General features: G+C 41.6%; 7 protein-coding genes and 3 non-coding genes across 19 annotated transcripts; 8 read left to right on the top strand and 2 right to left on the bottom strand.

Annotated features, from left to right (window-relative positions):
• Window positions 1–1,442: 1,442 nt before the first annotated feature.
• znf593 (zinc finger protein 593) lies at window positions 1,443–2,770 on the bottom strand. The gene is made up of 4 exons (XM_035742492.2): window positions 2,602–2,770; window positions 2,095–2,312; window positions 1,920–1,982; window positions 1,443–1,752 (listed from the first exon to the last, which is right to left on the bottom strand). Exons 2-4 carry the CDS (start codon window positions 2,292–2,294, stop codon window positions 1,626–1,628), a joined length of 390 nt encoding a protein of 129 aa, XP_035598385.1. The 5' UTR covers window positions 2,295–2,312; window positions 2,602–2,770; the 3' UTR covers window positions 1,443–1,625.
• Window positions 2,771–16,144: 13,374 nt separating this feature from the next.
• rlf (RLF zinc finger) lies at window positions 16,145–28,588 on the top strand. Of its 2 annotated transcripts, XM_052485875.1 has the most exons (9): window positions 16,145–16,426; window positions 18,427–18,581; window positions 18,820–18,901; window positions 19,720–19,855; window positions 19,996–20,198; window positions 21,764–21,900; window positions 21,990–22,131; window positions 23,056–26,286; window positions 26,335–28,588. In XM_052485875.1, exons 1-9 carry the CDS (start codon window positions 16,247–16,249, stop codon window positions 27,943–27,945), a joined length of 5,877 nt encoding a protein of 1,958 aa, XP_052341835.1. In that variant the 5' UTR covers window positions 16,145–16,246; the 3' UTR covers window positions 27,946–28,588. The 2 variants fall into 2 exon arrangements, with proteins under 2 accessions (XP_052341835.1, XP_035598383.1); XM_035742490.2 differs by having other exon boundaries at window positions 16,146–16,426; window positions 23,056–28,588.
• Window positions 28,589–30,368: 1,780 nt separating this feature from the next.
• LOC118362279 (dynein light chain Tctex-type 1-like) lies at window positions 30,369–31,588 on the bottom strand. Its single transcript, XM_035742489.1, has 5 exons — window positions 31,437–31,588; window positions 31,102–31,143; window positions 30,871–30,994; window positions 30,677–30,754; window positions 30,369–30,544 (listed from the first exon to the last, which is right to left on the bottom strand). The coding sequence occupies exons 1-5, from the start codon at window positions 31,461–31,463 to the stop codon at window positions 30,474–30,476; spliced, it is 342 nt and encodes a 113-aa protein (XP_035598382.1). The 5' UTR covers window positions 31,464–31,588; the 3' UTR covers window positions 30,369–30,473.
• A 4,712-nt stretch (window positions 31,589–36,300) lies between these two features.
• On the top strand, window positions 36,301–45,882 carry zmpste24 (zinc metallopeptidase, STE24 homolog). Of its 2 annotated transcripts, XM_035742487.2 has the most exons (10): window positions 36,302–36,719; window positions 37,597–37,743; window positions 37,902–37,988; window positions 38,085–38,201; window positions 38,339–38,491; window positions 38,642–38,783; window positions 39,177–39,334; window positions 39,695–39,799; window positions 39,919–40,062; window positions 40,752–45,882. In XM_035742487.2, exons 1-10 carry the CDS (start codon window positions 36,615–36,617, stop codon window positions 40,974–40,976), a joined length of 1,383 nt encoding a protein of 460 aa, XP_035598380.1. In that variant the 5' UTR covers window positions 36,302–36,614; the 3' UTR covers window positions 40,977–45,882. The 2 variants fall into 2 exon arrangements, with proteins under 2 accessions (XP_035598381.1, XP_035598380.1); XM_035742488.2 differs by lacking the exon at window positions 38,339–38,491 and having other exon boundaries at window positions 36,301–36,719.
• Window positions 45,883–47,839: 1,957 nt separating this feature from the next.
• Window positions 47,840–49,765, top strand: atp5if1b (ATP synthase inhibitory factor subunit 1b). Its single transcript, XM_035742485.2, has 3 exons — window positions 47,840–48,001; window positions 49,203–49,315; window positions 49,479–49,765. Exons 1-3 carry the CDS (start codon window positions 47,933–47,935, stop codon window positions 49,618–49,620), a joined length of 324 nt encoding a protein of 107 aa, XP_035598378.1. The 5' UTR covers window positions 47,840–47,932; the 3' UTR covers window positions 49,621–49,765.
• A 1,017-nt stretch (window positions 49,766–50,782) lies between these two features.
• On the top strand, window positions 50,783–54,467 carry rpl13a (ribosomal protein L13a). The gene is made up of 7 exons (XM_035742484.2): window positions 50,783–50,891; window positions 52,247–52,319; window positions 52,585–52,650; window positions 52,959–53,060; window positions 53,544–53,629; window positions 53,781–53,840; window positions 54,210–54,467. The coding sequence occupies exons 1-7, from the start codon at window positions 50,871–50,873 to the stop codon at window positions 54,417–54,419; spliced, it is 618 nt and encodes a 205-aa protein (XP_035598377.1). The 5' UTR covers window positions 50,783–50,870; the 3' UTR covers window positions 54,420–54,467.
• Window positions 52,779–52,860, top strand: LOC118363048 (small nucleolar RNA Z195/SNORD33/SNORD32 family). Its single transcript, XR_004821323.1, has one exon. It is a non-coding gene; the product is annotated as a small nucleolar RNA Z195/SNORD33/SNORD32 family (small nucleolar RNA).
• Window positions 53,241–53,312, top strand: LOC118363053 (small nucleolar RNA SNORD50). Its single transcript, XR_004821329.1, has one exon. It is a non-coding gene; the product is annotated as a small nucleolar RNA SNORD50 (small nucleolar RNA).
• Window positions 54,007–54,088, top strand: LOC118363047 (small nucleolar RNA Z195/SNORD33/SNORD32 family). The gene has a single exon (XR_004821322.1). It is a non-coding gene; the product is annotated as a small nucleolar RNA Z195/SNORD33/SNORD32 family (small nucleolar RNA).
• Window positions 54,468–54,927: 460 nt separating the features above from the next.
• Window positions 54,928–76,118, top strand: LOC118362274 (heterogeneous nuclear ribonucleoprotein R). 8 transcript variants are annotated; one of them, XR_004821168.2, is made up of 15 exons: window positions 54,928–55,093; window positions 58,346–58,503; window positions 59,840–59,958; window positions 60,058–60,165; window positions 60,281–60,394; window positions 60,987–61,166; window positions 61,362–61,497; window positions 62,113–62,318; window positions 62,508–62,657; window positions 62,768–62,889; window positions 63,017–63,558; window positions 64,837–64,914; window positions 68,705–68,797; window positions 68,866–68,924; window positions 75,900–76,118. XR_004821168.2 is itself a non-coding variant. In XM_052485873.1 (13 exons), exons 2-12 carry the CDS (start codon window positions 58,350–58,352, stop codon window positions 64,863–64,865), a joined length of 1,860 nt encoding a protein of 619 aa, XP_052341833.1. In that variant the 5' UTR covers window positions 54,928–55,093; window positions 58,346–58,349; the 3' UTR covers window positions 64,866–64,914; window positions 68,866–76,118. The 8 variants fall into 8 exon arrangements, 3 of the variants coding, with proteins under 3 accessions (XP_052341833.1, XP_035598376.1, XP_035598375.1); XR_004821170.2 differs by lacking the exon at window positions 68,705–68,797; XR_004821169.2 differs by lacking the exon at window positions 68,866–68,924.
• The last annotated feature ends 32,963 nt before the right edge of the window (window positions 76,119–109,081 follow it).

Below are 109,081 nucleotides of genomic sequence, written 5' to 3'. Positions count from 1 at the left end.
CTGGACAATAAAGATGGGCAAAAGAATAGACACTGGACAAAGCAACTCTGCCTGGAAGGCCAGCATCCCGGAGTCACCTCTTCACTGTTGAGACTGGTGTTTTGCAGGTATTATTTAATTAAGCTGCCAGTTGAGGAATCTGTTTCTCAAACTAGACACTCTAATGTACTTGTCCTCTTACTCAGTTGTGCACCGGGGCCCTCTCACTCTTTCTATTCTGGTTAGAGACAGTTTATGCTGTTCTGTGAAGGGAGTAGTACACAGTGTGGTACTAGATCTTCAGTTTCTCGCATGGAATAGCCTTCATTTCTCAGAACAAGAATAGACATGAGTTTCAGAAGAACGGTATTTGTTTCTGGCCATTTTGAGCCTGTAATCAAACCCACAAATGCTCCAGATACTCAACTAGTCTAAAGAATGGCAGTTTTATTGCTTATTTAATCAGAACAACTGTTTTCAGCTGTGTTAAGATAATTGCAAAGGGTTTTCTAATGATCAATTAGCTTTTCAAAATGATAAACTTGGATTAGCTAACACAACGTGCCATTGGAACACAAGAGTGACAGTTGCTGATAATGGGCCTCTGTACACCTATGTAGTTAATCCGTTCAAAAAAATCTGCCGTTTCCAGCTACAAGTCCTTTACATTAGCAATGTCTACACTATTTCGGATCAATTTGATGTTATTTTAATGTACAAAAAAAGTGATTTTTCTTTCAAAAACATTAAGTGGCCCCAAACTTTTGAAAGGTGGTGTGTGTATAGAGAATTCCTTTAAATCAACTAAATGTATATACAACAGAATTCATATTTTATATCAATAATTGTATGGATTTGTTAAAACAGCTTTCCATATTGGATGTGCTTGTCCCAAAACATCTGTGGCTTCTTGCTGCTACAAATATAGATTTCTGACATTGGTGCCAATAATAAACAGAACGCAACTGCTCAATAAATTGAAAGATGCATGACAACATATTGTAAAAAAAATCCATGAAAGTGTAAAAAAAATAAAAATCATAAACACTGATGGAATGGTACTATAATTGGATTTAAGGGTAACAGTAATTTATAGGAGCACAAACTGCATTATAGTAGCATTTCAGCTCAAGTTACAATCTCAAACCATTTATTGAGTTAGTCTATATAGTTTATTCTAAATTCAGAGCTATATTTAATGTTTTACGTGCTGCACAGGAATTGAATACAGACTGTATAAATATTTAGCATTTTTCACTAGATTGTCTCAGGCCTGCTGCCAGAATGACAAATTATTATTTTTGAAATGTATTTTATTTCACCTTTATTTAACCAGATAGGCCAGTTGAGAACAAGTTCTCATTTACAATTGTGACTTGGCCAAGATAAAGCAAAGCAGTGTGACAAAAACAACAGAGTTACACATAAAAACATAGTCAATAACACAAAAGAAAAATTTCAAATAGAATTTCAATTTCCTTTTAGTTTATTGTTTGTCAACAAGTTCACATTTTGCGCCACAGACATTACATATTTACAGGTGCATGTACATATAAATATATATGGGTAATGCATTTATGTAAAGCAATGTCCATAGTTCAAAGTCACCAAGAAGAAAGATGTTCTTAAAGAACGGCAGTCCACATTCAGTCCATCTTCTCTTCCACATCTTGTGTTTTCACCTCTACGGTTTTGTGAGGTATATAAGAACCCATACCTGCAGCTCTATCTGCTTCTGCCTGAGTGTAGGGTTCATCCTTCAACCGCTTAATCCTGAACAGAGTGTTGGAAAGTGAAGAAATGTAGCTGCTCAGTCATCAAAACATCAACATGCCCAGCTACAAAGTTAGGGTGCTGGGGGGAGGGGAGGTGTGTCACAGGAACTGTAGCCACATTTATTCAAACAGTTGTCTGCTTCAAAAGAAAAGTGGGGATCTTACCGTTTCTTGTGCACTTTGGTTTTAAAGTGCTCCTTCAGGGCTTGCACGTCAACAAAATATCGTCTGCAAACAAAACACATGCACATTAAATTACGGCTTTCCAGTTGCCATTTTTTTTCTGTGAACCTCTTGGATAGATACAAGAAAGAGCATGAAAGAGCATAAAAGTGCTTACGCGCAATGTAAACAGTAGTGCTGAGCACTACCAGTGACATCATAGTCCACCTCCTGTTTGAGCAACTTGGCTGCAGCTGAGGGCTTCATGTCTGCATGGATTTGGTCCAAGTGCTTCGTATAATTCTTTGTCTTCCATGTCTTGCCAATACTCTTCTTCCTGGTACTGTTGTGGTTTCCGATCTGTTTGGATTTCCCCATGGTGGTGCCAGGTGATACCTATTGGAATAATATAATGGGTTTTGCAAAATAGTTGCTATTGCATGGATTAATTTGTCCGCATGCTGCTTTATGTTTACAAGCAATTTACAACACCATTGGCATATTTTCTGACTTAATTGTCAAAATTGCCATATGTTAGGTTTTTGACTTGATATAAACATTAACTAGCTAGTTATCTAGTAGTAGCTAAATTAGCTAGCTACGGCAGTTACTGAGACATAAACCATATTCTAATCAAAATCTTAATCTACGCGAGAAATAACTTTTCAAAACTAGTTTAACGTACCTTAGTTAAAAATGATTGCACGACCTTTCTGTTGTCATAACACCGTAATAAACTCGCCCTGTCGATAATATTTTCCACAAAACCGTGCTGTTCGTATTTTAGCTTGGCTAACTAGTTTGCTAGATTCTTTCACACGTGTTTGTTGACGAAATCATATCCGGGTCAACTTGCCTTACCTACACACGCCACTAGAGAGAACACAGTCCAAAATGTTATTAGTAAGCCTGTGTGTAAACGGGCGGTACAGCAGGTCTCCTGCATCGAGGAGCGGGAAATATACTGAACAAAAATATACGATTTTACAAAGTTACAGATCATATAAGGAAATCAGTCAATTGACAAATGCATTAGGCCCTAATCCAGGGCTGCCAACTTTTGATGAAAGCTTGGGGTGAGATTTGCTATGTGAATTTCATTGCCCCCTGGCACAACCCCTAGATTGGAAAATTTTACAGTTACTGAAATTCTACATCTTTAACATGGTTTAAACGTATGACCAGTGTGGAAAATAGAACAATTAAAAGCACAGGTCAAGTGTATATACAATGCTTTTAACATTAAACAAACCATTCAAAATTAGACAACTTTGCAATTTTGGGGTGATGAAATTTAAAGTAAAATTGTAATATTGATGGTTGAGGCAGTGGGTAACCAAATCATAGATTGCAGTCTCCTTGTCCATAGACCGCTTTCAAGGTAAGGACACAAACATTTTGTATTTTTGTAACACCTCTCTCTTTAAAATAGGGCTGGAAGAAAATTCTACTTGCTCTACAGGAGGTTTGGCCTCTTAAGTGCTGGGTTTTTGAAAATGTCATTGTTGTAACAATTCATTTCTCAAAATCGAATGAATATCAATATTCATGTGGTTAATTCCTACTAGTTGAAGATCCTTGCCTTCATTTTACCATACATAAACATATGACGCATTTATGATTTGTGAGTACACCTTCCATCTCTGCCGAACATATGCACAATAAGACAATTATATTTGATTCCTGCAGCATTTAATATCCAATGCTTATTGGTATAACAAATGCATTGCCTCATAATTAATTTTCAAAAGACAGCCATAGATTTCAAATATGTGATTATGCTGGAAAAATCCAAGGGAGTAGTAGAGTGGGGAATCCAGGACAGAGTAGCAGGATGACGTGACGTGGAACTGGAGACAGGGACCAGAGGCGGAACTTCAGTGGAGCGGAAAACCAGTGTCTAATAGTACGTATGTACCGACCGACCGGTGATTACGATCTGGCCGTGTGGCAGGGCTGAATATTTGTAGAGATCGTGATTATGGAACAGGTTGCAGCTGGTGGGGATCTGCTCTGAATCCAGCACACCTGTCTCCGCCCACACAATCACACAGAGAGAGTACTGGGGGAGTGGTGGCAATTCAGGGAGACACAGGATGAGTAGTAGAGGGCAATGCAGGAGCAGATGTGACAGTAAATAAATAATAACAATCTCCTGAAGACAAGATGACATAAATCTGCCCCTACACCCTGACCAAATAATTTTTCTATTGTCCCCCCTCTAGAAAAAAAACATACACTTTTGGTTCACAATCTGTTTGACCAGATTATTTTAATAGTTACTAATAAATGACCCTACCAAAATTCCCTGCTAAAACATACTTTAGTGTAGGTCTGTCTGCTGACTTTTCGTTGTCACAGCCTAAATGCTTATCACCAAACGAGGGGACTGGTGCAAGTGTGTATTATGTCGACTAGTACATGCTGTCAAAAGAATGCATTCTGCAATAGGGAGTAACAGCAACCTAATTTTGTCGACAACGTTGTACATAAAACAGCGCTACTGTGCTATTCTTTTGGAGTTTTTTAAACTCAGCAAGAACGTTCACTCTCTTCATTCACCGCCACTCTAATCTTGAGGGGCGTTTCTTTAAAACATGCATCCAATCCCCTTGATCCCTTATACAGGACAATGATAGAGGTTCAGCTCGTGATGTTAGGGATCATACCCTTTTTTCCAATTTTCGCCTAAAATGACATGCCCAAATTTAACTGCCTGGGGCTCAGGCACCCACTGGGGAGCCAGGCCCAGCCAATCAGAATGAGTTTTCCCCCACAAAAGGGCTTTATTACAGACAGAAATACTCTATTTCATCAGCTGTCCAGGTGGCTGGTCTCAGACAAATTCTGCAGGTGAAGAAGCTGGTGTCACACCCTGATCAGTTCCACCTGTCCTTGTTATTGTCTCCACCCCCTCCAGGTGTTGCTTGTTATCCCTGCTGTATATATCCTTGTGTTACCTGTCTCTCTTTGCCAGTTCGTCTTGTATGTTCCAAGTCAACCAGTGTGGTTTTCACATGTGCATGCCTTTTCTATTCTCTTTTGCTTGTCCTCCCGGGTTTGACCTTTGCCTGTTTTTCTGGACTCTGTACCCACCTGCCTGACCATTCTGCCTGCCCTGACCTCGAGCCTGCCTGCCACACTGTGCCGCCTGGACTCTGAACTGGTTTTGACCTTTTGCCTGTCAACAACCATTCTCCTGCCTACTCCTTTTGGGTTGATTAATAAATATTAAAGACCATCTGCCTCCCGTGTTTGTATCTGGGTCTCGCCTTGCCCTTACAGCTGGATGTTATATATGGAGTAATTCTCCTGTCTTTTCTGGTGCCCTGTGTGAATTTAAGTATGCTCCTTCTAATTCTTTCTCCCTCTCCCCTCCTGGAGGACCTGAGCCCTAGGACCATGACTCAGGACTACCTGGCCTGATGACTCTTGGCTGTCCCCAGTCCACCTGGTTGTGCTGCTGCTCCAGTTTCAACTGTTATGCCTGTGACTGGAACCCCCTTTACACTTGTGTGAATAAGGTAGTTGTGAAATTGTTAGGTTAGATTACTCGTTGGTTATTACTGCATTGTCGGAACTGGAAGCACAAGCATTTCGCTACACTCGCATTAACATCTGATAACCATGTGTATGTGACAAATAAAATTCGATTTTGATTTGACCTGTTCACCGGACGTGCTACCTTGTCCCAGACCTGCCGTTTTCGACTCGCTCTTTCTACCACACCTGCTGTCTCAACTTCTGAATGCTCGGCTATGAAAAGCCAGCTGACATTTATTCCTGAGGTACTGACCAGTTGCACCCTCTACAACCCCTGTGATTATTATTTGACCCTGCTGGTCATCTATGAACGTTTGAACATCTTGAAGAACAATGGCTTTAATGGTTATGTCTCTTATCTCCACCCAGCACAGCCAGAAGAGGACTGGCCACCCCTTAGAGCCTGGTTCCTCTCTGGATTTCTTCCTAGGTTCCATCTTTTCTAGGGAGTTTTAACTAGCCACTATGCTTCTACATCGGCATTGCTTGCTGTTTGGGGTTTTAGGCTGGGTTTCTGTATCACACTTTGTGACATCTGCTGTTGTAAAAAGGGCTTTATAAATGAATTTGATGATCCCGTTTGCAATCCCTTTAGCGTTGATTGCTAGCTTGCTGGCTAGCTACATAGGTTAGCTGGCTAGTTAGCTACAGTAGTTAGCTACTGTCATCAGTTGTTGTTCTGTTATCATATTTAGCCTATTCCACCTTTTGGTGAATGCATACTGGAATTTGAATATAGCTTGGGAAAAGGGAATCTGGACACACTGGACATGGTAGACATATTTAAATGTACGGGAGTGTCTAGACTTGACAGTTCATGCAGATTTAGTATTCTGATCATAGAGTTTGGATAATGGAATTCAGAACGTGTCATGCATCTACATTTAAATGTGTCCACAGTGTGTCCGGATTCCCATTTACTACGCTATATTAAAATGCCAGTATGCATTCTACAAACAGTGGAATAGGCTAAATACACAACAGTAGATAACTAGCCAGCTATAACCAGTGCAGCTCGCCAGCAAGCAACCCTAAAATGATTGCAAATGGGTAAGCATAACTCTAGCCAATCAAAGTAATAGCATTTGCGTTCAGCGAACACGTTCCTGACACCCCTTACAAAAAAGTCCTGCAGGAATCCTGCAGGAACGAACCCTGCATGATTTTGAAATTCTTGCAAGATATGGCAATTTCAAGTTAACTACAGGATATGAGATACAGTATTGTTGTGACAACAGAGAATACTTTTGAAATATAGTGCAATAGACATTTCAACTCAGCAGATGAGAAATGTAATAAATGACCATCAGACCACATGCAATAAATAGTGTATGCTATTTTTATTGGATAGATACCAACACAATTTATAATGGTTGCAGTAGGCTCATACTTCAGTCAATGTAATAATGCATTTATATATCATGCTGCCAGTTTAAGAAACACCTTCATTCACACATACTGTGAATAAATTGTGTAAAATAAAGTTGTGTACAGTTAAGTGGTTCAACCCTTTCCCAGTCTACCTCCCATTTGTTGGGCTGTAAACAGATGTAGTTCCCTTGTACACCTGGGATGTCTTTCAGCTAACCACAGGTGGTACGGATGTCTGTGCATTTGATTAATTGAACCTCATTTGAAATGCCAATCTCTTTAAGAATCCCAGAGGCAGTGCCTCCTCTCCCTAGGTCTTTTATTGTGCATCTTGTCATCACTGGGTCTATAAAAGCGTAGCCCTCTTCACTGCCAACGTCAACAAAATACTTGACCATCCCCACTGACCTATGTTGGGTGACCACGACATGGTTTACTCGTTTCCATAAGGTACTTCCTGTTTTGGAATTAATGCGATTCCCATTAACGATCACTCTATGGTGAAATTGACATGGTTCTTCGTAAGTAACGTCTGACTCTCCAAGGAGAAAAGCCTCCCTCGAGGTTCCATACAACAGGATACTCTAGTAAAAATACATAACTTTTTTCACATTTGTTTGGCCGAGTTTGTAGCCCCTTAACATTTCTTCAACAAACCTTTTGCTAGCTTGGTTTGATTCTGTGTTGAATGTAATAGTGAGTAGTCTCTGGATGTGTTGGTAGATGGTGAACATTTCCACTATTTGTCCTCGTACACCTTGAGTGCCATGGAAAAGTTTACTAAGTCTCCCATTACAACTTTCAAAGATGAATGCACTGAGCCCACAAAGGTCCCCAGTTTCAGACAGATGTATGTGCATGCACAAATATGTGGACATTGTCATGTCAGCTATATTTCCCATACAATTGTTCAAACCTAATAACAAATTCTGGAAAGAACATCCCAATGTCATGAGATGTAACCGTGTCTTTCAGTAGACAATAGGTGCCCTGTAGCAGAAAATGGTGGAAGTTCTGCCTGGGAAAAATCCCATTTAAACAGGTGAAGCTATAGAATAGCAGGGAGTGTCGGAACTCTGTGGCAAGCAGCCTTTTGTTTATGTGCTCTATTTCTCTTCCAATGTACCAGGACTCAGGGTGATATTTGGACCACAGTGTAGTCATTTACCGACACATGCCAAGTAAGGTGCGCTGCATGTAATCAATAGCAAAACCTGCCATCATGTTGAAAACCGTAGGGAACATTAAAGGAGAAGGGCCCTGACTCTACCACAAAGGCAACCTCTGCGGTGTTTAGTGTCTGTGTGTGGTTCTGGCTCATGCGATCACCAAGGCAACCCCTCTGCAGGTGTTTAGTGTGTGTGTGGCTCTGGCTCACTCAAGCGGATACACTCAAGTGAACCCATGACCCTTTTCTACCACTTCTCCTTTGTGATAGCACATGTTACCCAGGAGCTTCTCAAAGGGTGGCTACTTTGAAGAATCTGAAATATAAAATATATTTTGATATGTTTCACTTTTTTGGGTTACTACATGATTCCATGTGTGTTATGTCAGTTTTGATGTCTTCACTATTATTCTACAATGTAGAAAATAGTAAAAAGAAAAGAAAAACCCTTGAATGAGTAGGTGTGTCCAAACTTTTGACTGGTTTCTGTATATTCTGCAGGATTCCTGCATGATTTTTAGTGCATTATTCCTGTAGGACTTTGTAAGGGACGTATCTTCTCCAACGTTATAATGAAAGTTTATCTTCAAGGTTTTATGATAGACTACAACTATTGGTGTATTGCCTGCACCTACTGTACATGTAGTGAACGAAAAATTAAAATATGCATTGCAGGAAATCAAATCAAAGTCTGTCAAGTGCATCGAATACAACAGGTGTAGTAGACCGTACAGTGAAATGCTTACTTACAGGCCTTAACCAACAGTGCAATTTTTAAGGAAAACAAATAGGTATTAGGTGAACAATAGATAAAGCTATTAAAAAAAATGTTTAAGTAAAAAGACAGTGGAAAATAACAGTAGCAAGGCTATATACAGACATCGGTTTTGTCAGTCTAATTGAGGTAGTATGTACATGTAGGTATGGTTAAAGTGACTATGCATATATGATAAACAGAGAGTAGCAGTAGCGTAAAAGAGGGGTTGGCGGGTGGTGGGGGGTGATAATCCTTCAGTGATAATCCAAAAAACATCCATACACAGGAAAATAAACTCTCACTCAACATCAACAAAATGAAGGAGCTGATCGTGGACTTTAGGAGACAGCAGAGGGAGCATGGTCCTATCCACATTGACGGGACCGCAGTGGAGAAGGTGAAAAGTTTCAAGTCCTCGGTGTACACATCACTGACAATCTGAAATGGTCCACCCACACATACAGTGCAGTGAGAAGGTGCAACAGCACCTCTTCAACCTCAGGAGGCTGAAGAAATTTGGCTTGGCCCCTAAGACCCTCACAAACTTTTACAGATGCACAATTTAAAGCGTCATGTCAGGCTGTTTCACCGCCTGGTATGGCAACTGCACCGCCCGCAACTGCAGGGCTCTCCAGAGCGTGGTGCTGTCTGCCCAACGCATCATTGGGGGCACACTGCCTTCCATCCAGGACATCTTCAGCACCCGATGTCACAGGAAGGCCAAAAACCACCCGAGCCAATACCTGTTCATCCAGAAGGTGAGGTCAGTACAGGTGCATCAAAACTGAAACCGAGAAACAGCTTCCATCTCAAGGCCAACAGACTTAAATTGCCATCACTAGCCGGCTACCACCCGGTTACTCAAACCTGCACCTTAGAGGCTGCTGCCCTATGTACATAAACATAGAATCACTGGTCACTTTATTGAAGTGACTAGTGTTCCATTATTAATGTTTACATACTGCTTTACTAATTTCATATGTAAATACTGTATTTTAGTCAATGCCATTCCAACATTGCTCATCCTAATATTTATATATTTTTTAATTCCATTTACAGATTTGATCAGGTATTAAGGTAAGACCCAGATGCAGACAACATCAAATGAACAGTGGTTTAATAATTCATCAGGGGCAATAGACAGGTCAAGGCAGGCAGGGATCAGTAACTAGAGGTGGAGCAACGGTACTGGACGGCAGGCAGGGTCAGGGTAGGTAGAGGTCAATAATCCAGAGGTGGGGCAAACATACAGGAGGGTGAGAAAAGAGAGAGACTGGGGAAAGCAGGAGCTGAGACACAAAAATGCTGGTTGACTTGACAAACAAGATCAACTGGCAACAGACAAACAGAACACAGGTATAAATACACAGGGGAGGATTGGGAAGATGGGCGACACCTGGAGGGGGGTGGAGACAATAGGGGGAAGGAGTCGATATTAAAGAAAAGTATTAGCCTTATTACACCCTTTTAACACGGCATACATTTGAGTATTCCATTGACAATTTGGTGTAACTTGGTGTTAGTCCATTTACATTAACAGAAATTACATTGTGAGCAAAATTAGTCATCATATCAAGTCAGTAAATTATTTTTAAAGGGTTTGTGATTTCAGCATCATTTAAGAAAAACCTCAACCAAACATTTCTCAGGTGTTGCATCATTCGTGTTACACCTACTGTTGGCACAATGTTATTATAATGGTAAACATTAGTCATTAAGATGCTATATTAGTTGATGTAAAATGGAAGATTTACCCAAAAACATTTTAAGAAAGAAAAAAAAAAGAAGACAAATATCCCAAAATGCCATGCTCAGATGCCACCGCAATTCAAGAACAACCAATTTCTACCAACTGGAAAATTCCCATTGAGGACAAATATTTTCACAGACAGACGACTGCTTTGTATCAAAAACTACAAGCAGTGTTGGATTTCTCTTACTGTTACAGTATACCCCCCCACCCCCAGTAGATTTCCTTTTATTTTAAAAATGACCCTTCACTGCACTTCAGCTCTGAAGTGGTTGAGGCATAGAGCTACTGAACAGATCGGTTGATGTTGTGAATATCGGGCCTATAGCTGAGCCATTCCATCCCATTGAGAAATAAGGACAATAAACAGCAATGTGCATACGTATAATAAGGACGAGTCTAGAGTTCACAATGCCAATGATGAGAAGTCACGATTCCAAGGACCCCTAACGGGAATATCTCCATTCCAAACAGAGAGACAAACTTAACAGGACATAATTTCCATCAATTTGCTGAAATTCCCATCTCTCTCATCATGCCAGACCTCCAGTCCAGTCAATATAAAACAAACGTGAATATAAAGAAAATATTTGAGATAAATGGGGATGAGATTGCTTCTGTAAATTGCCTTGTGTGCTGACAGCGCGGCTACATGTGAATGAGATGGGCGCCTGCTGTTAGCAACACAGGATGTAGTGAAGGTCTTGGTACCCGTGACAACCTGTACTACCTCAGGGACAGAAAATAACCATATGGAAGGACACTAGATTTTTTAAGTCTCATCACAGATAACTTTAGCATGTTTGCTAATCAGCAACTTTGCAACTACTTACTACTTTTTAGCTACTTTGTGACTAAACTCAGCAAAAAAATAGAAACGTCCCTTTTTCAGGACCCTGTCTTTCAAAGATAATTTGTAAAAATCTAAATAACTTCACAGATCTTCATTGTAAAGGGTTTAAACACCGTTTACCATGCGTGTTCAATGAACCACAACCAATTAATGAACATGCACCTGTGGAACGGTTGTTTAGACACCAACACCTTGCAGACAGTAGGCAATTAAGGTCACAGTTATGAAACATTAAGAAACTAAAGAGGCCTTTCTACTGACTCTGAAAAACACCAAATGAAAAATGCCCAGGGTCCCTGCTCATCTGCGTGAATGTGCCTTAGGCATGCTGCAATGAGGCATGAGGACTGTAGATGTGGCCACAGCAATAAATTGCAATGTCCGTACTGTGAGACGCCTAAGACAGCGCTACAGGGAGGCAGGACGGACAGATGATCATCCTCGCAGTGGCAGACCACATGTAACAACACCTGCACAGGATCGGTACATCCGAACATCACATCTGCTGGACAGGTACAGGATGGCAACAACTGCTTGAGTTACACCAGGAACACACAATCTTTCCATCAGTGCTCAGACGGTCCGCAATAGGCTGAGGGAGGCTGGACTGAGGGCTTGTAGGCTTGTTGTAAGGCAGGTCCTCACCAAACATCACTGGAAACAACGTTGCCTTTTGGACAAAACCCACCGTAGCTGGACCAGACAGGACTGGCAAAAAGTGCTCTTCACTGACGAGTTGCGGTTTTGTCTCACCATGGGTGATGGTCAGATTGTGTTTATCGTTGAAGGAATGAGCGTTACAACGAGGCCTATACTCTGGAGCGGGATCGATTTGGAGGTGGAGGGTCCGTCATGGTCTGGGGCGGTGCGTCAAACTATCATCGGACTGAACTTGTTGTGATTGCAGTCAATCTCAACTCTGTGCTTTACAGGGAAGACATCCTCCTCCCTCATGTGGTACCCTTTCTGCAGGCTCCTCCTGACATGACCCTCCAGCATGACAATGCCACCAGCCATACTGCTCATTCTGTGCATGATTTCCTGCAAGACAGGAATGTCAGTGTTCTGCCATGGCCAGCGAAGAGCCAGGATCGCAATCCCATTGAGCACGTCTGGGACCTGTTGGATCGGATAGTGAGGGCTAGGGCCATTCCGTCCAGAAATGTCTGTGAACTTGCAGGTGCCTTGGTGGAAGAGTGGGGTAACATCTCACAGAAAGAACTGACAAATCAGGTGCAGTCCATGAGGAGGAGATTCACTGCAGTACTTAATGCAGCTGGTGGCCACACCAGATACTGACTGTTACTTTTGATTTTGACCCCCCCTTTGTTCAAGGACACATTATTCAATTTATGTTAGTCACATGTCTGTGGAGCTTGTTCAGTTTGTCTCAGTTGTTGAATCTTGTTATGTTCATACAAATATTTACACATGTTAAGTTTGCTGAAAATAAATGCAGTTGACAGTGAGAGGACATTTTTGTTGTTGTTGAGTTTACTTAACATGTTAGCTAACCCTTCTCCGAACCCTTTTAAAACAAGTGTTTGTACTTGTCATTATGTGTATTCTAGATGCTAGCATGCACACCTGCTCTTTCCATGACAGACTATCCAGGGGAAAGATATGATCCCTTATTGATGTCACTTGTTAAATCCCCTTCAGTAAGTGTAGATTAAGTTGAGGGGACAGGTTAAAGAAGGATTTTTAATCCTTGAGACATGGATTGTGTACGTGTGCCATTCAGAGGGTGACTGGGCAAGACAAAAGATTTAAGTGCCTTTGAACGGTGTATGGTAGTAGGTGTACCGGTTTGTGCCAAGAATTGCGGCGCTGCTGGGTTTTTATGCTCAACAGTTTCCTGTCTGTGTCAATAATGGTCCACCACCCAAAGGACATCCGGCCAACTTGACACAACCGGTGCATCTCTCTAACTTTAAGCATCAGCTGTCAGAGCAGCTTACCGATCACTGAACCTGTACACAGCCAAACTGTAAATAGCACACCCAACTACCTCATCTCCATATTATTACTTACCCTCTTGCACCCCAGTATCTCTACTTGCACATCATCATCTGCACATTTATCACTCCAGTGTTAATGCTAAATTGTAATTATTTTATCTCTATGGTCTATTGACTGCCTACCTCCCTACTCTTCTACATTTGCACACACTGTACATAGATTTTTCAATTGTGTTATTGACTGTACGTTTGTTTATGTGTAACTCTGTTGTTTTTGTCGCACTGCTTTGCTTTATCTTGGCCAGGTCGCAGTTGTAAATGAGAACTTGTTCTCAACTGGCCTACCTGGTTAAATAAGGTGGGGGAGAAAACAAAACGTGGGAAGCATTGGAGTCAACATGGGCCAGCGTCCCTATGGAACGCTCTCAACACCTTGCAGACAGTGGCGTAAAGTATAGAAGTAAAATTACTTTAAAGTAATTACATTTACATTTACATTTAAGTCATTTAGCAGACGCTCTTATCCAGAGCGACTTACAAATTGGTGCATTCACCTTATGACATCCAGTGGAACAGCCACTTTACAATAGTGCATCTAAATCTTTTAAGGGGGGTGAGAAGGATTACTTTATCCTATCCTAGGTATTCCTTAAAGAGGTGGGGTTTCAGGTGTCTCCGGAAGGTGGTGATTGACTCCGCTGTCCTGGCGTCGTGAGGGAGTTTGTTCCACCATTGGGGGGCCAGAGCAGCGAACAGTTTTGACTGGGCTGAGCGGGAACTGTACTTCCTCAGTGGTAGGGAGGCGAGCAGGCCAGAGGTGGATGAACGCAGTGCCCTTGTTTGGGTGTAGGGCCTGATCAGAGCCTGGAGGTACTGAGGTGCCGTTCCCCTCACAGCTCCGTAGGCAAGCACCATGGTCTTGTAGGGGATGAACGCTTCAACTGGAAGCCAGTGGAGAGAGCGGAGGAGCGGGGATACTTTTATTTATTTAACTAGGCAAGTCAGTTATGAATATATTCTTATTTACAGTTATGCTTAAGTCATGTTTATGGTTATATGTACTTCGCCATTTATATTTTTGACAACTTTTACTTCACTACAGTCCTAAAGAAAATAATGTACTTTGTACTCCATACATTTTCCCTGACACCCAAAAGTACTCATTCTATTTTGAATTGTTAACAGGGCACGAAAATGGTAAAATTCACATACTTATCAAGAGAACATCCCTGGTCCTGCCTCTGATTTGGTGGACTCACTAAACACAGACACATCATTTGTAAATTATATCTGACTGTTGGAGTGTGCCCTTAGCTATCCATAAGTAATGAAAAAAAGCAAGAAAACAGTGCCGTCTGGTTTGCTTAACTCAATATTACGAAGGTGTTCTTAATGATTTGGGAACTTGATGTATGTCATTATGTGTATTCTAGATACTATCAGATATATCTCCACAGTACACTGGGCCTGTATATTGTATGTAAGCTGCTACTCATAGTTATTTCCTTATCTTTCCATAGAAACACTTTTACACTCATACTTTCTTTTTGAGCAGTCAGTACAAGGAGATTGGTGTGGTGAACCACATTATCTGAATAAACCTGTTTGAAGATTTCTTTGACTTGTTCTTGCCGGGCAGACCTGTGGTGACTGAACCTTATCCAATGGCACCTAGAGCTCTATACTGGTTCTACATGGTCCTCCCAGAACAGACCCTTAGTATTTTTCAATTCCGTTCTCAGAACATGAAGAACATTTCCCATAAAAAAACACAAGAACTTTAGTAAGAATATTATTTTAAAAACATACATTCTTCAGCATCAGCAAAACTCTGTCCTCTATCTTGTTAAGTGTGTTCAGGTGTGCTGGCCAGTGGCCACTAATTGGTCACACCTGATCTTAATGGGTGCTTTTTTCCTTTGAAATGGGGTCTGTTTGAATAGGCAAGAATTAACCACTTTGCTTGGCATGCTAGCTCCATCCTGGTGGCGCAGTGGGCTAATTTCATGGATAGAGAACGGAAGAGTCTAGGTTTGAATCTCACTGATGCTGTGCCACAATAAAAAAATGATTGTCTCTGTGTGATTAATGCCAAAGCAAATGAATTTCCGTGTGTACTTTGAGTTCTAACAGTTTTATTGAAACATGTTCTCAGAATGTTAATAAAACCAACTAGGAAAGCTTTCAGGGAACCATAGTAAAATGTTCTCAGATCCTCCCTGCAACCTAAATTTTCCCTTCTGTTCTCAGAACATGTTTTTTTTTAAGTTCAGTTTTACCCATCAGGAAACATATGACTTTGTTCCAAAAACCAGTGAGAAACCAAAAAGTACTTCCCACAACTTCCAATGAAACAAATGTGCTAGTTGGGTTGGCCGAGTAGGCCCGCTGAGAGTGACCCAAAATGGTGCTTTTAGTAAGTTCAGTTTCTCAGTGTTCATTGTTCAAGTCATCCATTATTTAATATTTTACTAGGCAAGTCAGTTAAGAACAAATAACAGTGGATTAACTGCCTGTTCAGGGGCAGAACAACAGATTTGTACCTTGTCAGCTCAGGGATTTGAACTTGCAACCTTTCAGTTACCAACACTCTAACCCCTAGGGGACCCTGCCGCCCCAATTATATTGTACAGAAGGAGTTCCAGCCTCCCAGGCCAACTGCCTGGTGGATATGTTAGAAACAAAGTGGTGGTTTTGTTAGGGATAGTGGCGTATTTGCAGGGTTAGATGGTGCTGCAATTTTTTTCCTAATTTCCATTTTTTTTGTGAACAAAATGTGCAATTTCCACTCCGACCTGAAAAACGCAGCACTACGCCACAAAGCATCTAGTCTGTCGGAAAACAACACGAAGAAGAAGTGGTGAGCGCACGCTGGTGCACGCGCGTCACATGAAGGGGATGCATACGCGCGGTGGCGGGGACTGAAGATGGCGGATAGTGATGTTGAACCAGAGCCCGACTGGAGTAATCGGCCTTCCAACACTGCCGAGGACACTCTCGTCGCCATGGAATGCTTGCTCACCACCTTGAGAGCGCTTGAAGCAACGCTCAGGCAACAAGACATTTCGGAAATATCATCCACCGAATATTGCGACAACTTCTGCCAGGTAGCTAGCGTGCGTGCATGCAAAACTCAAAGGAAAAGCAATGTTTTTTTCGCATAGCTTAACTAGCTTGCGATGTTGGCTGTGTATGCGCCAGCGCCAATATGGCCTTTAGCTGCTAGCTGGAACATTTTGATCAGGATAAGCAAACAATATGCATCTAATGCACAATTAACGATCCCAGCAAAGTATAACATAACTGCATGACATAACCACCAATGATGGGCAAAACATAGCCATGCTATCATCAGTTGGGCTACCTAATAGTTAGCCAGTTAGCTAACGTTAGCAACCAATGTTGTCATGGTTGTTGTGCAAGCTTGTCCGAGAGAGAGACGGATGCAGTGGTCCAGGACGACAACCAGGCATGCAAAATATTTTAGTACTATGTCCAGTCTGTACAAACTAGTAGTTAACTAGTTTATCGTGCTGCTATTTGCAACGTTTAGAATATTTAAAGTAAGCGGGGCGGGGTGTTTCACGTTTAGTTTCAGGCACTTGCAGGCATGCATGTAAATAGGCCTGCAGTGCAAGTGTTTTTCGTCAGCCTACTTATCAATTAGCCTAGTTAGTTTATTTATTAGACATTTTATTTGTTAGCTACAACTTAAACCTTACATGTTTCATTATCGAGTTAAGGAGTTTATTTGACCCTCACTCTACAAAAACATGCTTTCTCGCTAGTTGATGGCAACGTGGTTCATCCACGTTCATTTTGTTTTTAACACCAAGTAACACTTGTGTCAAAATCAATATTCAAGTATAAATCATTTGAAAATTAAGACTATTTCTGTAGTATCAGTTTGCTATGCTGTTTTATCTACATTCGTAAAGTTTAAAGGGACAATCAGATTGCTACATACCTTTTTTACTTGTAAATTCACGATATAGCCATTCATTCTGGAATATAACTTAAATGCCTCAATATCAGTTTAACTGTCTTGTTTGTTTTATAGACTTTGTTTACAAATACATTAGTTTAGAAAATGTAATTTTAAACACACACTGTATAACCTCAACATGGTTAAATCTATGTTGATATATGTTGATATTGATTGTCCTTGCATCTATAGCTCTGTCTATGAATTTGATGGTGCTTACTTTTCTCCAGCCCCATTCCTCAGCTGTTTACAGAATCAGTGGTGGGGAGATTACTTTATTGTTTGAACTGCAGATTTCCCATTTAACTATTTTACCAAAAACCCTAAACTGGGTTAATTATAGCTGCTAACCATTAATTGGAAGTTAATTGGGTGTTAGATATACTCAGGCTGGAGCTTATTCTCTGGAGGAGCGTCTCTCATATTTACCCTAGATGGAGGTTAAATTTAGCCAACCCACTGTAATGGTGGTAGAGAAGTGCACACTGAGGACTCTTGGCAAGAGGGGCTTTGGGGAAATGTTGATGTGACAGACTGGGGGTCCACAGCTCTCTAGGTACACCTTGTCTTAGAGCCGTCAAATACGTAGGCTGCTCCCCCAGGCCCAATCAAGGTAAAAAAGAGAGTGCAAGCTGGGACCAATCAGACAGCCCCCCCCCCCCATGGCAATTCAAATAAATATATATATATACTTTTTTATATATATTATTTTTAGATTTACTTTTCTACACAGAGATGGCGTAAAAACAAGACTCACTTTGAAAAAAAAGTAATGGACGTTTTGTAAGAAACTGAAACAACAAATTCCACGCAATTTAGGAGGGAGAATAAAATAAATCCTAGGGGAAACACTCTGTAGCCTCTTTCCTCAATGAGCCTTGCCACACCTCACAGGAAGACTAATTAACAGTGACATATGGTGCTTGCCCTGCCTGCCATCAACACAATGTCTTTGGCATTCAGGGTGTTTTCCGAAACTAAATAAGATAGCTGTTGTCTTAATCCTAATGAAAGTGAAAGTGCAAAAACATATTTTTTAATACCCACAACCCAGCTGCCTGCCTGTTTTTTTTTTTTTGGTCATTGAAAGTGTTTTTGACTTCTCCATGTCTGTCTTTGCAGGCACTGATGGACTACGCTGGGAGCAGGAATTCTGTGGAACATGGTCTTCCTCTCCTGGAGGTCTACTGCCTGGCCATCAACTGCTTTGCTGCTGCAAGGCCACATCTCACTGCAGACTCTGACACTGTTGCCCTGGTGTTGAAGAGACTAGCACTGTGAGTCAACTCAGTAACAAAGTGCTTTACACTGTTAGGGTTGTACCTAGATTATTATTTTGAAGCCAGAGAAGTATAGTGATCACCACATTTCTACTGTGTGCTCCAATGCATAGCCTTCTTTTGTTGTTGACATGGCTTCACTGTTTTTTTGTTTTGCTGCATGTTAGAAATAGATAACGTTGTGTCATGAAGTTTCACAAGTTGTCCTTCGTTGTCTCTGTTATTTTGCTTCCAGGAGCTGTTTTGAACTGTTGCTATCTGTGCCTGAAAACGAAATCCCTTATGAGGCCTGGGTTCAATTTCACCGCTCTGTTCAGGTAAAGGATGGGCTGTGAGATGTTAAGAAATAGTAGCTAATGAGAGAGAGGGAGAAGATGGAAGGGAAAATAATGATTGGTTGACTGATTATACTGCATCCACTTCTCTATAGTTCAAAGAGGTTTATTTAATTTTGCTTGGTGGTACTATTGACATGCTGTGTTGTTGATGAATGGCAGTGGCCCAAGCAATGTTCCCTGGACAATACTACGTTATACACTGGTGCTGTCTGGTAACTTGCTGTGGTTCTTGACCACCTGGGGCCTGTTTGATAGGAAGTTGGGAATCCACCAGAGGGGTTTTTCAGTAAATGTTTCACATTGAAAGTAAATGTGTTCTGGAAGAAGAGAGTGAAAGCGTTACAACACATTAGCAGGGGGAATTGAAACAAGTTGCTGTTAAGATTTTTTTTAAAATTTCCAATCGAAAACTTGATATAGTGAGGACCTGTCCTACATTACATACTTTATTGGGTTGGGACAATACCAGTATCACGATACTCATTAGTATCATGGCAAGGAAATAAAACACACAGCGGATTATAACTTCTTCAGGAAAACGTCCCTAATGTTAGAAACAAACATGTTGTCATCCAGAGTCACATTTATTTTCCAACCAGCACACAATATTTTATATACTGCATGTTTTTAAAATACCAAAGAGTTTGGTCTGCTTCATGTTTTCATTTTTTGCTGTGGAAAAAAATATTGCAATACCGGTATTGTCACAGCCCTATTAGTTTACCATGCTGTCCCTGTTACCTCACCTGACATTTGTGACACAACCCCCTTTTTGTGTATTCTTGACGGTTTTGCAGGTGGCACATGATGCCTTGTTGGAGTATGGGAGCATAGATCTACAAGCCCTCCTCCAAATCACAGGGGAGGGAGGAGCGTGGAGTAACCCTGTCCTAAGCGCCCTTCTCACCGGTCATCCCACAACCGCAGAGGAAGGTCAGTATCACAACCTTACTCTATTGTCAACAGTGCAATAATAAATCAATTTTATTTATATATATATATATATATAACATTTGACTATGATTCCAGTCAGCCAAACAACTAGCATCTGTTGCTTTGTCATGTTCCTGTAGTTGACGCGTACATCTCCTTGGAGGGGGAGGGCTTCATGGAGATGCGGGTTAAACACCTGGAGAAAGTGGGAGAGGTGGCGAAGGCTGTGGTACTGGCTAAGGCCTGTGCTGAATGCCATCTTGTCTCCAACCAAACCACCTTCCGCCAGACCTATGTCTCTCTCCTCTGCCAACTGCTGCCGGGCGAGGAGGCCATCATGGAGGTCTGTCAAGCTCAGTGTTGTTGAGCTCAGCTCAGTTGCATTATTATTCATACTGCTATTTAAATAGCTTTCAGAGAATGCTGTTATGTAAGGAAATAAATGTGATGGCTTAGTGAATTTGACAGTGTTGTTTGTTTGAACTCCTTTGCCCTTAAAATGTAAGTGATATTTTCCACAATACTGTAGTTGGTGTTTTCAGAAAGTATTCGTACCTCTTTTGACTTACTCCACATTCTGTTACTGCCTGAATTCAAAATGGATTCGATAGATTTAGACACAATACCCCATAATTACATATTGGAACATGATTTTACAACATTTTGCAAATGAAATGCAGCAATATCTCATTTACATAAGTATTCACACCCCTGAGTCAATACATGTTAGACTCAAATTTGTCTTTCTGCCACTTAAAATGTTTGCCTAAAATGGCATACCCAAATCTAACTGCCTGTAGCTCAGGCTGTGAAGCAAAGATATGCATGTTCTTGGTACCATTTGAAAGTAAACACTTTGAAGTTTGTGGAAATGTGAAAGGAATGTAGGAGAATATAACACATTAGATCTGGTAAAAGATAATACAAAGAGAAAAAAACATTTTTTTGTACCATCTTTGAAATGCAAGAAAGGCCATAATTTATTATACCAGCCCATGTGCAATTTAGATTTTGGCCACTAGATGGCATCGGTGTACATGTCAAGTTTTAGACTCATCCAATGAACCATTACGTTTCTGTTCAAGATTTTGTATCAAGACTGCCCAAATGTGCCTCATTTGTTTATAACTTTTCGTTTTCAAAATTGTGTACTCTCCTCAAATAATAGCGTGGTATTTTTTCACTGTAATAGCCACTGTAATTTGGACAGTGCGGTTATATTAACAAGAATTTAAGCTTTCTGCTAATATCAGATATGTCTATGTCCTGGGAAATGTTCTTGTTACTTACAACCTCATGCTAATCTCATTAGCTTATGTAAGCTCAACCGTCCCGTGGAAGGGGCACTAATCCAGATGTTTTAAGAGCTTTGCACACCTGGATTGTACAATATTTGCAGTAATTAATAACTTCACCCTGCTCAAAGGGATATTCTATGTCTGCTTTATTTATTTTTACCCATCTACCAATAGGTGCCCTTTGCTGGGAATTGGAAAACCTCTCTGGTCTTTGGTTGAATCTGTTTGAAATTCACTGCTTGATTAGAGACCTTACATATAATTGTATGTGTGGGGTGATGTAGATATGATGTAGTCATACAAAAATCATGTTAAACACTCATTGCACACAGTGAGTCCATGCAACTTATTAAGAACATTTTTACTCCTGAACTTATTTAGGGGTTGGATACGTATTATCTCGAGACATTTCAGCGTTTCCTTTTTCATTTAGTTGTTAAAATGTCTAGAAACATAATTCCCATTTGACATTATGGGCTATTGCGTGTTGGCCAGTGACACATCTCAATTTAAAATTCAGGCTGTAACACAACAAAATGTGGAAAAAGTCAGGGGGTGTGTATACTTTCTGAAGGCCACCGACTTGGCCTTGTATTTATTTATCCCACAGATATCCAGACTGGACTGTAAGGATGTGCTGGATATTACATGCAATTTGGAGACTGAGGGGGAGGATAACACAGCCTTCATCCTGTGTACTACCTTCCTAACTCAACAGCTGCAGCAGCAGAGCCTGTACTGCTCCTGGTGAGTTTTCAGTGGTCAATGTCAAGAGTTTTGGGTCTTGTTCCAATTTTATATTTTTCTATGCTATTTCATCTTTTCTGTCTTTTTAGGGAGCTCACACTGTTGTGGAGTAAGCTGCAGAGAAGGATCGACCCATCTTTGGAGTCACTGCTGGAGCGTTGCCTGCAGCTAGGTGCCATTGCTAAGACTGTCTACCATCTGCTCTTCCTTGTGCGTGTCATCCGGACAGAGGTAGGAGAATAGACTTTTCTACCTCTGATTTTGATATGTCATTGCAATGTAAAGTTTAAACTTATTTTGGTAAAATATCAGTTACAATTTCCCAAAATGTAAAGTAACTGCCCAGTGTTTGCAGATTTCTATGAAATATGACCTATAATTACTTACAATATGAGTGAAATGGTTTTACTTCCAAAAAATGGTAATTAAGTATGTTAAAAAGCAACTTTTCTGTGTTGGAATGATGTCGACGTACCCCAACAGAATGGTGTGGGTGTATAGACGGGTTGGTTGTTTAGCGACAAAAGCAGCGTGTGCGCAACTATGGAGTAAAACGGACGGTATGGCTTACACTGTTGACAACATGTAAACTATATAATTAGTCTCAATGTTTAATGAAAACATAAATACATTTGCTCAATGAGTGCTTATTGTCTCTGAAATACATTGTTACAATTGTTGGTTAGCTAGTGAGTTTGAGCCATATTAGCGTAAGACATGACATCAGTCAAAACACCTCAAAACAAGATACGAAACGAGCCATCTGCAATTTCCCACAAGGAAGATTTTTGTCATTGTTGCTAGACATCAATGCACGCATCATTTTAATGCCGTTGTCAGCCAACCCGTCTATACTGGTCATTAAATATTATTGTAAGTAAACCGCTAATTGGTCAGCTCAATCCTCAGTGAGATGACAACATGTTCTGAGGAAATAGCAGCATTTAAAAAAAAAAATGGTCTGTTTGCAGTGGGGTTTTTGAAGTGTTTTAATTATTTATTTTACTTTGGCCAGGAGTATATGACCGGTCAACAACAGTTGGATATGACTTAACAGAATCATTTTTTAAAAGTGGAATTTTCACTGGGCAGTTACTTTAAATTGTATGCCACTGTCACATCAATGTAAAAAACAATCTCATGTTTATTCTACAGGCAGAGGAGCTGGGTCTGGCTTCATCTGTGGAGTTATGTGTTAAAGCACTACAGCTCCCAAAGCAAGAGGACACAGAAACAAGGATCGCTGTGTGCAAAACTGTATCCTGCCTCCTACCAGACGATCTTGAGGTGTTGCGGGCCTGCCAGCTGACAGAGTTTCTCTTAGGCCTCTCTCATGTGGCCTTCAGCACCCTTCAAGAGCTCTATCTGCGGCCCGATCAGAAGTATGACCAGGAAAATGCCATTATCCCCAACTCGCTGCGGTGTGAACTTCTCCTGGCACTTAAAGCCCACTGGCCTTTCGACCCTGAATTCTGGGACTGGAAGACACTCAAGCATCAGTGCATCATGCTGCTGGGGCTTGAACCTGAGCCGGAGGAGGAAGAAGAGAAAGGGAGGGGGCAGGAGGAGGTTAGTCTTGAGCAGGATGTAAAGGAGGCGGTGGAGAGGGGATTTGTTGATAAGCCAAAAGAATACGTAAATGGGACAAGTGGAAGCATTGATGGTCATGAGAAAGATGAAGAAAATGACCGGGACAGTAAACCACCTTCAAAGCCAGATGCTGAGGGTACCTCAGAGCAGGGTTCACTGCAGAAGAAATACAAGTTCTTCTGCAAGATTTGTAAGAAATCTGTTACTGAGACTCGAATCCTTCTTCACTCTAAGAGGCATGAAGAAAACGGTGTTTCCACATGCCCTGTCTGCCTGAAGAAGTTTAAGAGCAGAAAGGATTTTATCCCACACACCAAACTACACCTTCAGATGCCATCCAGAAGCACTCGACAGAAGAAAAAGGACAAAAAGAGGGTTGATTTGGATAAGGAAATGGAGGAGGATGACTTGGATGACTTGGAGCCTGGTGAGATTGCCCTTGACCCATCCTTAATGCTGTACTACCAGTCCACACATGATCCTGATGTTCTGGAGCACATTCTAGAACAAGCTTCATCTGCACCCAGGAAGCCTGGTCATGAGGATAACATCACAATTGAATACATTAACGTTCATTTTGAATTGCAGAATCGTGACATATACACATGCCCTGCTACTCACTGTACAAAGACTTTTAAGCATTCCAAGTACCTGGGTGTGCACCTTAAATCAGAAGACCATGTTAGCGACGAGAACGTGAAACATTATTGTGAAATGAGAGACCGTAGGGAAAAGTGCACTTACTGTCGGCGCCACTTCATGTCTGCCTATCACCACCGCAGGCATCGGCGTGTGCACTACGGTGACCTGCCTTACATGTGTATGGTCACAGATTGTGGTGCTCGTTTCAGCACCTCCAATGAGCTTGTCACACATAAGCAGAGCCATGGCTTTCAACTTAGCTACCAGTGTGAGCTCAAAGGTTGTAGTCTTTCTTTCTGTGACTTGGGGCAGGTATACCACCATGAAGCACAGCACTTTCGTGATGCAGCATATAGCTGCACTAGCCTTGATTGCAAGAAGTTCTACTTTTCTAAAAAGGAATTTGGCCGGCATTTAGCCACACACGGCATTACCTTCTCTGAGGAAGACTTTGAGGCACAGAGGAAGGCCAAAAGAAAACATCTTGACTCCATAACGGAGGAGATAGCCAGCCCCAAAAAGTCGTGTGACATAAAGACTGTACTGGAGGAGGTAGTCAACGGGGAAAACAATGTTACTTTCTCTACATGCAGTGCCTCCTCCTCACAGAGTTGCAAGGAGCCCAAGGGCACAATGGCATCTGTTGCTGTGTGCTTTGATGGAAAAAAGTTCACTTGTGGTTTCGAAAGGTGTGGATTGACCTTCTCCAAAGCTAGAGATGTCCACCAACACCTAAGGTGTGTTCATCCAGAACATTTCAAGTCTGAGAATAAGGAACGCAAAAATCTTGTCAAAGAGAAGGGCTTGAAATCGAAAGGTCTAAAGATAAAAACAGAGAAAAACAACGATGACAAGAACAAACATGAACTTGCAACTTGTCTGCTAATGAAGGGGTCAAACCAGGAAAATGCTTGTCCTATTAAGAACACAGCAACATCTCCCTCAAGCCTGGACAATGACCCTTTGAGAGAGATTTTGATTGGGCTTAGCCAGCTTAGTCTGACTCTCTCCAGCTCTACAAATGGATTTTGTGAGCCCTTCCATCCAATCTCAGGATCCACATCAAAGATATCCTGCCATCAGGGTCTTGGTACCAGGTCCCCAGTTGTGTTTTTGCAAAAGAGAGCGCAACCCGCTGTTGGCAAGAGGGTGAAACTGACATCAAACACGGAACCATCAGTAGCCCACAGTCTACCCACAGAGCAACACTTAGATGCAGACCAGGTCAGCCCCTTTGTTTTGCAAGCCTCTACTAAACCATACTTCTGTGAGCTTAATGATTGCAACTTTAGAAGTGTGACCAGCACAACCCTAATGCGCCACTACATGAACAAGCATAATTTCTCAGAAAAGAAGGCGAAAGGAATGAAGATCCTCAAATCACTGACATTTAAGCCATTTAAGTGTCACCTCTGCTTCAAATGCCATAGAGAGAAGACGGACTTGAGGGTTCATTATCTTCAGACGCATAGACTTAGCGAGGCAGTTGTGGAACAAATGAGCTGTTGGTCTAAAAAGCGGGTTGAGGGTAAACCCCCAGAACCCACCAAGCCAACCGTCTCCATAACACAACCCCCAGAACCCACCAAGCCAACCGTCTCCATAAAACAACCCCCAGAACCCACCAAGCCAACAGTCTCCTTTACACAGCCCCCAGATGACACCGAGCAAACATCCTCCTTTACACAAAAATCTCAGACCCCCACCTGGCAACACCCCTCCTGGCAGCAGAAGTACCAAAAAAAGAAAATAATGCGACAAAATATTGTACAATTTGCTAAATCTGGAGACAAGCGTAAGAAATGCAGTCATGCTCCATCTGTGCAGGATCACTTCGAAGAGGAGGAAAGTGAAGACAGAGGTATGCGAAGAAGCAAAGGCAGCATTTATATGTGCAAGCACAAGGACTGTGGGCTTATTTTCTCTCACGCTTCCAGTCTTTATCGCCACCAGAAGAAGTTACATTCGCAGGTGATGGGACATCCTTCCGTGCTTTCAGAAGACCCAGCTTTACAGAAGTTTAGGTGCAGCTACGCCAACTGTAATGCTTCTTACCTCCTGAACAGTAGCTTGGTGCGACACACAGAGAGTGAGCATCCTAACCAGGCGACCAGTAGCTTGGTGCGACACACAGAGAGTGAGCATCCTAACCAGGCGACCAGTAGCTTGGTGCGACACACAGAGAGTGAGCATCCTAACCAGGCGACCAGTAGTCTAAAACGTCACAGAAAAAGTGATCATCCTAACCAGGCGACCAGTAGTCTAAAACGTCACAGAAAAAGTGATCATCCTTACCAGGCGACATTGTGCTGCAAGTATGACGGCTGTACAAAAGTGTTCACCCAAAGCAGTAGTCTGGAAAAACATGTACTCTCTAGCCACCTCAATTATTATGATTCACTCGTATTACGTCTCCAGAATACTCACAAGGACACGTCAGCCACTGGATGCCAAAAGAAGCTGATCGTCACATCTACGCCACAGAAAGATGAAACCAAGCTACCCCTCAGGCAATCTCTAAGACACTGCCCAAAGTCTCCTGAAGATGTTAAGGCTGAAGAAACTAGTGAAGAGCAAGATGAAGATGACGTTGAAAATTTGTCAACTGAAAAGAAATCCAGAAGGTTTGAAGATATGGTATTCCGTTCCCATGAGGAGGCCTTGCAGATGTGCCAAGATCGTTGTCAACGTGAAGCCTTCCCGTGCATGGTTCAAGGTTGTGATTCTGTAGTCAAACTTATACGTAGTATGCGCCGTCACTATTTAAATTGCCACAAATTAACCAATCATGCTTTTGAATTGAATGAGGATAAGCTTGTGTTTAGTGCAGAGAAACTGGACGAGCTGATTCAGAGGAATACTGTATTATCTGCTTGCCCTGATATGACGAGGGCACCTAACGGAGTTCTGAAGATGGAGTATCAAGCAGAGCCAGATAACCCTGGTGGTCCACCTGTCCCTATGAGTCTGCACTCCATCGAAGCAGACACACTTGATGAGCATGACCCACTGGGGTTCAAAGAGGAGCCACCTGCTGAGAGGAATGTTTTGGTGGGTGCCGATGACTTGCTTTATGGGGAACCTAGTGGGCACACTGAAGAGCCTGTTACTCAAAACAGCCAAGAGGAGAGGCCAAGGCGAAAATCCTCAAACCCGCCCGCTCTTGATCTCTCTCCACCATCCTCCCTCCGATTCAGTGTTGATGAGGGCTTCATGGACAGTTCAGGCAAAGATGGTGGCAAACCAACAATTTCTGTACCATTGCCCTCCCCTCAAGCTCGCCAGCCACTTAAACGTAAGAACGAACTCTCTGAGCTCCTTCCCATCCCAAAGGACTCCCAGCCTCACAGCCCTCCCCTTCGCTCATTTGACCTGGCTGCTTATAAACCTATGGGATTCGAGTCATCTTTCCTGAAGTTCATACAGGAGAGCACTAAGGATGATGTGAGGCCCCGGGCTTCTCACTGCAACAGCCACAGGCCTGAACCACCTGTGGTGTCTGCTCGGCGGCGGGATTCCTACAGACGTAACTGTTCTGTAAAAGAGAACAGCCAGATGGGCCTCTCTACTACCCGTAGCAGGCGGGCTCGATCTTCCCCACTTCAGCCTCTTCCCAGGACAGGGGAATACACATCAGTCCAGAACTTGCGCCTCATCTTGGACAAGGCTCTGACGGGTTGTGGTGACCTAGCCATTAAGCAGCTGCAGTACCTCAGGCCCGTGGTAGTTCTTGAGAGGCCAAGGTTTTCCACCTCCTTGCTTGACCTCTTCCCCACAAAAACTAATGATAAGCTAATTCTCGACGGTTCGTAGAACTGAGTATCTTTGTGTCCAATATAAAGACTATCCCAGTGTTTTTTTTCTAATGTAATTACTACTCTGATGTTATCAGTATCTTTTTAAGTTGCCAAACTGATTAGCTCAAGTACCTTAATTGACATACAACAGATACGTGTGTAAAATGATCCTTCCCCTGATTTTTAAAAAACTTCTTTAGAGTATTTGTATTACATTTTTGTCAGGTGATGAACGTTCTAATGTGTATATATATATGCGTCTTCTCACTACAAAATGAAGTTTTATAAAACATTTTCAAATATTATTTAGAACGGTGTAGCTCATTGTACCATTTCAATGCTATTAATTTGTCTGAAAAATAGCTTTCATGGGACAGGAACATCTCATTTGCCCACTAATAACTTGAGGAAAAATGTTGTCCCCTCTGAATATTAAGACCCCTTTCTTTTTTTCAATGCAGTGGGCAGATGTGTAATGCTTTATAAGAATAATAAATGTTTGAATAGGCCCTTTCAAAAATATTAAATTGCATTGTCTATCTTTATTTTCCTTGTCATGCCTTTACATTGATTAGTCTTTAAACTCTTCAGGGAACTAGTGAGTGAAAATATAGTGGACTATTTAATACTATCTATGAAAATAAACACATTTTACTTTATAGAGTGGCTTTTCTCACAAGTAAGTGTTTCAATAACGAGTGTGCCCACTAGCAAAGTGGCACGTGCGCTCTAGCAAAAAGCGTGCAGGTAGTTTTGTACCTGCGCACTGTTGACTAGAAAGCACGTATAGCATATATGGTGAGATTATTATGGACAAAAGATAAAGATTATTTTTATTTGTCAAATGTCAGCTAAGCATCCAATGATAATGTCTCCAGAATAAGACCCTCTATTTATTGGAAATGAGCATCAAGCTTGCACTTTCACCGCCCTGTGAAGTTTATTGTAATTTATTTAATATGTAGCCTAATAAACTGCATGATTTCCCGACCAGTCGTAGTGGAAGGACCACACGTCATCGCGATACTCCCAAGTTTTCTTCAATATTATGGTTATATCAATATTTGTGCATAAAAGCGTTTCCACCGACTTCTCTTACATAATTCATTTTATCGACACCAGTTGGGTTTTCTTCACATTTGGAAAGTTTACCGACCATGTCTGTTTCTGTCAGGCCTGTCATGAAGTACTTTACTTGCATACGGTTGAATGAAAACCTGGTTTGACTATTCAGATTTAGGAATGATAATTTTTCACAAAGCAGTTTGGTTGTAGTGAACAACACTGAACAAAAATATAAACACAACATGTAGTGTTGGTTTCATCAACTGAAAGTAAAGATCCCAGAAATGTTCCATATGCACAAAAGGCTTGTTTCTCTCAAATGTTGTGCACAAATTTGTTTACATCCAGGTTAAAGGAGAAAGTTTTCTTTGCCAAGATAATCCATCCATCTGACAGGTGTAGCATATCAAAAAGCTGATTAAACAGCATGCTCATTACACAGGTGCACTTTGTGCTGGGGACAAAAGGCCACTAACATGTGTAGTTTTGTCACACAACACAGTGCCACAGATGTTTTGAGGGAGCACGTCTGTAATAAAAGTCCTCTTGTGGGGGAAAACGAATTGATTGTCTGCACCCCTGCCCAGTCATGTGAAATCTATAGGTTAGAGCCTAATTTATTTCAATTGACGGATTTCCTTATATGAACTGTAACTCAGTAAAATCTTTGAAACTGATGCATATTGCATTTATATTTTGTAAAGTATACTTTTTCAAAATAACTTTTAAGTAAACTATGTTTCTTAAGGGTAGCTTAACTTTTCCAGGTTGAAGTAATTGGTGGCTTGGTAAACTGGGCTCCCGAGTGGCGCAACGGTCTAAGGTGCTGCATCTCCATGTAAGAGGCGTCACTACAGTCCTTGGTTTGAATCCAGGCTGTATCGCATCCAGCCCTGTTTGGGAGTACCATAGGGTGGCGCACAATTGGCCCAGGGTAGGCCGTCATTGTAAATAAGAATTTGTTCTTAAGTGACTTGCCTAGTTTAAAAAACTATTTCAACCTTGTTTTCAGATGCACAAACACTGGTTAGTGTGGTAGGAACAGGACCAAAACAAGGGAGAAGTTGAGCCTTACACGTCAATGCTCTTAGTTGATGTGTAAATTGACCCACTATGCTGTTTATTTTCTGCATCTACGTCATATCGCTGAGACTTTTAAGGTATATTTATAAAAAGGCATGTAAGTGGTATTAAACTGTTCATTATTCAGTGATTTTAAATCTGCAATGATCAGTTTGCAATAATGTGCAGTCATCATTTGGGAAGAAAGGAGAAAAAATAATTTCAATGTCTTTAACTGTTTGTTGCAGATTGTTGAACTTGTTGAGCTAAACCGCTTAACGTGATAAGGAATAAGACGGGTGTATTCAATGATTGACCAGTTGTGTTCAAAACCAAGGGCTACATTTATTAGACTGGTTTCACTGGGGTTGGGAAAATGTCTGATTACCAAACAGGGGAAGATGGTGGTTGTTCAAGTCAGACAGCCAACCCAAAGACACAGACAATACAGTACGTGGTTTTGTTCTCCCATCTCACCGTACAGCTTCCTGGAAGAGAAACAAACACAGATTGTGATAGTTCCCATTCCAACATTCTACAGATTATGAAAAACCATTGTGGGCCTCTGCTGTTACTTAGCTTTGTAGACGCTGTCTGCAAAACATTGTTATGTTGCTTACTGTCCATAGTGTTGTCCCAGAAGCAAGAGCTGGCAGTGTGCAGGCCTGCTCCATTTTTCTGCAATATGATGCAAGTCACTAATGATGAACACAGTAAAGATGCGTAAATCATTACTTGATTTTGTTGGGTCCTTTCATTGCCATACTTTTACATTTTACAAATGTACTGTACACAACATAACAAGAAGGGTTACCTATGTATTTAAAGGGTTTTCCTAGTTTGGACAGTTGATTCAGACTTGTTTCCACCACACTGGATGTCCATTGGTTAATTCGATTTTGTTGATAGGCACTGCTTCCAATAGTTGTCTCCACAGTCTAAGTATTTATTTCCGTTAACACTGACATGTCAATCACCACTTGTTTAGGAAACTGCAAATACATTTTATGATTGTAGTAATATCACCAATTGCGCAAATACTTACATCTTTTATGATTGTAGTTATATCATCAACGACAAATGCAGTCTGAAAAGGGAGTGAAAATATTTTTTCTAGCTTGGAAAGTAACATTTGCAGCACGACATTTGGTGTTTTTGTCTCTTGTTTTATTTCCCACATACAGTATATAGCCACCGGATTTTAGAGGTCAATTTATCTGGCCCGCTCAAATAATAGACATAACGTCACAGCAACATAATGTAGGAAATGTGATACAATGCAAAAAAATAAATAAAGATACAATGCAACAATATAGGCCGGGAAAGCACTCAAATGTTTCCCGAAGATAATTTAATGTCGCGTTTTTTCTTTAAACCCACCTCTTCAGATAATTGAAATTCGTCCATGGTCCTGTGGCGTACGAACGTTTTAGATGGTTGCTATAGGGACCTCCAAACAAATATGTCAACGTCAAATCACGGGGACCTGAATCTGTGCAACAGAAATTCTGAGATTATTTGGTTTCAAGTTTAGGCTATTATTTCCGCCTATAGTGTCAATTGGATTTTATTTTCAATACCCATTTCTTTCTTTTATGTCTATGCCATATCCCGAATATTCAGGGGACAGGGGACGTTTTAAGATGTCAGATATTTTCATTTATTTCTGGAGAACATAGGCCTTAAGCACAAATGTGTGGACATGATAAGAAAAACACATTCAATGGAAATAATGGATGGAATGTTGTGGAGAAAGACGCCCTGTCATAATTATATGCAGCGTTTGTGAAGTCATGCTATAGAATGACTAGAATCTCATTTTAGATGCTAGAATGTCGACCAATTTGTGGGAAATTCAATTGCGCCACAACACGTTTTATCAGTGCATTTCAACCATCTAGCCATTTACAATGTCAAAACATTGATTGAAATGGATTGGATTGAAGGAGCTGAACCCCAATCATCTGAGTGGTCAAGGATACGTTGTGCATTAACGACAGGCTTCACTGGTAGCAACAGATTCGGACATGCAACTTTCAATATGGTTGTCCCGTCGCCGCAGACTGTCTTTGAAGGATGGAAATGCTTCACAGCGTTATTTGTGGCTGCTCTCTCCTACCTGTGTTATATCTACTGGGACAGAATAGAACTTGCTTCACAGGTAAGTGTGGTCCTAACTCCTGTCTCAACCATCATCATCACCCACAGCACAGAAGACAATTCAATGCGGTTGGTTCAACGGAATTTCCTTGAAATGACGTGGAAACAACGTTGATTCAACCAGTGTGTGCCCAGTGGGCATCACCACCACCATCAGAGTGGCAGTTGACTACTTCAAGCAGCTTGATGCTATGTTTAATCAAAATGAATTACCATTATTGAATGATTTAGCAGTCAAATGATCATGAAAGGAGGCCACAAACTCATTTTCTGTAACCAAATATTTGATTCAGCCACTCATTATCCCATGTTCATGTTTTGTCCATTGATAGTTATGTGTTAATTTAAAATGTAATTATCCTTTTATAGGCTACTGATGTATTACATTCTCAACGTTTTCATTAAGGCTGCCTGGACTTGGGTGACCAAATGTCCAGCTAGCTGGAAGAACTCAGGGGAGAAGATGGAGCAGCGAAGGTCCAGTAAAAGACAGCAAAGCCCTCTGCTGATCAAAGTCAAGCGGCTAGAATTGAAAGTGACTGCTATGAAGAGAACCTTGATGAAGCATGGTTCACATCGAAGCTCCCCATCTTGTTCCTCCCCACACTGCTCTCAACACATTCTCCAGACCAAGGGCTCTGTACACGCCAACAGCTCTTCACACTGGGAGAGTGCTGCATAGGTCATAAAGATAACATGGACTCTACTCCAAAGGAGAAATTTAAATGGTTATTTCATTGACCACACCTATGTGTATACAGCATTTCATTGGCATGAGAAAACACTTTCTAAATATATTTTCTTTCAATAATCTCTGCTATCTCTTTCATTCTTGGACTAACAAAATGATAGGAACCACTTAAAAGGGCTAAGTAATCGGTCATACAGCCGTACTACAACAAATACATCGGATACATCTCTAATTGCTTGAAATCAATGCCTTCCCACAGGAGATTATTACTGATTATCTGTAATGTTCATAGCATGGAATAAATCCAAAATAGGTTTACCTACTCAGTTGACTTGGTTTATCAAGCTCATAATCATGTTACTTTCCAAATGACTTTGTTTTCAGTCATTTTACATTCATGGTATTATTATATATATATATATTTTTTTATATAAATGTATTTATTAGCATGTGTAAAGTAAGAAGATAAAATGTCATCACAACGCCATTATTTGCTTTAATAATACACTTTTGCCGCCCTCCCCATGAGTTGTATATACACATGTACAGTACCAAAAAAGGTACAGCAATGCATACAGGAACAAAATCTGACAAACATATAAACATGTCACTCATTATTATGAGGACTGTTTCGCTAGCACAGACTGGAATATACTCAGAGATTCATCCAATGGCGTTGAGGGGTATACCACATCAGTCACTGGCTTCATTAATAAGTGCATCGACAATGTCGTCCCCACATTGACTGTACGTACATATCCCAACAGGAAGCCATGGATTACAGGCAACATCCGCACTGAGCTAAAGGCTAGAGTAGAGGTGCTGCTTTCAAGGAGTGGAACACAAATCCGGACTCATCAGAAATCCAGCTAAGCCCACCGACGAACCATCAAACAGGCAATCGTCAATACAAGACTAAGATTGAATCCTTCAGCACTGGCTCTGGCTCTGCTCGGATGTGGCAGGGCTTGCAAAATATCACAGATCACAAAGGGAAACCCAGCCACGGGCTGCCCAGTGATGCGAGTCTACCAGACCAGCTAAATGTCTTCTATACTCGCTTTGAAGCAACCAACCCTGAACCATGCATGAGAGCACCAGTAATTCCGAATGACTGTCTGATCACGGTCTCTGTAGCCGATGTGAGTAAGACCTTTAACCACGTTAACATTCATAAGGCTGCAGGGCCTGATGGATTACCAGGACACATACTCAGCGCATACACTGACCTGCTGGCAAGTATGGTATTTTCTGTTGTTGTATTGGACCCCCTTTTTCTCCCCAGTTTGGATCTTGCCTCATTGCTGCAACTCGCTAACGAGCTCGGGAGGCGAAGGTCAAGTCATGTGTCCTCTGAAACATGATCCACCAAACCGCACTTCTTAACACCCGTCCGCTAAACCCGGAAGCCAGCCGCACTAATGTGTCGGAGGAAAGACTGTTCAACTGATGACCGAGGTCAGCTTGCAGGCGCCCAGCGCACCACAAGGAGTCACTAGAGCTCGATGACCAAGTAAAGCCCACCCGGCCAAACCATCCCCTAACCTGGATGATGCTGGGCCAATTATGTGCCGCCCTATGGGACTCCCGATCACGGCCGGTTGTGATATAGCCCGGGATCGAACCCGGGTCTGTAGTGATGCGATGCAGTGCCTTAGACCGCTGCGCCACTTCAGAGGCCCTGCACTGACATTTTCAACAACTCCCTGACCCTGTTTCAAGCAGACCACCATAGTCCCTGTGCCCAAGAATGCCAAGGTAAACTGCCTAATTGACTACTTCCCCGTAGCACTTACATCTGTAGCCTTGAAATTATTTCAAAGGCTGGTCATGGCTCACATCAACACCATCATCTCAGAAACCCTGGACCCACTCCAATTTGCATACCGCCCCAACAGATCCACAGATGACGCAGTCTCTATTGCACTCCACACTGCTCTTTCACACTTGGACAAAAGGTACACCTACATGAGAATACTGTTCATTGACTATAGCTTAGCGTTCAACACCATAGTGCCCTCCAAGCTCATCACTATGCTAAGGACCGTGGGACTGAACATCTCCCTCTGCAACTGGATCCTGGACTTCCGGAAGGGCCTCCCTCAGGTGGTAAGGGTAGGCAACAACACATCCGCCACGCTGACCCTCAACATGGGGGCCCCTCAGGGGTGCGTGCTTAATCCCCTCCTGTTCTCCCTGTTCACCTACGACTGCGTGGCCACGCACAACTCCAACACCATCATTACGTTTGCAGATGACACTATGGTGGTAAGACTGATCAACGACACTGCCGATAGGGAGGAGGGCAGAGGTCTGACAATGTGGTGCAGGGCAACAACCTCTCCCTCAACGTGAGCAAGACAAAGGAGCTGAACGTGGACTACAGGAAAGGAGGGCCGAGCATGCCACCATTCACATCTACAGGGCTGTAGTGGAGCGGGTCGAGAGCTTCAAGCTCCTTGGTGTCAACATTACTAAGGACCTATCATGGTCCAAACACACCAAGACAGTAATGAAGAGGGCATGGCAATGCCTATTCCTCCTCAGGAGGCTGAAAAGATTTGTCATGGGACCTCAAAAGTTATACATCTGTACCATCGAGAGCATCCTGAGTGGTTGCATCACCGCTTGGTATGGTAACTACTTGGCATCAGACCGCAAGGCGCTACAGAGGATAGTGGGTACGGCCCATTACATCACTGTGGCCGATCTTCCTGCCATCCAGTACCTCTATATCAGGTGGTGTCAGAGGAATGCCCTTAAAAATGGTCAAAGACTCCAGCCACCCATAGACTGTTCTCTCTGCTACCGCACGGCAGGCAGTACTGGAGTGCCAAGTCTGGAACCAAAAGGCTTCTTAACAGCTTCTACACCCAAGCCATAAGACTGCTGAACGGTTAATCAAATGACTATTTTTATTGTTTTATTATAATGTATTCTTATTTCTTGCACTGACTCTCTTGCACAGGCTCGATGTATAGTCACTGGACTCTAACCACACACATACTACACTGACACTCCCACACACCCACCCACCCACCCACACACACAAAACACACACACACATGCATTTTGAGGAGTATTTCTGTCTGTAATAAAGCCCTTTAGTGGGGAAAAACTAATTATGTTTGCCTGGGCCTGGCCCTGGCCCACCAGTGGTTGGGCCTGGCTGCCAAGTAAGTGGGCATATGCCCTCCCAGGCCCACCCATGGCTGCACCCGTGACCAGTCATGTGAAATCCATAGCTTAGGGCCTAATTTATTTAAATGGTCTGATTTCCTTATATGAACTGTAACAACTTAAATTGTTGCGTTTATATTTTTGTTCAGTATATTTTAAGAGATAAATAATACAGTGACCATGGAACCTTAGTTATTTAGACGACTGGTTCAGTTTCACTGGGAACAAAATTAACTGCTGCACTGACATTTAGCATGGCAACCGCCGTTAAACGTTATCGAAGAAGAACATTTAGTATGAATGGAAACTGGATGCGAATGAGCTTGCTATCATTTTGAGTGGACCGGTGAATGCTAGTCAATTTAATCTGGGGATATAAACCATACTAAGTTATTTAAATATAAACAGTTGTATCTTCTGAATAAAGACTGTAAGGCGTGTAAACGGGCGGCTGTTCAACCAGTGAGTCCAACTAGCAACACATGCTAGCTTGCTAACTTTAAGTAGAGACCAAGGCCAGAATAAAGATGGAAACAATACTTAACCTACCAATCGAAAATAAGATATTTTATGCTGTTCTGGTGTTCTCATGGACGGTGTATCTATGGGAGGCCTACCTTGCCTACAGACAGGTAATTGTTGAACTTTACTTTGTTTCGTAACGGTCATCTTTGTCAATAAGAATGTTTTCTTTACTGCATTTCAATGCTTGCTAGCGTGCCGCATGCTGACTCTTCATTATTGTTTGTCTACAATATTTTTTACCAAGAACAAAGCTGATTTCGGGAGTGACGTCTTTGTACTGTGTAATTCCATGGTAACAGAATTACGCTGAGACAGGTTTTTCGCCCTTAAATATATTCTAAACTGGGCTCGCGAGTGGCGCAGCGATCTAACGCACATCATCTCAGTGGTTGAGGCGTCACTACAGACACCCTGGTTCGAATCCAGACTGTATCACATCCGGCCGTGGTTTGGAGTCTCATAGGGCGACACACAATTGGCCCAGCGTCGGCCGGGTTTGAACGGTGTAGCCCGTCATAAGAATTAACTGCCTCGTTAAATAAAATAAAACATCGAAACAAAAATAATTGATTTCAAAGTTTAACAAAGCATCCAACTCTATCCACAAGAACTACTTTTGACAATTTCCACAGATTTTTTTTTTTTTTTTTTACAGAAAAAACTTTGCACATACAACGTTTGGTAACATAATACAACTGAGGGAGATGTTACCTTAATTCTGTTACCAAACTTTGCAGCTGCAGTTTTTCCAGTAAATGCTATTTTATTTACTGTGTCAATTGTTTAAAGTACTCATTGTGAGTAGAGTTGTATGGTTTGTTAAACTTTGAAATCAATGGTTTTTGTTTGGTGTAATTCCGCAAACATGGAATTGCCCTACTGCAACTCAAGGTCCCACTAATCATTCTGTAACATGGACAGTTCTTTTTTTGAATAGCTAAGTTGAATATAAAAACATGTTTAAGAGTCTCTTCTAACACCCAGCGGAGAATATACAGGTTGACCATGCACGTACCACAAGAGTTGGGAAAGATCATGGACACAGACACCTTTGAGAAGTCACGCCTTTATCAACTGGACAAGAGCAACTTCAGTTTCTGGTCTGGACTGTATTCAGAAACTGAGGGGACGGTGGGTACAACTAAAATATCCATTGATTTGTTAGGACCTACTTTACTATATTACAACCTAGTTGTCTACCTCAATTTATCTGCTGACAGAGAGTATCACCTCCACAAAGAGGGAATTTCATTTTTTCCCCAATATAACACTGCTGTGTTCTCTCATAGCTGATCCTGCTGTTTGGCGGAATCCCTTTCGTTTGGAAAGTTGCTGGGACAGTGACTGCTCGTTTTGGATTGGGTCCAGAGTATGAGGTGTGTGCATGGTCCACGGTTAAAATAGGCAGTCCAGTATTACAAATGTTTTGGCAATTTTCTTGAATCATTCCATGGCTCTGTCTTTTCTTTTAGATCTTCCAGTCTCTTTCATTTCTGATACTAGCAACCCTGTTCAGTGCATTCACTGGTCTTCCCTGGAGTATCTACAACACCTTTGTTATTGAGGAGAAGCATGGATTCAACCAGCAGGTAGACTGTCAACTCTCTGAGGACATTCTTATTATACAGACAGTTTCCTAGATTGAATCAATTACACTTTTTTTTCACTGGCATGGTTTGTAACACTGTTTATTTGTTTTTGTTGTTGTCTATGGTCCTCCTTCCAGACACTGGGGTTCTTCCTAAAGGATGCTGTGAAGAAGTTTATTGTGACCCAGTGTATCTTGTTGCCTGTGACCTCACTGCTCCTCTACATCATAAAGATTGGTGGAGACTTCTTCTTCATCTACGCCTGGCTCTTCACACTGGGTGTCTCGCTTGTCAGTCCTTTCAACTCGTAACTGGCTGGATGGGAATATTCAAACAGTTGTTTAGGCTCTGAGGAGGAATTAATGGAGCTTAACTAATATCCAATATATCCTAATAGATTACAAATGTATTTCTTTCTGGTCATTCCTTCTCTCTCCTAGGTTCTGGTGACCATCTATGCGGACTACATTGCGCCCCTATTTGACAAGTTCACCCCTTTGCCAGAGGGTGAGCTGAAGGAAGAGATTGAAAGCATGTCGAAGTCTATCAGTTTCCCTCTCACTAAGGTCTATGTTGTAGAAGGTAATTTATTATTATATATATTTTTTACCTTTATTTAACTAGGCAAGTCAGTTAAGAACAAATTCTTATTTTCAATGACGGCCTAGGAACAGTGGGTTAACTGCCTGTTCAGGGGCAGAACGACAGATTTGTACCTTGTCAGCTCAGGGATTTGAACTTGCAACCTTTCGGTTACTTGTTTTGTCCCAAAGATGTAACACCTTAGACTATATCTATAATTGTTTAACATCAGAGGAGAGCAAGGGAAAATGGCCACTGCTCTGCAGCTTGACCCTGTGTTCGTCTCAACTGTGTGGGGGTTTAAAACATAGCAGAAACACCTTTCCGATGTTTGCTGTTACTTATGGACTATAAAGTTGTATTGTAATGATCCATTTTGACCTACTCTTCCAGGTTCCAAGCGTTCCTCTCACAGTAACGCTTACTTCTATGGGTTCTTCAAGAACAAGCGCATAGTGTTGTTCGACACCCTGCTGGAGGACTACTCTCCCCTCAACAAGGATGGCGAGCCAGAGACTGACACACTAACCGAGGACAAATCCAAGCTCAAGGTCAGACTTACTCTGTTACGCAGAGAACTGGGTGTCAAAATGTTATAAATATAAAATATTGAAAAAAGATTCAGGAAGGCAACTTGATTCCATTCAATAATATTTATTGCTGAAGCAAGCTTCTTCAAAGGTCTCCAGTATTACTGAGTACCACTTCGGCCATACATACCATTCCTGTAGTCTTGGTTCGAGCACTGCCAGCACATAACAACTTTCATGTTATACATCTAATTTGTTGTGGTGGTCCTATCATAGAAACTTAACATGGTGTACTAGAAGTTGTAGTCAATATTTCATGCATAATTATTTTAAAAATCAAACCAGTTATGTTATTTTTTTTCTTTTTGTTTTCTTCTTCAGAACAAGAAGCAAGGCTGCAACAATCCAGAGGTCTTGGCGGTGTTGGGCCACGAGCTGGGCCATTGGAAGTTGGGCCACACTGTGAAAAACATAGTAATCAGTCAGGTTTGTTTGGGAATTCCCTTGATATGCATCTGCACGTCACCTCTATACCAATAGGCCACTTTCATGTTGATGCAGAAATGTCATCGATACAATTTTCTCCCCTGCCTCTGTCCTTGCAGATGAACTCCTTCCTGTGCTTCTTCCTCTTTGCTGTGCTAATTGGACAGAAGGAGCTGTTCATGGCCTTTGGTTTCTATAACAGCCAGCCCACTTTGATTGGGTTGATGATCATATTCCAGTTCATCTTCTCCCCATACAATGAGGTGAGTGACTCCATCTCCTAAACAATGCATTTACACTTGAGTGGACAAAACTTCTTCCTAATACTCAGTTGCATCCCCCTTGTCTTCAGAACAGACTCAATTAGTCAGGGCATGCTCTACAAGGTGTCGAAAGCGTTCCACAGGAATGCTGGCCTATAATGACTCAAATGCTTCCCACAGTTGTCAAGTTGGCTGAATGTCCTTTGGGTGGTAGATCATTGATACACACAGGAAATGGTTGAGTGTGAAAAACCCAGCAGCGTTGCAGTTATTGACTCATACCGGTGCATCTGGCACCTACTACCGTACCCCTTTCAAAGGCATTTAAGTGTTTTGTCTTCCCCATACACCCTCTGAATGGCACAAAGACACAATCGATTATTATTATTATTTAACCTGTTTTGTACACTCTGTGTATATGTGACCTCTTAATACACTTAAGTGGAGGCCTTATCTGTTGGCCCTACAAGTGCTGTGGCAGCTATTCTCATTGTGTCCAGTGTTTGTTTGGCGAAAATACCTTGAGCATACTAGTAGTAAATATTGGCCAAAGAAATATACATCTAAATCTACAATATATTTCTTAACTCCGCTTTAACAGAAAGTGTTTTTGAGATGGCGATTTAGCAGATGAGTACCTGCTACATCCCGCAGAGGAAAACTGACATTTCTCCCATTCTTACCTCCAGGTCCTGTCCTTCTGTCTGACTGTCCTGAGCCGCAGGTTTGAGTTCCAGGCGGACTCCTTTGCGCGGGGCATGGGTCGAGCCTCGGAGCTCTGCTCTGCACTCATCAAGCTCAACAAAGACAACCTGGGCTTCCCTGTGGCTGACTGGCTCTTTTCCATGTGGCACTACTCCCACCCTCCCCTCCTGGAGCGCCTACGGGCCCTGGGAAGCACCAAGCAGGACTGACGAGTCCCAAAAGGAGAGCCACGCCCGCTGCCTCTCCCAAAGGGTTTCCACATGCCTCTTCTGGCACTCTGATGTAGTCTCCCCTATTTTCCTCTCTGTTTCCCTATTTTTGTTCTCCTTTATCCTTGCCATTATGTTCCTTTTTTGGTACAATTTTTTTTCCCAGTTTCAAACTTGCACAATACCAAAAGTTTTCAGAAATCTAGTGTGAGACTAGATCTATCAGCTATGTTTATTCTAGGTGTAATGGAGTTAAGAATGTCAAGCTAGCTGTGAGCTTATGGTACATGTTGCCAATGGAGCTATCGATTTATACATTTTCCCGATAGCTCAAACGGTTGGTAAGTTGCCAAGGAGAGCGATCACGTGTGCTAGCCAGGCATAGGTCCTGAGTTCGAGCTCAGTGCGAGCCGAATCGGGAGCAGCCTGTACTCACTAAGCAAGCAGCGTGACGTCCGTAACATAGGCAAACATGAACATGCAATACCATTGTGGGCATAAATAATTACCTGAACATTTTTAGTTTAAGCACTTGCCACTAGTACAGGTCACATTGATCAAGGATTTCTCATATTTCAGCAAGGTTTACATTTTTACTGAAGTTTTATTTGAATTTCATTTACTCCCCTAAGAATTTGTAATTCCAAATGTTTTCTCATAAAACCTTGTTGTACAGTAGTGGAACTATCCCTGGCCAGTAGGGGTGGAACTATCCCTGGCCAGTAGGGGTGGAACTATCCCTGGCCAGTAGGGGTGGAACTATCCCTGGCCAGTAGGGGTGGAACTATCCCTGGCCAGTAGGGGTGGAACTATCCCTGGCCAGTAGGGGTGGAACTATCCCTGGCCAGTAGGGGTGGAACTATCCCTGGCCAGTAGGGGTGGAACTATCCCTGGCCAGTAGGGGTGGAACTATCCCTGGCCAGTAGGGGTGGAACTATCCCTGGCCAGTAGGGGTGGAACTATCCCTGGCCAGTAGGGGTGGAACTATCCCTGGCCAGTAGGGGTGGAACTATCCCTGGCCAGTAGGGGTGGAACTATCCCTGGCCAGTAGGGGTGGAACTATCCCTGGCCAGTAGGGGTGGAACTATCCCTGGCCAGTAGGGGTGGAACTATCCCTGGCCAGTAGGGGTGGAACTATCCCTGGCCAGTAGGGGTGGAACTATCCCTGGCCAGTAGGGGTGGAACTATCCCTGGCCAGTAGGGGTGGAACTATCCCTGGCCAGTAGGGGTGGAACTATCCCTGGCCAGTAGGGGTGGAACTACCCCTGGCCAGTAGGGGTGGAACTACCCCTGGCCAGTAGGGGTGGAACTACCCCTGGCCAGTAGGGGTGGAACTATCCCTGGCCAGTAGGGGTGGAACTATCCCTGGCCAGTAGGGGTGGAACTATCCCTATCCAATCCATTTTAGGGGGGGGTTGAGAAAAATATCAGGAGTGTCAATAGGATGTACAGCGACTGGGCCATCAATGTATTATTAGTAGTATATCCTGCTGGTCGATTGGCTCCATCTACAACTGTTTATTATGAGAGGTGTGTGTGAACACTAGAACTTTAAAAGATACACACCATTTCAGATTTAGTCAAGACTATGCTTAAGATGGATCGTTGTTGAAGTTATACAGGTAACTGCCAAAGTAATGAAACACTTGAGGAAATTAGGGATACAAAGTATATTGAAAGCACGTGCTTCCACACTGGTGTGGTTTCTAAGTTAATTAAGCAATTAACATCCCATCATGCTTAGGGTCATGTATAAAAACCATGACAATGCCCCCATAGGATGACGATGCCCCTATCCACAGGGCATGAGTGGTCAAATAAAATTATATTTGACACATGCACCGAATACAATAGGTGTAGACGTTACCATGAAATGCTTATTTACAAGCCCTTAACCAACAATGCAGGGTAAGAGGGGGGGACAATGCAAATAGTCTGGGTAGCCATTTGATTAGATGTCCAGGAGTCTTATGGCTTGGGGGTAGAAGCTGTTTAGAAGCCTCTTGGACCTAGACTTGGCGCTCCGGTACCGCTTGCCGTACTGTAACAGAGAGAACAGTCTATGACTAGGGTGGCTGGAGTCTTTGACAATTTTTAGGGCCTTCCTCTGACACCGCCTGGTATAGAGGTCCTGGATGGCAGGAAGCTTGGCCAATCGCACAACCCTCTGTAGTGCCTTGCGGTCGGAAGCTGAGCGGTTACCATACCAGACAGTGATGCAAACAGTCAGGATGCTCTCGATGGGGCAGCTGTAGAACCTTTTGAGGATATTAGGACCCATGCCAAATATTCTCGGTCTCCTGAGGGGGAATAGGTTTCGCCATGCCCTCTTCACAACTGTCTTGGTGTGCTTTGGACCATGTTTGATGTAATATGCAAACTCAGCAAAAATAGAAGTGTCCTCTCACTGTCAACTGCGTTTATTTTCAGCAAACTTAAAATGTGTAAATATATGTATGAACATAACAAGATTTAACAACAGACATAAACTGAACAAGTTCCACAGACAGGTGACTAACAGAAATGGCATAATGTGTTCCTGAACAAAGGGAGGGGGTCAAAATCAAAATTAAGTCAGTATCTGGTGTGGCCTCCAGCTGCATTAAGTACTGCAGTGCATCTCCTCGTGGACTGCACCGGATTTGTCAGTTCTTGCTGTGAGATGTTACCCCACTCTTCCACCAAGGCACCTGCAAGTTCCCGGACATTTCTGGGGGGGAATGGTGCAAGCCCTCACCCTCCGATCCAACAGGTCCCAGACATGCTAAATGGGATTGAGATCCGGGCTCTTCGCTGGCCATGGCAGAACACTGATATTCCTGTCTTGCAGGATATCATGCACAGAATGGGCAGTATGGCTGGTGGCATTGTCAAGCTGAAGGGTCATGTCAGGATGAGCCTGCAGGAAGGGTACTACATGAGGGAGGAGGACGTCTTCCCTGTAACGCACAGTGTTGAGATTGCCTGCAATGACAACAAGCTCAGTCCGATGATGCTGTGACACACCGCCCCAGAACATTTATTTGACCTTTATTTTACTAGGCATGTCAGTTAAGAACAAATTCTTATTTTCAATGACGGCCTAGGAACAGTGGGTTAACTGCCTTGTTCAGGGGCAGAATGATAGATTTTTGCCTTGTCAGCTCGGGGATTCGATCTTGCAAACTTTCGGTTCCTAGTCCAACGCTTTAACCACTAGGCTACCTGCCGACCCATGACAGACCCTCCACCTCCAAATCGATTCCACTCCAGAGTATAGGCCTCGGTGTAACGCTCATTCCTTTGACGATAAACACGAATCCGACCATCACCCCTGGTGAGACAAAACCACGATTTGTCAGTGAAGAGCACTTTTTGCCATTCCTGTCTGGTCCAGCGACGTTGGGTTTGTGCCCATAGGCGACGTTGTTGCCGGTGATGTCTGGTGAGGATCTGCCTGACAACAGGCCAACAAACCCTCAGTCCAGCCTCTCTCAGCCTATTGCAGACCGTCTGAGCACTGATGGAGGGATTGTGTGTTCCTGGTGTAACTCGGGAAGATGTTGTTGCCATCCTGTATCTGTCCCGCAGGTGTGATGCTCGAATGTACTGATCCTGTGCAGGTGTTGTTACACGTGGTCTGTCACTGCGAGGACGATCAGCTGTCCGTCATGTTTCCCTGTAGCGCTGTCTTAGGTGCATCTCACAGTATGGACATTGCAGTTTATTGCCCTGGCCACATCTGCAGTCCTCATGTCTCCTTGCAGCATGCCAAAGGCACGTTCACGCAGATGAGCAGGGACCCTGGGCGTCTTTCTTTTGGTGTTTTTCAGAGTCGTAGAAAGGCCTTTTTAGTGGCCTAAGTTTTCATAACTGTGACCTTAATTGCCTACCGTCTGTAAGCTGTTACTCTCTTAACGACCGTTCCAAAGGTGCATGTTCATTGTTTATGGTTCATTGAACAAGCAAGTGTTTAAACCCTTTACAATGAAGATCTGTGAAGTTATTTGGATTTTTATGAATTACCTTTGAAAGACAGGGTCCTGAAAAAGGGACTTCTTTTTTTGCTGAGTTAAACAGCGAGTAGCAGCAGTGTAAAAAAGGGGCTCAATGACAATAGTCCAGGTAGCCTTTTGATTAACTGTTCAGTAGTCGCTTAGGTGTAGAAGCTGTTAAGGAGCCTTTTGGACCTAGACTTGGCTTGATGAGCATGAACTATGTAAACCATATGCCACGGTCGTCTGTCACCAGATCTCAACCCAATTGAACACTTGTGGCAGATTCTGGATCAGGCGCCTGAGACACCACCACCATTGAAACACCCAATTTATAGAATTTCTTGTGGAATAATGGTATTGCGTCCCTCCAATAGAGTTCCAGATACTTGTAGAAGCTATGCCAAAGTGAATTTAAGCTGTTCTGGCAGCTCATTGTAGCCCAACACCCTATTAACTTATGAAGACACTTTGTTGGTGTTTCCTTTTATTTTGGCAGTTACCTGTATTAAGGTTTGAGTGCATGTGACTTCCCAGGGTTCTGTCACTTGTGGTGATAGTTTTTAAGTAATACTTGGGCCAATGATGGACCAAAGGAATTTTCAATTTAGGTTAAATTTCCTAATTTCTTTTTACAACACAATTTTTCTATTTTTTAATGCACTTTTAATGGTCTGAGGATACTGTACTTGTAAATCATTGAATAGCTTAATGGCAAAGGGAGAAAAAGTGAATACATTTGTAATATATGAATGTGGTTTGGACTCCTGTTAATGTTTTTTTTTTTTCTCTCTTCTGGTTCCTGTGTGTGTGAGGTGTGATAGTGAACCCAGTTTTGACTGAGGGGGGCTACATCAGATGAATCAAGTGTTTGGTTTGTTATAGAAGGACATACTTTTCTTGCAGCATTGTGAATAAAGTCCCTCACAGCAGCTGCCTTTTCCTATTTGTGTCTCAGCCTTTTTATGGGTAGTGAGAGTCACATATAGTGACAGATGCACTACTGCACTAACTGTAATATAGCCCATTTGTATAGTCATATCGCTGCCAACTTGGTCTGAGCTTTTCATATTATTGTGTATGTAAATTTGAGACACTTATTTAGTTTGTTTCGTTGGTATTTATTTGTGGATGTCCATCACCCATTTTGTGTAATATGTTACGAATTACATTTCGTATGATATGTTATGAATTCTACCTAGGTGGCTAACGTTAGCTACATTTGGGCTTAAGTTTAGGAGTTGGGGGAAGGGTTAGCTGTGATGATTTGAACTTGAAACTTTTGGGTTGCTAGACATTTGCATTTTATGCCCACCCCGACCAACCACCCTACTTTTGTTAGTGACCATCTATCTTATGTAACCATGCCAAACGTAACATATCATACTAATGAGTATCCTGGATTTACATTTACTATGTTACGTCTAGTCTATGAGCCCAGGCTGAGGGTACATATTTTAGCCCAATATCTTGTATAGCGAAGTAGATTATGGCTATCAAAACAATAATTATGTCTATACATAGTAAGCATAGCCTGCATGAGGGACCAATTCAAGTAAATTACAGACCACATAATCTCATTACTGACTTTAAAGTGGCAGTTAGCACCTGAAACAAGGTGTTCTCGATCCCCACATCTATTTCGGTAAAAAGCTGAGGGATGGGTCTGGAGAAATGTAACCACTCTCAAAGGACTGGCCATACATTATATTAAATGTACAGTTTTAACCATGTTTTGAGGCTACATAGTGTTACATTTAGTTTGTTTACAAATATTGGACAAACTTACAACTTACAAATTAAACAAACTTACATTTTGGGTTCTGATGCAGTACAACAGTTGAAGTAAGCTCATGAGGCACAAGTTAATTCTTTAAGAATCAATGGGTACATCATTAATATACTTAAGGCCCAAAATTGCTGTAGCACCTGCTGATTGCCCTTTTAACTGACCACTTCTTACAGCATAAAACAAACGTTTTGTTTTCACACTGCCTCTAAAGTGTGATACTTGGAATGTTGGCCATGGAAAATGTCAGTTACCCAAACGATTTACTACTGGGTAAAGAGTCATGCATGGCTTTCCTGCTTGCTTTCTGATGACTGAATTTGTATAATAGTAGGCTATAAATACAATCCCTTAATTTCGAAATAGAAAATGTAATTTTGAAATGTCAAATAGCTGTGGTGTAGGCCTACTGTGTGTTTGACAACATGCATATGTTGTCATCAAAGCCATAATTTAGCAGAAGTGCTCACAGTAGACGAATACAATCAACAAAAGGCCACTCCAGACGCCACTACGTAGTGCGCAGTCCATCGATATCAAACGGTCTAGCTATAGCGGTGTCAACAGAAAGGCAAAGCGAAGGAGTTTACTCCGCCCTGAAAGTAAATCATTTTTTATGGAGATCAATGAGTGTCGAATTTGGTCAACAAAACATGTAATTGCTAATTTTCCAAGTGAAGCTTATTTTATCGAATATAAGTTGTGTATTGGTTAGGTTGTTATGAATGCACGTGTAAGTAGACGCACGTGGCATTTCGGCAACTTTGATAAAAAACGACTTTATAAAATGGTCCCAACTGATCTTGCGTCATTCAGACGTCCTTCCATTTTGAGGACATGTATTTCCCTTGTAAAAGCGGTCACTCCTCTATCTTGTCAATATGATAAAACATCTTTGGTATACTGTCCGTAATGAGACCGTACCATTACGCATAGGGGTGAACGTTTTTTCAAATATAATTGTTGTTTGAGACCGATCGCCATTTATTAAAACGTTCTTACTGATAAAACCCCACTTTACACAGATGATCATCTATTTCGCTGTATCTTATTGATCCTTCATAGAAAAATAATAAAGACTCAGTTCATACTCATCCACAAACACCCCCATTGTATTAAATGGTTAGGCCCTAATTTGGTTTATTTTGGTAGACAAGGGCAAACGGTCTAGTTTTAGTTGTTTTGGGAACGAAATGGCAAGGTTTTTGAGAGCTGATGTTAGGAGTCTCCTCACCACACAGCTAAGGATGGCATCTGACCAGGTAAAAACGCACCACATATGATTAGACCACCACGTTTAGCTGCTAATACAGTCCAAAGTTAAAATGAAACGAGTGGTATTAAAATTGTCAAGTGATTTCGCGATGGCCTTGGACAATTTGTAATGCTCTTGTTACTATGTCAGTCAGTATGTTACAATGTTTAGCTGGTATTTGGAACGTTCTGATACAAATTGTAACAAACGACTCTACTGACGCCGTTCTATGAAGATGACATGGTTTTGTAAGCAGCTCAATCATACACTTTGGTCTAATGTGTGTGTGGAATTTGGTTGAATGCTTCCATCTATGAATGGTTATTGAAGCCAGTCTCTGACGCTACAGTTGCCCACAATGGTCAGAGTTTTTTTGTAAAGGCAGTGTTTAGATTTTCTGGTCAATTCTGTTGGTCTTTTCAGTCAACATTAAAGCGGGGAAGTTTTTCATTGGAACATGAACATTTAGGCTATGTAGCCTCAAATCATTCATACACTAACACTTTGCAATGCATTGACATAGATTACAGTGTTCCACGTGCAAAAAAACTCCCCACTTCAATATGTGCTTTAGCTAGTTCAGCTGCATGTCACGTGAGGATAACCCATAGAGATGTATAAAGGACTCAACTTGGAAATAACAGTTTTAGCATGGACATTGCCATTGAAGGCTTCCACCATTTTAAAGTAGTAAACTGGGGCTGGGATTTATATGGTTTGGGAGCAGAGAGTCAATGATCAGAGCATTGTCTTCTTCAAATGGGGTGCTATGAAATGATCTCCACTATGATACCAGCATCTAGTGGCCACAACATATGAATGACAAGATTTGGTTCAGGACTCCAGCACTGCAGGTGGTGGTTAATCACTAATATTAGCTTTGCAATTTTTTTCAAACAGGAAAATAATTGACTACTTTAAAATGGAGATTGTCACTGCCCATGCTCATTGTCACTGCCCATGCTGTCAGATGCCATATTGGCACATATGCCAAGATTATACCTCTTTCTATCTCTGTGAGAACCCTTTACTTCTATATACTGTATGCTGATAACAGCCTAAAATGAAAGCTTTATGCAATGTGAAGGTCGTGTTTTTTTCTCTAACAAAAGTTGTGCATAACACAACAATCTCATTCCTTAGTAGGACTATTTATATCTTGTTGTTCTTAAATGTTCACCTGTTGATTAATCTTCTCCATGTACCAGCTGGGTGAGTTGGGCAAAGGTGCAGGGAAAGGAGGTGGCGGCGGAGGATCTGTCAGAGAGGCAGGAGGAGCCCTCGGAAAGAAACAGGCAGCAGAGGAGGAAATGTACTTCCGGTTAGTTGTGACTTACAGTATACTGTACGACCAATAGGTGGTAGACCTATTTGTTTGCCTAAATTGACACTGTATATTTATTTGAGGCTTTGTGGCAGTCTGCCTGGCCTGTATTCATACTGTGTCCTCACTGTACCTAACACTTTCCAATCTCCCTCTACAGGCGTAAAGAGCAAGAACAGTTGGCTGCACTAAAGCAGCATCACCAAGAGGAGATTGACCACCACAAGAAGGAGATATCGAGGCTGCAGAGTGAGATTGACCGTCACAAGGGAAAAATTAGGAAACTGAAGCATGATGACTGAGACTCACTCCATTAGAATAAAGGCCAGCGATTCTCTATTGCCAAATCCTAGTCATCACCTGCACTGTCTCTGGGCAGCTCTGTTTATATGTGATTGATTGTTCTGTATATGCTTGAGGTTATTAAACATTTATTTGAAATGGTTATTGTTTTGTCATGGTTATTGCTTTCAATTATTGTTTGTGGTAAAATTAAGATTTGAGATGTGGGGTGCCATTATGGAGGATGACTGTTTGCCACATTACAGAAGGATGATTACAGCTAGTGTAGTTGTACTGTCTAAATGGATTCAGGCAATATGAATGGCAAAGAGAAGACAAAATTTCGTGCCATGTCTTTTGAAACTTATCCCATGATTTGGTGTCCAAACACAACTCTCTGTTTTGCCAGTGCCATAACATCCTCCATTGAAGAAACAATCATGCAACATTGCTAATTGAAGGTGATACCAGCTATTACCATCAGGCCGCAGATACAGATCCCATGTACACAAATCCACCAGAGTACAGAACCCCCATTAACCTTATGCACATGTTGTAATATTGTTTGATTTTCATTGCTGTGCTGTTGCTATGCAAGACATTTTCTGAAAGAGACACAATAGTCATGTTAAAAGATGAAACCATGAAGCTGACACTTATGAAAACAGTCGTGAAAAAGATTCTTGTTGTGGAGTATTATACATTTGTGACGTGTCTATTTCTGATATTTACATGCATCTAACTCATTGACTGTATGAATTTAACTAGGCAAGTCAGTTAAAAAAATCTAACAATGGCGGCCTACCGAAAAGCCTCCTGGGATGATGGCGGCTGAGATTAAAAATAAATAAAATAAATATATGGGACAAAACACATGACAAGAGACAACACTACATAAAGAGAGACAGACCTAAGACATAGCATGGCAGCAACAGCATGGGAGCAACATGACAAAATGGTAGCAGCACAAAACAGGGTACAAAAAGGTAGAGACAATACATCAATCAAAGCAGCCACAACAGTCAGTAAGAGTGTCCAATGGACCCAGATAAAGAGGGACCATTGAATGTCTAGGGAGAGCAATGATTTATGTAATCCTCACGCTGTCCAGAGTGTGGCAATTAGCACATTGTGCACTGCGTATAAAGCCCTGTATAAATCCCGTAAAGAAGAATAAACATTCTCGTCATTTCCTCTAAAACTTTAGCTCCGCCTAGAAACCCCTGTCTTTTACAGCGGGACAACCCGTCTGTCTTTCTTTTCGCACATCATGGCGGACCGGTTCAATAAGGTGTGTAAGCAAGGAAGAACCAACATATCTACATTTGTAAATAATACGTCCATATATATTAATTTGACTCCTGTTAAATATATATCTGTGCATTGTAAATGAAGACTAGTGGAGGTAATTTCGTAGCATTTTTCGTATTTATTTGACACAACCAGGATGTCATGTGTTGGCTAACGCAACTTCGCTAAATGAATGCGACGCGGCTATCTAGTTAACTCCGACTAGGCTGGATAGTTAGCTACAAAAACCCTTCAGAATAAATCCTTGGTTCGTTGGCATTTTTGGTGAAGTGTTGAGGTCAAATGAGTCTAGTTTTTGAAGATTTCCTAATGAATTTACTATTTAACGTTAGCTATAGAACATTATTTGGGTAAGCTACAGGCCACGTTTGCGCAAATTAATGTTTAGACCCAGTTAAAATGAAATCCACCCAAAACCACTCATTCCTATAATTTAAAGGGTCACTTAACACTGTGAGAACCATCATTTTTGTGTGAACAAATGTTTCATTTTATCGTGATACGGTTGGTAGCAACATGTGGATATCTGTAGCAGCTCAAATCGACTAACCCCACAATGCAATGCTCTCTATGGGCTCGCTAGCAAACGTAGCAACACACTATAATACCCAAGTCATTATCAGCGTGTTGTGGAGTACAATAGCTCAAACTGTACTGTCAATTTAGGATTCTACGATTTTCAGTATGAAGGTCGATGTGGCTCAGAGTGGAGTCTGCATTCGCAACGGCGCCATGCAATGCGATCGGAACTGAAAATGCAAACAAATGGGAGAAATGTTTCAAACCCCCTATTGAATTAGACGTTTCGAGGTAGTAATGCAACAAAAATACGAATAATGGCTCATTCGAGAGAACAACCTCCTGCATTATGACATCGGCCAATATTGAAATCTGACATGTATGATGGACGTTTTAGATCTAAAAGTTATTTTCCTATTAACAGTTTAGTGAGTGGCTTCATCTCAAAGCTACGTCATACGAGCCTAATTTCTCCCTGCTTGAATGGCAGTAACTCCGATTCACGTGAACATTAAATTTGTCAAGGAATCGCTGGAACGCTGCACAAAGATGCACAAAAATAATACCCATTTTGAATGTTATATCTTCACTTGAAGGATGCTTTTGCCAGCCAGATTTGGTCATATTGGCCCTAAACCTTAGCTATAATGTATTTATCCAAGTTAATTTGTTTTGTTTGTCAGTTTAACGACCATGAGAATACTGTACATGCACTATCAGAGACATAGGCAACTTTGTTGAATCATTTGAACCACAGGTGGGGGGGGCGGGCGGGCAACTATTCTCAATTACTTGATGTGCTTCTTACCTTTCCAGGTTCTGCTGCTTGATGGCAGAGGCCATCTACTTGGTCGTCTCGCTGCCATTGTGGCGAAGCAAGTTCTGCTTGGTGAGTCATGTCACAATAAATTAATACCCATCTTGTGACTGATCAATATTCAATCCAAGAATTTCATGTCGCCTGATGTGTAATTGCACCTCGATTTGGTCCTTGTTATGTTTGACTAGCTTGCTACAACGGTCAGTGATGCTTTTTAACCTACATTGCTTGAGTAACTACAACGATAACTCTCATTATCATCCGAAACAGTGGATATTATACAATGGGCCTGTACTTAATTTCAATATGTAAGTCATGATTTCTTCCGTTTCAGGCCACAAGGTGGTAGTTGTGAGATGTGAGGGTATCAACATCTCTGGAAACTTCTACCGTAACAAATGTAAGTTATTGGCACTTTGTATATATTCAGGTTAACCCATTTGATGAAATTGTAATGTGTTGTGTGATTCTGATGTCCTACATTTGATTCATAGTAACTATTTTGAGCTAAATCTTCAATATTTGCTTGTTGTCAGTGATGTTTACCACAGTAAATATTTGAGTTTAACGACCATGAGAATACTTTACATGCACTACCATCTGAGACATAAAGCAATGTGGTATGACCAGAGTTGTGAAATTGTGGCTGTTGTGAAACGGTTTAGACACGGTATAGCTTGAATGTATTGCGCCAATCTTTATGAATAGTGAAGTACCTGGCTTTCCTGCGTAAGAGGATGAACACCAACCCCTCACGTGGACCATATCACTTCAGAGCGCCCAGCAGAATCTTCTGGAGGACCGTAAGGGGTAAGATCACAGTCCCTTCTTTTAAACTGGGATTTTTTTCAGCTGCATGTCTTACTAGTCCTGGGGCTTGCTTGGACCTCACCTTTCTGTGCATTGATTTAAATGATCCCTATGGGGTGAGTCAGTGGCATAAAGTATGCACATTCTGAACTCCACCTTGCACAACATATGGTTCCTACTTGACTGTGATGAACACTTATCCCGAAGCTGATCATTTTGATGAGACAAACTTTCGGATCTGACTGCTGAGTTAAGTCAGGGCCACAATGTTGTGCTGGTGTCTGTTAACAGTTACAGGGAAGTTTCTGCACATTTGTAAATATGAAATGGGTATAAATCCCTATATGTATGTGTATATATATATATATTTATTTATTTTCCCCCTTTGGCTTCCCTTGTGCTAGAGTATTGCCTATCCTATGTGGGTTGACCTAATTGCCTAGTAACAACTTAACTTCATTGATCCCCCTTGGAACCCAACAGGCATGCTGCCTCACAAAACCAAGAGGGGACAGGCTGCACTGGAGAGGCTGAAGGTGTTCGATGGTATCCCACCTCCTTATGACAAGGTGAGTGTCTCAATCATCCGGCATAACTCTGATCTTGTGCTGTCAATGATGCTACCTTTTAATACTTTGAGTATTGACTTTGAAGTGAATGTCTTCCACTTTTAATGGACTTGCTGTTGCTTTTGGAGCTGACGTTTATTTTGTTCCACAGAGGAAGCGCATGGTCGTACCTGCTGCCCTGAAAATTGTCCGTCTGAAGCCCACTCGCAAGGTAAGCCTAAAATCAGTTTAGCAAATAACACCACTGAATTGATTAACTGTTCATTGACTAGTAGGTAGTTGTCCAAAGTTGCAGGCAACACTGTCGTTGAGCTAATGCTTAGCCACATTCTTGCTAGCCAGACATTGGCCAAAATGTATTCAGCCAGTCTATTCTTATTGTCAGTGATGTTTACGTCAGTAAATATTCGAGTTTAACGACCATGAGAATACTTTACATGCACTACCATCTGAGACAACAGCCAAAGAATAATTAGAACCCCAAGTAGTGGAAACTATTCTTGTGACCTTTATATGGGTTGTTGGGCTAATGATTGATTTGTGACATTGTTTCTACTTTGTGTGAACCTGCCTTCCCCAGTTTGCGCTCCTTGGGCGTCTGGCCCACGAGGTTGGCTGGAAGTACCAGGCCATCACAGCCACCTTGGAGGAGAAGAGGAAGGAGAAGGCCAAGATCCGCTACACCAAGAAAAAGACCGTGACCAAGCTGTCAAAGCTGGCAGAGAAGAACGTGGAGAGCAAGATTTCAAAGTACACTGCTGTCCTGAAACAATATGGGGTCCTTGTCTGAGCTAGTTCGTGGTGGCCAATAAAGATAAATAAATGTTTATAGAATGTTTGACTCGCTTGATTCATTTTTTTGTTGTGTTTGAGTTGCATGAAGTTGAGAAGGGAATGTAAGTAGAGTGCAAGTACTGCTATGCTTTATCTTGGCCAGGTCGCAGTTGTAATTGAGAACTTGTTCTCAACTAGCCTACCTGGTTAAATAAAGGTGGGGGAAAAAAGAGTAATGAATCTTGAGATGCCGCTCTACTGCTAGAGATGAACAGTATTACTTCTGATCAAAGTTAGAACACAATGATAGCACCCCTCGACAAAATGCTGTTTATATTTACAATTTAAGCAACATCCAGGTTGTATATTTGTCAAAAGACACATTTTGCGTGTAATAAGTGCTTATTAACCAGTGCTAAATGCGTTAATGTAACAATATATTGCTATGGCGTTAATCCTGTTCAACGCCTTGTGAAATGCTGTCGGAAACCCCGTGGATCAGATGCGTGCGCGCGGCTGGCAGGGTCGGGTTGACCGCGAGAAAGGGGCGTGAACGAGCGCCAGAGCGGTCATTCTCCGATGTGCAAACCCAAATAAACAAGAATCACAATTTCTCGGGACACTTTTGTTCACATTTGGCATTTCGTGACAATTAACTTTTTTTTTTTAAATACTGGGATTTGTGGAGCGGTAAGTGCTTCCAGGTTTTGTTATTCATGATCGGGAAGGATTAGCAAAATGGGCTGTTGAAATTGCGATACTGTAGCAACTAGCTAGAGCGATTAGGCCCCAGTGTTGGACACTAGTTAATCATGGGGGGGAAACACCTGAAATCAAATGGAATGTAATCGATGCCTTTTGATCTTCATTTGTAATTGCATATGTACTGGTATTAATGTAAGCGAATGGCCAATTATGCTCAGTCGAGGGGGGCGGGTCTGCTTAGCTTTGTGTACTACAGACGAGCCCACGTCCCAGACATACCAGCCAGACATGCATCGTGCAACCCAGCTAGTAGTAACGTTAGCCAGATGTACCTCCCACATGCAAAATATATTTCAACCGACTAGCTTAGCTACTTGTCGCACTTTTCAGTTAAAAGTAACGTTATTGTAATATCGTGCTTGAATTTCATAGATTGAAGTGCATCTCGGTTAGCAATCTAGCACGTGAATGGTGTATTACCTCATACTTGTAATATAGCGCGCGAAAAAGTATTCAGGTGGCTGTCTGGTCGACACTGGCACTCATTTTTGTGTGTGGTTTCACAGTATGCAACCGTTATTGACAAATCAATACAAAGGTACATGGTGAACATGTGTGTGTGTATAAAGAGTATACAATGGACAGTTGGGCGAGGGGGTAAAATAACACATCACATTACACTGGCACTTATCTCCTGCTTGGTTGGCTACAATGATGTGTAAAGTCTGTATTGCGGATGCAATGTAATAGCCAATGAGAGGCTTTGACGCCACCGGTTGCCATATTGGTACTCCTCAGCAGCAGTCATCCACAGGAATGAATTGAGTTCCACAGTAGTTCAGATGTTACAAAGACAAAATTACATGTTTTTAAGTATTTGTTGTTCTGGGTACAGTAACATTAGTACTCCTTTAAAAAAATACTATAATCTCTTAAGGAAACATTTTTGCCTAAAATTACATACCCAGATCTAACTGCCTGTAACTCAGGCAGGAACCGGAAGCAAGGGTATCAAATCAAATCACATTTTATTTGTCACATACACATGGTTAGCAGATGTTAGTGCGAGTGTTGCGAAATGCTTGTGCTTCTAGTTCCGACAATGCAGTGAACCTACCTTCCCCAGTTTGCCCTCCTCGGGCGTCTGGCCCACGAGGTTGGCTGGAAGTACCAGGCCATCACAGCCACCTATGCATATTCTTGTAACCATTTGAAAGGAAACACTTTGAAGTTTGTGGAAATGTGAAATGAATGTAGGAGAATATAACACAATAGATCTAGTAAAAGATAATGCAAAGAAAAAAAACTTTTATTTATGTTTTGGTATCATCTTTGAAATGCAAGAGAAAAGCCATGTGTTATTCCAGCACAGCTGCAATTTAGATTTTGGCCACTAGATGGTAGCAATGTATGTGCAAAGTTTTAGACTGATCCAATAAACCATTGTATTTCTGTTCAAAATTTTGTATTAAGACTGCCCAAATGTGCCTAATTTGTTTATTAATAACTTTCATGTTCAAAACTGTGCACTCGCCTCAAACAATAGCATGGTATTCTTTCACTTTAATAGCTACTGTAAATTGGATAGTGCAATTAGAATAACAATAATTTAAGCTTTCTGCCAATATCAGATATGTCTATGTCCTGGGAAATGTTCTTGTTATTACAACCTCATGCTAATTACATTAGCCTACATTAGCTCAACTGTTCCCTGGACTGGACACCGATCACGAAGAAGTTTTAAAGACATCCCCCGGAACTTTGGCGACTACTAAATATTTTTTAAACCACCCGCTTTGGTCTGGATGTGTCAATGTGTAGTTCATGCGTGCTTAATCTATGAGCAGAATTACTGTTTTACCTCAATAGCGGAGTTGCAAAAAGATGGTGTTTCCCATGTACTTACCACAAATTCCTCGTTTTGCTAATTTAGCAGTATTGTACATAGCTCTCTCCATTGCACTTTTTTTGTATGGTCATTAGAGTATACAAGATCTCAATTTTAGCTTCAATACACCAGCAATTTGGAAAAACTAAAATGTAGATTGTGCTCATTTATTGGCACGTTGAACCATATCGTGCACAGTAGTTTAAAAACTCAGTAGATAGTGCTAAAACAATGAGCTTGTTCGACTGACTGATCTACAAAGAACCTCGAACCATAAATAACTACTCATTATTATTTGTAGGTCAGTCAATCACAATTTGCCCATGATACATTACAGTTTTGGTCTTCTCGAATAAGGCCAATGACGTCATATCTGAATTTTGCCATCTTTATGCATGTTCCCCATTAGCCACAACATTTCTGCACCATTTCCCTACATTTCCCCCCACGTGTGCCAGCCCCCTAGCAATTCGAGTTCTAGCCAATGAGCTTCAGCCCCTCGCCATTTGAGTGACATCTAGCAAGATGCACATACATCAGAGTGAGTGAGAGAGCAATGACATGTGCACATATTGCGATGCACATATGTGATGTAGTACACAACTTTGGGGACCACTTTTGGCTCGTGAGTGCTACTTTCAGAACTACTGACTAAAAGTAACCTACTTGAAATATATATTTTTTATTTTTACTTCTTTGTTTAGTTCACATAATATAATAAAAAAAATAAGCATTAAGGTGTCTTTAATATAATATACTTAGCAAAAACGACTGTAGACATTAATAAACACATCTTTATAGCTTCCAAAATCTATTATTTAAAAAAAATAACATTTTACAATGGAGGAGTATGAATGGCTGCTTGGTGGCTTCAGTACTGTGCCCCTGTCAGACATCAGTGGTTGGCTCTATAACAATGCTCTGTAGATAGATAGCCAGCTAGCTTGCTAACTTATTACCAAGCTGAACTTTCCGTATTTCTATGATTCACATTTAAAAATGTATCCACTGAATTTCTGTCGACGTAGGCATGATAATTCTTCCCCTGCTGTGGAGGTTTATTGGACTCTTGCATGACGATGACATTAGCTAGCTAACGGTGGGTCAGGTGGCAATGGCAAATAAATAGGCCTATTGCATCACAGTTGCATTTGACCCAATACCTAACATGTTCATATCCATAATTGGGCAGTAAATAGTATTCTACTCATTGTAGACTAGCTGGTATTGTATTATCATGTCTTACATATTGTTTGTGAATGCGCAGCATAGGTGATGTATAGGCCTGCTTCTTCATGTGGTGTCTAGTCCCATGGTATCTCTTTTGATTCACATCATTTGACCCAAAGGAGAATGGCAGCTGAAGTGAATGGCAGTTCTGCTCCAGTTAAGGAGGAAGACGAACCAATGGACATAACAGTAACACACACAGAGAACTACCAGACACTCATAGATGCAGGCCTTCCACAGAAAGTGGCGGAGAGCCTGGATAAGATATTTCAGACTGGTAAGTGCAAAGGGCGGGGGTTGTTCTCACTACTTCTTGATTGCATTGCATGATATTTCTTAAGACATCATAATGTATATTTCTGCAAGCTCAAGAAGACTATCAACCAAAGGATACCACCTTGGTCAGCGGTATGATGTAAATCACGTTGAGTGAAGGAGTCAGTGAGCGTTGAGCTCATAGCAGTGTAATGGTGACTTACAGAGAGAGCCCTCTCCCCCGGGCGTCATCATCATGTTTCAGTGACTCTCACCAGGAATGTATGACTTAGTTGTGACCCTATAAATAGAACGGAGTGGCTGCCGATCCGACTTTTCCTGAACCGTTCTTCCTGACAACTAAAGGTCAGAGAGGGCCTGCGCATGTACAGGATGCTCTATGTAGATTTTTTTATGTTGCCGCTGCCCCTTACTCTCCGCGTGGATGATCGGACATCTTTGCCTGGTGTAGTCTACAGACGTTGACATGTTGTACAATAGACATGATTGACTTATTGTACAACAAAACATTTTGTCTGTTGTAACAGTAGGCTATTGCAAACATAAGCACAACACAAAAAGGCAGTCTAAGTAACGATTTCATGTTCTTTTTTCAGGAGGCTGTACATGCGACAATTTAGACAGCATCTCAACCAGGAGCAAGACACAGACAGTCTATATAGCAGTCTATATAGCAATTTAATGTTGTTTTTTTCACCATCACTGCAAACATTTGCAAAGCAGGGGGCAGACAAGCAGTCAAAGTAGCAGTGTTATTTTATTTTAGCTTCTCAGGCTACATTATGGAAGCATAACTATAAAGATGACATTATCAGAAATGTACATGCGTGTCTAAAACGCAGATTGTTTTGCCCCAATGCGTTGTGTAAACTGCGCCCCTGCTTGTGCTACGGCATTATCCTTAGTTTCAACAGACAGAGAAGGTTGTAGCCTACACCCTAAATTAGCCTACTTTTTAATTTAAAAAAAAATGTCATTCTAATAGCCGCATGTTCAGAAATATGAGGCAGAGACGTAGCCTACATGATCATGTAGATAGAATTGTTTGAGGGTTCATAAGAGGGTGGGTAAAGAGAGAAATGTGAAGGGGGAGGTTGAGCAGCAGCTATGTTAAAAAAAAAATGTGTCCGTAAATTAATACATGCGAAAGAACGTAAATTGGATCTTCAGCTCTCGGGGCAAAAAAACAAGGGGGCATGGTGATTACCTACGGATCCGCAGACTCCACCTAAATAGAATTCTCTCTCTCTCTCTCTCTCTCTCTCTCTCTCTCTCTCTGTCTCACTCTGTCTCTGTCTCTCTGTCTGTGTGGTTGTGTGTGTGTGTGTGCATCCCAGGACTGGTGGCTTACGCTGACCTGGACGAGAGAGCCATCGACGCCCTGAGGGAGTTCAATGAGGAGGGAGCCCTGTCAGTGTTACAGCAGTTCAGGGAGAGTGACCTGTCACATGTGCAGGTGAGTGGTCCTGTCCACACTGTCGCTCAAGAGTAGTCTTTCAAAGACACAACAAGGTATACAAGTGATTTACACTAAACGCTATTGGTCCTCTCTCAGAACAAAAGTGCATTTCTCTGTGGTGTGATGAAGACATACCGACAGCGAGAAAAGCAAGGAAGTAAAGTTCAAGAATCCACAAAGGGTCCTGATGAGACTAAGATAAAGGTGAACAAATTGTTTCTTCTTTTCTCATTAAGTTCCATAAGCTTATGTTTTAACAATGATGGACATATGTACTAAAGGTCTCTGAGTGAATGTATCTGTCGTTGATACTGTTTAGGCTCTTCTGGAAAGAACAGGTTACACTTTGGATGTCACCACAGGACAGAGGAAGTATGGGGGGCCTCCACCTGACGAGGTGTACTCAGGGGCCCAGCCTGGAATCGGAACAGAGGCAAGAAGCACAACCTCTTTTCTATTGTCTGTCAGTCTTCTCATGCAGGCTATTTATTGGCTGTTAAGGAGGTGTCCTCCTCTCAATTTTGGGCTGTAGAAAAAAACATTTGCAACCTTAAGGAAACGAAAGCAATTTTATTATGGTTCAACATTTTTAAGGTGCAATAAGTCAGATTTTCGTCCACAAATATATGCAAATTAAAATGTTATATGTAAATAATTAATGGTTAGTTAATGCCACAATGCAGTTAGAAACTTGCTAGCAAACATTGGTGCTATTGGAACTAAATAAATACCTCACTTTGAACCACACCATTTTTAGTATAGGTAGACAAAGGAGGGAAAGTCAACTTTAAAACGTGATGTAATTTTATTGGGATTTGCAACTGTTGTTGGTAAGTAATGAATCTACCGGCTTCTGAAACATCTTACTCAGCCTTTAAAGTTATGATATTATCTAATATGCCTTTTCACAAATCGACCTCTTAAGTTCCTAGAGTGCTCCATCTTGTCCAAGTCAAAAATGCATTGAATACAATCAAAGCTACACAGTATGCTTGTAATTTGCCAATTTGATCTTATCAATGCAGGTATTTGTTGGCAAGATCCCCAGAGACTTGTATGAGGATGAGCTGGTGCCTCTGTTTGAGAAAGCCGGGCCCATTTGGGACCTGCGTCTAATGATGGACCCCCTTCTTTCGGGTCAGAACAGAGGATATGCCTTCATCACCTTCTGCAATAAAGATGCTGCCCTAGAGGCCGTCAAGCTTGTAAGATTTCCCCTTTTAATCGCCACAAGTAAAGAGCATGACATGGTCATTTATGGTGTTTGCTTCGCTAGCCATGAACGTACAGGTTGGTCACTGTGTCTCATCATGCCAGAGTTATCTGGGAAGTGTAACTGCATGACTTATCTGTGTGGGGGTCAATTTTGAGAACACTTTTTGTTTATATTTTTGTTCTAGTGTGATAATTATGAAATCCGGTCGGGCAAATACCTGGGTGTCTGCATCTCTGTCGCAAACAATCGGCTGTTTGTTGGGTCAATTCCAAAGAACAAGACAAGAGAAAGCATATTGGAAGATTTCAGCAAAGTCACAGGTTAGAGAAAATCAGTACCATTGTTATATCATATTTTTTGGTGCCCTCAATTTAAATAAGGTTTTATATTTGAAACATCGTCTGACAAGTACAAGGAAATTGGAGATTCTTACATACTTTCATAGAGATTTTCAACAAGTTATTAAGTTATCTGATTCATGTAAGTCGCTCTGGATAAGAGCGTCTGCTAAATGACTTAAATGTAAATGTAAATGTAGCCTAGTGGTTAGAGTGTTGGACTAGTAACCAAAAGGTTGAAAGTTCAAATCCCCGAGCTGACAAGGTACAAATCTGTCGTTCTGCCTCTGAACAGGCAGTTAACCCACTGTTCCTAGGCTGTCATTGAAAATAAGAATTTGTTCTTAACGGACTTGCCTAGTAAAATAAATACCCCACTTAAATATAAAGATCTGCCATTTTTTCCCTATCTTCATACCTTACCGGTTGGTGCAGCCCTGTGTGTTCTGACATTCACCCCAAATGATTTCATGAATCTATTCTTACCGGTGACCTCATGTCCTTGTCGATCATATTACACTCATATTATATAATCAGTGTAATGGAGGCTTTTCCTGTGATTCTTTTTGACCATGCACATATGTGTGCCTCCACCAGAGGGCCTCGTGGAGGTGATACTCTACCACCAGCCAGATGATAAAAAGAAGAACCGTGGCTTCTGCTTCTTAGAATACGAGGACCACAAAACTGCGGCCCAGGCCCGTCGCCGCCTCATGAGTGGCAAGGTGAAGGTGTGGGGGAACCCTGTTACTGTGGAGTGGGCAGATCCAGTAGACGAACCGGACCCAGAGATTATGGCAAAGGTAAGGTCCTGAAGACCCCCCCCCCTCCGTCAAGCTAGTGTCTGACTACAGCAAAGGATGTTAAATCACAGATACTGGGGAGTAGAGGAAATACCCAGATATCTTTCATGTAGAAACATTACACTGAGAGAACTGGCCGTTCTATGCCAGAGAACAACTTCTAAACTCACTGTGTTGGTCTTCCACCAGGTAAAGGTGCTGTTTGTGAGGAACCTGGCCACACCGGTCACAGAGGAGCTCCTAGAGAAAACCTTCTCCCAGTTTGGGAAGTTGGAGCGGGTCAAGAAGCTGAAAGACTATGCCTTTGTTCACTTTGAGGACAGAGATGCTGCCGTGAAGGTGAGTAGTGGCGTCTTCTACACCTCCTTGGAGTATGCATGCTATGTGTTCGCGCTGTGCTTGTAGAGAATCTCTGGGAAATTCACTTGGGGAAACCCATCACTGTTTAGGCAATGCAACAAATGAATGGCAAAGAATTGGAAGGCGAGGAGATAGAGATTGTTCTGGCAAAGCCTCCGGACAGGAAGAGGAAAGAGCGGCAGGCCCAGAGACAGCCAACTAGGACCACAGGGTGAGTAGAGGTTGACCGCACCTAGCCACGCCCAGTCCGCTTGGAGTGGCTGGTATGACTGTATTATGATATTTTTTTGCCATTTGTCTTATTTCGTATGTCACTGTTTGCTTTGTTGTTGTCACAGATATGATGATTACTACTATTATCCTGCTCCACGCATGCCGCCTCCCATGCGAGGCAGGGGCCGAGGTGGGAGAGGTGGCTATGCCTACCCTCCAGACTACTACGGTTACGAGGACTACTACGATGATTACTACGGGGGTGGTTACGACTACCATGACTACCGAGGTGGCTACGACGACCCTTACTACGGGGGATACGATGATGTCTACGTGCCGAGAGGAAGGGGGGGCAGGGTGAGTCGAGGTGCCCCCCCTCCCCCTAGAGGCCGAGGAGCACCACCCCCTCGTGGCAGAGGTGGCTACGTCCAAAGGGGGGCTCCTATGGGTGTACCGAGGGGAAGCCGTGGGAGCCGGGGAGGTCCGCCCCAGCAGAGGGGCCGCGGCATCAGAGGGGCCAGGGGAAACCGCGGGGACAACTTGGGCGGGAAGAGGAAGGCTGACGGTTACAACCAACCGGACTCCAAGCGCCGGCAGACCAACAACCAGAACTGGGGCTCCCAACCCATTGCCCAGCAACCCCTGCAACAAGGTGGCGACTACTCTGGTAACTATGGTTACAATAATGACAACCAGGAGTTTTACCAAGATTCTTATGGGCACCAATGGAAGTAGACAAAACATGAACGGATTGGGCTTTGACAGCAACCTTTGATTGGCTGTGTGTATATATCACCCTTCACATTCAAAAGAAATAGAAACAAAATAAAAAATGAATCAAAATGCATAAATAACATTAGAAATATGGATTTGTTGCACTACAGTACCAATATGGAGCAAAATATGAATGTACATACATAAGCTTGCTTAATAATTTGTGCTAATCCTTTTTTGCTTTGCTTGTGGCTACTTGGGACATTTTATACCATTATTTTATTATTTTTTTAAATTTAAGATTTTTTTGTTTAGCTTTTTTAAGCTGGCATTTACAGGAAAAATTGGACGATCATAAAAAAAAGAAGAGAAAAATTATTTGAGAAAGCATTTGCAATCATGAGAATCGTTCAGTGACTGGCCAGCAACCCATTCCCAGACCCCTCTCCTCATTGGACATTTTCCTTCCCAGATTTCTGATAGGTAGGCATAGGACTTTGCTTGTACATAAAGGCTTTAAACTGAAAGCTTTATTTTCAGTTTTGTTGCTGAGGTGGGGGAAAAAGGAGAGGAAAATTGCACTTTTTCATGTACCGGAATAGTTACGTAAAAGTTGTATGTTAAGCATTCGTAGAAGTAGACAAACTGTGTTTTTCTAAACGTATTACTACAGCTCTCTCAAATTTGCCCTTTTAGATAATGGGTCTGGCAAAACCTTAATCGCCAAGACAATTTGCTCTTTGATGTGTTTGTATTTATAAAAATGTTCTTGTTACATTTCAATAAAACTCAACCATACTTCATTCAATTATCAGCTATTTCAAATTCAGTTGTGTCAAGTCGTGTCATGATTAGACTAATTTTGACCTCCATGTTTGGCCTTGAATGTGAGTGATCTGAATTTTTTTTATGAAAGACACAAAGCAACTGCTTTTATTAAGATCATATAGTTATTTGACTGATGTTTTGCTATTCCAATTTGGGCATCTTTACACCAAATAGTGTAAAGTGACATCAAAACATTTACACCGTACACCTGGCAATTCACGCAAATGTGCTATTTCCTGGCCCCTCCATTTCCCGGCAATGTAAATAGTACAGCATATTTTTCTGATATTTTTTTTATCCTTTTGATTTCTTATTTAGCTACTCTCCCATTTTATTACAACTTAACAGTTTTATTTTGTGTTTTGTTTGTTTAAGTTTCTCCTTTTATTCCGAATTACCCCAGGTGAAGACGCGAGAACGGCAGCGGGTTGAGTGAGTGAGGAACACATCTATTCTCTGCTGTGTTCTTCCCCAAAGAAGGGTGAGCCTGGTTTACCTCTTCACCGCTAAACTGGCGCTACTCTCCTCTGCTGAGGGGCCTCAGCCCACTTCACTTGTTTTGCTCAGTAAAATAATGCACCAGTTTTATTACATCAGCTGGTATCTGATGTTAACTCATGTTGAAAATGACTAAATTAGTTTTCTGGTAAACACCTCTAGTAAAATAAATTGTGGTAAGGTGAATGGAAAATACTTAGAGGTTTATGCGTGAACACAGATAATGCAGTGGTGTGTTTACTGAGCAGAACATAGAAAATAGCGCTCTCCTCGTATGAGGACTACAGTCACAAAGCTTCCCCAAACTAGCGCTACCTTGCCAGAGACCAAAGACATTGTAGGTACAGGTTATGCAGATTAGGTGTCACCTTTTGTTGAAAGTCAAAAGTTCACTGCTGTCCTTAAGAAAAACAAAAAGGGGGCAGATGAAAAAGGATCAGTCTGTGTGTATATGCTGTATTAGCATATCACTTGATGGTTGAACGTCAAAAGCCCACTGCCATCCTGAATGAGATTCATAAAAGAGGGCAGATGAAAAAGACTATCCTGTGATTATGTGTAAGTGCTGCATCAGCTATTTTTTTGTTTGGGTTCACCTGAAAAGAGTGAATTAAAGCCAACATTCAACTGTGTTCCTGCACTTGGGACAATCCTGCTTTATAGACCTATCATGGCCTCATGTTCCAAATGCACATGTCTAAATTTGGCAAAACAAGTCTGAAGATAGAGATAAATGTTTTCCTGCTCACCATTTGGAATCTGGAGGACTAATGCAATTGGAATCTTATGTCTACTGAACGTCTTGTGGAAGCACCACACGATTGGCTAATCTCTTTGTACTGAAAGATTGGATACTGTTGCCCCATAATGGATCTTTGGAAGTACATATGGACTTCATGATCACTGTTCATTGTCTCTACTCTGGCACCCTGTCTCGGGCTTATTCAGATATACATCTATTCAAATTTGCCAAACATAATCAGTTTAAGGGCACAGTAATGACAATTTGCCTTGGAGTTGAACCAACAACCCCCCCTAAGTCATCTGTTTATACACTCACATTACTTAACTGATCAGATAGCTGTTTTCTGACAGACTATCGGGCACAGAGTTCCATGCTGATTTAGCTGGACGGAATAAAGCCAGTTACTGTTGTATTATAGACAGAATAGGTTTTGTTTAGAATAGGACCACTTGTCTAGTGTTTATCACCATGTTGGAGTTTAGTGAATAGTGATATTTGATGTGTTAGTGTTTTCAATACAATGGCGTCTGGCATGAGTTTTTTTCTCCTAATACAGTTGATGGTCGACTTTTATAAGAGAGCCAACTGTGATAATATAATCACATTCTGTTCATTATTAATATAGACTTGAATGTTCAAAAATGAAATGTATTATATATTACATAATACATTTATTATAATTGATTATCCAGCTTACAGCGCTCCAGGCTGGATACTCACGTCCTCTCATTCTCAGCTAGCAATGCTAATACATTTCAAAATGAAAATGAAAAGTAGCTAAGTATCTGACCGTACCCAACCCCAGAGTAAATCCTGTTGCTGTACCTTTTGCTGTTTGATTCAACTGTGAGGCAATCTATTGGATATGCTTATTTATTGATCTTTTCAATGGAGATCTCAGGCTACTCTCATATCCTGAGTCATATCCTGGAGTGGGCTTTGAATTTTTACTCAGTGTTATTCCTGACATATCAGCCCTCCACCGTTCCGTATCGAATAGTTTTGACCCGTACCCTAATGTGCGTCTGCGCAAGTGTTATCTTATGCTAAAATAAATACATGATGGTCCCTGCACACATATGGCCCCAGGCATTTTTATGTGAAATGTGTATACCTATAGATTACCAGTCAAAAGTTTGGACACACCCACTCATTCAAGGGTTTTTCATTATTTGTACTTTTTTCTACATTGTAGAATAATAGTGAAGTCATCGACACTATGAAATAACACATATGGAATCATGTAGTAACCAAAAAAAGTGTTAAACAAATCAAAATGTATTTTAACAAGTGTGCCTTGTTAAAAGTTAATTTATGGAATTGTTCATTCTTAATGCATTTGAGCCAATTAGTTTTGTTGTGACATGGTATACAAAAGATAGCCCTATTTAGTAAAAGACCAAGTCTATATTATAGCAAGGACAGCACAAATAAGTAAAGAGAAATGACAGTTCATCATTACTTTAAGACATGAAGGTCAGTCATTGCGGAAAATATCAAGAACCTTGAAAGTTTCTTCAAGTTTTTTCAAAAACTATCAATTGCTATGATGAAACTGGCTCTCATGAGGACCACCACAGGAAAGGAAGACCCAGATTTACCTATGCTGCATAGGATAAGTTCATTAGAGTTACCAGCCTCAGAAATTGCAGCCCAAATAAATGCTTCACAGAGTTCAAGTATCAGACACATCTCAACATCAACTGTTCAGAGGAGATTGCATGAATCAGGCCTTCATGGTCAAATTGCTGCAAAGAAACCATTAATAAACAACACCAATAAGAACAAGAGACTTGCTTGGACCAAGAAACACAAGCAATGGACATTAGACCGGTGGAAATCTGTCTTTTGGTCTGATGAGTCCAAATTTGAGATTTTTTGTTCCAATGATCTCTGCATGTGTGGTTCCCACCGTGAAGCATGGAGGAGGTGTGGAGGTGCTTTGCTGGTGACACTGTCTGTGATTTATTTAGAATTCAAGGCACACTAGCCAGCATGGCTGCCACAGCATTCTGCAGCATTACGGCATCTCATCTGGTTTGCACTTAGTGGGACTATCATTTGTTTTTCAGCAGGAAATGATCCAACACACCTCCAGGCTGTGTAAGGGCTATTTTACCAAGAAGGAGAGAGGTGGAGTGCTGCATCAGATGATCTGGCCTCCACAATCACCCGACCTCAACCCAATTGAGATGGTTTGGGATGAGTTGGACCGCAGAGTGAAGGAAAAGCAGCTAGAAAAGCAGCCAACAAGTGTGAGAACTCCTTCAAGACTTGGAAAAGCATTCCTCTTGAAGCTGGTTGAGAGAATGCCAAGACTGTGCAAAGCTGTTGTCAAGACTACTTTGAATAATCAAAAATATATTTGTTTAACACTTTTTTGCTTTCTACAATGATTCCATATGAGTTATTTCATTGTTTTGATGTCTTCACTATTATTCTACAATGTAGAAAGAAGCGTTGAATGAGTAGGTGTGTCCAGACTTTTGACTGGTTCTGTATATTGTTCCACATGTATTTTGCCCTGTCATCTCTTGTATGTAAGATTTTGAGAGTTGTCTTGTTGATGCTGTATATGACTATGAAATGGAAGTCCTATGTAAATTCATCAAACTTTGGCTCACACAAGCACCCTTATCTCTGAATAAGGATCTGAATGTTGCTAATTTCAAATTAATTGATAAACACTGGATAACATCATATACAGAATATATATTTTATGCTCAATTTGCAATGCAATGTAATTTTGCAATTAGAACCAAATGATCTCTCAACCAGAAGCCAAATACAATAGATTATTACCATGCTACAAAAGATTCAACAACCAAATGGTGCCAATGCACTAGCTACACCTAACTTCAGAAATTCACAACCAAACCGTTTTAATTCTCAACCCTGTGGTTCCAAAAAACAAAAAGGAATCAACAAAATAATCTGATTAATTTCAGATGACTTCCAGGAGGAGTGATGTAGGTACTTCTCTATCGTATTTTAACTCCTTGCTTTTGTCACCTGGCTTATCTATCAGGATGCGTGTCCGAGGTGGCCCCGACCCAGTCTTGTCACGATGTGGACTTGCTAGGTGGGGCTCCCAGACAGAGGCAGCTGTAAGGACTACGGGGTAAGTTTAGGATGTTTTCTTCCCAAACCATTGTTCTCTTTCACTGTCTTTCTCTCCCTCTGATTCAGGTCTCACCAAATAAATCCCTGTGGGGATTAAGATGCAGAAAGAAAACGTCAGTGTCTGGGTGAGTTTAGGTAGAGAGAAAAGTACTGTATCCCTCAATACACAGTTAGAGAAGTTAACTTTGGAGTTGGAAGAAATGATGAGTTACTTGGAGAAAGAATACAGTATACGATTCAGAATACCAAAAATAGTAATTCTGTTCATTATCATAAGCCTTAGTTTACAGAAACTTACTCTAGAGTCTAAACACTACTTTTATCAAATGTAATGTGTCGTAAGGATTAGCAAAAATAGCTGCCTGTGGCAATTACCTTTTAGAGGTGAAAACAAGAGCTCTGTCTCTTGTCTAAAGAACTACAGACCACATTATAAATGCTTTGGGGTCGAGCTTGAAGCTGTTAGAGCTTACTCCAATTGCATATCAGCTCCCAGTGTTGGAATTTTTTCTCCCTGGAATTACATGTATTGCTCTATGATTCTCTGGAATACAATTTGTTGCTCTATGATTCTCTGGAATTCAATTTGTTGCTCTATGATTCTCTGGAATTCAATTCGTTGCTCTATGATTCTCTGGAATACAATTTGTTGCTCTATGATTCTCTGGAATTCAATTTGTTGCTCTATGATTCTCTGGAATTCAATTCGTTGCTCTATGATTCTCTGGAATTCAATTCGTTGCTCTATGATTCTCTGGAATTCAATTCGTTGCTCTATGAATCTCTGGAATTCGATTCGTTGTTCTATGATTCTCTGGAATTCAATTCGTTGCTCTATGATTCTCTGGAATTCAATTCGTTGCTCTATGATTCTCTGGAATTCAATTCGTTGCTCTATGAATCTCTGGAATTCGATTCGTTGTTCTATGATTCTCTGGAATTCAATTCGTTGCTCTATGATTCTCTGGAATTCAATTCGTTGCTCTATGATTCTCTGGAATTCAATTCGTTGCTCTATGAATCTCTGGAATTCGATTCGTTGTTCTATGATTCTCTGGAATTCAATTTGTTGCTCTATGAATCTCTGGTATTCAATTTGTTGCTCTATGATTCTCTGGTATTCAATTTGTTGCTCTATGAATCTCTGGTATTCAATTTGTTGCTCTATGAATCTCTGGTATTCAATTTGTTGCTCTATGAATCTCTGGTATTCAATTTGTTGCTCTATGTTTTGTAAAAAAAAATCACGTCAATGCCCAGTAGCTAATTGAATATTTATTAATATAACTTGACTTTTCCTATTATGGAGTTGAGAGAAAAAAATCTGCATTTTGCTGTCATAGCAAATTCATAGCTCCATTTATATCATAGTAGCTATAGACACTAAAATGTTCAAAAGACCACCCAGTGGGCAAAACTTGGTTGAAAAGACATCTTCTTCTGTTCACAAACTGGTTGAAATGGACGTTGTTTTTTGTACAACTTTTTACCGACCAGAATATGATTTTTTTTACTGACCACCATATGAGCAGTTGCCGATAATTATCACCATAATTGTTAACTCTGACCACTATATTATGTGGTCATAGTTAAGACCTCATCATAACCTTATAATGCCCACCTGCTGCAAAAAGTATTTCAGAGGATAAAGTTGGAAATTGAATACATTGTTTGTTACCTTTCTATTTGTTTCCATAGGCACCAATGAAAGTTGAAATCTGCAACATATTCTTAACTAGGCAAGTCAGTTAAGAACAAATTCGTATTTACAATGACGGCCTACAGTGGGTTAACTACTTTGTTCAGTGGCAGAAAGACAGAGTTTTACCTTGTAACCTTGGGGATTTGATACAGCAACCTTTTGGCTACTGGCTCAATTCTCTAACCACTAGGCTACCTGCCGCCCCCATTAGATCAAGCAGTGGCAAAAACAAATCTACATCACAATATTTTGCACATCTGCAAACTGTAATTGTTTCAAGATTCACCCACAGACATTACATGCATGGAAAGACTGGGACACAGAGTATATAAAGGCCAAATTGCTTTTTGTATTAATGATGAATGTTATGATGGGGTAGATCCTCGTCAAGGATCTCTGAGCACAAAAAGCGAATGTGAGCGTAGTGGCCTTCTTCAAGAGTGGTGCAATGAGTCAGATCTGCTGTGAAGAGAATCAGCTTCATCACGGCAGTCAGGGGTGTATTTTAGGACTTTCCAGAGGGCCCACAACAAATCAACCTCCTGAGTTTTCTGGCTTTTCATGACACTTACTGTAAGCATAAAAAGAGAAGAAAATAAATTACCTATTGGCATAATGTAGACATGCAAGACACCACAGAACAGTAATGCTGTATATTTAACAGTCAGAATCTACAAAAAATGTCTCGTTGTCTATGTTAAATGTCTCAACTGCTCACATTTAACTTAGCAACTACACTAGTGTGCACACGAGTGGTAGCAAAGGCATTTTCTCCTCTGTCCACATTGAAGATCAGATTACAGTAGAAAAAAGGCTTCAAAAAGGGTTCTTTGGCTGTCTCCATTGGATAACCCTTTTTGTTTCCAGGTAAGGGTTCTACCTAGAACCAAAAGGGTTCTACCTGGAACCAAAAAGGGATTCTTTAAAGGGTTCTACTGTAGGGTCTACCGAAGAACCATTTTACGTTCTTTTTTTCTTAGTGTGTATCATAGTCGATGGCTATAGATTTAAGGAGGGGTGGTTCTCTCTCCTTTCCTTGGGATGTGGCAGAATAGGTCCCTGTTAACTGAGTGGGTGGCTAAGCACTGCAGTAGAGGCCAGGCATAAGGTCATTGACATGTTTCAGGAACTGTAAAGACATAGATGAATCATTAACCATGATTATCCATTAGATAATCATGGTTAATGGTCAAATGGCACTACTCCTGAAAAAGGTCATCAGGCTGCGACGTTCACATTACATTATGCCCACGTTGGAGGATGTTCTTTACAAGCTTCCGAAGGCCAGAGTCTTCACGCTCTTGGACGCCAGAGATGCCTTCCTGCAGTGCAAGCTCAACGAGCCCAGCAGCTACATGACTACCTTTTGGACACCCTGGGGCTGGAAGAGGTGGTTGAAGCTTCCGTTTGGGGTCTCCGTGGCTCCAGAGGTGTATCAGCACGAGCTGTTGGTGGAACAGCTCGTGTTGGTGGAACCCATGGCAGATGATATCCTCGTAGTGAGCTATGAGGACAGTGATGAGGAGGCAGAATGTGACCATGATGCCAAGCTGCTGGCCCTGATGGTCAGATGCAGACAGGTCAAGCTAAGGCTAAGCATAAAAAAGCTTCAGTTTAAAGTGCCAGAGATCCGCTTTCATGGGCACATCTTGTCCTCCACCAGATTGAGGGTGGATCCTGAGAAAGTGAAGGCTGTCTTGGAAATGCCCCAAATTCATCAACGTGTCACACCACTTTGCAATGAGCTGGAGGCAGTATGCATTTTGAAAACATACACTTAATTGTTTGAAACCTGAAGGTTTTACTACATATTATGAGGCAAGCAGGAGGGCCAGCCTGTGGCATTCGCCCCTAGGGCACTCACTCCAACAGAGCAGAACTATGCCCAGATAGAGAAGGAGTGCCTCAGCATTGTGTTTGCATGCCAACGCAGATCACAAGCCCTTATTGCTATATTCAGCAAGCCTCTCCTGAATGCCCTGAAATGACTGCAAAGCATGCTACTGGCCCTACAAAACTACAACCTCAAGCAGAGACAACAGCAGAGACAACGATCAAACACTGCAAGGCTCAGTTTGCCAGTTATAGTCATTCAGATAGGGTAATTTCAGATAATGGACCCCAATTCTCTGAATTTGAGTTCTGAAAATTTGCTGCAGAATGGGAATTCGAGCACGTCACCTCATCACCACGACACCCAAAAGCTAATGGGAAGGCAGAGTCGGCAGTCAAAATCGCAAAGAACCTCTGCAAAAAAGCTCTGCGAGAGGGCAAAGATGCCTGGAAAGCAATCCTGCAGTGGCGCAATACCCCGACAGAAGGCTTGGATAGCAGCCCGGCCCAGCGCCTCATGACACGGCGCTTAAAAGCAGCTCTGCCAGCACTCTCTTGGAGCCATGTGTGGTGACAGATGTGCTGTTGAAGCTACTTCACAGAAGACAGGTATCCAAGTTCATCTATAACAAATCAGCAAAAGACTTACCTGAACTCAGGGTGGGTGAAACAGGGACAGGATGGGCCTCTGGAGACTCGGATCCTGTGTACAGAAAGTGGCACCATACTCCTACTTGCTCAAAGTGAATGGATCACTGAACCATCGTAACAGGGTTGACCTTCGGATTGCTGAGCCTACACCTACTCAGACCCCTGATTGTCATAGGGGTCGCATGACAAAAGACGGAACCCCAGCAAGTCACATGGGGCCTTGAGGTACTGGGCAAAATGCCAGGTGATCACAGGTCGGCCGCTCCCTCGCCCATCAATGCTCCCCTTAGACAGTCAGGTGACACGCCTGTGCGGGAACCCGCAGTCCTCGCAGACAAGCCCCCTGTCTTTTCACGCTACGGGTGTAAAATGGCACGGTGATGCCATCTGTTGGTAAATGTTAATTACTTCAACTCCAGTGTTTTTACCGTTGTGCTTGAGATATCCGGATCTATTGCAGTGTACTGAACAAGACTGGTAACTTGCATCAATGCGGAGACCAGAGTAATACGATTCTACCGGAATCGGAAAGTGCTCGGCCCGCATGAAGCTCCTTGAGTCCGAGTCCATCCCTAGTCCCCTGAGTGTCAAACGGAATATCCTCGAGCCCAGTGTGTTGACTGGGTACACTATGCCATGAGACCCTAACCCAATTTGGTGCACTCTGCCAGCTATTGTTTGCCAACTGTGTTAAGCCGAGTCATGCAAAACCTGCTGAAAAATAAGATTTGAATAATTGTAAAGGTTCTAGTGTCTTATATCCAATGGGTGCATGGCAGAGTTTCCTTTAAGAAAATGTGGCACTGGACATTTGACTGGCAGCATTTTAATTTACCGGACCTAGATGCATTGGGTGCGTAACCTGATCAGGGCATCCACCCACGGTTCTCCGAAATCACATTTCAATTATGGTAATTAATATCAACAGAACATGCAACAGAACAGAACAACAGAAAAGTTGACCTATTTTATTGGTCAGTTTGTTGAGAAAGAAATAGCCAATTCCAAACAGACTCTAGGACAGTTGTGAGACGATAGATCCCAAATTCATACAACCAGTAGGCCTAAGCAAAAAATAAATAAGAAAACGTTAAAAAGCAATGAGTCTGATTTAGCTTAAAATGTTGATGAACTATTATTTCTTCACATTATAAGCACAGCAATGCGCACAAGGCAGTAGGCTATGCACGAATGTTCATTCCATAATGCAATTTAATGGAAAACAACATTGTCAAAGTGCACCACACATGCGAACAGTTTCATGTGACAGGGATGAAAATATCTGTTAAAAATTTAGAAAGCGGGGAGATCTAATATGCAACAACTAGCATGGGTTGACAATATGATTAGATTGTGCCTTTGACCACCAGACAATTAAATAAAGTTGATATAAAATAATTGCCTTCACAGATATGGTCAGATTTTGGCTAGGCCACTTCGAAGCAAGGTAAGACATGCCTCATAATATGCAGTAAAACCTTCAGGTTCCAAACAATGAAGTATATGTTTTCATAATGCATACTGCCTCCAGCTCATTGCAAAGTGGTGTGTGACATGGTGATGAAGTCGGCCTTCAGTGTGCATTTGCTGTTTGAGATGCTGACGCAGCAGCTCTCCCGCTGTCTTGACAGATTTTCGGTTCGAAAGGCTATGTATCTGTATGCTTTACTCATGTGATAAATAAGATACATAACGAATATACTCTACACACGCGCCAATTTAATTAGAAAAAAATATGCTAATTAACTTATAGACTGATAAGCATAACCTGTCATTTCCATCGACTGGTATTCCCATCAATTGGCTAAAAAGCATTATTTTGCAATGGAATTTTTTCTTCTGGACAATTGGTCGGTGCCAATTATATTTATCGTCTTTTTCATTTTTTAACGGCCAAAAACCGGCTATTACCGGCTAAAGGAAGCCCTGGTGCATGGCCCACAAACACTATGCACATGTTTATATAGATTGGTGTCTATAAATTGTGTAGCATTTAGGTAACTGGTCAGTAATTCCATCAGATTTGAACCATAAACCAGACGTAAACCAAAATATTTAAGAAAGACCTCTTATTCTGGTTGTGATCTGGTTATAAGACATCCCAACCAGATTTCAACCAGAAAAATATATACTACCGTTCAAAAGTTTGTTGTCATTTAGAAATGGCCTTGTTTTTGAAAGAAAATCACTTTATTTTGTCCATTAAAATGACATCAAGTTGATCAGAAATACAGTGTAGACATTGTTAATGTTGTAAATGACTATTGTAGCTGGAAACAGATGCCTCACAAGTCCTCAAATGGCAGCTTCATTAAATAGTATCCGCAAAACACCAGTCTCAACGTCAACAGTGAAGAGGCGACTCCAGAATCTTGGCCTTCTAGGCCACTATTCATCCATGGCAAAGATTCTGTAATTATATGTCTCGCCTTTCATCTGTGTTTGGTGTTAGCTAGTTACTGGCTAGATAGGTCTTCAGTCAGCATGGGACAAAAGGAAGGGGGGGGGGTCGTTTAAAACTCTGACGCTGTTTTCATATCAACACATCCGTCAGTGCTGCAGTGAACTGCATCACAAGACACATGCCAAATGATTATGGGTGATATTTTAGTCAGTCAAAAGGATTATTTTACATAGGAATCAGAATGACTGTTCGGAACCTTTAAATGTGGCGGTTCGCACTTTCAGTTTCTGGTTTGGATAAGTTCTAATCGTCACAGTGAGAGCTACATCCTCTACATTGTGATGAACCCCGTCACTGAGTCTGTATACGACGATACTATTCTCAGAGGCGACCCGGAACATTTCCCAGTCCACGTGATCAAAACAATTTTGAAGCATAGATTCCGATTGTTCGGACCCACGTTGAACAGTCCTTACCACGGGTGCTTCCTTTTTACGTTTCTGCCTACAGGTGGGGGGAGCAGAATGGAGGTGTGATCTGATTTTCCGAAGGGAGGGTGGTGGAGGGGGTCTTTCCCACGATTCTCGCCAAACTCGAATTTCCTTCATGAAAATGTTGAACAGATTTAGCAGTACTCACAAAGTCCAATTTGAGAGGAGACTGTTTTTTTATTCAAGTCAGAGTGAAAGCCATAAGTCATTCATCAATAAAAAAATTAAATGAATTTAACTCTGCTGTGTCTGACTTTTGTCTACTCTGTTCTTGTTCTGTGTATGTTCATATTATTACCCAATATTTTAGGGTTTAAGGTGAAACATTCAGTGAATTCCTGGCATCATTTTATGTCCTGAGATTTGGTACTGACGTACCATCTTTTATGATTTAATGATCATTTTATTACATATTACAAACACAAGTATCTACATGGTTAATTACTTCCTGCTGTTTACATCTACTTGGTTATTACTTAATGTCCCAGTCCACATTCAAAATATTGTAATGTGAAACATTTTAATGAGTTGAGATTGGTTGATCTGTTGGGCATCAATGTTAGTGCGACTTTATTGACAAACTGCTAGACTGATCTGACTGCAGAGACCAAAGACCAGGCATAAGGCTGCAAAATTCTGTGAACTTTAAATAATTTCCCTGGTTTTCTAGGAATCTTGGTTGGAGGATTCCGGATTTCTTGCGTATTCCCTCCTGATTCCAGGAATCCTCCAACTGGGATTTTGGGAACAACAGGGAATTTAATGAAAGTTTCAGGAATTTTGCAACTTACATCAGGCAGTAGACACGGACTGATACTAAGCTGGGTTTATTGCTGAATCATTTCAGTGTGTGTAATTGTATTCCAGCTGTTTTGGGTAGTGAATACCAAATCTACCCAACCCAATAAGGGCTTCAAACTTTGAATTAGGCTGATGGAACATGTTGTTCGTTAGCTTCATTTTGGGCAGTTCTATAGATGTCGGGAGCTGATTTGAACTCAAAATAAGTTGCCTTTTGCTACCACTTGAGGGCAGTGAAATACTTGCTTGTAGTAGAGATGGAGGGTCCAGCTTTTCTTCCTTCTGAACTTTTTTAAACATGAATAGTTTCACCTCACTATGTGTTCAATGTACAGTTAGGAAACATTTGACCATTTATAAAATACATTTTTATTGAATGAGTGACTCCATGGTTAAAATGAAGATTCAGAACTAGGCTCTTAAGTGGGTCATTAGACTGCTCTCTTAGGCGGTTTCTTTTTAACAGTGAGCATTAAACTCACGGCCAAACCCTTAGTGTTATGAGCATATTCATAATAGTTGTTTTCCTATCTCAGTTCCCCAGTAATACACTCCTAATTGTTTTACGCTGTCTCTGTGCTTAGCTACTGGGAAGTGAAGATAACCACTCCCCTTCAGCTGAAGATGATAATGAGGCCATAAACTTTGACTAGCAAAACACTTCACTTCCTCCCTTTGAGAAGGAATATAATGCTTATTTTGAGGATACTTCTTAGTAGTAGTAGGACCACCTCACCTTTGAAGTGCTTGGCTTGTACTTTCTTCATGCTATCACTTTTACCCGGCCCTCTACAATATCAAAAGGAATCTGTACCAGAGTATACTAAAATAACTTGAATGTAAGTCAAATTGGTACAGATTTGTTGCCCAATGTGTTTGTGATGGTGCTGGTGCTTTATTTTTACTGAGACCATTTGAGCTTGCCATATGAAGAATCAAGAAGTCAAATGTGTTTTTGATGTTGATCGTCGGATTTCAGTGGCTATGTCTCATTCCTCCAAATCTCATTTCAGCATAAAACACCTTGAACAAATAACAGCTTAAAAATGTAACATTAGTCTGGTCTCCTGTGTCATTTGCTTGCTTTAGAGGTTCAATCCCCTGGTGTTTAAACAAAAGCACACGCAAATCTTATTCTTAATTAACACGAGAGTTTAAAGCCCACCATCTTTTTTGGCTTGTGCTAGATTTGTGACATTGACAAGAGCCTAGAGCGTGTCCTGCCAAAAGAAAGACAGCAGAGAATCTGTGAGAAGAGAGGAACACAGCGTTTATGTGTTAATGTGATTATGGGTCAGATTGTGTGGGCATGGTGTGGTTTTTTTATGACTGTTTTAATTTCAAGTGGCTCCAACTGGATCATGAACTTGTATTTGTAATTAAGGCCTGTGTAGGATTGTGTGTGCGACGCACATCCCAACACCTGGGTGGCCAGGTGCTCAGGCCTTCAAAGCAGAAGTGGAGAAATCTGAGCAGGAGAACTCTACCTGACTTAAGAGGGAAATCTGAGGAAACAGATGGAGAAAGTGCCTTGATTACTCCAAAGATTCGTTTTTAGATGGTATTGCTATTGAACTCTCTGACCAAAGGCTACCACTGGAGAAAGATTGAAAAGACCATGGAGTGTATGAGTGTCTCCTCCAGGCCAGACTATGATGGTCTAAACAATCACAGCCCTCCCCTCCTGGAATTAGAGTTGGGTCAGTGTCAGCTGTGTGCGTACTGGTAGCGAAGTCAGGTGCAGGAGAGCAGAGATTTTTGAACAGGCGCACGCACACTTTATTTGGGCAAAAGTGCAAAACAGTCACAATAATTTTGTTTAACAATAAACATCTTTGTGAAAAAACAAGCCAGTCTGGCGCGTCAACAATCTCACACAAAGACATGAAAGGGAACAGAGGAATAAATACACGTAGATTGACTGGGGAATGAAAACCAGGTGTTCAGGGAACAAAACAAATGGATACATGACCATGGAGCGGCGATGGCTAGAAAGCCGGTGACGTCGAACGCCGCCGGAACAAGGAGAGGAGCCCGAACAAGGAGAGGAGCCGGAACAAGGAGAGGAGCACGAACAAGGAGAGGAGCACGAACAAGTAGAGGAGCCGACTTGGCGGAAGTCGTGACAGTCAGTCCCTCGATGATGGAGGGATACTGTAAAAGTGAGTCACATAAAAAATATTGTTTCAGTGCTTGTTGTTGTACAATGAAGTTTAAACTATTTGAATACACAGGGACACGATATGAAGTGGCTTGTCTAGATCAGTGACACCAAATCTCAATTGAATCATTTTTAAATGAATGCTGTGACACAACAACATGTGGAAGTCATGTTTTATACATATCAGTGGGTAACTGGCAAATTGGGAGGGTTGTGGGGGAGCGTTTAAACCATGGGGGCTATTTGCATTTCAAATTAGGGAGGTGTTAAACAATGGAAGTGTTAATAAATTTACCTGCAAAAAAAGAAGATACAAAATGTTCACAGACCGTTTAGGTCTTTAGATGGCTTTTAATTGACTTTAAAAAAAATGTTTTAACCTCCTACCCCTTTCAGATATATGAAATGGCTGGTATAAAAGAGCAGGCATGGTAAATGAGTGGGATTTTAGTCTGTATGAAAGAGATATTTGAGTACACAGGGACACGATAAGAAGTGGCTTGAGGTATGTCAGACAACCCATTTGGCACCTCCAACACCGCATTAACAACTTGAGCAAAATTGAATGTGAGAGAAGCCTATTTCCAAAACTACTCAATTGTACTTGAAGATAGAAGCCATTCTTGTTGACTTGACTCTTATATAGTAGATGCATGGATCTTCCTCCCAAGGTTTTGTGTTAAAGATTTCCAGTCCCATGTCTTTGTATTTATATAGGTTCAAGAGCAGGGCAGCCTAACTATTCCCACACATCATAAGAGGAATGAGAGAATGCTTACACTGAACAATGCCATTAATAACGTTGTGACATTTGTAGTAGAAAGCATGCTTCAGTTGGCCTGGTAAACAACTAATTTATCTAACCCATCAGGCCCCCAGTGATCTGAAATGTTCTTGTCAGATGTCCAGCTTTTATTTTTATTTTTTATTTGACAAATCACTATGTTTCATACCAAAGGTCAACCAATGCCAATTTTTCCACAATTCAGGGTTTTGGGTGTTCCCATAATCACCTCTTATGTAATGGGTTTTAAAGTAGTTACAGAGGCAGTTCTCACTTACAGTTGAAGTCGGAAGTTCACATACACTTAGGTTGGAATCATTAAAACTTGTTTTTCAACCACTCCACAAATATCTTGTTAACAAACTATAGTTTTGGCAAGTCGGTTAGGACATCTACTTTGTGCATGACACAAGTAGTTTTTCCAACAATTGTTTACAGACAGATTATTTCACGTATAATTCACTGTATCACAATTCCAGGGGGTCAGAAGTTTACATACACTAAGTTGACTGTGGCTTTCAACAGCCTGGAAAATTCCAGAAAATGATGTCATGGCTTTAGAATCCTATGATTTATGTCAATTGGGTCAATTGGAGGTGTACCTGTGGATGTATTTCAAGGCCTACCTTCAAACTCAGTGCCTCTTTGCTTGACATTATGGGAAATTCAAAAGAAATCAGCCAAGACCTCAGAAAAAAATTGTAGACCTCCACAAGTCTGGTTCATCCTTGGGAGCAATTTCCAAACGCCTGAAGGTACCACGTTCACCTGTACAAACAATAGTATGTAGCTGTCAAACCGCTCAGGAAGGAGACGTGTACTGTCTCCTAGAGATGAAATTACTTTTGTGCAAAAAGTGCAAATCAATCCCAGAACAACAGCAAATTACCTTGTGAAAATGCTGTAGGAAACAGGTACAAAAGTAGCTATATCCACAGTAAAACAAGTCCTATATTGACATAACCTGAAAGGCCGCTCAGCAAAGAGGAAGCCACTGCTCCAAAACCGCCATAAAAAGCCAGACGACGGTTTGCAACTGCACAGGGGGACAAAGATCATACTTTTTGGGAGAAATGTCCTCTGGTCTGATGGAACAAAAATAGAGCTGTTTGGCCATAATAACCATTGTTATGTTTGGAGGAAAAAGGGGAAGCTTGCAAGCCGAAGAACACCATCCCAACCGTGAAGCACGGGGATGGCAGCATCATGTTGTGGGGATGCTTTGCTGCAGGAGGGACTGGTGCACTTCACAAAATAGATGGCATCATGAGAAGGAAAATTATGTGGACATATTGAAGCAACATCTCAAGACATCAGTGAGAAAGTTAAAGATTGGTTGCAAATGGGTCTTCCAAATGGACAATGACCCCAAGCATACTTCCAAAGATGTGGCAAAATGGCTTAAGGACAACAAAGTCAAGGTATTGGAGTGACCATCGCAAATCCCTGACCCTCAGTCCTATAGAAAATTTGTGGCAGAACTGAAAATGTATTTGGCTAAGGTGAATGTAAACTTTGACTTCAACTGCATGTACCTTGTATCAGACAGTTTCCATGACAAATGCAGAGTATTGAGATAACACAGACTGTAAAAACCAAGTCTTCTCACCACCACTGACAAACGTCAGTCTAAGAGATGTGGATACTGAAACAAAACCAATTTATAAGTTGACCAACACTGAAAGAGAAAAGCAATTGGCTTCTGCTGGAGTGGAGAACGACTCAAGCCAATATCTCGAAGGCGTGGCATGTGGCAATGAGCCAACTCCTCAGTACTAATATGATGTGTCATTTAGTAGATGCTTTTATCCAAAGCGACGTACTGTCATATGTGCATACATTTTACATACAGGTGGTCCTGGGAATCATACCCGCTATCCTGGCATGCTCTACCAACTGAGCTACAGAGGACCCCTGAGCTACAGAGGTCCTGAATCCATAGTTCTGTCTCTTTTAGGCTGAAAGGCTCTTTAGTCAGCCCATCTGGGTATTGATTGTTGAGTCATCATCTCCTTTGTTTTTCCATAGGTGGATTCATTCAGACAGTTTCAGAGCTGCATTCTCACCTCACATAGAATCTGAGACCATCCCTACCAGTCTAAAACATTGTAAATATACCCCCCTCTTCTCTGTCATTCACATGGCTCATTACCTTCAGTGGCTAACTAAGGAAATACATTAATCTCAGCCTTCTCTTTCTGCAGTATCTGCAACCCAGACAGCAAGACACACACACTGTTCATTCCACAGCCTTGCTTAAGGTGTTGATGCAATACCATGCATGACATCCATGTGTTCATGTGTGAGGGTTTATGCATTTTCATAACCAAGTCTGAATGATTATGTAGCTCATCTGATCGTCATATTCCAAAATGGAATTATGATTTAGAATTATAGAATTAGAACATAGGTGAGTGACTTCAATATTGTCGTCCTTAGTCACATGCTTAGGCCAACCAACGTAGTCGTAGGATGTGCTGATGTGGGATATTGTTTTTTTACTAAGTATTGTCCAGAAGGTCACAAATTTAAATCGGCAATGGCCAGGAGCCAGGAATCCAGACAAGCAATTATAATACTGGAGATAAACATCTCTCTCTCTCTCTCTCTCTCTTTCTCTCTCTTTCTCTCTCTCTCTCTCTCTCTCTTCTTTCTCTCACTCTCTCTCTCTCTCTCTCTCTCTCTCTCTCTCTCTTTCTCTCTCTCTTTCTCTCTCTTTCTCTCTCTCTCTCTTCTCTTTCTCTCACTCTCTCTCTTTCTCTCTCTCTCTCTCTCTCTTTCTCCCTCTTCTCTTTCTCTCTCTCAATTTAAAAAGAGTTATTGGCATAGGAATGTTTACATTGCCATATCAATGCCAAGAAATAAACAACCAGAAATTAACAGTAAACAGAACACTCACAAAAGTTTCAAAATTATATAGACATTTCAAATATTATATTATTGGTTATTTACAGTGTTGTCTCTCTTTCTCATATCAAATCACATTTATTTATAAAGCCCTTTTTACATCAGCAGATATCACAAAGTGCTTATACAGAAACCCAGCCTACAACCCCAAACTGCAGATAGGGCAGGTCAACTAATGTTGAATACTAATCGTTACTAGTGAGATTCCAGTAACCAATCATATTATATTATATAGTGATATGTTTAAAAGTTGACAGCTATTACAAATCAGTTGTCAGAAGCTGCACGAAAAGCAGTTTATATTCTATGTTAGTCCCTCTCCTAACCTCACGTTCTACACCAGTGGGCACCAACATGTTGAAAAGGAGCTGGAACGGAACGTGATTAGCTACCGGACGAAAAACGAACTTTCAAATCGTCATGAGAAGTTGTATAAAACTTAACTAAAAAGAGAACTGGATATTAACACTAACTTATCTATCCGAACATGATGTGAAGGGGTTGAGGGAAAGATTGAAGCCAGGATTTAGTGAGTTTTCATAAGGAGAACGAGCTGCTAGCAATTCGGCTAGCTAAGCTATTGCTAGCAATTTGTGCGTGTTCATACTGAACCAAGCATAAGTACAAGCTGTTAACATTTAGGCTAGCTTAGCTATCGATCAATTTAAATAGCAAACGGTAGTGATCATGCATGACAAACTATTTTAGTCTTCATACTTTTATAAAATGTGATTAGCTATTATTATTATTAGATGACTTTATAAGAAATGGTGCATAGCTGTAAGCACTAGTATTCACCCTTTGCCTGGGCTAGTCTATTGTCCTGTCTATTGAGCCTGGTGCTGTAGTTCAAGTGTAAAACATTTTGACTACGTTTTATTTTCTTATTCCTGTAAGAGATTAAAGCTAAGCACTATATTCATATTTATGTGAAAAGATACTCATGGTATATATATTGTGTGATCCTGTTTGTAAAACAGATCAGCTTTTGGGGATTTTGTTCCACCAAGGATGGCGAGCTGCCCGAACCAAGGACATCTGTAAGAAAATGTGCCTTTTCCTTGGAGGACCCTGAATTTGCACTGCCATACTGTGATTATTTGTTGCAAGACATCATTGCACCATGCATTTCAGTGGGACTGTCATAAGAACCTACCACATTTAAACACCTTACAGTGTTTATTGACTCACATTTGATTCAATCTCATAGTGGTTTATAAGTCAATATTTGTGAATTGGGTTTTCCTATGGTTTCAAGTTTTATTGTATTTCTATTGAAGTTTGCATATTGAAAGCTCTCATATTAAAATAGAGTGGGGTGCACCATAGTAAACTATAGGTGGGATATATGGCTGATATCTCAGTATATTATACTGTTGATGTATTGAAAACATATTGAGCCACAATGCACAAATGTCACATATCAATATTTACTCAAGATTATTAGAATTTGAGCAATAAGAGCTATGTCTTACATGGCAAGATATGGCCCTGCCTCTTGTCAGAGTGGTGAATGGAGGGCTAATTTCACAGGTATTAGGCAGTACAGTCGTGGCCAAAACTTTTGAGAATGACACAAATATTAATTTTCACAAAGTCTGCTGCCTTAGTTTGTATGATGGCAATTTGCATATACTCCAGAATGTTATGAATAGTGATACGATGAATTGCAATTAATTGCAAAGTCTCTCTTTGCCATGCAAATGAACTGAATCTACAAAAAAAACATTTCCACTGCATTTCAGCCCTGCCACAAAAGGACCAGCTGACATCATGTCAGTGATTCTCTCATTAACACAGGTGTGAGTGTTGACAAGGATAAGGATGGAGATCACTCTGTCATGCTGATTGAGTTCGAATAACAGACTGGAAGATTCAAAAGGAGGGTGGTGCTGGGAATCATTGTTCTCCCTCTGTCAATTATGGTTACCTGCAAGGAAACACGTGCCATCATCATTGCTTTGCACAAAATGGGTTTCACAGGCTAAATCAACCATTTATCGGATCATTAAAAACTTAAATTGCTGCGGTTCAATTGTTGTGAAGAAGGCTTCAGGGTGCCCAAAAAAGTCCAGCAAGCGCCAGGACCGTCTCCTAAAGTTGATTCAGCTGCGGGATCGGGGCACCACCAGTACAGAGCTTGCTCAGGAATGGCAGCAGGCAGGTGTGAGTGCATCTGCACGCACAGTGAGGCGAAGGCTTTTGCGGGATGGCCTGGTGTCAAGAAGGGCAGCACAGAAGACACTTCTCTCCAGGAAAAACATCAGGGATAGACTGATATTCTGCAAAAGGTACAGGGATTGGACTGCTCAGGACTGGGGTAAAGTCATTTTCTCTGATGAATCCCCTTTCCGATTGTTTGGGTCATCTGGAAAAAAGCTTGTCCAGAGAAGACAAGGTGAGCGCTACCTTCAGTCCTGTGTCATGCCAACAGTAAAGCATCCTGAGACCATTCATGTGTGGGGTTGCTTCTCAGCCAAGGGAGTGGGCTCACTCACAAGTTTGCCTAAGAACACAGCCATGAATAAAGACTGGTACCAACACATCCTCCGAGAGCAACTTCTCCCAACCATCCAGGAACAGTTTGGTGATGAACAATGCCTTTTCCGGCAAAAGTGAAAACTAAGTGGCTCGGGCAAGAAAACATCAATATTTTGGGTCCCTGGCCAGGAAACTCCCCAGACCTTAATCCCATTGAGAACTTGTGGTCAATCCTCAAGAGGCGGGTGGACAAACAAAAACCCACAAATTCTGACAAACTCCAAGCATTGGTTATGCAAGAATGTGCTGCCATCAGTCAGGATGTGGCCCAGAAGTTAATTGACAGCATGCCAGGGCGGATTGCAGAGGTCTTGAAAAAGAAGGGTCAACACTGCAAATATAGACTCTTTGCATCAATTTCATGTAATTGTCAATAAAAGCCTTTGACACTTATGAAATGCTTGTAATTATACTTCAGTATTCCATAGTAACATCTGACAAAAATATCTAAAGACACTGAAGCAGCAAACTTTGTGGAAATTAATATTTGTGTCATTCTCAACACTTTTGGCCACGACTGTACAGTGATGATGGGACAGTTCGCACTAGGGTAGAATGGGGGGGTTGATCCTTCTCCATCCCCTTAATAATCTCAATAGTTGGCAGACGTTTCGTCTGTCCAGTGATGCTCCTTTAATGAGCATGCATTTGGAGGTGCATGTGGTAGCTTAGAAAGGAAGGCCAGGATTTAAGAAATAAACTTAAAATTCAAGTGGGTGATGCGTTTTGGCACATTAATTCAAAGCAATCAAAAATCAAATCTACTGCAGCAGGTTAAGTTGCTTACCATGTTCTCTCACTGTGGATTTTGATTTAGTCTCTCAACAGGATATTTGAGCTTTTCTTGAACTTGGTTTTTAATCATGTGTTTTTTAAGTTTCTGCATGAGAGATCTCAGACTCTGGCATAAACAAATCCCTTGGTGGTCAGTCAGTGATTAGGGAGAGAGATTCACTGGGGCAGTATTGGATATCATCAAATTTGCAAACTAGTAGTGAGGTGTAACGGGACATGGTTCTGTAAACCACACTTGTATGATGAGTAACTCTGCCTGAGACTTGAAGACTTGTGTTAGCTTCCTGAGTGAATGCCTAGGCTTTATCTCAGTGGGCTAACACAGTCTTGTGCCCACAAGGGCAATGTTGTTACATTCATTGGCAACATTGTTAGGATTGGAAGAGGAAAGCATTGCCATGGTAAATTTCTAGGCCTACATGTCTAACTTTATCATGAGTCTATAAATAGCAGCAATGGCATCTGATGCAACCTAAAACATCAATAGACAACCACCTCCCTATTGTTTTAACCCAGATCCCAATTAGGCTCATTAAAGCAGCATATGCTAAGGCTGAGTTGTGTTTTAATTGGGTTCATTAGGCACTCAGAATGTTTTCTCTTTCTTGTCATGCATCAGTCAGCAGAGTGTTTGGCTGCTTGGTGCGGCTGAACACTTTGTACGTCTTAAATCGTATAATTAATATTCTCTGCTGGTCCGCGTCCACTCCCTGGCCTAATGCAACAGCTACCTTTTTGGGGAAAACAGGTTCATTGGCAAATTGAGAGTAACCTTTTACTCTCTATTTTATATATACTTTTTGAGGTACTGGGTGTGACTCTGATAATGTTATTATGTTAATGAGAGTAGTGACTGATCGCTAGCTAGCTAATATGACTTATCATTTTATGATTTTTCTTGTTGGATTCCATGTAGCGACTCTCAATTCCACATTGATTGACAGGGGTGATACACACAGTGGCAGTGCACAGCACAGCATCTTGACCTCCAAGCACTGCTCAGTTCTGCCTAGTGTCAAGCTGGTATTTATGAAAGAAACTGGAGTCGATTCTATGCCTGTCTGAGAATAATGAATCTGCAAGCTGGTTATGTGGCGCAAGGAGAAGTCGAGAGTGTGGGGTATTGGTGATTGTAAAACATGCATGACCTATAAACAGTTGCTTTGCTACAAGGCTTTTTGGGTGTTTTGAGAAATTCTCATGACAAAAACGTTGCTGCAGTGAAAATGAAACAGAAATGACTGTTTGTACTCAGACTTGGTTTATAATGACCCAGATTCATTGTGCCGCATCGATTTTGCACTGCCAACTTGATTATTCAACAAAAATGTGCACAGGGTAAATATGGAGGGTTGGATTGTCAATGATTAGGGACAGTAAAGACTTCATACAGTGCCTTCGGTAAGTATTCAGACCCCTTGACTTTTTCCACATTTTGTTAGCTTACAGCCTTATTCTAAAATTGATTTAATAGTTTTTCCCCCCTCATCAATCTACACACAATTTCAGGGAGTTTTTCCCATTCTTCTCTGCAGATCCTCTCAAGCGCTGTTGGGTTGGATGGGGAGCGTCGCTGCGCAGCTAATTTCAGGTTCACAGCTATTTTCATTTCTCTTCAGAAATTGGTGATTGGGTTCCAGGACATTCAGAGACTTGTCCCGAAGCCACTCCTGCGTTGTCTTGGCTGTGTGCTTAGGGTCATTGTCCTGTGTGAAGGTGAACCTTCGCTCCAGTCTGAGGTCCTGAGCGCTCTTGAGCAGATTTTCATCCAGGATCTCTCTGTACTTTGCTTCGTTCACCTTTGCCTCGATCCTGACTAGTCTCCCAGTCCCTTCCATCAAAAAACATCCCCACAGCATGATGCTGCCCCCACCATGCTTCACCTTAGGGATGGTGCCAGGTTTCCTCCAGAAGTGATGCTTGGCATTCAGGCCAAAGAGTTCAATCTTGGTTTCATCAGACCAGAGAATCTTGGTACTCATGGTTTGAGAGTTTTTAGGTGCCTTTTTGCAAACTCAAAACAGGCTGTCATGTGCCTTTTACTGAGGAGTGGCTTCTGTCTGGCCACTCTACCATAAAGGCCTGACTTGTGGACTGTTGCAAAGATGGCTGTCCTTCTGGAAGTTTCTCCCATCTCCACAGAGGAACTCTTGAGCTCTGTCAGAATGACCATCGGGTTCTTGGTCACCTCCCTGACCAAGGCTCTTCTCCTCCGATTGCTAAATTTGGCTGGACGACCAGCTATAGGAAGAGTCTTGGTGGTTCCAAATTTCTTCCATTTAAGAGTGATGGAGGCCACTGTGTTCCTGGGGATCTTCAATGCTGCATAAATGTTTTGGTACACATCCCCAGATCTCTGCCTCAAGGCAATCCTGTCTCGGAGCTCTACGGACAATTCCTTCAATCTCATCGCTTGGTTTTTGCTCTGACATGCACCGTGAAATGTGGGACATTATATAGACAGCTGTGTGCCTTTCCAAATCATGTCCAATCAGTTGAATTTACCACAGGTGGATTCCAATCAAGTTGTAGAAACATCTTAAAGATGATCTATGGAAAAAGGATGCACCTGAGCTCAATTTCGATTCTCAGAGCAAAGGGTCTGAATACTTATGTAAATAAGGTATTTCTGTTTCTTATTATGGGGTATTATGTGTAGATTGCTGAGTATTTTTTAAATGAATTAATCAATTCATTATTAATTTGATTTATTAATCAATTTTAGAACAAGGCTGTAACGTACCAAATGTGGAAAACGTCAAGGGGTCTAAATACTTTCCGAAGGAATTGTGTATGAATATGACTATGTCATTTTAATACTCCTCTTGTTCACCCTGGAAATATTGACATTTGCAACAGGTTACAATTACGATAATAAGCCTGTTGGTTTTCTCCCATGCTTCTGTCAAGACACGGTAAACACCTGTGGCTCAACAACAGTAGTGAGGAGGGGCACCTGTAGTGAGGAGGGCCACCTGTAGGGTGGGGGTGATGTAATCAGGTCAGCGCCAGGGGAAAATGTTTGCTGTCACAGTTAAAGGCCATGGCACAATAACCGTTTCCACACCAAGGTGTCTTGACGTGTTGATTCATATTTTTTTCTATATCCTCTGATCTCAAGCTCGTCAGCCTCCTCTTGTAGTTTCACGGCAACTTCCTAGGAGTGTGTGTGTGTGTGTGTGTTCTGTGACCCTCAACAAATAAATGTGCTGCCTGTCCAGAATGCTTAGGGCATATTGTTTGGGTCAATAGCTGTCATAGTTCCCAGCTCATGCCACATCGCAAATAGGAAGTCTGCTATCAACAGTCAAAAAGCATCAACCTCAACACAAACCTTCAACACAGCATATTCCTTGTTTTGTTTTTACACGCTATAAATCTTTTAAAACTACTGCAAATACGAGGTGGGATGTAAGAGAGCTAAAGGAGAGTCAGTGTGTGTGTTTGTTCCAAGTGTGAGCTTGTTTGTCCAACTTGATTTGGTACGCTAACTCATTGTTGGTGCTCCCGATTGGCGCAGTGGTCTAAGGCACTGCATCTCATGGTTAGAGGCGTCACTACAGACCCTGTTTCAATTCCAGGCTGTATCATAACCAGCCGTGATTGGGAGTTCCATAGGGTGTCACACAATTGGCCCAGTGTAGTCAGGTTAGGGTTTGGCCGGGGTAGGCCGTCATTGTAAATAAGAATTTGTTATCGGACCCTTTTTTCAATTTTTGCCTAAAATGACGTACCCAAATCTAACTGGCTGTAGCTCAGGACCTGAAGCAAGGATATGCATATTCTTGATACGATTTGAAAGGAAACACTTTGAAGTTTGTGGAAATGTGAAATTAATGTAGGAGAATATAAGACATTAGATCTGGTAAAAGGTAATACAAAGATTTTTGTATAGATTTTTTTGTTCCATCATCTTTGAAATGCAAGAGAAAGGCCATTATCTGACCTAGGAATCTAGGTGCAGTTTAGATTTTGGCCACTAGAAGGCAGCAGTGTATGTCCAAAGTTTTAGACTGATCCAATGAACTATTGTATTTATGTTCAAAATGTTGTATCAAATCTGCCCAAATGTGCCTAATTGGTCAATATATAAATCTTCAAGTACATAACTGTGCACTCTCTTCAAACAATAGCATGGTATGTTTTCACTGTAATAGCTACTGTAAATTGGACAGTGAAGTTAGATTAACAAGCATTTTAGCTTTCTGCTCATATAAGATATATCTATGTTCTGGGAATTGTTCTTGTTTACTTACAATGTCATGCTAATCACATTAGCGCACATTAGCTCAACCGTCCCGAGGGTGGGACACCGATCTGTAGATTATTAACTGACTTGCCTAGTTAAACAAAAAACACATAAATTGGTTTTAACTACAGCCACTGGGGTCTCCTCTGAGGTCATGCCCCCCAGATAGAAAATGATAGAAAATGAATACGTCATAAACCATAAAAAAGCTTTAGAATTACAGTAAGTTAGCTCTGAAACTGCAAAAGTTTCTCTTAGCCTGAGCTTTGCTCAGACCACTGCTGCCAACAAAGGGAAAAGAGTACATCTTGCATGTTTGGCTGACCATATAGTATAATAGCATAAACATACTCATCTGAATTCATAAGGTGTAACATGCAGACTTTGAGGGACGATGTACTTCTCCACTTCACGCATCTGTTTTCACCTCTAACCTACCTCGAGGTTCTCCCTCACATTCAGCTGTAACTGCAATCAATATCCAGTCCACTGGCTGGATTCACTTACTTAGTTCAAAAGCTGGAGGCGAAAGCAGCATTTCCAATACTTTGTATAGTGGGAGAGTTGTTTAGAAGTGGGATACGTGAAGTGTGAGATCCATCACATTTGAACCCATATCCATAAGAAATCCTGGCATATGCTACATTTTGGCGCTTGTCTGCATTGTGGATTTTCGATTAGCAACTCTTTAGTGTTTACAGATGCTGAGCTTAATTAAAAGTTATGACTGAGACACAGCTCAGACCCTAAGAGGAGTGAATAATTAATAATATCAATTTTAAACATGGTGTGGGGTGCTAATATAATATTTGAATATATTTAAATAAATTGCCAGTGGTGAAAATGGTTTCTGGACCATTGCATTCATTTAGCATAAGTCTAGTAAACAAACTATATATCACCATCAATGTTTTCCTTTTAGATTTTAATTGGCTACTGGAGAGCTGGTCCAACTCAAACAGTGTTATCTAGGGGGACTAAATGTTTGTGCTCTCAGATGTATTTTTTTCCCCTCGTCCTTGTTAAAATGGTGGCAGAGAGGAGTCTTCTACTTCACGTCTTGGGGTCACTGTGGTCTTCTGGGTTTCACCACAGAGACGACGCACGGGGTGAACTAATGACAGTGCCCAAATGAGCAGAGCCAACCCTGGGCCGCTGAGCACACAGTGGCAGAGTTAACCACAGTTATCAAGGAAACTGTAGGGCGGCCATTTTGGAGATTTCAGGGGGCCCGAAACTGACAGTTGGAGCAATCATCATTAGCATAATCAGGGCCATACAGGAGATATGGTAGATGGCACCCTGTTTGGAGGGGTGACTCAACATTGACATCAATCTTGAAGGATTACATTGAAAACCTGCTCTAACTCTTTTTATTCAATGTATGGATTTCGAGGGTTTTGAGTGCTCAGGTGACTGTAGTATGATTCGATGGTAAGTTCAGCAATAAGAACATGGATCAAATTATGTGACAGGTGTTTGTAGCGAGGAGCTTCTCATTTAAGGAGAGGCAACAAAGTGACCTGGGGAAAGAGAGGTGGAAGCTCTTGAGCTGCAAATGAATGACGAACATCAGGAAAGATTAATGAGTTTTTCCGTCTCTTTTCTGAGGTTATTGTTTTTTAAACATTCTTTTTTATCTCCAGTAAAGTTGAGTCAAGAATCATCTCCAAACTATAGTAAGGCCTCCCAGCTCAGCACTGAAGTGATGACAGTACCATATACTGTATGTCCGTGATGAGAATATAACAATAGCTGTTGATTATGTTGCATTCTATGGCCACTACAATGGTACAATCACCAGGGACTGTTGGACTCTGTTCTGCTCATATTCATCCAATTTAACCCTTCACCAATATACAGTACAGCGTACCCGAGATAGTGTGTTTTGTGAGCACTCAGCCGAGTTTCTATACCATTTGTGTAGGTAGCTCTTATGAATGCAGGACTTGAAGGGACCAATGAGCCTAATGTTCAGTCACATCTCCATTCTGCCAGACTCCCAGGTGTGAGTGATGTATGTTCACTCGGGCACTTATCAACCTCCAATGACGAAACTGCCAATTACCTCCCTTTGTTAAAGTGAACACCAAAGCCTGGCTTACTCCAAACAAACTGGATTATATTATTGCTTACCATTATTACTCAGGGGAGGTGAAACCGCAGTCAAACTTAATAAAGGTAAAGCTGTGCTCACAAAAACACCTCCTCAACAATAGCCCAGCTGCATGCACCAAAACAGTCGGACATCCAACTACCCATTTTGCTTCTCTGCCGGTTCTTCCTGCAGGCATTTCCATAGGTCACAGGAAGAAATATCCTTATGGTACCTCATCAAATAAGACCACATTTTGTCTGACATATTTGCAAAGAGGGGAGAGTAACTCTCTCTCCTTCTCTATTTTCTTGTTAATAAAAAGAGAAGTGCTCACTCTCGGATGAGAGTTGGAGCATTTTAATAATAAGGACGACTAAGCCGATGGAGCTGTGTCTAGCTGTTCAAGTGTCTAGCTGTTCAAAAAACAGTCACGAATTTCTCACATTCAGGTTCCTGTTCACTGTTCCTCTCTTTGACAGATGGTAAGATTTCCAGTTGATAAATAAACACTCAAATCTGAAATCTGGTACGTGTCAAAAGGTGTTTTTGGGGGGAAAGTTGGTCCCACTTTACAATGAACCGGGGGAAAAACACATGTTCTTACATAGTAATTACATAGGCAGGTAGGCTACATTGAAACTACAGAGTGGTTACCCAGTGGTGTAAAGTACTTAAGTAAAAATACTTAAAAGTACTAAAGTCGTTTTTTGGAGTATCTATACTTCACTTGACTATTTATATTTTGACTACTTTTACTTTTACTTCACTACATTCCTAAAGAAAATGATGTACTTTTACTCCATATATTTTTCCTGACACCCAAAAGTACTCATTACATTTTGAATGCATAGCAGGACAGGAAAATTATCCAATTCACTCACTTATCAAGAGAACATCCCCACTGACTCTTATCTGGCAGACTCACAAAACACACATGCATCATTTGTAAATGATGTCTGAGTGTTGGAGTGTGGCCCTGGCTATCCATAAATTTAAAAAACAAGAAAATGGTGCCTTCTGGTTTGCTTAATATAAGGAATTTGAAATGATTTATACTTTTCCTTTTGATACTTAAGTATATTTTAGCTATTTACCACTACAATACATGTAAAACTTAGATATGTAAAACCAAATACTTTTAGACTTTCTAGACTCAGGTAATATTTTACTTGGTGACTTTCACCTTTACTTGAGCCATTATTAAAGTATCTCTATTTTTACTCAAGTATGACAATTGGGTACTTTTTCCACCACTGTGGTTACCTATAGTTACATAGTGCTTAAAACTGTTATCTGTTTGTAGCTTGCACAATTGAAACATTCACAAATAAAAATGGACCTAATTGAATGTAACGCAGTCATGCTAGGGTGAGATGATTCAAGCTGGGAAGAGGATAGTTACAAAGAACTTACTTGACATACACGGAGTGTACAAAACATTAAGGACACTTGCTCTTTCCATGACATAGACCGACCAGGTGAATCCAGGTGAAAGCTATGATCCCTTATTGATGTCACATGGTAAATCCACTACAGTCAGTTTAGATGAAGAGGAGGGTTACAGGTTAAAAAACTATTTTTAATCCCTGAGAAATGTGGGGATGTTTTTGAGGAGCAAGGACTGAGACGAGTCAGAGATCCTGGATGAAAACCTTCTCCAGAGTGCTCAGGACCTCAGACTGGGGTGAAGGTTCACCTTCCAAAAGGACAACAACCATAAGAGCTAGCTCAGTTGGTAGAGCATGGCGCTTGTAACGCCAGGGTAGTGGGTTCGATTCCCGGGACCACCCATACGTAGAATGTATGCACACATGACTGTAAGTCGCTTTGGATAAAAGCGTCTGCTAAATGGCATATATTATAAATGGATTGTGTATGTGTGCCATTCAGAGGGTGAATGGGCAAGGGGGGCTGTTCTAGAGTCTAGATGATCTGTGGCAGGCTGACAGAATCTTGGAACCTCAGACGACACTCGGCCCCCTAGTTCTATGGCACACAGGCGAGCGGGCAGCGGTTCAGTGCACAAATGTGATGGCGTCTCTTGGGCTCTGAAAGGCGTTCAAGTGGGCACAGCATTCACGCTCCAGTGGCCAACTGTCCCGGGGAGTCACAACAGACCTGGCTGGCATGGATTAGAGGTGACACTCACTGGACCGTCCACCTGGCTGGAAAAAAGTCAAGTCGCTAGTTACTAGAGTCCATTCAGAAAGTATTCAGACCCCTTGACTTTCCCCCATTTTGTTATGTTACAGCCTTATTCTTAAAAGGATTCAGTAGTTTTTTCCCCTCATCAATCTACACACAATACCCCATAATGACAAAGCAAAAACAAGTTTTTATTTAAAAAAATAAAAAAACATAAGTATTCAGACCCTTAACTCAGTAATTTGTGAAAGCACCTTTGGCAACGATTACAGCCTTGCACCTTCTTGGGCATGGCGCTACAAGCTTGGCACACCTGTATTTGGGGAGTTTCTCACATTCTTCAAGCTCTGTCAGGTTGGATGGGGAGCCTCGATGCACAGCTATTTTCAGGTCTCTCCAGAGATGTTAGATCGGGTTCAAGTCAGGCTTTGTTTGGGCCATTCAAGGACATTCAGAGATTTGTCCCGATGCCACTCTTGCGTTGTCTTGGCTGTGCTCTTATGGTTGTTGTCCTTTTGGAAGGTGAACCTTCACCCCAGTCTGAGGTCCTGAGCACTCTGGAGAAGGTTTTCATCCAGGATCTCTGACTCGTCTCAGTCCTTGCTCCTCAAAAACATCCCCACAGCATGATGCTGCCACCACCATGCTTCCCCATAGGGATGGTGACAGGTTTCCTCCAGACTTGATGCTTAGCATTCAGGCCAGAGTTCAATCTTCGTTTCATCAGACCAGAGAATCTTGTTTCTTATGGTCTGAGAGTCCTTTAGGTGCCTTTTGGCAAACTCCAAACAGGCGGTCATGTGCCTTTTACTGAGGAGTGGCTTCTGTCTGGCCACTCTACCATAAAGGCCTGATTGTTGGAGACCTGCAGAGATGGTTGTCCTTCCCATCTCCACAGAGAAACTCTAGAGCTCTGTCAGAGTGAACATTGGGTTCTTGGTCACCTCCATGACCAAGGCCCTTCTCCGATTGCTCAGTTTGGCCAGGCGGCCAGCTCTAGGAAGAGTCTTGGTGGTTCCAAACTTATTCCATTTAAGAATGATGGAGGCCGCTGTGTTCTTGGGGACTATCAATGCTGCAGACATGTTTTGGTACCCTTCCCCAATCTGTGCCTTGACACAATCCTGTCTCGGAGCTCTACGGACAATTCCTTCGACCTCATGGCTTGGTTTTTGCGCTGACATGCACTGTCAACTGTGGGACCTTATAGGCAAGTGTGTGCCTTAACAAATCATCTCCAATCAATTGAATTTACCACAGGTGGACTCCAATCAAGTTGTAGAAACGTCTCAAGGAGGATCAATGGAAACAGGATGGAACCAAGCTCAATTTCGAGTCTCATAGCAAATGGTCTGAATACTTATGTAAATGTTTTCGCTTTTTCATTATGGGGTATTGTGTGTTGATTGATGAGGCAAAACATTTATTTACTCCATTTTAGAATAAGGCTGTAACGTAACAAAATGTGGAAAAAGGAATGGGGTCTGAATACTTTCACTGTAGGCACTGTATGCACCAATGTTTTGACTAACAAAGTCACAATTTGATGTGTTGACTAAAATAGTAAGACTGCTTAGATTGAGGAAGGATATGAATAAGATATCCATAAGATAAGGTGATATTGTATTGTAATTTGGTTGAAATACCTCTTTGCAAAATGCAATACACCCCAGCCAAATTGGAGAGATATATTTTCCCAGTCTTCCACAGGGACTTGAAGTGCTCACAGAGCCATAAGAATGTGTGACTAGCTCAGAATTGTATTCATGATTCCTTAGTAAAACACCCCTTTCCAGACCCCTCAGTCCTCTCTAGTGCTCTTTTATTAGGGAAAAACTCAATCTCCCTTGAGGGTGAATTAGCCGGCGAGAAGTCAAAGTAGCTTTGCACATTGGCACATTCAATATTACTTAATGTAACGGCTCTGAGTAATGCACATATATTACTGCCACTAGGTCTGCTGGGAGAAAAGAGAGACATGGTAAAAAGCTAAAGCTTCCTTCAGAGGCAGTATTTGCAATCACATTTGAGTGACTTCGGTGGAGGAATGGATGGTCTGACGCAACTGTCTGTACGGAGCTAAGTTCTGTCATTAGGGAGTCCTTAGGACTCCGATGTAGTATGTGAAGTTGGGAACAAAGACCTAGGGACCTTTTTAATGTTTCTTCTGACTGTTTGGCTTGTGTGCACAACGGTGCGACTGCAGGAGAAACCAATTAGGGAAAAAGAAACAGACCATGAAGGCTGGGTTTAGACAGGCAGCCAAATTCAGATTTTTCCCCCCACATTGATCTTTTGACCAATCACATCAGATCGTTTTCAGAGCTGATCTGATTGGTCAAAAGACCAATTACTGAAAAAATATCAGAATTGGATTGCCTGTCTAAACGCAGCCTCTGTTCCTAACAATGTATCAGTTTGACTCCCAGTAAAACAGCATCAAACTGTGTCTGTTCACCCTGGGTACATGTTCAGTCATTTGAGGAGAATAGAGGTAATCAGTGCATGTTTGATCACACTGCCTGGAAGACAGTGTTTTGGGAGAGGTGGATGAGGTTGGAGCGAGGCGCAAAGGATGAGCTAATCAGATGACTGTCCAATAGCGACATGAGCTCTCCCCAGACACAGAGCCATTGGCTCCCTCACTGCAGCATCTCGGCAGTCATTTCAGTTCTTCGGATCCCATTCGTTTCTACAGAGCTTAAATGCCAATCACGTCCAGAGGGAGTGTCTGGGAGAGTGGGGTTACATGATGAGAATGAAGACAGACTATTACTACCCTTACAAGACTCCAGGAGAGAAGAGGCAGAGCAAAAGAAAACTCAGGTTTATTTTAACTACATTCTCTCTGGTATCACACCTCCTGCATTTCACCGAGTTGGATTAATAAATAAACAAACAAACCCAAACTCAGATAGGAACATTATATTCTCATCTCTTCCACATGGATGTTGTTGTGGTGGACCACAGCCAAAAACACACAAACGTACCCACCACACACAGTAGTTGGAAGGGGAAATCTGCAGCTGCTACATCCATTTTTGGACGCGTAAATTAATATGTACCCCTTTATTTTTGAAAATAATTACTTAAACTATGCTCATGAGAAAATGTGTAACTGTCATACCCCATCAGAACCTGTCAGCATATGCGCTACTGGTGTTGAAGTCAGGTGCAGGAGAGCAGAGAGTTGTGCTCTACTGGTATAGAAGTCAGGTGCAGGAGAGCAGAGAGTTGTGCTCTACTGGTGTTGAAGTCAGGTGCAGGAGAGCAGAGAGTTGTGATCTACTGGTGTAGAAGTCAGGTGCAGGAGAGCAGAGAGTTGTGATCAGTCGCACACTTTATTCGGCAGAAGCAAACAACAGACGGACGCAACAGTGTCCAACAAACCTCCAGCCAAAGGCAAAAGTGCAAAGCGCAACAAAGTCTAAAATAAGCAAAAATGTATAACAATTAAACATACTCCGGGTTGAAACATAGTACCCGGGGGAAGAGGCGCGTCAATACAAAACACTTAACAAAACAATCCCACACAAAGACATGGGGGGAACAGAGGAATATATATATATGCAGTTGATTAGGGAATGTAAACCAGGTGTGCGGGGAACAAGACAAAACAAATGGAACAATGAAAAATGGAGGGGCGATGGCTAGAAGGCCTGTGACTTCGACCGCCGAACACCGCCTGAACAAGGAGGGGAGCAGAATTCGGCGGAAGTCGTGACAGAACCCAAAATATAAGCTTGTTTTATCACAATGTTTGCAAACAAAGTAAATATAAACAAACACTGTACAGCCTCAAAACATGGTTAAAACTATAATTCTATATTATGGATGGTCAGTCCTTGCATCCATAACTCTGTTTATGAATTTGAGAGTGGTTCCATTTCTCCAGGCCCTCCTTCAGCTTTTTACCAAAACTCAATGGATCGTCTTCTTCTCTCCTGATTATCTGTTTCACACAGAGCCCTCCTGAGACTACCTTCTTCCTCTCTATTTCTCACCAAGATAAAAGCTGCTGTGTTGCAGCACAACTCTTTTTGGGGATGCATAACAGAGAGGTCCGTAGGGAGTGGAGGACGATCAAATCCAACCCAAACATATCTGAAAAAGGGCTTGTGTTAAGGGAATGTACTACAGCAACATTTTGAAATGTACATCCAATTTTTGTGTACGGTATTCATTCCACCTCAGTCAGTGCTACTGACCAACATAACAGAACCCTAACACAAAAGTATGAAAAATCATAGCAATCTTTCCAATCTGTCTGTTAATCTGTAGTATTCTACCCCCAAAAAACACTGATTTTGGAGTCACAAAGAGTACTTCTCCTGCATGTACTATGTCCTCAGAGTATTCATCCTTCATGTTGCCTGCTATATCCTCAGTGTGTTCCTCCTGCATGTAGTGTGCTATATCCTCAGAGTATTCCTCCTGCATGTAGCCTGCTATATCCTCAGAGTATTCCTCCTTCATGTAGCCTGCTATGTCCTCAGAGTATTCCTCCTTCATGTAGTCTGCTATGTCCTCAGAGTATTCCTCCTTCATGTAGCCTGCTATATCCTCAGAGTATACCTCCTTCATGTAGTCTGCTATATCCTCAGAGTATTCCTCCTTCATGTAGCCTGCTATATCCTCAGAGTATTCCTCCTTCATATAGCCTGCTATATCCTCAGAGTATACCTCCTTCATGTAGCCTGCTTTGTCCTCAGAGTATTCCTCCTGCATATAGCCTGCTATATCCTCATAGTTGGTTTGAGAGTTCCTCTGAAACTTTTGATGCCTTACAGACATCAATTGTTGAGGTGGAATTTACCAACATACAGGATGTACAGTATGTTTGGGATTGGACTGCATGCAGTAGAGACATTTTATAGGAGCAGGGCAAAGGAGTCAGGGGAAGACTTTAATCATCGCACACAGGGGAAAGAACATGGAGAACCTTCTGAATAGGTCTATTGTTCCCTTTGGAGTAGCCATAAGAAAACATGGTGATGACGAAAGATGCAGGTTACCAAACTCCCTTTCATGTTTTTCAGTCTTTCTGTGTCACAGCTGTCTATGTCTCGGAACCATGAGGAGCCTCATATAAACATAGTCAATCAGAAATGCTGAATGTTCAGCTTGAAAACACCACATCCACAATTCGTTCTGCTTCAACACGGTATTAATTGAAGAATATCCGATGCAAGAACGTCTGAAATCTTCATTGTTGTTTTCCTTTTGATTAGTACTCCATAAAAGGAATTCAATATACCTCTCTTGTCTGTTATTGAACTATCTTCTGTGTTTTTGCAGTTATTGGGAAACCGGTTCCATTCAGAGATATGAATCCATAGCAAGTTAAGGAAGAAATCTCTCATGCTGAGAAGGTATTTATTCCTGAACAGAGATGATTGAAAACACTTGCGGTGCAAAATGGAAAACTGAGAGAATCGGTGGGAGAGATCAGAGGTGGGAAAATTAAAGATGGCCCTCATTGAATAATATTGGTCACTTTGACATCAGTAGATTACATTAAATGCCGTTAGGTCAGAGAAGACGACAAAAGTCACACGGGGACAATAACGGATGTTGGAGTTAGTTCATAGCAGGTTACTAAAACCCTTTCATTTTATTGACTGAATAACCCAAAAGTCTCACCAAGTAGTAGAACATTGATTAAACTTTAGAGAGATGATTTATACATAGAAGGGAATCCAAAGTACCTGTATTGGGGGACATAACGCCTTTGAAAAAAGGCTAAATGTGTTCTGTCTAACAGAAAACCATTTCAATGCATTAGAAGAGGGTTTCATTTTCAGATGAATTCCTTGGGATGACACGTCGCCATATTTGTTGTCAACAGAAGATTTCCATAATGTTTTCTACAGGTCATATCTTTAACTCAGAAACAATTGTTTCTATCCAGCTCGAAGGACCATGAAAATGAATGCCGCACTCACACGTACGCACGCACACTTACACACACACACACACACACACACACACACACACACACACACACACACACACACACACACACACACACACACACACACACACACACACACACACACACACACACACACACACACACACACACACACACACACACACACACACACACACACACACACAGCTCTCACAATTGAGTGAGGTTATCCGTTCCTTCCAGTAGACGAAGCACACAGTGACATACAATAAATAATTGTCAATAAAACAGCAATTCAATTTAATTGACTGCATTTGACAGCCTTCGAGACATCATCTACAATGTTTAAATAATTCAGGTCTTAAAACCTAGGGGGAAATTCAGCTGTAATTGATTGCCAGTTACCTCGGTGTTTGGCATCACACAGACAACTTAGGGCAAAAGAAGGCTGCCTGAATGTTGATTAGTTGTTGGTCTTTTCTCAATATCCCAGTATCCCAATATCCCAGCAGGCTAAATGTGACATTCAACACTGTGTTATGCATAGGGAGAGTAAAACAACCTTAGATATACAGTGTATTCGGAAAGTGTTCAGACCTGTTGACGGTTTCCACATTTTGTTATGTTACAGCCTTATTCTAAAATTGATTATATATATGTTTTTCATAATCAATCTACACACAAATCCCCATGATGACAAAGCAAAACAGGTTTTTAAAAGGGTTTTGCAAATGTATAATTAAAAAAAAAAATTATGACCTTATTTACACAAGTATTCAGACCCTTAGCGATGAGACTATAAATAGAGCTCAGGTGCATCATGTTTCCATAGATCATCCTTGAGATGTTTCTACAACTTGATTGTAGTCCACCTGTGGTAAATTAAATTGATTGGACATGATATGGAAAGGCACACACCTGTCTATATAAAGTTCCACAGTTGACAGTGCATGTCAGAGCAAAAACCAAGCTATGAGGTTGAAGGAATTGTCCGTAGAGCTCTGAGACAGGATGTGTCGAGGCAGAGATCTGGGGAAGAGTACCAAAACATTTCTGCAGCATTGACGGTCTACAAGAACACAGTGGCCTCCATCATTCTTAAATGGAAGAAGTTGCCCGGACAAACTGAGCAATCGGGGGAGAGGTGCCTTGGTCAGGGAGGTGACCAATGACCCGACTTTCCCCTTTAGGAGCCATTAGAAGAAGACAAAATGTATGTTACCAATTGAACAACATCTATTGCAGGATCGATCAATGTTAAAGTTAACATAGTTGGCCATATATGGATGTTCCAGTTTACTTTATGGGTTGGTTATGTAGGCTTCTTCTAACCCATCACTTTCTACTACAGTTGAAGTCGGAAGTTTACATACACCTTAGCCAAGTACATTTAAACTCAGTTTTTCACAATTCCTGACATTTAATCCTAGTAAAAATTCCCTGTCTTAGGTCAGTTAGGATCACCACTTTATTTTAAGAATGTGAAATCTCAGAATAATAGTAGAGAGTGATTTATTTAATATTTTATTTCTTTCATGACGTTCCCAGTGGGTCAGACGTTTACATACACTCAATTAGTATTTGGTAGCATTGCCTTTACATTTGGGTCAAATGTTTGGGGTAGCCTTCCACAAGCTTCCCACAATAAGTTGGGTGAATTTTGACCCATTCCTCCTGACAGAGCTGGTGTAAGTGAGTCAGGTTTGTAGGCCTCCTTGCTCGCACACGATTTTCCAGTTCTGCCCACAAATGTTCTACAGGATTGAGGTCAGGGCTTTGTGATGGCCACTCCAATACACAACTTTAGAAGTATGCTTGGGGTCATTGTCCATTTGGAAGACCCATTTGCGACCAAGCTTTAACGTCCTGACTGATGTCTTGAGATGTTGCTTCAATATATCCACCTAATTTTCCGCCCTCATGATGCCATCTATTTTGTGAAGAGCACCGTTTCCTCCTGCAGCAAAGCACCCCCACAACATGATGCTGCCACCCCCGTGCTTCACGGTTGGGATGGTGTTCTTCGGCTTGCAAGCCTCCCCATTTTTCCTCCAAACATAACGATGGTCATTATGGCCAAACAGTTCTATTTTTGTTTCATCAGACCAGAGGACATTTCTCCAAAAGGTACGATCTTTGTCCCCATGTGGAGTTCCAAACTGTAGTCTGGCTTTTTATGGCAGTTTTGGAGCAGTGGCTTCCTCCTTGCTGAGCGGCCTTTCAGGTTATGTCAATATAGGACTCGTTTTACTGTGGATATAGATACTTTTGTACCTGTTTCCTCCAGCATCTTCACAAAGTCCTTTGATGTTGTTCTGGGATTGATGTGCACTTTTCGCACCAAAGTACGTTCATCTCTAGGAGACGGAACGCGTCTCCTTCCTGAGCGGTTTGACAGCTATGTGGTCCCATGGTGTTTATACTGGCATGCTATTGTTTGTACAGATGAACGTGGTACCTTCAGGCGTTTGGAAATTGCTCCCAAGGATGAACCAGACTTGTGGAGGTCGACAATTCTTTTGATTTTCCCATGATGTCAAGCAAAGAGGCACTGAGTTTGAAGGTAGGCCTTGAAATACATCCACAGGTACACCTCCAATTGACTCAAATGATGTCAATTAGCCTATATTAGCCTGTATGTAAACTTCTGACCCACTGGAATTATGATACAGTGAATTATAAGGGAAAAAATCTGTTTGTTGGAAAAATGACTTGTGTCATGCACAAAGTAGATGTCCTAACCGACTTGCCAAAACTATAGTTTGCGAACAAGAAATTTGTGGAGTGTTTGAAAAACAAGTTTTAATGACTTCAACCAATGTGTATGTACATTTCCAACTTAAACTTTACAGTACATATAATAATATGATTAAATTATATCTTTACATTTAAAACCAAAGTCTAGCAGAATTCCAATAAATGTTATACACTTTGATCTTCAATTATATATTTTTTACCTTTATTTAACTAGGCAAGTCAGTTAAGAACAAATTCTTATTTTCAATGGCTGCTGGGCCAATTATGCGGTGCCCTATGGGACTCCCAATCACAGCCGGATGTGATGCAGCCTGGATTTGAACCAGGTACTGCAGTGACACCTCTTGCATGGAGATGCAGTGTCTTAGACTATTGCATCACTTGGGAGCCCCAAGTATTGGACTTGGAAATTTGGAAGTATAGATTAGCCAAATTGTTTCACCTGAGCTAACCCCAAAACTAAGCACTTATTAGCCAGCCCTACTCTGTTATCATGGAGGACTGATTGGTCTCATTGATTCGAGTTGAAAAATGCATGCTGTGCTCATGGAATGGCATGCGTTGAGCGCTACTGAAAGTGCTTTTTACATGTGAAAAATGAATGCTATATGCTGCATTTGCTATAGGCCTATTGTTTACCTTATTGTTGGTGACACTTTTATATCTTGATAATATGCTGTCATTTAAAGGGAAAATCCATTGTTTATTTACATTTGCAATGTTTATAAACATTGGAGAAAAACAAGCTTATATTTTTTTTTTTGGGGGGTTCTCATGGAGTGTGACATTTTAATTAAGATCATGAGGCATTTATAAGTTATATTCTTCAAGAATCAATGCATATATACACACTGTACCAGTCAAAAGTTTGGACACCTTCTCATTCAAGGGTTTTTCTTTATTTTTTACATTGTGGAATAATAGTGAAGACATCAAAACTATGAAATAACACATGGAATCATGTAGTACCCAAAAATATATATATTTTATATTTGAGATTCTTCAAGTAGCCACCCTTTGCCTTGATGACAGCTTTGCACACTTTTGGCATTCTCTCAACCAGCTTCAGGTTGAGTGATGTGTGTGATGGTTCCAGATCCTAATGGCCAACAATCGAGACCTTGAACAGGAAAAGGAGAGCGGGTACATGGTAATGTTGAGGGATGAGGCAAAGTTCTGGTCCATAAAGTTCCCTGTGGCACCGGAATCCACTAAAGCTAAAGACACAATACATTAGGGACAGTCAGCCACAGTGAGTCTAGCAGGAAGAGCTGAATCCGGAATACTTACTCCTGGTCCAGGGGATGGAACATCAAGTGACCGGTCCTCTGCTCTAATGGATCCCGGATTCTGTAATATTGGACACCGCTGGAGCTTGTGCCCTCCTTGCCCACAGTATAGACATAGCCCCAGCTGTATCCGTCTGTCCTTCTGCCGTGGAAAGGTGTGCCCTCCTTGCCCACAGTATAGACATAGAGCTGTATCCGTCTGTCCTTCTGCCGTGGAAAGGTGTGCCCTCCTTGCCCACAGTATAGACATAGAGCTGTATCCGTCTGTCCTTCTGCCGTGGAAAGGTGTGCCCTCCTTGCCCACAGTATAGACATAGCCCCAGCTGTATCCGTCTGTCCTTCTGCTGTGGAAAGGTGTGCCCTCCTTGCCCACAGTATAGACATAGAGCTGTATCCGTCTGTCCTTCTGCCGTGGAAAGGTGTGACCTCTACCTCCACGGGTTCAGGCTCTGATCCCGAGGGAGAGAAGCGATGAGAATGCCGACACTCCTGGAGCGTCCAGCGTGAGGTTGTCGTCCCGACGGGCCAGTTCCTTCTGGACCTCCTTGCGCAGACCTCTTCTAAATAAGCGCCGGCTCATTCCATCCACTGGAAGCTGCTACTGTCCAGAAGGTGAGCGCAAACTCTGCAGCCGTCTGATTCCCCTGCTGTAGCTGAAGCAGACACTTATCTCCCTGCCCTCCGTGTTTTGATCGAAAATGCATTTAAACAGAGCCATGAACCCCTCATAAGAATCTAGTTCCCTCTCTCGTCTCTCCCAGACGGCCGTAGGTCATTCCAATGCTTGCCCGGTCAGCAGAGAAATAACCATGGCAACCTTAGACCTCTCTGTGTTGGGGGCTCCCAACTGATGTGAAGAATAGAGGGAGCACTGAAGGAGGAAGCCACAGCATTTGGATGGTGTACCGTTGTACTTCGGGAGGGACAGACTGGCATCGCTGACCTGAGCGGGTTACTGAATGGGCCGTTCCGCTGGCTCACTGGGTAAACTGACTCTAGAGTATCCTCCACTGCTGGGCTGCAACGTCTCGTGGGGGTGTTTTGAGATGCTGCAGACTGCGGAGAACCTCTTCCATGGCCGTCCCCAGTTGAGCCAGCTGGTCATGGTGTTGACGTAGATGGTACCCTTGTTCTTCGACCGTCTGAGAGATATCCAACTTTCCTGCTGCTGCCATAGTTGGAGTTGGTATTCTGTAATAATGGAGCTGTGAGTCGGGAAGTAGGAAGCATGTGAACCATTTAAATAAACAACGAGACAATTCCATGTGGCTACACACCGTACACAAGAATAATACCATCTGGTGAGTGAACATAAGAGAGTGACATAAAGGCGAGGAAATGATGAAGGTAATGAAGTCCAGGTGTGAATCATAATGATTAACAGGTGTGCGTAATGATGAGTGCCAGGTGTGCGTAATGATGGACCACTGGATAGGTGGTTAGTATTCTGGCTACGTCGTATGCCGGAAGGGGAGTAGCAGAAGAAGATGTGACAGGAGTGGTATTCAGTATGTGTTGTGTTGGATTTGCCCCAAATATAATGCTTTGTATTCAAATCAAATCAAACAGATTGTATTTGTCACATGCACCGAATACAACCTTACAGTGAAATGCTTACTGCCAAGCCCTTAATCAACAATGCAGTTTTAAGAAAGTATTTACATTTTTTAATGTAATCTTTATTTAACTAGGCAAGTCAGTTAAGAACAAATTCTTATTTACAATGACGGCCTACACCGTCCAAACCTGGACGATGCTGAGCCGCCCTATGGGACTCCCAATCTCGTCCGGATGTGATACAGCCTTGATCCGAACCAGGGACTGTAGTGACGCCTCTTGCACTGAGATGCCTTAGACCGTTGCGCTACTTGGGAGCCCAACAATAAAATAACAGTAGTGAGGCTATATACAGGGAGTACCTGTGTATGTGCAGGGGCACAGTTTAGTCAAGGTAATTGAGGTAATATGTCCATGTAGCTATAGGTAAAGTGACTATGCATAGATAATAAACAGAGAGTAGCAGCAGCGTAAACATGAGGGTGGGGGGTCAATGCAAATAGTCTGGGTAGCCATTTGATTAGCTGTTCTGGGGTCTTATGGCTTGGTGGTAGAAGCTGTTAAGAAGCCTTTAGGACCTAGACAGCCATTATACTCTGTAACTGTTTTAAAGTCACCATTGACTCATGGTGAAATCCATGAGTGCTTTCCTTCTTCTCGGGCAACTGAGTTAGGAAGGATGCCTGTATCTTTGTAGTGACTGGGTGTGTTGCTATACCATCCAAAGTGTAATTAATAACTTCACCATGCTCAAAGGGATATTCCATGTCATTTTTATACCCATCTACCTATAGGTGCCCTTCTTTGTGAGGCATTGGAAAAGCTCCCTGGTCTTTGTGGTTGAATCTGTTTGAAATTCACTGCTTTACTGAGGGACCTTACAGATAATTATATGTGTGTGGTACAGAGATAAGGCAGTCATTCAAAAATCACTATTTAAACATTATTATTACACACAGAGTGAGTCCATACAACTTATTATGACTTGTTAAGCACATTTTTACTCCTGAAATTATTTTGGCTTGCCATAACGAAAGAGTTGAATACTTATTGACTCAACACATATCAGCTTTTCATTTTTTATTATTTAGTTTAAAAAAAAGATAAACATAATTCCACTTTGGTATTGGAGGGTATTGTGTGTAGGCCAGTGACAAATGCAGACTATAACACAACAAAATGTGGAAGAAGTCATGGGGTGTGAATATTTCTGAAGGCACTGTATGTAGTCTAATGGTGTAGGTAGACCAATGGTGTAGGTAGTCAAAACCATATTTCGCTTTGGATGCATGACAAATGATACACAGTATATTTAAAACGACAAGAGCACAGAGTAGATATACTGACATGGAGATTAAATCCGGTTTTACCCCCTGCACGCTTGCTGATTTTATAAGAACGCCATCTCGAGAAATAGTATTCTCGTAACGGATTTGACCATTCGAAGCCGAATGAGTCAAGCTGATATGAGTGGAATTCTGAACACATGGAACCAAACATGCTATCTCAGAAACCATCTCTCTCTCCAGAGGTTTAATTTATCCACATGCAGTACATGTGAACGCAATGTCACACAATCTGTCCATCTGCGACTGTGTCCTGTCACACAAATTGTCCGTCTGTGACTGTGTCCTGTCCTTCTCCTCTTTTCCCAGTGACACACTCAGGGGCAATTGAAGGTGATATGGGATGGAGCATTGCAAGTTAAGCAGTTGTTGCAAAATGTATGCATCTCAAGAGGAGGCAGAACGAAGAGAGAACAATTCAATATTGTTAATAGTACTGTTCCAACAGTGAGGGATACTGTATGTATGTATAATCTATGAATTCCATCTACATATTGTAAAGCCACTGTCATGACGTGCCCTGGGGGGAGGATCATAGCCCCCTCCCCCCTATCTCTCTTGCCACAGTTTTAGGACTTTACGAAAGGTCATAAATACCTTGTAGAAACTGCCATGCAGTATTGAGAGAGTCTAAGAGAACAAATACCTCTCTTGGCCAAACTCCTAAATCTCCAAATTGGGAGAATTAAACAATATTTCCACTTTAGGGAATGTGGGAAGGGTCCGTGGACACGTAAGGGACAGTTATGATGAGTAGTGCTTCATTTGGACATCTCAGGAAGTACATGAAACACACATAATGGTATCTCTTAAAGTGTACATTTCCCAGCTGTCAGGTTTACATCTAAATATTGTGAAACGTATGTGATTAAGCAAGAAACTATTTGTGAAAAGATGTAATGTGATGTTAACATTCTAAATGAGAGCATGAATTTTCAAATAAAGATGAACTAGTCAGTGGCCACACCCACGTTAGCATAGACATTAGGTCAGTGTCATGGAACCGCACTTTTCTACTGAAATGTATAAAACCCACTCCTGATGTAAATTCACACCAGAATATGCAAACCACAGTGTAAACTAAGGTTGCAAATGGTTGAAGTTCTGAGACTAGAAAATGTGCAGTTGACGCAGCATGTTGAAATAGATGGCACTACAACTCTTCCAAAGGACAAGACCATACCACATGGAGCATTGGTTACACGGCTGGAAATGGTTAAGCTCTGAGACTATCGATCACGACAGAATAAGAGCAAATCTTAGACATATCTTAGACTACTCTGCAGCTAGAAATTCCGAAAGTCTAGAACGAGAATACAGACAACCTCCGAAGCATCTATTCTATGACAACATTTTCTAATGGTTGTCACGCCTTGGTCATTGTATTTTGTGTTTTCGTTATATATTTGTTCAGGCCAGGGTGTGACATGGGTTTATTGTGTTGTCGTATTGGGTTTTTTGTATGCATTGGGATTGTGGTTGATTAGGGGTGTGTCTAGTTTAGGCTTGGATGCCTGAGGCGGTTCTCAATCAGAGTCAGGTGATTCTTGTTGTCTCTGATAGGGAACCGTATTTAGGTAGCCTGGGTTTCACTGTGTATTTCATGAGTGATTGTTCCTGTCTCTGTGTAGTGTTCACCAGATAGGAGTGTATTAGGTTTTACGTTCTGTTTGTTGTTTTTTGTATTTATTTAGTTATTTCATGTATCGTCATTCTCTTCATTAAAGAACATGAGTAACAACCACGCTGCATTTCGGTCCGACTCTCTTTCGACGAACGAACGCCGTTACAATGGTACTCTAAAGTATCCATTCTAACCACCTAAAACCAGAAAAGACATTGTGACTTCTGTGAAAG

Source organism: Oncorhynchus keta, chromosome 29, assembly GCF_023373465.1.
Source record: "Oncorhynchus keta strain PuntledgeMale-10-30-2019 chromosome 29, Oket_V2, whole genome shotgun sequence".
Classification (NCBI taxonomy): Eukaryota; Metazoa; Chordata; class Actinopteri; order Salmoniformes; family Salmonidae; genus Oncorhynchus; species Oncorhynchus keta.
Note: the sequence above shows the minus strand (reverse complement) of the source record. Positions and strands in the feature narration are given on the sequence as shown.

Bases quoted from the DNA above. Each gene is read 5' to 3' on its own strand.
- LOC118362274 (XM_035742482.2), top strand. From the start codon at position 58,350: ATGGCAGCTGAAGTGAATGGCAGTTCTGCTCCAGTTAAGGAGGAAGAC. The intron at 60,395-60,986 runs GCAAGAAGCACA...TTATCAATGCAG, and splicing joins AGCCTGGAATCGGAACAGAG to GTATTTGTTGGCAAGATCCC. The intron at 61,498-62,112 runs GTTAGAGAAAAT...TGCCTCCACCAG, and splicing joins AGATTTCAGCAAAGTCACAG to AGGGCCTCGTGGAGGTGATA.
- LOC118362279 (XM_035742489.1), bottom strand. From the start codon at position 31,463: ATGGACGAATTTCAATTATCTGAAGAG. The intron at 31,144-31,436 runs GTGGGTTTAAAG...CTCCCTTTTCAG, and splicing joins AATTTCAATTATCTGAAGAG to ACTGCATTTGTCGTTGATGA. The intron at 30,995-31,101 runs GTAAGTATTTGC...ATAAATACTTAG, and splicing joins TAACTACAATCATAAAAGAT to ACTGTGGAGACAACTATTGG.
- znf593 (XM_035742492.2), bottom strand. From the start codon at position 2,294: ATGGGGAAATCCAAACAGATCGGAAACCACAACAGTACCAGGAAGAAG. The intron at 1,983-2,094 runs GTAAGCACTTTT...TTTTGTTTGCAG, and splicing joins CACTACTGTTTACATTGCGC to ACGATATTTTGTTGACGTGC. The intron at 1,753-1,919 runs GTAAGATCCCCA...CACTCTGTTCAG, and splicing joins ACCAAAGTGCACAAGAAACG to GATTAAGCGGTTGAAGGATG.
- rpl13a (XM_035742484.2), top strand. From the start codon at position 50,871: ATGGCGGACCGGTTCAATAAG. The intron at 50,892-52,246 runs GTGTGTAAGCAA...TTACCTTTCCAG, and splicing joins TGGCGGACCGGTTCAATAAG to GTTCTGCTGCTTGATGGCAG. The intron at 52,320-52,584 runs GTGAGTCATGTC...CTTCCGTTTCAG, and splicing joins GGCGAAGCAAGTTCTGCTTG to GCCACAAGGTGGTAGTTGTG.
- zmpste24 (XM_035742487.2), top strand. From the start codon at position 36,615: ATGGAAACAATACTTAACCTACCAATCGAAAATAAGATATTTTATGCT. The intron at 37,989-38,084 runs GTGTGTGCATGG...CTTTTCTTTTAG, and splicing joins GATTGGGTCCAGAGTATGAG to ATCTTCCAGTCTCTTTCATT. The intron at 39,335-39,694 runs GTCAGACTTACT...TTTCTTCTTCAG, and splicing joins AGGACAAATCCAAGCTCAAG to AACAAGAAGCAAGGCTGCAA.
- atp5if1b (XM_035742485.2), top strand. From the start codon at position 47,933: ATGGCAAGGTTTTTGAGAGCTGATGTTAGGAGTCTCCTCACCACACAG. The intron at 48,002-49,202 runs GTAAAAACGCAC...TCCATGTACCAG, and splicing joins TAAGGATGGCATCTGACCAG to CTGGGTGAGTTGGGCAAAGG. The intron at 49,316-49,478 runs GTTAGTTGTGAC...CTCCCTCTACAG, and splicing joins GAGGAGGAAATGTACTTCCG to GCGTAAAGAGCAAGAACAGT.
- rlf (XM_035742490.2), top strand. From the start codon at position 16,247: ATGGCGGATAGTGATGTTGAACCAGAGCCCGACTGGAGTAATCGGCCT. The intron at 21,901-21,989 runs GTGAGTTTTCAG...CTGTCTTTTTAG, and splicing joins CAGAGCCTGTACTGCTCCTG to GGAGCTCACACTGTTGTGGA. The intron at 22,132-23,055 runs GTAGGAGAATAG...TTTATTCTACAG, and splicing joins TGCGTGTCATCCGGACAGAG to GCAGAGGAGCTGGGTCTGGC.